The sequence below is a fragment of the Lygodium microphyllum genome, chromosome 1 (genome assembly GCF_053477565.2).
Source record: "Lygodium microphyllum isolate KBCC chromosome 1, Lygodium_microphyllum_v1.1.10, whole genome shotgun sequence".
In the NCBI taxonomy this organism is placed as follows: Eukaryota; Viridiplantae; Streptophyta; class Polypodiopsida; order Schizaeales; family Lygodiaceae; genus Lygodium; species Lygodium microphyllum.
Genome location: NC_141135.1, coordinates 88402458 through 88546636, shown reverse-complemented (window position 1 = coordinate 88546636; position 144179 = coordinate 88402458). Strand labels below are relative to the sequence as shown.

General features: G+C 41.9%; 1 protein-coding gene across 2 annotated transcripts; it reads left to right on the top strand.

The window, feature by feature from the left end:
• Positions 1–33544: 33544 nt before the first annotated feature.
• LOC148041375 (amino-terminal region of chorein) lies at positions 33545–125361 on the top strand. Of its 2 annotated transcripts, none has more exons than XM_087679120.1 (20): positions 33545–34466; positions 34574–34662; positions 73656–73765; positions 73907–73961; positions 86306–86394; positions 86484–86550; positions 86645–86707; positions 86887–87057; positions 87207–87300; positions 87424–87503; positions 87590–87665; positions 87775–87818; positions 87936–88003; positions 88314–88399; positions 121695–121855; positions 121938–123354; positions 123435–123652; positions 123883–124143; positions 124280–124436; positions 124597–125361. In XM_087679120.1, the coding sequence occupies exons 1-20, from the start codon at positions 34355–34357 to the stop codon at positions 124896–124898; spliced, it is 3720 nt and encodes a 1239-aa protein (XP_087535246.1). In that variant the 5' UTR covers positions 33545–34354; the 3' UTR covers positions 124899–125361. The 2 variants fall into 2 exon arrangements, with proteins under 2 accessions (XP_087535246.1, XP_087535253.1); XM_087679127.1 differs by having other exon boundaries at positions 123438–123652; positions 124597–125360.
• Positions 125362–144179: the final 18818 nt, after the last annotated feature.

Genomic DNA, 144179 nt, shown 5'->3' with positions numbered 1-144179 from the left:
TCTTTTGCACTCTTCTCTCTCCTCCCTAGTCCCCTTCATGATATTTTTACTTTTTAACTAATATATTTTTCTATTTTTTCTATGAAATAGTGAGGTTACTTTTCTTACAGTGAATCCCTTAAATCACTCTATCACTAGCGAACACAACATCCAATTGTTTTAAAACTTTATAAACAAGGATTAGGTGCCATCATGGGATAGGTAATTCTTATTTGAATTTGAATTTCCTCGTAACCATCTATAACTTCTACTTGACATTTGAGTTATTCACAAGGATCTTGGAACGTCTAGTAGTTGCAATCTAGATCATTAACATTATTTATCCAATTTCCTATCAAGATATCTTTAAAAATACAAAGAAACAACATGGACTTGGGTTTGCATGAAAAGGACATTGCTTGCATGCACTATCTCTTGTCTAGCTCTATGGTTTCTCCACTTTGGAGCCATTTTGTTGGTATGTACCTCGCCTTTCTTCTTCCTTCTTCGATCTAGACTTGCATTCCTCAAACTAAGGCTTGTCAAGTATAATAGCAAGCTTGAAGATATATAGGTTATGTTGGATAAAGAAGTTTGACTTTGAGGAGTGAATGCTTGTTGCTGGCAAGATGACGACAGTATAATGGATTTATTTTTTATTAGGGAGAAACAAGCTTGAAAGAAGTAGAAAAATTGGGTTAAGAAGAGAGACCTTCTAACTTCATACCTTAGTAAATCTTAGCCTTTAAAAAAAAGGAAAATAAAATGAAAACTTAAAGCTTTTGGTGAGTTGCAACTCCACCTTAGTAAATCTTAGCCTTAAAAAAAAAAGAAAATAAAATGAAAACTAAAAGCTTTTGTTGAGTTGCTGACAGCTGCAAGTCTCGCCACTCATCTTCGTCATCGTCAATGTCACCGTCTTGAAATCATCATGGCGCATCATCACATCACAATTTGCCACCATCCTCATCTTGCTCATTGCGAAAGGCATGGAGTCTCATCCTCAAAGCTTGCAGCATAGCCAGACTAACACCACACGATCAAATCAATAGATCGATGCAAAACTTGAACGCGGCCCATAAAGGGTGTTGTGCAATCGAGGGAAGGAAAGGGGGCGATAAAGGCTATATAAAGCCTTAAGGCTTGTGGATTGGATTTATTCATATCATGCTATCATTCGAGCACTCATAGAGAAAGAGGTGAGAGTGAGATATCAAGTAGGTAGATAGATAGATAGGGAGAGAGTAAGGGACAAAGGGAGAGAGTGACACAAGAAAAAAAGTGAGATAAAAATATAGAGGGAGAGAGTGACAAATATAGAGGGCGAGTAGAAAGAAAAAAAAAAGGGGAGAGTAGAATGTGTGTATGTGTGTGTGTGTGTGTGTGTAAAAGGGGATAGTGAGAGAGAAGTATAGAGAGAGGAAGTGAGAAGAGAGATAGTAAGGGAAAGAGTAAAATAGGGTCCTGGAGTAGTAGTGTCAACACGTTGTCAAGCATTTTTGTGAAAATTGAAAACCCCTAGTCAAATTGTAGTTAGGTTTGATTTATGCTAGCTTAGTTGTTTGCGTGATTATTTGTTTTGTTGTTTCGTAATTGGATTTCTTGTGTTTGTCTAGCATAGGATTTGTTTCTGTCAAATTGTTTGATTTGTTGAGTGTGAAACTTGATAGCCTTGGTCAAGCTTGGTATTTTTTTGAATAGGATGAAGCTTGTGTTTGTCAATAGCTCTACTGAACATTGAGGAGCTAGGTATGTTATCTTGTCAAGACTTTTGCACATCACAAGGGATAATGGATTCACGAGCACTTCACGTTGCACTTGTTGATACATTGTACTCGGGGGTCATCTCCTGTTCTTATCAAATACTTCCATGCCATGGGTTGGGATTATGCACATTTTGCACCATCATTGAGCACTAGCACAGCATGAGGTCCGATAGAACTATATGCAGTAAATTTTAGATGCACGCGCACATGAGAGAGCACCTGTCATTGAGCATGTACATTTCTTGCACGCACTATTTAGGATGTTCATCACAAAGTTAGGAACTTCTGGTTGAGAGTGTAAGGTGGTTGGGTGAGTTAAGGGTCATGAAGGACGCCACCAATTGTGAGATGGGTTGTTCTTATCTGGTCAACTTCTTGAGGACCATCATTTTCGAGAGTGATTGTGAGATTTTGGATGGGTGGAGCAGAGTATATCATATCTTTTTTATGATAGTTGAGAGGTGAGGATAAGAAATTTTAAATTAATCAAGGAATTTTCTTTGCATTTTGCATGACGCACTAGCACATCTAGATAGGCTAGGCATAATTCTTCCAATGCATCCATATTTTTTGTGTGAGCATTGTTTGAATGGTAGCATGTCATGGATTCGATCAATTGCATATTATTCTAAATCATGTATGGTTGTGCACGGAGTTCTCTTTCATAGCATATTCCTGCTAGGGCACACTGCATAAAAAACAGGTTCATATCCAGAGAATATTTATTTTGAAGACTCAAGGATCAAAGGAAAAAATCGTATGTTTTACATTATCAACGAGTATTTCTTGAAGAAAAAGAGGACATGTGTGCTGAAAGTATATGTAATCACAAGAACAATAGGCCAAGGAAGGGAATAAGTCGTCCAAGATAAAAGATGGAGAAATATGATGTGATTTACGAAAATCAGTATTTTTACCCATTTTTGATGGATTTTTGTAATTCTGCCCGCGCAGGCTTGACGATCAGATGCGTTTCAATCGTTTTGAGTACCCGAACGACTATATTCGGAGTTCAAATGATGAAGTTATGATCCAAAAAAGTTGCAAACAGGTATAGGGCAGAAAAAACAAAAATAGTGAAAAGCAATAGAAAAGCAAAAGCCAAATGCTGAAAGCAAAAAGCCTAATGTGTATATGTGGATAGAAAACTATATAAGGAGAGGAGATTGAAGAGTAAGGGCCTTCCCCCTTGATTATAATTGTATTTTGTGAGAGAGGAGAGTGGAGAGTGGAGGGTCGCATGCTAGAGTGAGCTCTTGTCATGCCAATTCGAAAGTCGGAGCCTTTGGATATCAAAGCGGAGCATTGGATCATGGTTGTTAAGGTACAAGAATATTTTTTCACTTGGTTTGTTTTTAAATTGTTGGATTTTTTTTGTTGAGTTGTGGTTGTGTGATGCTCTAGCCACATACGGGTTTTAAATTTTTTGAGCTATAAGAGGTGTTGTTTTTAGTCTTGTTTTTTGTGTGGCTTGTGGTGATTTATCGAATATTTGAATTTTTCAAATTGTGTTGTGCATTCAATAAAGTCAATTATCCCAACCAGCACTCCTTAACGTCTCGTTATTGGGTTGTGAGTAAGGCTTGGTCTCGATCACCGCTCGCGTAACATCTCTTTTTTGGTGCCTCCACTGAGGAGTGCCGAAATTGATAGTGTTGTTATTTTGAATGTGAGTTTGTTTTGATTTCTTGTGATTGTTGAAAATGGCTAATGAATTTCTTGAGTTCCATGGTAATCATACTGAAGATCTCAAAAGATTTTTAGAAGAAATAGAGCTATGTAGTTTGATAGAGAGAGTGACTGATCCTGAGGCTAAATTCCAGATTTTTAGATATCAATTGTAGGAAGAAGCGTGAAATTGGTTGCTTGACTTTGAGATAAACTTGAAATTTAAGAGACAGATATTGGACTATGAGACCATTAAAAATGCTTTTCTATCTAGGTTCAAAAAAAGAGAAAGTCAATGTGAGATATGGACAAAAATAGAAACTTGTGTTCAAAAAGATGATCAGTGTGTTGAGAACTTTTTTAGGGAGTTTAAAAGATTGTGGAATCGATGGAGCTTAACATTGTTAGAAGGTGAGATAGCCCCAGTTATGTTGAAGATAATGTATTTTGTAAATGGGTTGAAATTAGAAGATTGGAGAGTGAATTTAGAGGTAAAAAACCCTAAGACTTTTGAGGAAGCGGTGAAGATAGCTCAATATCAAGAGAGGAAGACCAAAAGAAAAAAAGAGTTAGGGTTTGATGAACCAAGGGAAAGGTTGAGTTCAAGGGGAATTGAGAGAAAAGTTTTTGAGGAGAAGAGAGTTAGTTATGCCTATCCTGAGAGAGGTATACTATATTCTCTATTTAGAAGAGATGAGTTGACTTGTGAGAAATCAATTGAAGTATGTGAGGAGAAACTCCCTAGGGTGGTTGAAGAGAAAAATACTTGTTTGACTGATTGGAGTGAAGAGTCTAGGAGTGTGAATTCATATCCATTGACCACGGATACTTCTAGTTGAGTGATTAGTGATTTAACTAAAGAAGAGGGATTGACTGATGATACTTTGGAGCTTAAGGACTTTAGAGATGAGCTAGAGATGGATCTGAGTTGTAAAGAAGAAAATGAGAGACCATATTGTTTTAAGGACCAAGAGTTTTCATGTTGTTTGGGAGAGGATGAGAGTCAAGAAAGTTTTGATATTTCTGATGAGGGAAGGTGTGATGAAAGTTCTGATAGTCATGGCAGTGTTGAAGAGAGTAAAGAAAATTTAGAGAGTGAGCTTGTTTGCCTTGGTGATAGTATAGATGGATCTGATCGCTTGAAAGATGAAGAGAGAATAGAGGATGAATTTGTGAGTTTTTTAGAAGACTATGAGGGGAAGGGCTTAGAAACTATAAGTTTTCAAGATAAAGTTAAGGATTCGGATTTGTTGCCTAATGAGTTTGTGGAGATTTGTTGTGAGTTTGATGATCAAGAGAGTATTGAGGTTTTGGGTTCTGACTCTTGTTGTGATTCTGGTATTGGTGTTGTTGACTTTGATGAGTCTTGTGAGTTATTTGGTGATGTTTTGAGTAGCCCTGGAGAGGCTTTTGTTTGTGGTGTTGATGATGTGCTTTTGAGTAGACCTAACCTCATGCTTCTTGATATTGCTGGTTACTTAAGTCTTTTACTCCAGGTCCCATGTGGACCTAGTGGACTTTTGGCAATTTTTGACATTCTGCTTGGGTTCTGACCATATTTTTGCACCTGTATCAATGTGATTTATCTTGCAGACTGTCAATTACTTCCATTGACCAAGTTGTAGGTTCCCATAGACTTATTTTTCATAAATATACATGAAAATTATATGCTAAATACAAAAGAACTTGTGTAACTAAGGTGGTTATTGGAGAACAATGTCTGAATTTTGTATGCAAATTTCTCATATAACTCTTAGTGAAGCTCTTCTGTGTTCATAAGAATCCCATAATTTATATTATGAACAGTAAACTCTTTGACAACGTCCTATACCACAGCCTCTTGAAGTGAACCTGCCACGTCCCCTTCCTGAACTGGAGTAGAAAGCTTGGACCTGTTCACAACTTCTTTCGGATGTCTCACTCTGCATGTTGATCTCTTCAGTGATCATAAGGGAGACCAACTCATCAAAATCTGGAAATGGCCTTCTAACATATACGGAAGTTACAAAAGACTTTCAAGCCTTTTCATTGTTAAGTTCACCCAAGGTAGATGACACCAAATCATCATCATCGGGCATTGCATCAATCGCTGCCAATGCATCTGCAATGCTCCTTACCTTCAGTGCATACTCATTGATAGACATCTTCCCTTTCTTCAATGTATTCAACTCTTGCTTGAGTTGAATCTTTCGTGCCTTCGTATTTACGAAAAACATACTTTCAAGTACGGTCCAAGCTGCATATGAATTCTCTGCATTTCTAATATGTCCCAGCATATTATTGTCAATTACTGCAGACAGCCAATACATGACCTTCTTGTCTTTTGCATTCCATTCCTTCCATGACCTGGGTAGGTCAAAAAGTGACCAGGGGCTGAGCAGGGAGCAGCCCGCATTTTTTGGCACAAAATGCGGGCTACACAGTCTGAAGCAAACTGGAGAGAGCTGGAGCTATGGTGCATGATTTGGAGCATGCAAACTGAAGATCAACAGGCCCAACTACTGAAGATGTAAACATGGTGAGAGCTCCACTTCTCTGCCTCTTTGGTCTGACGAAAATGCATGCTGAAACAGTCTATAAAAGAGGGAAATCTGAGAGAAAAGTATTCATCCTGCTCTTATGCATGACTTCTCTCATTTTGTCTACCATATTCTTGGTCCAATGAAGCCCGACTTGTACCCAAGTACTTGAGTGACTTTGGGGCAAGCAAAGGGTGAGGATATTGAAGGCATACTGGCTGTTATGGGCTGAAATAACCAGTCATAAACAGGGCAGGCCACTGTTATGGTCCATTTTTATGAGCAAACATGGGATTTATGTGATTGTAATGGAAGGAAATGACCTCTTTTCATCAGGACATTGTTCATCAATGATCAGAAGTGCTTCTTCTTGAGTTTATGCACTCATTTTGAACTTGATTATGGGCTGGAATTTTCTGTTTTAAAACAGGGCTGAAGCTAAAATTATGCTTCTTCAATTCATTTCATGTATCTTTGGCCCAAATCTTGAATGCATTTGAATCTATCAACACACTTGTCCCAAAGGGTTGAAATCCATCCATGTACTTGAAATAAATGCCATTAGATCTTGCATTTGATATTCATAAATGAATTGAGGATCTGAAAATATTCTTAATGATATGATGTATGTAGCCAGAGGCATTTGATGTAATCAAGATAGACTTATTTCTTCCATTCATGTATGCTAAGTACATAGTGTAAAAGCTTGAACTCTTCTTCCGTACCTAAATCATTTCTAAATCCCGGATTTTTTTAAACCCCAATCTATTTTCCCTTCCTGAACCTTGAATCCTAAACTCCTCTTCTGCACTAAAGCCCCGGTGGTAGACCTTCAACCCTTAATGCGACGACAGTGGTGAACCCGACGTGAAGGTCCGCTACGGAAAAAGAAGTCCAATGGGAGAATCATCAAGTTCGGGAGGAGATGCTTTGCAACAGTTGGTTCGTCTAATGCAAGAGAGCCAACAACAACTGTTGCAATTTCAACAGCAATTGCAATTGCAACAACAACGGAGACAAGAAGAAGAGCAGATTGATGTTGCTGCCATTAAAGCCTTAGAAGCAGTTGGACAAGAGCTCAAGCAATTTAATGGGCAAAATGTATCCTCTTTTATCCGCCTTTATACTGACAAGATGGTCTTCTTTGGAGTCCCTCAACATGCCTGGAGCTGTTATTTTGCCCGTCTGGCTGTGCATGGTCTCCAGGACCGAATTCATGGTCTTTTCCAAAAAGATGTAGGATGGACTGTGTTCAAAAAGGCTCTTCGAGAAGAATTTTTCCTTGAAGACTCTGGCCTTATGACAAAGAAAGTCTTCACACCGAATGGGTCGAAAGGCCCAATAAAGGTCTAACCGCTACTGCTCTTCATCGAGAATTTGAAAGCAAATTTGCCCAACTAGATGCTGATGACCAACAAGGTATGGAAAGTCAAAAGGTTGAATTATTTTTAAAGGCTACAAATTCTTCTCTTCGGGAGAAATTGGCTGACTGACTTAAAGATCCTGACTCTGAGTCGGGATTGAAGACTGCTTGGAGTGATGTCACTAAAGTAGTTAATATGATTGCTCGAAGAGAGCGATTGCGCCTAAGATGGGGATCAACCCCTTCAACAACTGAATCTATGAAGGAGCTTGTTCCAGTTTCTCGACCTCCTGTCTCTATGGATGAGCAATCAAGAAATTCTGATGTTCCTTCTCCAAAGAAGGATGTCATGGACGAGCTAATTAAAAGCATGTGGGATCTCCATCTTAATTTAACGGAAATTAATTCTAAAGTAGAAAGGCTTGATGTAAAAGTAGAAGAAAGGGGTCGGTCAACTGCCCAAAGGCCTGCACGAGAAGGCTTCAAAAGACGCTGCATTTGGTGTGATAGCCTTCAGCATGACAAGAGGGAGTGCGGTGCATTCTATAAAGCTGAAGCACAAAAATTAGTCTTTTGGAAGGATGGTAAAATTCATACAACCGAAACCGAGCTTCCTCTTGAGCCAAATTTCGGCAACGGTGGCATGAAGAAAAGATTGGAGGATTTGGCAACAAGAACGGCCTATGCAGCTGTTGATGCTGCAAATTGAGCCAACTAATGAAATTGTTAAAGCATGTAAAACTAATGCAAAATCTAAAGTGTGGATGCAGGCCTTGGAACGCATGGAGCAAGGCAAGGCAACTAAAGATGATTTAACCACTGCGAGTCAATGGAGAACTGGTTGGTTCGAGCGTGTAGATTCATTTTCAGATTTTGCTTGGTTAGCTGAAATTAATAATCAAGAAGCCATGATAGTAGAAAAGAGAAGAAGAGAAGAAGATGTTGCCGGTCCTTCTTCAGGACCGACTAAACGCATAACAAGAAGTAAACCAGACCAACAGAAGGCTGCTGAGAGTCCGCCGCCACTAGAATTTTACATAGGAGATGCCCCTCAGGTAAAGAAGACAGAAGGAAAAAGAAAAAGCAAACATCCCAGTTACAAGTTGCAGTTTGACATAAAGACCGCAACGGATCTTAAACAGATCCTAGAAGAAAGGATTCTTGGAAGTAGAATTGAATTTACATTAGGTGAAATTCTCGGTATTGCAAAACGAGGATTTCATCATGTAATAATTGATGTAATTAAACGAAAAAGACAATATGTTGGAGAAGAAACTGAAGAATCTATACATGCTTTTTTGCAAGTACTTCATGTGTATTTGCAGAATGAAGAGAAGCTGAAAACTCAAGGGATTCGATTGGAGGCAATCAAAGAATTGATTGCAACCATAGAAGCCAAAGATGAAGACATTTATGAAGCAGAAGCTGAAGAAGCTATAATGGTGGGGACTTCTCAATCCAAAGTACAGCCCATGTGTAAGAAAGAGACTCTTCTTCACAACATGCAAGAAGAAAGTGAAACTCACTTTATTCCTAGTAGTCACTATTCCCGTACCCATTGGGCAAGGGCGACTACTGAAACTATTGTTAAAATCGGTGAAAAAGAAACTCCATGCATTGCCCTTATAGACCATGGTTCGGAAATTAATGTTATGTCAAGAAGTCTCTATGAGAATGGTGGATGGCCCATTGATATGGACCCAGGATGGCGCATGAAGGCAGCCAATAACTCTTCTAGTGATCTTTATGCAGCATGTCCTTATGTACAAGTTACTATTGGTAATGTGAAAGATGAATTTCATTTCTTTGTTCAAGATTCCTGCAGTTATCCTATCATTCTTGGACAACCATTTATTTTCGAGTCTCGTTTAGAAACAAAGGCTCTTGATGATGGTTCATGCTGGGATAAGAAGCAAGGATAATGATAAAGTTGTCAATTCCTAACTGTCTGTGTTAATCACCACCGGAATAGGGATCGATTGAGAGATCATTATGTTCCTCCTAATGCCTGATAATTTAAGGGTTTTCGAGTAGCGCTGCTATAAGTGGAGGCTATGATAGTGCATCATATCACAAAAAAATGCCTCCACATATGAAGGAGGCAAGGCCAAAAGCTGATTTGCAGGTTTTTTTCAGCCAATGGTGTAGGCTGTTATAAACAGTTTTCAGCCATGAACAGGGCTGAAAGAAAGTATTTGAGTCATATGGAGCAAGAGCTGAAGCAAATTGATGTTTTACCTAAAGATGAAGAAATTTCAGGACTATTTTATGGGCTGAATTATAATGATACAATGGCTAAAATCTATACAGCCGTTCATGCTGAAAATCAAGCTGAAAATCAGTCCATACAGGTATGTACATTGGATATGTATGACATAATTCAAGAATTTGCAGATTATGAAGCTTTTGGACAGCCAAACAAGGATGAAGTAAGAGTAGAAACAAAGTATAAAACAGTTGATAAGAAGGTCAAGCCGGTAGCTACTCCTCTACCGCCTGAAAGCGAAGGATTGGCAGAAAGGGTATCCAAACAACCAAGCCTTCATGATCCTAAAGATATTGGTCACCAATTTACAGCTGAAAGTCTACAAAAGCTGAAAATTGGTGAAGACTCTTTCCTCTTGCCAGCTGAAAAACAAATCTTCATGCAGATGTTAAAGAACCATGGTAAAGCCTTTTCATTTCAACCGCATGAAATTGGCTGTGTGGATCCAAGCATTGTGGCACCAATGGTAATTTTTATGGTCCTACATGTGCCTTGGAATCTTAAACCAATTTCGGTTCCAAGGGCTCATTTGCCTAAGTTATTGGAACTTTTAAATGAAAAGATAAAAATGTGAATATTGGAGCCATCTTCAGCTCCATATTCCAACCGATGGTTTACCGTACCAAAGAAGAATGGATCTTTACGATTCATTCAAGATTTACAACCCGTCAATAAAGTCACTATTAGAAATGTTGGATCAGGAGCAATTGTGGATGAGTTTGTTGAAGCTTTTGCATGTAGGGAAATCTATTCCATGGGAGACTTATATTCAGGCTACGACCAATTTTAGCTTGCTTTGGAAAGCCGTGACATTACCACAATGAAGACGCCTCTTGGCCTAGTCCGCATGTGTACTCTACCTCAAGGGGCTACGAATTCAGTAGCTCACATGATGAATGCTAGGCATAAAGTATTGAGGGATTATATTCCTCAATTAAGTTTTCCTTTTCTTGATGATGTTCCAATCAAAGGATGTGAAGTTCATGAGAAAAATGAAGAACTCAATGAACTTGGATGTCGAAAGTTTGTTTCTAATCATATTAATAATTGTGCTCAAATCTTGTCTAAATTAGAAGAAGTCCATCTTACTCTTTCAGGAGCTAAATCTATTTTTGGAGTCGAAGAAGTCCTTGTGGTCGGACATATGTGTGGTTCATATGGCCAAAAGCCTTCTCCATCCAAAATAGATGCTATCGGCAAAATGCAGGAAGAATGTACAAATGTTTCAGAGGTGAGAAGATTTCTTGGTGCATGTGTCTTCTACATTATTTGGATACCACATTTTGCCCATGTTGCTGAAAGTCTTTATCAGCTTCTAAGAAAGGGCCAAAGGTTTCTATGGGAAAAAGAACACACAAAGGCTATTCGAAAACTCAAGAAAATGCTGAGTTCAGCCCCCACTTTAAAGAGGGCTAATTACTCTAATGGACATCCCATTATACTCACAGTGGACACAAGTCCTATTGGAATAGGATGGGCAGTTGGACAAGACGACCTTGAAGGCAACAGATATGTAATCCGCTTTGGAGCGAAGGTTCTTAATGAACGACAAAGAAGGTATGCTCAAATTAAAAGAGAGCTTTGGGGAGTAGTAACTGCATTAAAATGTGACAGGGAATACTTCATGGGCGCACATGTTATAGTTGAGACAGATTGCCTTCCACTCTTGGGCATGATCGCCAACTGTTCCACTCTTGACATAGCCATGCTAAGATGGATAGCCTATATTAAATCCTAAATTGAAACATATTGCAGGTAAAGATAATCCAGTTGCTGACATGGTTTCACATGCCAGATATATGGATAAAGAAGAAATGATGGATGAAGAAGAATCAAAGTTTATAAATGATATTGTTAATGCAGGTACAAATCTGAAAACAGCAAGTATAGCTGAATCTAATATTGATTCAGCAGTCAAAAATACTGGTATAACAAAAATTACAGCATGTACAACAGGTTCAGCTGCTAAAACAAATGTTACATCAGCAAGGAAGGATGAAACAACCAAAGAACGACAATAGACAGCTAATAAACAGCATATTCAATGTTTTGTTATGGTTTGTTCACACTTTAAAGAAGAATATTATGCAGATGATTGGCTAAAAATTGGCCAATTTTTTAGCACTATGACAAAGAAGGAAGATTGGACTAATGAAGAATTCAAGAGAATCAAGAGAAAAGCTTATGGTTTTTTTCTTAAAGATGGTTACCTTTGGAGGCATGCGAAAAAGAAAGGAAGGGTGCCTATTCGTGTCTTAGGAGACAAAAAGACACAAAGACAGGTCATGCAAGAATTCCATGAAAGCCTATTGGTTGGTCATAGAGGCATATGGGACACTTTTGCTAAAATAAAACATGTATAAAGACATTGAGCATTTTGTTGAGTCTTGTCATGCTTGTCAAATGTATTCTATGGTAAAGCATAGAGTGGGCTTCAGCCTACCTATCCTTTATCCATTCACTATAGATGGGTTATTGATTTAGTGACCATGCCTACAGGAATTTGGAACATGAGATATCTAGTACTTACTAGAGAAGATCTCACAAATCAAGTGGAAGGAAAGGCCTTGACAACAAAGTCCACTCATGCTGTTTGTAGATTTCTACTTGAAGAAGTATTTTGCAGGTATGGATGTGTTGCTAAAGTAACTACTGATAGAGGGGAATTGGATGCCGATGAGGCTCGCCATTTCTTTGCTCAATTGGGAATTAAGCTATCTCTTACTTCAGCCTACAACCTAAAGGCAATGGTAAGAGTAAAAGAGGTCATCAACCAATTCTTAAAGCTTTAGCAAAATCATGCAAAGGGAAGTTGAGGGAATGGCCTAAAATGCTACCATTCGCATTATGGGCTGATAGAACTACCCATAGTGCAATGGCAGGATATATGCCAGTTGAACTTATATATGGACAGCCACCTGTTATGCCTATTGAGGAATCCATTATCACATGGAGTATCTTGCCTTGGGCTGAAGGTATGAATAGAGAAGAATTGTTGTCTTTACGCATAAGGCAACTTGAAAGAAGGCCAGAAGACGTCAAAACAGCCATTGAAAGGCTAAAAACAGCAAGATTAAAGAATAAGAAGAGGTTTGACAAGCATCATCGACTCCGTCCAAGAGCTATTCAAGAGAATGATTGGGTTCTTGTCTATGATAGCAGCCTGGACAATCAATATAGTGCTCATAGGAAGTTAGCCAAGCGATGGTTTGGACCATATGTTGTAAAAGTAGTACATAATAATGCTACTTACTCTTTGGCTGAAATGGATGGGACCATGATTAAGATTCCAATAGCTGGGAAACGAATCAAACTCTTCAAACGAAGAGAATCTTCAACTTATAAACTTGATGACTTAGATATGAGCCCTCTACTTGAAGACATGCAGAAAGAAAATGACTTAGAGAATGAAGATGAAGAAGAAGACCCTCCTTGACCTGTAACCTTATGAAATGGCACATGCCGGAGGATGTGCAGGTTAGGAGGGGGTGAATGTCAAAGAGTTTACTGTTCATAATATAAATTATGGGATTCTTATGAACACAGAAGAGCTTCACTAAGAGTTATATGAGAAATTTGCATACAAAATTCAGACATTGTTATCCAATAACCACCTTAGTTACACAAGTTCTTTTGTATTTAGCATATAATTTTCATGTATATTTATGAAAAATAAGTCTATGGGAACCTACAACTTGGTCAACTGGAAGTAATTGACAGTCTGCAGGATAAATCACATTGATACAGGTGCCAAAATATGGTCAGAACCCAAGAAGAATGCCAAAAGTTACCAAAAGTTGCCAAAAGTCCACTAGGTCCACATGGGACCTGGAGTAAAAGACTTAAGTGACCAGCAAGTGACCTGGGTAGGTCAAAAAGTGACCAGGGGATGAGCAAGGAGCAGCCCACATTTTTCAGCGCAAAATGCGGGCTGCATAGTCTGAAGCAAATTGGAGAGAGCTGGAGCTATGGTGCATGATTTGGAGCATGCAAACTGAAGATCAACAGGCCCAAATACTGAAGATGTAAACATGGTGAGAGCTCCACTTCTTTGCCTCTTTGGTCTGACGAAAATGTATGCTGAAACAGTCTATAAAAGAGGAAAATCTGAGAGAAAAGTATTCAACCTGCTCTTATGCACGACTTCTCTCATTTTGTCTACCATATTCTTGGTCCAATGAAGCCCGACTTGTACCCAAGTACTTGAGTGACTTTGGGGCAAGCAAAGGGTGAGGATATTGAAGGCATACGGGCTGTTATGGGCTGAAATAACTAGTCATAAACAGGGCAGCCCACTGTTATGGTCCATTTTTATGAGCAAACATGGGATTTATGTGATTGTAATGGAAGGAAATGACCTCTTTTCATCAAGACATTGTTCATCAATGATCAGAAGTGCTTCTTCTTGAGTTTATGCACTCATTTTGAACTTTGATTATGGGCTGGAATTTTCTGTTTTAAAACAGAGCTGAAGCTAAAATTATGCTTCTTCAATTCATTTCATGTATTTTTGGCCCAAATCTTGAATGCATTTGAATTTATCAACAAAATACTTGTCCCAAAGGGTTGAAATCCATCCATGTACTTGAAATAAATGCCATTAGATCTTGCATTTGATATTCATAAATGAATTGAGGATCTGAAAATATTCTTAATGATATATTGTATGTAACCAGAGGCATTTGATGTAATCAAGATAGACTTATTTCTTCCATTCATGTATGCTAAGTACATAGTGTAAAAGCTTGAACTCTTCTTCCGTACCTAAATCATTTTTAAATCCCGGATTTTTTTAAAACCCAATCTATTTTCCCTTCCTGAACCTTGAATCCTAAACTCCTCTTCTGCACTAAAGCCCCGGTGGTAGACCTTCAACCCTTAACGCGACAACAACGTGGTAGTGACAACCAGCAAAACAGATTGAATCAGCAATTTGGCGATATGCAGGTTTCAGGAGGTCGTGGTAACTTTAGAGGCAAGGAGAGCTTTAGAGGAAGAGGTGGATGGCAGAACAGAGGCTCTAACAACTCTGGTATTGTGTGTCACTACTGTGGTAAAACAGGTCATATTGCAGCCCAATGTTATGCTAAGAAAGATGATATTCACAATGGTAAGTTGCAGCAAGGAAACTATGCATCGTCTTCACGACAGAATGAAGACAAAAATGAACATTTGTTTGTTATGCAGCATATGTTGAATGCTGTTACAGGAAAGAGAACACATGATGATGTTTGGTATGTTGATTCAGGTGCATCCAATCATATGACCAGCCATGCAGAATGGTTTAGAGAGATGCAGGATTTGCAAAATGCAGGTTATGTGCAGACGGGTGATGATTCATGCCACCCAATTTCACACATTGGAAAAGTTTCCTTGTCCTTGCATGATGGTAAGACAAAGAGTCTTTCAGATGTATTACATGTGCCATCTATTACAAAGAACTTGGTGTTAGTCGGTCAAATGGTAGAGCAAGGGCTGCAAGTCAGATTTAATGCAAAGGGCTGCTTTGTAGAAGACTTCAATGACAAGTGCAGGTTGGTAGCAAAGGGAAGTAGAGTTGGATGTATGTTTACTCTGGATGGTGGAATTCTTACTATGCATGCTGCTATGTATGCTAAAGAAAAAGGTGTTGTTGCAAATATTGAAATTTGGCACAAACGCATTGGACATGCAAGTGTACAAAGGCTAAAATTAATGCAATCCAAAGGGTTGGTTACAGGTTTGCCTACATTTAGAGTTGCAGAATTTCATAAGATATGCGAAGCATGTCAGTTTGGTAAGCAGGCAAGACAACCCTTTTCACATGACAGAGATGTAAGCAGAAATATCCTTGATGTTGTGCATACAAACATTTGGGGGCCTACACAAAATGTATCTCTTGGAGGCAATTCATACTTTGTCACATTCATTGATGATTGTTCTAGAAAGCTGTGGGTATATTTTATGAAGGAAAAGAGTGAAGAGTTTGAGCACTTTAGAACTTTCAAGGCTGCAGTTGAAAGAGAAACAGGCTTGAAAGTAAAGTGCTTGAGGTCAGATGGAGGGGGAGAGTACCTCTCAAATGAGTTCAGTGATTTTCTGAGGTCTCATGGGATAAAGAGACAGTTCACATGCAGGTATACCCCACAGCAAAATGGTGTTACCGAAAGGAAAAACAGGCATATTGCAGAAGTTACACGCACCTTGATGGCTGAAAAGAATATGCCTAAGCATTTTTGGTCTGAGGCTGTTCATACTACTGTTTATATTATGAACAGAACTCCCACAACTGCAGTTCATGGGATGACTCCTAAAGAATGCTTTACTGGCAAGAAGCTTCATGTATCGCACTTGAAGGTATCTGGTTGTGTTGCATACGTTCATGTGCCAGATGAGCTATGGAAGAAGCTTGATCCAAAGGCAGAAAAATGTGTTTTTATTGGATACTCTTTAGAGCAGAAAGAGTATCATTGTTATAACCCTGTCACATGTAAGTTTAGAGTGAGCAAGGATGTTATCTTTGATGAAATGAGCAGTTGGTATACATCTAGTGGTGATGCGTTGGATGATGATGATGATCATGACACTCATGTGCAGGCTGAAAAGCAAGAATCACGGACTCTTAGTGGACCAGAGACATCATCTGGTAGTTCTTGACTAAGGAGTACCTCTACATCTTCAGGTGCATCTAGTAGCACTACAGGGAAAGACAAAGGAAAGAATAAAGTGTCAGATGGCATTGATACAGTTCTTGATGGAGACTCCAGTGGCTCAGAGAGCTTGGATGATGAGCTTGGTATTCCTTCTGTCAGGACACTAGGTGTACAGAGAGCTCATAGTAATGTAAAGGCTCCATTGAGTGATCCGGTGGTACGCAGATCTAGCAGGGTCAGATACCCTGTTAAAAGATTTGGTTTTGAAGGTTATGCAGCTCACCATTATACTTATATGGTGAAACTAGTTGAGGATGTTGAGCCCACATATTTTGAGGAGGCTGTTGGTCATTCCCATTGGGATGCAGCAATGGATGAGGAGATGGCTGCATTAGAGGCCAATAAGACATGGGATCTAGTATCATTGCCAAAGGGCAAGAAAGCTATTGGATGTAAGTGGGTTTATAAGATTAAGCACAATGCAAATGGTTCTATTAGTAGGTACAAAGCTAGGCTGGTTGCAAAAGGCTATGCCCAGACATATGGCATAGATTATGAAGAAACCTTCAGTCCAGTTGCTAGGATGGCAACTGTCAGATGTGTAATTGCTTTGGCAGCAGCGAAAGGTTGGAGGTTGCAGCAAATGGATGTGAAGAATGCCTTCTTGCATGGTGATTTGCAGGAAGAAGTGTATATGGATCAACCAGCAGGTTATGAAGATTTAGAGCATCCCACGTATGTGTGCAGGTTGAAGAAGGCGCTCTATGGGCTCAAGCAAGCACCTAGAGCATGGTCTGACAAGATCAGAGAGTATCTTGTCAATATTGGCTTTTATGTTTCTGATGCTGATCACTCACTTTATGTGAGAAAGGGAGATGCAAGTTTGGTCATCATAGTCATCTATGTGGATGACTTGATTATTACAGGTGATAGTGATAGTGGGATTGTTGAAGTCAAGGATTTTTTTAAAAAGAAGTTTGAGATGAAGGATTTAGGTGAGCTAAGGTACTTCCTTGGCATTGAGGTGATCAGATGTGATGATGGTATATGGCTGTCCCAAAGATAGTATGGCTTGGATATGTTGTCCAAGTATGGTATGACAGCATGCAAACCACTTTCAGTCCCGTTGGAGCAGAATGTAAAGTTGAGTGCTAATGTTGGGGATGAGATAGAAGGCCCTATTATGTTCAGGAGGATAGTGGGGAGTTTGATCTATATGACCATTACAAGGCCAGACTTGAGCTACGTTGTTGGTCTTGTGAGTCAGTTTATGCAAGTACCTAGAAAGCCACATTTGGATGCAGTCAGATGCATATTGAGATATGTGAAGTCCACATTACATTATGGACTTTTCTATGAGGCAGGTATAGATGTACAGGTGTTTGGATACACAGATGCAGATTGGGCTGGTAGTATGTCTGATAGAAGATCTACCAGCGGATACATGTTCTCTCTTGGTAGTACAGCAGTTGCTTGGAGCAGCAAAAAGCAATCTACAGTTGCTTTGTCGAGTACAGAGGCTGAGTATAGAGGTGCTGGTGTTGCAGCATGTGAGGTAGTATGGCTACAAAAGTTAATGGCTAATTTGGATATGCAGGTGGAAGGTCCAGTTGTCATTTATTGTGACAACATGAGCAGTATACAGTTGCCTAGGAACCCTGTGTTCCATGTCATGACAAAACATATTGAGGTACACTACCACTTTGTGAGAGAGAATGTACTAGCAGGTGAGATTGACTTGGTGTATGTTAGCACACAGGATCAGATAGCTGACATCTTCACAAAGGCATTGGGTACAGAGAAGCTTCAAAAGTTTCGAAGCTTACTTGGAGTTGCAGAGATGCAGTTGAGCTTGAGGGGGAGTGTTGAGATGACAAGCTCAACACATGCGGACATTGATGATGGACCGCTTGGTTAGATGGATCCACACGTCTACACTTAGCACGCCAGTGGTCATTATGACTCTCACATGGCCACTGACTCATTACTTATTATATTCAGGTTGTTACACCTATTTACACCTGGCATAGTTATAGCGCCAGTCGACTAGTGTATTCAGTTATGCATTGTTTGACTTAGTAGGCCACTTTTCTTTATGTTGTATCTTATCTATACTTTGTGTACATTGAAAAGAGTGTGGAAGAAGAAGAAGAAACTAGCAAGAAAACTTTTTGGCCTCCATCTCTCTTCCTGTCTCTTGAGTGAGCTTCTCCTTGTGCGTTCTGTGTGTGTTCGGCGCAGCATCTTGAGCAAGTCCCCCCACCACGCTATTCTTGACACCAAGATTCCTTGGTACATTGATCCTTAAATCAATAACTTCCTTGGTTTGGGCACTTGGTTACACCATTTTTTCCACCATATAATCTAGTTTGGACACTAGCTCAAGGTGCCTAATTGAATCTTAGTTTCATAATTGCATAGAGTGGTATCAAGTGTGCTACATGCCCCATATTCTTAAGAATCCTCCTATCATGTGGTTTCTTAGTCAATGTATCTTTGGATCTCTTATTTGTGGCTAAACATCATCATTAGCTTTATTTTTGCCTCCATTCCTTGCCATTTTTGAGTGTTGTCTAAATAGACCCCGTGTTAGAAAAATGGCAATAACTTTTGATTTCAATATGTGAATGCCTTGTTTTGGGGTTCAAATAGAAGTCAAGGATGAGCTCTTTGAGATGACTTATCACACACTTCATTAGATTTAGGATATAATATTTGAATATATTCTTTCATGGCTATATAGAATAGTCTAACACTTGTAAAAGCCTTATTTCAAATATTTGACATTGTATAGGCCCTATATGGAGTGTCTAAACCCTAGAAGAATCACTATGAGACCTATAAAATCTGAAAGCAACTTAGTGTGACCTATGACCAACCTATATATGCTGAAAAATACCTTGCAACACCTATAAATTATGGGAAACACCCCCAAAATGGCCTGAAATGCCATATTTCACCTCTAGGCTCATTTAACCTCTTGTCCAAGGTTATGAAAACGTGTAAACCATGTATATTGATAAATAATCAACCTATTTTCTTCACTAACTTGTATCTTCAATGCTCCTCTGGTTGTACTTGTGTGAGAGATAAAACAGTAATGGCAAGCTCCCTACATGGGCTTTAATCACTGGGAGGTGGGCATGTGGGCAAATTTCCCTTGAGTTGAGTTGTCACACCTCTTTGGGATCTTCAATATTGAGGGAGGGTCACCTCTCTTTTGCCCCACTGTCTTCCCTAGTATCCACCTTTTTCCTCAATGGGTATCTTCCACATGGCAAGTCCATGCTAAACTCAAAAATTAGGGATGATCTGTTGTAAATGAAGTTTTCAACTTTAATGATGTGCAAGAATTAAATTGAAAATAAAATATTGAACATTGAATATTGGATTAGGGCCTTACCCATACAATTCAGTGGCTTAGTGATTGCATTAGCTTACCCTTTATAATATATTTTGGGATCACAAAAGAATCCAAGCACAAATCAAGGTTATCAAATCAATGCATAAGATTTTTGAAATGGAACTTTAATCCAAATGAAATTGAAGCTATGAATTGATCTCGAAGATTCTAACAATATAGGAAGAGGTATTTCTCTAATTCAAATGAAATTGAATCCTATGGATGAAACAATCTCTCTTCAACAAGTGGATTAGGCTACAACAAGTGGAATTAGAAAGATTTCAAAATTAATGCAGTGGATTGCCTCTTCAAAAGATTGATGAACCATAAAAAATAAGCCATCATCCATAAAGATCAAGAAACCCCAAATTGCTCCATAGCCTCCATTGCTCCAACGTCAAGTGATTGATATATCCCAGTGCTTATGGATGAAAGGAAATTCAAGATGGAAGAGTCTTTAGCCCTATGGAAGGCTTACCGAAGGAAAATTGAAGCTTGGAATATGAAATCCCCAAATGATGGCCCATAATGATCTCTTACAGTTGAGTCACCTTTGAATCTTGCAATCTTGGTCCATTTTCGAAGAAGCTTCACTATAGAGAAGTATTCAAGCCAAAGCATTGAGAAATCTTCTTATGGCTACCCTATTGTGTCTTAAAAGATGACTCAAAAGAATGGAAAAGAGAGCTCAATATTAAGAAGTGGCATGCCACATCTTGTTGCTACTACTTGTTTGAGGAAGTTGCATAGCCATGATGACAAAGCACTAGATGAAATATTTATACCTTGCTGGTCTGTGAAAAATACACCATGATTTTTGGGCTTATTCCTATAGTAAATGTCATCCATTATACTCCACAATGGCAGTCACTATGCTTGTGAGACTAAGAAGAATTCTTTCCACAAGCTTTGGAAGGAAGAAGAAGTCTCTAGTGAGCAAGAGAAAAGATTGAAGGGCTATCCACCATCAACTAGGTTGTCTTCTTCACTTGAAGGACCATTGGTCATTGCACCACTCTCTTTCAAGTTCCATACCTCTTGTACCCGAGTGTATGTTAAAACCCTAGGTTCTACATCCCCATTGGCACAAATCATTCCACTTCTAATTTTTAAATTTATAAAACCTCACAATAATGTGTCCCTAAGTGTCACTTTATTGGCCTCTCATTGTCAATCTTTTGTGAACTCCTCCTTATATTACTTGGTCTACATTATAAAACTATCAAATTACCTCAAAATATTCTATTTGAGTATAATATATATCTATATTATATATAATTTTGGTTGTGGCTAAGGGAATTCCCAAATCTTAATAGGGCCTTTCAAGCCTATAACTTCCCCCAAATTTTGCAATGTTTGAATTTTAAAAATTCTCTCTCTCTCTTTTGTGTATGTGTGTGTGTAGCAAGTGGAAGAGTGGGCTAGCACTAGGTGACCTAGCAAGCAAGAGGATTAGGATTGTCAACAAATAGGGCAGAACAATCATGAGTGAGAGAAGGGAACCTATGAGTAGGCGAAGAGATCAAAACAAACATAGGCATTGGTGGAGAGAGAGAGAGAGAGAGGAGAGAGAATAAATACACATATACATCTACACACACACACACACACACACTTGAACACATGGGGGAGCAAGAAATAAGGGATCACAAAATAATTTCACATCCCTTGCAATGCTACTTCATGATAGCTTCACACAATAGCAAGAAGCTAACACAAAATGACTAACATTCCTTTCATACAAAGTGCATAAGGAACATTTGTATAGTTAAAAATAATAGTATAACTCACATACATAAGAAAGATCAAATGGAGATCTTATGTCACTTTACTGGCCACTTTAAACTAGTGAATGTGATGAGATCAAGTTCATGCATACAATTCTCTCAAGCCACACTACAACATCTTTGGAAAATGATGATGAAAAGGACCTATGTCATAGGGTGTTGCCACACCCAATTAGACTATGCATAACTAGACATAATGTGGTATACTCTTAGACGTTTGAAAGTCTAGTGAAGCTCTTGGGTGTAGTTCTTCATGGCTAGCTTTTTATATAACTGAAAAGTAGTATGAAATAGAAAGGTATTTACACCACACCAATAGGTAATGACTCATACAACAAAGTCAAAATTACAAAATTTCTAGCCTCTTATCAAAAGGACTTTCCACTATGCTACTTGAATCTAAGCTTCTTCAAAATAGATAAAACTCCTTTCTTGAGTCTCTCAAATTCCTTCACAAGAGACATACTAGTTTTCCTACAATGCAAATCCTATTTCCAATTCTAGATTAGCTATTATTATAGTGAAGATCCTAAGGATTTCCTACATCTTCCATGTTTCATCATCCATCTTGGCATGGTCTCCAAGTATTGCCAATTCAAACTAGATGTTACAATTAAACCTTGCATCACCAACCAATTTACTAGATCTTCCCCAAAGTGTAGTAGGTTCTTAGCAATCCCAAAATGAGTTAGGCACATCCTCCTTTGCTCTACCATAAAGGGGACACATAGGATAATACCTACAAAAAGTAGCAAGATTTGCATGAGTGGGGAGCTTACAAATGATGAGTCTACAATTCAACCCTGGAGAAAATGGCAAAGAGTTATAGTTTATGTGAAGCAAAAGAAGAATGCTTAAGAAAGATCATCAAGAAAAGAAGGAATAGGTTTCCAACCTCCCCTTTCAAGAGTAGGATGACTACATCAAGCAAGATCATCGAGAAAAGAAGTGATGGGTAGCCGATCTCCCCTTTCACGAGTATGATGACTACATCAAGCACATGATCATGCCTACTAAGATCGGATCCTTTCTTGCAATAAGAGAAAGGAATGATGCAAGAAAGATCGTTTTCTTTTTGGGATGCTCAAGATCAAATGGAAGGTAAGAGCTCATAATGATAGTGGGAAAGCTTGGAAATTCTTTGTTGTAGGGAGTTTATGAGTCTAACAAGTACACAAAAGTTATGTTTATAAAGGAGAGGGAATAGTAATCCCTTAGAAAGACACTTTGATTAGTTAACAACTTACAAGGTGGGTATCCAACAGTTGGTGTGTAGCTCACTGTATTAGGCATGGGGTGACATTGAAATGAAATGTGCTCGTGATGTAAGCCCCAAATTTTCAATCAATGATAGCAATATCATTTCAATTCTAACAAAGAAAAAAGAAAACAAGAAAGAAAACACTTGGAGCATGATCTTTTGCATATTAAAAGGAGGACCTTGGAAAAGAGTGTAGTAGGAGGAGGAGAAGGATTAATAGCTCTTTAGTCTAAATAGTCCAGGAGTTATGAAGCATTATAGCAACTGCTGTGCTTGACTTGGAAATTGCAATAATCAATTGAATAGAAGGAAAGTTGCACATATGAAATGCTTTAAGTTATAGCAAAGTGAAAAAAATTTAGTCAAACTAGCACATGCACTCTTTATTCATCCTCTCTTGACTCTCCAACTACTATCTATGTTTTTAGAAGATTAGAAAGTGAGTAGAGGTTTCCAAAGAGTCATCCTAAGAGGACAAAATTCTCCCACCTTTACTTTGATTGATGTAATGCAAGGCTTCTCTGTGGGCAATGTGATACCAAATTGACTCTATGATACCAATTGATATATTGTGATATGCATCCATTCCAAGTGCTTATGGCATTTTGATAGAAAGAGAAATAGAGAAGAGGGAAAACAATGGGATATGCATACACACACACAAGTATATTTTTAAATATGTATGTACATACATACATGCATACATTCGTGTGTGTGTGTGTGCGCGTGCGCGTGCGCGTGCGCGTGCGCGTGCGCGTGCGCGTGTGCGTGTGTGTGTGCGTGTGTGTGTGTGTGTGTGTGTGAAAGTCTCTAGAAAGCCAGTGTGGAGGTGACTATGAGACAAAACCAAAGTACATCCATGTCTAATGTCATCTCATTCAATAAAGGCAAAATAATATCCTAGATAACACTAATATCTAGAGAGCTATAAAGAAGAGCTATGTGAAACATTGTGAAGTACATTAGAAACTATATGTATGAGGTATCTATCAATTGGAATTGTCTCTCTCAACCCCAAGATTGGCACATCATATTGGCTATGATGTGGCCCATGATCAATTTGCTAACATGCTTGGGGGGAAGTCTCATGTGTCTCACAATGATAGCTATGATGATCTAGCCATAGTGTGAGCCCCTTAGTCATGATCCACGTGGTTGACTTCGTCTCATTAACAAAGTGCAACGGCCTTGTTGGATGTGAATCCATGTCATGGGGTGGGGGGTGTTTGGTGGGGTTGATTTATCTCTAACAAGCTAGTAGTGCCTATAAGACTTCATTTCCAAATTTTTCTATAATTTCTCTTTATATGGATCCCTCTTGGCAAATTAGTCTATATTTCCTAATAGTTTTATGAATTCCTTTGAAGCTCCAAAATGAAGAACCCCAAACATATTTGGTCCTTGTACTCTATGAACAAACAAAAAGGCCCAAAGCCCTAATGAGAGAGGCAATGATACCTCCTCATATGTCATAGTACGCTGTCCATGTACTGTCCATTTACATTTTTAGTGCTCCATTGTCTAGAGATTTTGGCCACAAAACTAACACATCCTATCCTTTGCTAGGATGTCTATTTGTCTACTTGTCTCTATCCTCAACCTATAAGAAGAAGTGTGGATTTTCCCAATAGCAACTTGCATGTTTTGGGAGAGATATCTATCCATATGCTATGGTTGGACAATAATTCCATGCTTAGAGAGGCATAGGAAGTGGACTCTAGTAGAACTCCATTCTCGATCCTAAGGGGAATGGCTATCAAGTCAATAACCTCTCTGTCTTAATCCTCAAGGTATCCATTGTGATAACTAGTTTAGCTTGAATCGACTAAGGGGGAGTGCGGAATAGTGCAAATGATAGTCAAATTGTGGAACTAATCAATGTTCAACCCATGTAAGCTCATCTAATCAGTCATTTCTGCAAACCAACATTCCCTCTCTTACCCTCGACTATTAGCTATCTAGAAGAGTTCAGTGCTAGTCTAGAGTAGCTCTCGTGTGGAAGCTCCCATAATCTCAACAACAACAAAGTCACTAATTTAACAAGTACGAGAGAGAGAGAGAGAGAGAGAGAGAGAGAGAGAGAGAGAGTGTGTGTGTGTGTGTGTGTGTGTGTGTATATTTTTATTTATTTATTTATTTATATGTGTGTGGAGAGAGAGAGAGAGTGTGTGTGTGTGTGTGTGTGTGAAAGAGTGAGAGGAAAACAATGGTGGGATACAAGATAGAAGCTGAGTGAGAGAGAGGGAGGGAGGAAGGAACATAAGAGAGTTACACAGGTACAAAAATAAATGGTACACTTATTCTTTGTTATCTTTACTTATATAATTATACAATGTGTACTTATACAAGTGGTGCCCACCTAGCTATAATCCGTTGTCCTTTACCCTAACAACCTTCCACTACACATTTATAGAAATATAAAGAGAAAGTGAAGATACTATCCAATGCCCATCAACACTCTATGATGTGCATAGCGCGCAGAGGGTAAACTCTTCGTGAGAAGATCCAAATGCTTATCATTTGTATGGACCTTAACAAGCTCAATGCACTTGTCTTCAAGATCCTTCCTAATGAAGTGATATTTCTCAATGTGCTTTGTCTTTGCATGAGAGATAGGGTTCAAAGATGGGTTCATTGCCAACTAAATGGCACTCTAACTATCACAATGCAGTATAGGCACCTCTCTTATAATGCCCAAGTCTTCCACTAGATGACTAAGCCAAATATCTTCCTTGCAAGCCTCAGTAGCTACAATATACTCTACCACAATGGTAGACAAATCCATACCATGGCTACAGTCGAGAGACCTAGGAGGTTGTACCACCTATGAAAGTGAAGACAAAACTTGTAGTAGACCTCTTGGAGTCTACACTCCTTGTAAAATAAACATGTAAATATCCAAGAACAAACCCATCCTTCCTTTTGAAGCATATACACATTGATCTAGTGTTGTTCAAGTATCTCATGATACTCTTTATTGTCTCCCAATACTTTTTTCAAGGTTTACCATATAGCTACAAACAACTCCCACCACGATATAGGCAGTATCTAGATATGTAGCAACCATGGCATACATCAAGCTACCAACTATGGATGCATAAGTAGCCTTGGCCATTTGAGACTTCTATGCATCTAACTTGGGGTTGTCATAGTTTCAAATATGAAGACAATGGAATTTTGTGTCTTCCCCCTCTCCATATTGAAATGCTCAAATACCTTCTCAATGTATCCCTTCTAAGACAAATAGAGTATCTTTTTGTCTTATCTTGCATAATGTGCATACCAAGAATGTGACCAACATTTCCCAAGTCCTTCATAAAAGGTTTCATGCAACCTTTCCTTTAAAGTATCCACATCCATGACTAACTTCTCCGCAATCAACATATCATTCACATAAAGGTTCAACATTATAAGACTACCATCCCTAGCCTTTCTAGTATGTAGGTAGTAGTCGCATCTGAGTTCTACTATACCCTTTAGACCACATTATGGTATCAAACTTATGATACCATTCCGTGGAAGCCCATTTTAATCCATATAAGCTCTTAGTGAATCTTACACACCAACAACTCCTTGCCTTCCACAACAAACCCCTCATGCAAGTGCACATAGATATTCTCATGCAAGTTCCCATAAAAAAGTAGTATTTATATCTATTTGAACCAACTCCATATCTCTCTATTAACCAAAGTAAGGATTGTACAAATGGTCATCTTGACTATTGGTGAGAAGATCTCATTGTCTTTACAGCTTCAACCCAAAATCCCTTAGTGAAAACAACATTAGAGAGCATACTATAGACCCTTTCTTGAATGGTCTTATTTATTTTCTAAACCACACCATTTTAAGTAGGACTCTTAAGATTTGTCAATTCTCTCTTGGTACTAAGACTTGCACAAATTTTTTTAAGGCATATGAGATGTACTTTCTACCATTGTCAATTCTCAAGTACTCAAGCTCCTTTCCCTGACTAATTCTCTATAAATACCAATAACTTTTAAAATGCACCCAACACATCACTCTTCTTGTAAAGAGGATAAGCCGAAATATTCCTTGTGTCATCATATATAAAAGTGACAAACTATGATGCTCCACCTAATGAAACCATGGGCAATGGCCCGCACAAGTCGTTGTGGATCAAATCAAGACATTTTGGTATTCTACTCCCACTATCTATGTTATGCAACATTTTAATTTTCTTTTCAAAGAGACAATGCTCACAAAAACAAGGTCAGAAAACTTTAAACAAGGAAGATAGTGCAAACAACATGCATACTCTTAACATTAGCACTAGTAAGACCACCTATGATGGGTGTAGAGTTACTAATGGTAGTCCTAAAAGTATTCCAACTCTCAAGCAAGGTGACTAACAAGAATGTGGCCTTTAGTGAATCATGACAGGCAATCTTTTGTGATGTTGGTTAGTTGAAAATATTGTTGAACTTATTGACATGATTAGACATTGAAGCCCCCTCCTCCATATACCCAGATCAATGAGTTTTTTCAACTAGTAGTCCTATGATTGCACTTTCTTTCTCATACAAATCACTATGCTTTTTCCATATACCATTTGTCCCTTTTGTATTTTTCACATTAAAACATACAAACTTTGAAGAGTGTCAACATAATAGTAGACATACTAGTTCATCAATTCCTCTCCCATACATCTAGATCCATGTCCTTAAGCTTAATCTTGTTACATTTTATTGGCTTTACTTGCTTCTTCTAGACCAATACATTGGATATTTGCTCTTTTCAATATGAAAAGTTCATACTATCAAGCTTTTTCTATATTGAACAATGTATTTTTTGAAATCTTGAAGAAGCCATAATGACAAAAGTATGCTTATACTCCAAAAAAAACAAGATATAATACTCAACTGCAAGCTCAAAATAGAGCAATGGACTCTAAATAGAGTGCTTTGCAAAGCTAAGCAATGACTATCCAAATATCAAAACAACATAAAATTGATGCAAAAGTGATATTTCACCACTCCCAAAGGCATATGAATTTTAGTATTTCAACTAACTTTTAAGCATAAAATAACCCAACAAAGACCAAGTACATACAAATTGCCTTCACAAATCAATTTCAACTTGCATAATCTCTATAAAATGATCATATACTAATATGCTAAATCCTTTAAAATGAAAAATTCATCAAAACTTTGTGCAATCCAAAGCTAGGAGTATTTTGAGAGCCTCCAAGTGTCAATCGTTATCTAAGAGTGTTGTTCAAACTAGGACAATTCTATTGTGTGTAAAACAAATAACTGAGAATTACACTAAATCAACTTTGTAATTACTAAATCAATATATGTCATTGTCTTCTTTGTTTTGAGCTATAAAAAAACCTCAATTTGATATTGGATAAAAAAAGTTATGGCCAATATACAAGTTCTATGTCTCCATTATTGAGCATGAGTTGAATGTCTTAGAAGAGAGATGGGGTCCTAGAGCATAGGGACAAGATAGTTTTAGGAGAAGCTTCTCTACAATGGATCATGCCCTTACACTTAGAGCAATTATTGATGAGGGTAGAGCTCATAGTCGGTGAATCTACTGCTGCTTTGTGGACTTCCATGATGCTTTTAATATAGTATCGAGAGATAGGTTGCTACATACTCTACATGATATGGGAGTGTCTAAGGAGCTCCTTTGGGGGATCTTAGCACTACATCAGAGGGTTTTTGGTAGAGTATGAACACTTGAAGACCTCTCAACTCACCTATTTGCTCCACTATTTGGGGCTTTCTATTAGCTATCAGCCCTACAATTCTTTATATATATATATATATATATATATATATATATATATATATATATATATATATATATATATATATAAACATTTTTCTTTTGTTTCTCTCTCAAATTTTTTGAATCTCGTGTGTGTGTGTGTGTGTGTGTGTGTGTGTGTGTGTGTGTGTTGGGGTAAAGGCCAATGGACTATATTCGGGTGGACACCCCTTTTATAAGTGTACACTATAGAATTATATATAAGTGCATATAACAAAGAATAAGGGTTCCATTCATTTTGTACCCATTTACCTCTCTTGTGTTCCTCTCTCTCTCTCTCTCTCTCTCTCTCTCTCTCTCTCTCACACACACACACACACACACACACACACACACACACACACACACACACACACACACACACACACACACACACACATTTGTGGAAGCTCATGCATGGAGTGAGGAGTGGAGTAGTGAAGCTTTGTCATCATGAAGGTCGAGCATTCAAGCATCTTCTTTGACATTAATACTTTTTACTTGCACAATTATAGAGATACTATTCTCATCGTTGAGATCTAAATCTAAGTTAAGTATGTGCTTGAACCATTCAATCTTGATTTGGGGGTCCCCATGGCCCAATTTGGTTGTATTTGGGAATTCATTAGTGGCTTGAATTGATGCAAAGCATCTTTTGCCTTTGGATGCTTAAAATGAGATTTTGGATATTTAGAGAGATTGATGTACCGAACTCTAACGAAACCTATGTGAACTAGAGTTGTCCCTTCACATCTTCAAGAACCTAGAATGCCAACCATAATAGTCTAATAGTTATTGGGTAAGGTAGATGATGGGCACAATAGTGTTAGTACTCTAGCTCTTTGGAAAGCCTTCACACATGGCTTTGTTAAACATGTATGCTAGTAATCTTGCCACCCAATCCTTAGCATGTATCAAGTACTTAGCTAATAGACCATCATGATTTTGTACCTCATATCTATTGAGTTTAGTTTCTTGGACCCTGCTCTCTGTAGAGAAAGTGGATCTTTGTTAAACATGTATGCTAGTAATCTTACCACCAAATCCTTAGCATGTATCAAGTACTGAGCTACTAGACCATCATGATTTCGTGCCTCACTTCTATTGAGTTTAGTTTCCTAGACCCTACTCTCTATAAAGAAAATGGATGTCTCTAGGCAAGGCTCCACTAGATCAAGGAGAGGACATTGACCTACCACTCTATAGGGATTGGTTGCATATTACTCCCATGTATGAGGAGATGTAATAGGTGTGGTTGGACAATATTCTTTGAAAAACCCTCAGACCTCTTTGAGGCCTCTTTAGAGTCTTGGGCCAAGAACAACTAATATAAGTCTCTCTCCAATCGGGCTAAGAATGCTCTTTTCGTATGCCATGTGAGGCATCCATTGTGAGTAGCTTTGCCTATTTGTGGGTATCATCTTGAGGGGGCTATATGTGTGGGCTATGAGTGTGGAAATACTACATCCACTACTGTATGTAGAGCCTCATAGAACAGTTGTGAGCTCATGTAATGGAGTATTGGGGTTGGCATCATATAATAATTTGAAGATCTCTACTAAGTAGATATCCTTTGTCTCTTTGGAGAAGCAGTATCTCAGGTGTCAATGGCCCATCTAATGAGTCTATCCATGGGTGAATTGGAGATCTATCCTCAATGATAGGTAAGCATGATCCACTATAACTCTAATGAGGCATGATGAGATTGTGAGGTCATGAACATGATGTACAAGCATCAGAGGGGCAAGTACAATGCAGACACCATGTCGATGGGGGTAACATGTGAAGGCACTTGATAGGGGTTAGTCTAGTTAGTCCATTGAGCATGGCTGAGCCATGTGCTATGCCCATCTCTACAAGATATCTCCCATACTCAAAAGTGAATTCCCCCATATCCTGATAGGTCCTCTCTATCCCTAGCTCTACAACATCCTACTCCTATAACATCTCCTTAGATGCATCAAAGAAAGTGACTTGGTGGGTAGGCTATCCTAGCACTAATGTCTCCAAAATAGAATGACATCTCCTACCCTTGAGAACTCCCATATATCCTCATCAAGGGCTATATATGGTGATTGCCCCTAGGGTAGGTTGCATCTAGACATCACGAGGGGGGGGGGGGGGGGGCAGCATATGGCAATGTAAAGAGTGCTCACCTTGCCTCACACTCTCATCAACAGTACTTGGTTTGCTAATCCATACAAACTACCTATATCATTTGGTGTAACTTCTCTCTAAACAACATTGCAACTCCACTTTGATGGGACTACTATGATTACTATGTCTCCTCCTTGTATCTTGGTTCTCATCTATATCTTGACTCCCATCTATATCTCGTTACTCGTGGTAGTGTAGTGTGTGGCCCTTCATGTGTCTCCAAATAAAGTACTATGCCTCTCCCTGTAAAAGTCTCCTCAAATGCTCCCATGTCTAGTTGCGAGGCTACACTAGATTTTTAGACTACTACTTGAGGCTGATTCCATAGGACTTGCATTGTTAGTTTGTGAGTCTCTCCATGATCATATTCCCTCATGTGGGCTAGTTGGCTTGGTGTGAGATCACCACTCAAAACACACCTATATCTCAAAGTTCGGTGTTGTGCTAAGAAATCTTTCTTAGCCTCCATAGTAACTTAGCCAGCCTTCCTATCCACTCTCCAAGTATATGTGTGTAGATTGTCCTTAATGTTCATGATGGTGTATAACTCCTTGGTATCCTCTTCCATCTTCTCATGTATTCTTAGCCCAACCACCCAAACATGAAGTGCTCTCAATTTTCTCTTTTGTTCTTCTTCCAGTATGTCATTTATGATGGTGGTTGTGGATTTACGAGGTTTATTGTTATCATTTCTTGACACTTGGATCCATTGCTTTGATTCTCCCACTTGTTTTTGAGTTTTCTTGAGCACCTTTGCCCAAGAAGTGGCTCTTTCATAATCTCTTCTTCTTTCTTTCAGAGCTACTACACCTCCTCTTTGATCTAGGAGATCTCCTCTACCACACTAGTTTGAATTTCTCCTTCCATTGAGCTATATCTCCTCCATTTTCTTCTTACGCAATGCGATTTATTTTTCTTCTTGGGAACTATGTTTAGTTTGAGATTCTTGAACCTTTCATACAACTACCTATTCATTGTGTTCAACCCATTGTCAAACTCTGTCTTGACTTTGTTGATGGCATTGGTAATGAGTGTTTCAATCTTGACCCATTCCTTTCATACAACTACCTATTCATTGTGTTCGGCCCATTGTCAAACTCCTTCTTCACTTTGTTGATGGCATTGGTAACCAGTGTTTCAATCTTGACCCATTCCATTAGTTATACTCAAGAGATCACTTGGTTTGTAGGCTAAAGCGTATTTCAAAAATGGAAGATGGGCATGATGATTGATCAGTGGTGGCTAATTGGAGCATTTTTGATAGTCAAAACAAGTTCGAGGGTAGCATGGCAGATAAGACACAAGGTAGGGTTGGTGTGACATGCTTGGCATAGGTAAAAACAAGACTGGGGGTAGCCCATGAAAGGCTTGGCACATGTAAAATGCATGGTTGGAGAGAGAGAGAGAGAGAGAGAGAGAGAGAGAGAGAGAGAGAGAGAGAGAGAGAGAGAGAGAGAGAGAGAGAGAGAGAGAGAGAGAGAGAGAGAGAGAGAGAGAGAGAGAGAGAATCTCAACATTTGAAACTTGAATAGGTGGGACATGAAGAAGCAAGTGACATCACAACAACTTTGCTTCCCTTGAGATGCCATGCAAAGTGACTTAACATTCATTTCCAACATCCTTGATAGTTAAAAAATATTGTATAACTCACATACATAAAAAAGATCCAATGATAGCCCTAGAAGTGTCACTCTATTAGCCACTTTACCATAGACAGTGTGATGAATTCAAGGTTACACATGCAATTTTCTAAAGGCACCTTTGGAAAATGATGATGTACAAGGGCTTGCCATAAGGTGGTACCATGCCCAGCCGTTATTGGACTATGTGGAAGTGGACATACTATGGTATACTCTTAAAAATTTGAAAGTCCAATAAAGTGGTTAGGTATAGTTTTTTCACGGTTGGTTTTTTTTTCCTTAGCATAAAAAATAGCATAAAAGAGAAATGCATTTTCACTAGTGATAGGCGATCATTCATAGAGCGAAGTCAAATTTATAAACTTTTTAGCCTCTTATAGAGGACATTCCCAATATGCCATGTGAGTCTAAGCTTCTTTGAAATAGCTAAAACTTCTCTCTTGAGTCTTTCATATTCCTTAATGAGAGCATTGCTATGCCATGCATAATCCTATTCCTAAACTTCTAGATTAGTGGTAGGACCAATGTCCTGAGGTTTTCCTATAGCTTCCATGTTTCATCATCCATCTTGGTGTGGTCCCCAAGTATACCCATCTTGAACTGGATGTTATGATCAAACCTGGCCTCACCCTCCTATTTCTTGACTCTTTCTCAACAAGTAGCAAATTCCTATATAATAAGTGAGGCACATCCTCCTTTGCTCTACCACTAAGAGGGCACATAGAATAAAACCTACCAAACTTAGCAAGTCATGCTAGAGTGGGGAGCTTACAAGTGATGGCTCTTGGGACAGGAAGTCGCTCCAATTACAAACCTTGGAGAAAATAACATAGAGTTATGGTTTAAGCAAGGCAAAAGAAAAACACATGAGCAAGATCGTGGAGAAAAAGAAGGGAGGGGTTGCCAATCTCCCCCTTTGAGGATTATGATGAATACATAAAGCATGTGGTTATACGTACTAAGACATGATCCTTGATTGCTATAAGAGGAATGAATGTTGCAAGACAGATTATCCCTTTTCCAAAAGCTCAAGAAGTGATGGAAGGCAAGAGCTCCTAATTGTAGTTGGAAAGCTTGGAAGTTCTTCTTGCTTGAGAATTCACAAGCTTACTTGGTACATAACAAGTCATGTCCTCTCTAGTATGTAAAGGAGATTGGAATGCTTAACCTTTAAATAAACACTTGTGATTGATTAACTTGTAAAATGGGTGTTCAACACTTGGTGTGTAACCGACCTTACCAGGCCTAGGGTCGACATTGGATCAAAAAATTGTAATGATAAAGTATCCTTTCAGTTCTAAAAAAGAAAAATGGAGAAAGGGAAAGCGAACACTTGGAGCCATGATCTTCTGCATATTAAAGAAAGGAAACGACCAAAGTAAGGAAGACAGCAGGAGGAGGAAGAGGAGGATCACAATAAGCTTTTCAGTCTCAACAGCCAAGCAGCTATGAAAGCGCTGCAGCGATTTTTGCGCTTGGCTTGGATCTTGCAATCGTCCATTGAATAGAAGGGATCTTGCTCATAGGAAACGCTTCGAGTTTCAGCAAATCGGGAGGATTTCAGTCCATCTGGTCTAGCCAGCACACAGGCACTCCGTATTCGTCCTCTCCTGTCTCTCCAACTGCTTTGTATCTCTTTAGAAGATCAGAGAGCTAGAACAGGTTTGCAAAAGATCTTCCCGAGAGGACAAACTTTCTCCACCTTTACTTTTCTTGATGCAGTCCGATGCTCCTCTTGTGGCAATGTGATAACCTATCGACTCTATGACACCAATCGATCTGTTATGGCGAACCTCCATTTCAAGTGCTCAGTGCATTTTGACATCTCTACTTGATGCTTTCCATTTGTAATTAGCATAAACTCTTCGTTTGATGAAACATATAGATATACACTCTCGGAAGAGGTGAAAATCTCGATGAACATTTCATCCTCTGCTCTTGTTTAATACGTTAGTTCATACGCTACTGCTTTAATCCGAGCAAACTGCTTCCATTCGAGCAATCTGCCTTTTTGAGTTTCGACCGAACAAGACCACCTATACGAATGAAACAGAGTGCTAGCGTGGTAGCCCTCACTCTTTCCAAATGAGGATGCTAGAAATGTATTAGAACTTGTATACCTGGGTAGGGGGAACATGGAATCCCTTCTAGCAAGAGCTCTGGAATCAAAGCTCAAATATTGGCTGAAGTCATTTACAAGGGAACAGTTCAAGCTACAGGGCCGCACAGTTCAACTCTGTAATTTAGGTGGTTTCACCGATCTTATTACATTTTCATGAAAGAAGTCAATGATGATTTAAAAGGTCAAGAAACGTTTCCAAGGTTAATGATTGGTGCGCTTTTTGTTGTTCTAGATATCAATGGGGAAGTCCTTCATTCAAGCATTGGCCTTCCTCCAACATTGGTGGTTTCACAGGCTCGAGTAGGCCGCCTGGAAATCAAGGTTTTTGTCTCTCTCTCAAGGAAAAAAATATTAAAATTGAGCTAGCCAACCATATTGCTTACTTGGAGTTTAGATCATAGTGTACTTCATTTTACCATTGTCTATCACTCATCACCGGCTTTTGAAACTGCTTTAGCTTTTCTTTCCTTGCTCAACATGATCTAAATGTATAAAGGTCTGCTTGGATTTTGATCACATTTCTGCAATTCCGGCTGTTGATTGCTTCAGAGGGCCCTATGTCTAAGGTTCCATGTTCAGTGATTTGAGGTATGCCAAAAACTTACAGTGACAAGAATAAAAATCAATAATCAATTGAAACCTGAGTGGTGGGTCTGTCAGAAGATGCTGAGGGAAAAATTGTGTGGGAGCATGCCTACAATACATGAGGGATTCTATGTAGCAAACAGTTGCTGCATATTTCCTGGCAGCCACTGGCTCACCTGCTGTAGATACACCTAGAATGCATGTGTGTGTGTGTGTGTGTCCATACATGCGCACGTACGTAAATACGTATGATGGTACTTACTTACGTACTTTCGTACTTACTTTATCACTTTTTTTCTTATTCTCTCCACACTCATGTACATTCACCTTTAAGTGGGAGGTCATTTGGGGCTAAAGGCCGGGTGTGTGTAGCCGCTTACATTTACCTGTACTTACTGCCCACACACCTATACACTACAAGTGGCGGCCACCTGTCATTGTCACTTTATTATTTATTCTTTACATGACAATAGAATAAGGTAAGGCAAATCACATATTGTAACTGTTGGAGTTTTCACTTACTGTCTTGCTCTCTCTTGCTTGAACCTCCCTAGCTCTTGCTTCTCTCTTGCTTTTGCTCGTGCTTGCACTCTTGCTTCACCTTTCATGTTATTTCCCTATCAAAAAACACACACATGGAAGTTCTCTCTCTCTTTTTTTTTGTAATAAGTTCTCTCTCTCTCTCTCTCTCTCTCTCTCTCTCTCTCTTTTCTACATACTTTGATTCCAAAGCTTCTGTAAACTTGTAAAGAACCCATCTACTATTTTAAGAATGCATGTGTATTCCATAGCTCATTTCTCATTTTATGAAAAGTAATTTAAGAAGGCTTTAAGTAGATGTAGTAGTTATTTGTTAGGTATAGGGAATTTGCTACCCGTGAGACGAAATATGCAAAGTTTAAAAAGTCTTTTAAAGCATGCTGTTATGCTAGATATTGGGACACCCCCTAGCCTAGATCTCTCAAACATGCACAAGGGCATCTTCGTTACAGGTTCAGAGAAATCAAGAGATGCCCATTAGAAGAATATGACTGATGAGAGGAAGATCAGGAAATTTACATTTGTTGTTGCCTCTTACCTATTAGGGCTTGCAACAATGGTGGGCTATGACCCTTTTATATTGGGGAGGCTCTTGATTGGCATCAACTATTTTAGCTGTGGGCAGCAAGTTGAGCAATTCAAGTCAAAAGAGAAAACTACAAGCTTACCTTTTTATGGTCGTCGGCAAAGCTGATTTCATAGGGTTCCAAGACGCAAGTGGCCATCAACAATCTATAGGGAGTGGCCTTGAGTTGGCTTATGAATTGTCAGGTGAAGTTCCAAAGGTTTGGGCTGATTTTAAGCCAAAGACATGGAGCAGTTTCTGCCTCTGAAAATATAGGAAGAAGTAGCCAAAGATGTTGGCAGACATATTATTCTATGTCTTATCCTACATACATCTATGATCTGCTTGTGAGGCTCAGTTTGTGTCAAATGAGGACATTGGGCGCTTTGTCAATGTCAGAGTCTGTTAATTTATCTTATGTGTTAGTCCTCTCCATTTTAGGCTCATTAGGTGGAGATGGGGTTTCTTCTCCATTTCATCCACCAGTTCATTCAGCCTGTTTATACTGCAGACTGAGTTTTTAGTGGAGTGCATTTGTCATTTAGCCATGTGGGCAGCTGGGTGGCATTGGATGGCCATTTTCTGCAGGCACCGTCTCTTTTGGCATCAGGTAGCCTGTTCTTGCCTTTTATGCCTATTTATAGGCGGCCTAGCCCATGCCTCCATACATCCATCACATCCGTCATTCTAGTTAGTCATTATCTTTCATCTTCCTCAGCCAGATTCCCATCTGCTTCCATTAGTCTAGTACCCTCATTGATGCACTCCACAATGTGTAGGGGCTGATTGTCTGCAGCCTTGTATCAATGTTCAGAGTAACTGAAACCAGCCTTCCTTCTTGGAATGGGTGGTGATAACCTGATTTAAGAGTTAATTACAGCAATAAATAAATGCACATAAAATGAAATACACACTTTACCATAACATTCTTGGACAGTAGACACCTTGTTGGCCCCAAAATTGGCGCCCCTTGCGGTATTTCTTTAGCTTTCATTCAATTGGAAGGAGTATAACTTGAGATTCTCCAATCTCCTCTTGCTAACCAATTGCTCTTGCTGTCATAAATGTCAAGCAAGCCTTTTGGGTCATTTGCCCCTTGTTTCACCCAAGACTTCTTCTCCAATTGGACCCTTGGCTGGCCAAATGCTGCCCCAAATCAATTCTGGATGGGTTGGCTCTTGAAATCCCTTGATAATCTTCAATTATCAGCTGCTGATTTCAGTCCCTTGAGCCTTCAATCTCTAGCACGGATCCCAAGGTAGGTGCTAAACTGCTGTGAATTAGGGTTTACTGCAGAAATTACAGATCAGCCCACCAAAAATGGCTGAGATCTCCTCCAAATGGCTGAGAATGGCTAAGCATAGGCTGAAGGAGATGAGAGAATGCTGTAGAGAGAGAAAATTTTGAGATTTGTCACGAAGAACTGATCAAAATCAGCTGTTGCCCTATTGTACCAGCCCCAAACGGATGCACCAACAACAATAGGAGCATCAGAGATTGTGATCTTCAGGAGAAAGTGCATCGGCAGCAATTTTCAGCTTCCCAAGGTCAAGAATATGCAATCTCCATCACCAAAATGGTCTCCAATGGCTGGGAATTGGCCCCAAAAGCTGGCAGCAACAGTCCAACACCTCTTTCCAACAGCTCCAAAAATGAAAAAAACGAGATTTCCCTCTCCCTTCAGCCCTATTTAGCCTTTCCCCCACTTACATGGGAAAGTTTTGCCAAGTGGCAGCTTTCTTAATCCACTTTCAGCAATTTCCAGTCAGTTAATTCATTTTCAAAATTAATTAATTCTGAAGATTAATTCAGCCCTTAATCCATGCCCAGAAAATTGACCTTGCCCATCCAAAAATTAATTGGCTAGGCCATTTGCAACCCAAAGTGGTCCCATGCATTAATTGTCCCTTGGACAAGCATTAATCCATTAATTAATGCCTAGTCCCTAGTGTCACCACTGACACTTAATGGCCAATTAATGGTCCTAGGGGCAAACTGACACCAAAATTCACCTAGAATCTAACAAGTGTAACTTGTTACAACTTTTGCCTTTGACACCCATCTTTTTCACAAGGTCCTTCGGTCTTCAACTGTGAGAAAGTAGCTTGCACCTCACATGTGCATCTTTTAATTGTACATTTGATTAATCCTTTAATCAAATGTCAATTAAATATAAGCAAAGCATCAAATTTTCACGTCCTCGTGATAGTAACTTTTTTTTTTTTTGGTGTGTTTTATGTGCTATTCTCTTCTCTCTGTGTCCTTGTTTTTGTTGTGCGTCCTTACCAAAGGATGGATTGGCTGTTAGGGGATGAGAAATTAGGTCAAAGATAATACTCAATTATTGCATGATTTATTCAGCTCTTGCATAGCCCCAAAAAGGAAAATAGTTCAACTCGAATTGATAAAAAACCAACACTTTTTGGTAGGACGAATGTCTCAAATGTTTTTCAAAAAGGGGACCAAGGGATGGGCCACTTTCATTCTGCATCTATTGACTTTTATCTCAGATTGTTACATGGTCATCACTTAGCCCTCATTGCCATCATTCAACCTTCATCATGATGCCATTTCCTGCCCACAATCCCATTATGCTTGTGTTTGAGATAGATGCTGCTGCTTGCTGCCCTAGTGATTGTAGCCACTAGGCTAGCTGACATGGCCAAGAGAAGGATCGTGCAACTAGACATGTATGTGAGCGGTGAGACATGCGCGCTACCATCAACAGATCGTGGGCAGCAGATCATGTGTCGAGCAGCAGTAAACACAGCAGGATGCTGGATCAGTGGACAGATGGGCGGTTAGGTGCTGGAAATCTGCAAACACAGGCAGCAGGGACAATGTGGCTGCTCTATGGATTCTGCAGGCTGCAAAATGCAGATTTGCTGGTGTGCCAGGTAGGGCGAATGCAGGAAACAGGTAAATGCAGTAGTAAAGATGACGTGGACATTAGGGTGGCAGGTTGACAGGCTGTACAACAGCTCCAAGAGGTATGGAAGCAGTAGACAGGTGTTCCAGCCTATGACAACAGTCGCCAGCTGGTAGAAGTGTCCAGTACAGTGGTAGAAGGCAAAACAACAGGCACTACATGGTAGATAACAGTGGGCAGCAGCTCTGGCTGATATATCCTCTGCGTACAGGGTGTGGACAGCAGTGAGAGGGCTCGTGCAAGCTGCAAAAACGAGATTGAGGTTGAGTGGTGGGCAGCCTGTCCATTTATAGATGGTTGGGTCCTCCCAAATTAGGGTTTGGGGGGACTGTTTTAAGTGGCTAATCAGCATGTAATGCATTTGTAGCTCAACAGGGAGAATTGTAGCCAAATTAGACATTGCCTTGCATCATATGTAAGCAGTCAATGCCTTCTTTGGATGAAGTCATATGGCTGGGAAGCGCCATTTTCCATGATCCATTTGTGAATTGTGGGTACCATCAATACTGCATGCTATGTGATGAAGATCAAACAGGCAAGAAATAGGGCATTTCCTCAACTGAAAAAATGGTCAGTGTGTTAGACAGTCATTTCCTGGACAGTCGTACGGCAGAGGACACGTCAGCAGTCGGACAACAGGCAGCGTATAGGTGCCACGTGGCACAGTAGGTACAGGCGCCACTTTTATGGGCAGTCCGATAGATTCTGCATTATTTTAGGTGCAGTTGGCTGCATTTAATGCAGCCAACCTGTTGGTGTGATTGCTATTTTTCTTGGCTATAAATAGCCAGCCCTTGGTGCACACTTGTTTTGTCATTATTTAGTGATTCAGATTTTGATCTTGAGATCTGTTGGCTGAGACAGACTGTGCTCGGGCTGACGGAGATCGAGGTCATCAAGTGGGAGACACATGCAGATATTTTCTTTGCCCCCGTGTATTTCTGCACTCTTATACAGCATACTACACTGCAGATTTTCTGCGTTTACACTGTCTCCTTTTCTCTCTCTCTCTCTCTGTGTGTGTTCACTCTCTCTCAATCTTTGTCTTACGCTTCCGCATCGCTGCACTTTGACAAGTGTGGATGCCAAGCTGGACAATCTTGAGAAGGTGTTGAAGACGTTGGTTTCCAACACAAAGAAGACATTAGACAATAGTATAAATCAGGTACAATGCAGTCGATTAGATAAAATCACCAATCTTGAAGGCAATGTGGAAGGATGGAGGATTGAAAAGGTAGCCATGCTGATGGAAATCCAGCAGCTTAAACAAGAGATTGTTGTATTAAAAGGTAATGGTTGGGAGGAAGGGGAAATCCAAGAGGATACCGTCATTGCAATTAAAGAGAAAATCCACAAAGCAATGGATCTCAAGCTTGAAGCCACAAAAGAAGGATCGGTTGAGGTTGTGAAGAAGAACATCAAGAAGGAAGTGGAGGAGGAGCATCATAATACACATCGTTACTACCCTTGAAGAAGGAAAAATGAGGCAAGTAAGAAGTCTAAATGTGAGGGTGAATGGCAGCCTTGAAAAGGAGGGCTCAACACCTGAAGATAATAGTAAGGAGCTATGCATACACTTGGGGTACAAAGGGGAGGATCCACTTCCCTTTACCAAAGCATGGAGAATTGGGAAAGAGCCACAAAAACACACTCATATTGAAGCTCCAAGACAAGACAACAAAGAGGGCATTTATGATAAAAAAAATAACTATGTGGACGCTTGGGGGATCCCACCTACTTGATGACTTGACCAAAATGCAGGTAGAACATAGGCATGCATGTATGCCGAAAATGGTTCAAGCTAGAAAGGAAGGCAAAAAGGTAGTATACAAAGACGGCTTTGTCATCATTGATGGCAAGCTCATTGAATCGGGATGTGTGGCCTATGGGACAGATGGCTTAGAGATATGAATGATAGTGAGGAATTGTAATGGGTCACTTTGGACACATCTTAGGAGGATGGAGGAGGTGATGATAGATCATGACATGATTATGATAACAGAGATATACTAGAGTCGCAATAGAGGGCTACATAGGGTGCGAGGGTATGTTTGGGAGCCCACATTCAAGAGCTCTATGATGTTAGCCTACCCTATTTGGTCATGTCAGTCTGTCATCTCCTGGTTGTGAGCTCCTGTCAGAGTCTAACAAAGACATTGGAGCTTTGATAGTTTAGTGTGCATTTCTATGCATTTCCTCCATTTTAGACACATTTCTTGTGCATTTCCTCTGTCTGTCAGTTGGATTCTACCCTTGACAGTGCCTATCTGCTCCACGATTGCATGGGATATTTTGTCATTATTCTTTCATTTTTTTGTGTGCTGCAGTCATATCACTTATTTTAGCAGGTCGGCTAGATTTAGAGGCCTTTTTAGCAGTTAGCCAGTTTTAGGGGAGTTTGGCTATATGTAGCCGCAGCCCACACTTGGCTGATCACTTCTTCTTGCAGATTTCAATACACTCTGGCTCCCAGACACTCTTCGACTTGGTGCTGCCATCATCTCAGCCTGATTTGGTGCCCTCACTGATGCCTTGGGCTGCATGCAGGGATCGATCAATCCACATCATTGTGTTCAGTATTCATCTTCATTCGTGCAATATTTTTTCCTTCATTTTTTGCTTTCTCTCTCTCTTTCTCTCTTTGTGTTCGTGTTCCTTCTTTTGTTGCGCGCTCTCACATGGTATCATCACCTAAGTGAGAGCACAGAGTGGAGATCTATTGACGAGAAGCAGCCCATCCATCAAACGCAGCAATCCAGCCTTACGTTTGTTGCAAACATAGCTATCTGTGGAGGAGGTGACAACATTTGGTGGGTCTACATTTGCGTTTTCAGCTTGGCGACCCCTAGAGGCAGCATTTATTGCTCAGTGATAGCCTTCTTCAGCCAATCATCATCATCTAGAGGTGGCAGCATCCTCTATGACTGCAGGCCGCAGATCTACACCTTTTGTAGCTGATTGCCTTCTGACATTTGCATTGTTTCCATCAATATGCAGTTTATTGTTCCATCAATATGCAGTTTATTGGGTGATTGCAGATTTGGAAGATGTCTTACTAGTTTATAGGCTTTGATGACTTAGAGGAGGAGCTTTTGTCTCACAACTCTTCTGAACAAAGGTGATTATGAGGAGTTTTGATGGGAGGAGTCTCCTAGAACCCGTCCCTTTTCTGCTCATCCTTCATAGCAGGACCCATTTGAAATGAAGGCTCCTTCTGCTGTGAAGATTCATTCATTGATCCCCTCTATAGAGGTGCATGTTCTTTCTTCCTTTTGCAAAGGAGATAAACTTGACGGTGCCAACTTCTCATTGTGGTCTTGCAAAGTGGAGTGCATTCTTCTCGCAAGATGACTGATTTTGGTTACTAACTCTTATCCATCCTTGCATTGCTTACATGAAGATGCTACAAGTTCTGTAAGTCATGGAACATTAAACAAGAGAATATGGTTAAGAGCAGATGACTTGGTAGGTTCCCTTGGATTATATTTTCCAGAAGCCAATGACGAGGTTGTGTACTTATAATATTCAAGAGCTTTAAGTGCATTCATAAGCAAAGTCACAAAGAAGATGGAGTTGTCTAAGTCGACTAAGTGTGGGACATTGTGTATGCATTAGCCTTGCTTATGTGGACTTATTATGGTTCATTAGAACTACATAGACCTTCCGTTTTTTGCGCCGTTTTTTTCGGGCAGATCTTAGACTGAATCAAGGCACCATGGATAGAGGAGAGAAAGAGGTATCCAAGCCACCACACAAAGGGGAAGCTCATGCCATGCAACCACAAGTAACTTCAGAAGACTCAACTTGAACTGTAAGTATCTCTCTTTCCATGCATTGACGAAAATGGAAGGCCACTCTTGGCTGAGTAAAACAGGGTAAATATGTATAAAAAGGAGGGCAGTAGCCCATTCAGGGATTTATTCATGCTCATGGAAGAAGAAAAGAGGAAGCTTTGAACATTGTTTGTGCCTATATCCATGGAGTAACAACTCTCTCCTTTGAAGTGAGCCTCATGTTTCACTCTTGATCTTTCTTATCAAAACTTGTGGGCTGAGCTGGAAGGCCCAAGAATGCTCTTTAATGAACTGAATTTCTGTTTTACAAAGCATCTCTTGCATGGTTCAGGAGGTACATGCATTTGTGAAGAAAATGAGAAGGGCACTGTCTTATGCACCTATCTCTTAATGTAAACTCTCTTCTCTATCAAGAGGAGATCTTGGAAAGCATAAAGGCTCTGTTTTGGACTGTTATATGCAGCCCATTACTCTCTTTGTGGGCTGAATCTTTGTTTTGCAAAGCACCTCTTGTACGGTTCAAGAGGTACATGTATTTGTGTAGATGAAAAGAAGGGCAATTCCTTATGTACCTACCGCTTGATGTAGACTCTCTTCTCTACCAAGGAGAGATCTTTGGTAGACAATAAAACTCTGATTTTAAACTGTCATATTCAGCCCATCACATTCTTTGGGCTGATTCTTGTCTCGTTGATGTTCCAATTTCTACTTTTATGATTTATGAAGAGAACATGCTCTACTTTCTCTTGTAATTGCTGTATCTAAAAACTCTTGCCTTGAAGGGCATTGAAGACACTCTTTGGGAGATTATTTGTGTCATCTTGGATTATTCTTGGCTGCATAAAATAGGGTATTTATAGGCCGAAGCTTTATTTGCGATCCATTTCCTTAATCTTGGTAGAACATGGGCTGCTTTTGGTTCATATGAGTGACTACAAGCTTTACTCTTTGTGAGTAAATTTCAAGGACATCTTTTGACACTGTTAAGAGATACTTTTGGACTCTTCTTCTAAGCATAAAACAGGGTATTCATGGGCTGAAGCTTGTAAACAAAGGTTTTACTTCATCTCCAATCATTGCAAGTACAAACTAGATCTGTTCTTCTCTCTACATAGTATCTTGCTTCCTCTTCATTCAAGGGCAATTTTAAAGAAGTCTTTTGGTGATTTTTTGCCATACTTTGAAATTAATCTTGGCTGTCCATGACAGTCAATCCATAAGCTGAAGCTTTTATACAGCTGCATAATTCAAAGTTACATTGATCTAAGTCATGAAACTCATGAACTTTTCATGAAAACCCAACAACAATGATGCTAGTTCAATAACCTTGATTCATTCAGAGGCTGATATAGGCAGTCTTCTTCTCGATCCTCTATCTTCATTGTACTAATCAGTTGAAAAGAGAAAGTGTCTTGAAGATCTTTTTCATGCCTAGGCTGAAATAGGCAGCTATATTCATAGGCAAGGAAGGGCAAGACTATTCTTGTATCAATTGAAGTTGTACTCCTGTTTACAATTCATCCATCTTTGTGATCTTAAGTTTCAAAGCTCTTAACCTATTTATTAGCTGTCTTATGTATAAACCTTTCTTTTCAAGATAAGCCAAAGAATATGAAGAATTGAAGGTTGTGAAGTTCCTCTTGAACCCACAAACATTCACTTGTATCTACCTATCTCTTGAAGATACATCTCCATCTATCTTGTCCAGTTTTCTTGTCAAACCCCTGTTGTGACCTTCAACACTACGCGCTCCGACACCGCAAGAGACTCTTATGGGTCCAGCTTTTGGCACTTGTCTTGGAGCATGACAAGTGACTTAGAGAGGTAGGGGCTAGTGGTTTTGGCTTCTCCAAGGATTTTACTGCAGGTATACCAGTGGTGGGAAGAATAAGAAGAGGGCCAAGGACAAGAAGGACGAGAAAAAGGGAAAGAAGCCCAAGTGCCCACATTGTGGGAAGGGCACTTACCTTGAGGAGAAGTGCTGGCAGAAGTATTCCCATTTGAAGCCAAAGGATTCGAAGGACACACCCACCACAATAGAGTCTGTCTTCATGCATGTCTTTGCCGAGCAGGATACAATCCTTATTTCTTGCACACAAGAGAAGTCGTGGCTTGTGGATAGTGGAGCTTCTTCTCACATGACCTTTTTGTAGGATTGGCTTTAGGACTTGAGTTCCAGAGGGGGCACCAAGTTCTTTATGTACCTGATTTGGGCTTTAACCTTTTGTCTATCTATGGTCTTACCTAGCTAGGTACATGTATGGTCTTTATTAGAGATGCGGTTACATTGGAGGGTGAGTCTACAGGTGTAGCTCTTTGGATAGGCACATAGGAGGGTGGGCTTTATACGCTCATAGCCTTAGCCGCAAGGTCTTCCCACAAGCTTGGGCTACTTTGGCATGCTCGGTATGGTCATTTGAACATGGATGTGATCCAACGGGCTTCTTGGAGGAAGATGGTGGAGATACTTCTAGATTTTCCTCCTATTTACACCCTTTGCCCTAGTTGCTCGAGATACATGCAACATCAGCAGCCACATCCACATCTTGCTACTAGGAGGGCTTTTACACCGCTTGAGTTGGTTCACATCAACCTTTGCAGACCTATGGGCTTGACCTCCCTTGGGAAGGCCAAGTACTTGTTGATTGTTGACAACTTCAGTCGTTATGTGTGGCCGTACTTCTTGGAGTACAATAGCAAGGCATACTCCCGTTTCTGCAAGTGGAAGGTGTTTGCTAAGAAGGAGACGACCTTCAAAGTTTGTGGTGTTTGAGCCGATCATGGTGGAGAGTTTACTTCTCATCTCGTTTCTCAATTTTGTAGGGATCATGGAATTCGGATGGAGTATACCCATTCGAACATACCATTTGAGAATGGTGTGATGGAGCGTATGAATGGAACAATGCTAGAGATGGCTCGATCGATGTTGGGAGCATCAAGGATTACCTCATTCCCTTTGGGGTGAGGCGGTGGCGACTGCGGTTCATATCCACAACCATTCTCCTACCTCAGCGTTATAGGACATGACTTCATATGAGGCTTTCTTTGGGCGAAAGCCTTCGTGTCTCACTTTCGTATCTTTGGGTGCGATGCATTCGTCCATGTGGACAAACTCTAAGTCGAGAAAGCTCATTTTCATGGGGTACAACACTACCACGAAGGGCTATCGACTCTATGATCCTACGATGCGGAAGATTGAGGTGCGTAGGGATGTGATCTTCAATGAGGTTGCAGCCCCTGAGAATCCGATTGATGGTTCTAGTGCAAGTGATTCTTCATCATTGACTGCCCCTCCTTGCCCTCCCCCTGCCTTGCCCTGTATACCTCTCCTTCTCCCCAGGTTACCTCTCTACACCCCTCCGTCATCGGCTCCTCCCCCTCCATCAGCTCCTCCTTCTCCTCCTTTTACTCTAGCTTCCCTACCATCGCTGACGGGTTTCTCTACCTCGTCAACGAGTATCCCTAACCCTTCTGCATCCCCTCATCTTTTTGGGGATGCACAACCATCAGCTCGGGAGCTTCATTCGGACGAGGAGGATGTATCTTTACTTAGTGAGAGGGATTCCCATTCCCAACCAAGTGCTTTGCAAGTTTTGGAGGCCCCAGAGTCCCTCTCGCAGCATGATGAGCCTCTTGAAGAGTACGAGTGGAAGCAAAGAGAGTACGCACATTGATCAAGGTGCAGCAAGAGTTTAGTAAATAGTGAGTGAGAGTCAACAGATAGGTGTGTACCAGTGTGGTAGACACAAAGAATAAAAGAATGTATTTATACTTAGGGTATGATACACTTACCCGCAAGGGTGAGTTCACATGTGTAAAGTAATATACACATGGGAGTAGCGTAAGGGCCTTTACCCCAACAACCTCCCACTTAAAGGTCCTAAGCAAACCTTTAACCAACTCCCACTAAAGCAATGCTTATGTTGAGCCCTTGCAAGACTTTTAGTGAGAACATCTGTAGGGTTATCGTGTGTTTTGATCTTAGTAAGTATGACTAGACCATCATCAAGAACCTGTTTGATGAAACGATACCTAACATCATTATGTTTGGTACATGCATGAAACATGGCATTCTTAGCCAAGTATATATTCAGCCTCAGTGGTGGAAAGCATTTTGGTGGGCAGCCCAAAATTCTTAACCAAACGACCAAGCCAAACGGCTTCTTTTGAAGCTTAAGTGGCTGAAATATATTCAGCCTCAGTGGTAGAAAGTGCTGCTATCTTTTGCAATCGAGAGCACCGAGAAACTACCCCACCAATCAAGGTAAAAATGTACCTGCTAGTAGACTTGCGAGTGTCCAAGTCACCTGCTATGTTTGCATGACAATACCCTTGCAGATCTAACATACCCTTTCCATAGCAAATGCATTTTCTTTCTGTGCCCTTAAGGTACTGTAAGATGCATTTCATTGTGTCCCAATGTGCTTTGCTAGAATTTGACATAAATCTGCTCACAACTCCCACTGCATGAGCGATGTCAGATCTAGTGGCAATCATAGTATACATAAGTGAACCACAAGCTGAAGCATAACGAATGCCCTTCATAGAGCTGGCTGTCTTATCATCTTTTGGGCAATTTGCTTTGCTAAGCTTAAGATATGGTGGTAAAGGAACACCAAGTGGCTTAGCATCAGCCATAGAAAAACGATTAAGTACTTTGCTGATGTACTTTTCTTGTGAGAGAAACAAGAGTTGCTGCTCTCTATTTCTCATCACACGCATGTCCAAAATGTGTTCAGCTGGACCCAAATCCTTCATGGAAAAGGCTGAATTCAGGTGTTTTTTCAATGAATTAATCTGGCTTTTATGCTTACCAGCAATAAGCATATCATCCACATAAAGCACAAGTATAATAAGGCTTCCATCATTAGCCTTCTTGATATATAAGCAGTCATCTGCATTACTTCTTTTAAACCCATGTGAGAGCGTGAAGGCATCAAACTTTTTATACCATTGTCTAGGAGTCTGTTTGAAACCATACAAGCTTCTCTTAAGCTTACATACGAAGTGCTCCTTTCCTTGTATAACAAAACCTTCTGGCTACTTTATGTACAGCTCTTCTTGCAAATCACCATGGAGGAATGTAGTTCTAACATCCATCTCATCAAGTTCAAGATCCATGGATGCTACAATGGCAAACAATACCCGAAGAGTGGCCATTTTGACAACAGGGGAAAAAACTTCCTGAAAGTCAATGCCCTTCTTTTGTGTATAGCCCTTAGCCACAAGTCTAGCTTTGTATTTGGGTTTGCCATCCACACATTTAATTTTATAGACCTATTTGTTATAGGAATAGCTTTCCTATCTTTGGGTAATGGAACCAAAACCCAAGTATCATTCTGATACAATGACTTTATTTCTTCCTGCATAGTTAGCTTTCACTTTTTCTTTAATTCACATGATAATGCCTCTTTATATGTAGGAGGCTTACCTTCGTATGTGAGCAAAATGCAGTCCAAAGAGGGATCAAACCTTTGTATAGGTCTTCTGACACATGTAGACCTTCTTACCCAATGATCTGTGTTATTAGCTAATGGATCCACATCGAAAGGAATGTCAATGACCTCATTATTTGGCTGTTGAACAGCATGTTCAGGTTGTTGTAATACATTTTCAGATTGCTGTAATTCATTTTCAGCATGCTGATTTTGTTGCCCAAGCTGGTTTTCAGCATCCCTTTGCTGCCCATTTTCATCTGGCTCAATGACGATACTCTGATTATCATAACCAGCATCAAATGGAGCTGAATTTTTAGTGGCTGATGGCTGCTCAAGTAGCTGATCATGCTGAAATTTCACTTTCTTTTTGTCTAAGTCATTAGATGTGACAGTTTTTAGCAACTTTGATTCATTAAATACCACATTCCGGCTGCGTAGCACCCTTTTCATCCAAACTCTATAGCCCATTTCACCTTCATCTCCATAACCCATGAAGATGCCTCTATGAGATTTCATCTCAAGTTTGGTTTTGCTATCAACAAGTACATGTACATAGCATTTGTAGCCAAAGACCCTTAAGTGGTCATATGAAGCAGGTTTGCCAGACCAAACCTCTTTAGTGATGCCACTTTCAAGTGCACAATGTGGAGATCAGTTGCAAATATGCACCGCGGTTTTAAGTGCCTCTCCCCAAAACGATTGCGGGAGATTAGCTGTGGACAGCATGCACTGAATCTTCTCACATGCGATTCATTGGCTCAGCCACACCATTAGATGGCGGATTATAAGGAGCTGTAAGCTCCCGTTTAATCCCATTGACATCACAAAACTTACTAAAATCTTTAGATACATACTCTTCCCCGTTATCTATTCTTATGCATTTTAATTTTAAACCCTTTTGTATACTAACAAATACATAAAACCTTTAAAAAATGTCCAATGCCTCGTTTTTTTGCTTAAGTAAGTAAACCCATAGCTTTCTAGAATGGTCATCAATAAAAGACACAAAATAATGAAAACCACTAAGAGTTTTTATTGGCATGGTGCATACATTAAAATGAACTAAATCCAAGATACATGTCTTCCTAGAGGCTCCATGAGAGTATGAGTTTGTATTGGCATGGTACATACATCAGAATGGACTAAATCCAAGATACATGCCTTCCTAGAGGTTCCATGAGAGTATGGACTCTTTACATGTTTTCCGAAAACATAGTTATCACAAAAGTCAAGCTTTGAGTTTTTCACATCAACTCTTTCAAGTGAAGAAAGTGCCTTCAAACTCTTTTGGCTCATGTGTCCAAGACGTGGCATAACTCCATGTGTGATTACACTTCAGCAACTGCAACAAACTTTCTAGGAAGTGCCTTGCAGAAGAGAGAATATAGAGTGCCCTTTTTACCACCTCTAGTGACTAGCATAGACCCTTTGTGTATCTTCCACATTCCACCACCAAAAGTAGTGAAGTAACCTTTGCTGTCTAGTTGTCCAATAGAAAGCAAGCTCTTCTTGATGCTAGGTACATACCTAACATCATGAAGGATCAATTCCTGACCATTTTCAAGAGCTAGGTGTCTGGTGCCCATTCCTTCAATATCACTTGCACGGTTGTTGCCTAGATAGACTTTTCCAAGTTTACCTTTTGCATAAGAAGAAAATTACTCCAAAGAGGAAGTTACATGAAATGAAGCACCGCTGTCAACAATCCACGATTGTGACAAACCATCATGAGCTGACAACAAAGCATCTATCACGTCCGTTTTAGTGATATACATGTACTCCACTGTCATAGGATGTGGATTTGAAGATGCAGTCAGCAAATCGGTGTCTTTATCTTCTTCTATCTCCTCAATACGACACTAGATATCACATTTATTTTTTTTGTTTCTTTAAGGGTAGAGCTGCCATTCTTTTCATTCTTTTTGCCTTTTGCATTAGCCTGCTTCTTGCGTTCTTGTTCCCTTTTAAAGTACACCCAATCAGGTTTTTTATGCCCTTTGCGACCACATTGATAACAAGTTACATCTTTACTGTTTTTCCTTGCTTTTGCTGCGATTTTTGTTCTTCTTTGTAGCATTTGATTTTTTTTCAGTCCTTCCTCTTACATTGTAGGCTGATCCATTGTTTTTCTCACTTGCCTTTCGTCTAATCTCTTCATTGAGAATAGAACCACGCACACAATCAAATGTCAAGTTGGGGTTGTTGCTCAATGACACAACCAATGCTTCCCATGAATCAGGCAGTGTCATGAGCAAGAAGATAGCCCTCAATTTAGGATCAAAAGGTGGCAAGCATGCATCCTGTAACTGACTCAAAATACCAGTGAAAGCATTCAAATGCTCTGAGGCAAGCTTAGACTCATCAAGCTTCAAGTTGACCAACTTTCGCATGAGATGTACCTGATTGACAGGAGTTGTATTCTCATATGTAGCCTTGAGTTTCTCCCAAACTGCATAGGCAGTAGCAAGTCCCTTGATATCAACCAAGATATCATCTGTGACAACCATTTTAATATAAGTAATGGCATTTTTATTCATTTTAGCCCAATCTTCATTTGACAAAGCAATAGGCATATGTTTATTAAGGCATCATCACAATTCTTTAGAAAGAGTATACCCTGCATACGATCTTTCCAAAGATCAAAGCCAATGCCATCAAATATACGAATCTCAAAGAGATTCTTTGTGTCAGATGTAGATGCACTGCCAGCCATCTTTAGCAATAAAAATTGCAATAAAGTGCTGAATGCTTTCAGCCAATAGCAAGGTTGCTGAATGTAATAGCAAATACACACACTTGTACTTCCAAGATGTCCAAGAAGCAGATGTTTTGCTGCAATTTCAGTCTCAAGTACTGATTACAGCATGTACATAAATCAAATCTAATACATTTGCATTAGTGACAGCTTGCACTTCAGTAATACATCACCATAATGCCCAAATGCAATAGCTCAAGTGCTTTATATACCATTGTTTCATTGCATAATGAGCATTCAGCAATACATATACCAAGAGAAGCTGCCCTTTTACAACATTGGAAACATCCCGAGTTCAAATTTCTCCCACTCAGCAGTGAATCTGTTGCAAATTTCAATGAAGGCTCAAATCGACTCAAAGTGAGTCACCAATGTGGAAAGCCCCAAAATTTTTGCAGTAAATCTGCCCCAATTGCATCAATACATCTTCCCAAGCATCAAATGCGGACAAATGTTGCAGAAATTTCACGAATTCTGCAAAAGCCCCAAATTTCGGGGTCCAAGAGTGCACTAATTTCAATGCAATTGGCTCAACTGAGCAAAATTTCACTTATACGTGAAAAGCCCCCAAAATTTTTGAGGCCTATGCACCCAATGTTTGCAATTTATGAGTCAACAATCATTGTTATGCATGTCGGGTACCAAATCTGGGAAAAGCCCCAAATTTCAGGAGTAATTTTGCATAGATCTGTGTTCTGTGCTTGTGCGCGTGAACAACAATAAAATAAGGGGCCTGATTCTTCAAGAAATTAAATATATTAAAAAATTCTTGAAAAGAAAATGGAACGATCCCAGTCGTTGATCTTTTTGGCCCGTTGATTGAAGTCTGACCTGTTGTCCACTTGGTCGCCTATTGCGAGCAGTCTGCCTGGTCCTAGCATTTCACTTGGGTCATTGTTGTCTGCCTGGTCGTGCGCAGTCCGCCTGGTCATATGCTGTCCGCTTGGTCGTTGCTATCTGCTTGTAACATGCGTTATAACACCTACCACCTGTAGATCACGAGGCCCACTAGTTTGACACGCCTGTAGGAGGTGTTATTGCAGCTGCTTGTCACGATTGGCTGCTTGCATCGATTCTCATGCTCTGATACCAGTTTGAAGAGTACGAGCGGAAGCAAAGAGAGTACACACATCGATTGAGGTGTAGCAGGAGTTTAGTGAACAGTGAGTGTGAGAGTGAGAGTCGATAGATAGGTGTGTATCAATGTGGTACACACAAAGAATAAAAGAATGTATTTATACTTAGGGTACGGTACACTTACACCTGCAAGGGTGAGTTCACATGTGTAAAGTAATATACACACGGGAGTAGTGTAAGGGCCTTTACACCCAACACCTCTCACCATTCCTCGGTGGTATTGGCCGCTTATGGAGGATGCAGGTGTTACCCATTTTGTTGCTATTTCTATAGGTCCACGCAGATCAGCTCGTTTACAGGTCCAACGGGATAGTTCACTTTGTGTGAACTACGCTTTTATGGCCCACATTCTCCATGACCGTGAGTCTACTTCCATTGTTGAGGCTCTTGCACAGGATGTTTGGAGATAGGCTATGCACGATGAGCTCGATTCTATTGAGTGAAATCAGACTTGGGAGTTAGTTCTACGTCCTCGGTAGCGGAAGGTGATTGGTGTGATTAGGATCTATAAGACCAAGTATCTTGCAGATGGTTTAGACAAACATAGAGAGAAGAAAATCTGAAGTGAATGAATGCTGTAGATGAATATAAGAGTGTATAGAATGCTCAAGGGCAGAGCAATGCAATGTTGGATAGTGACGTCCATCGGAGACGGACCCCAAGTATTGTGACCACCAGTTGGAGTGTTGGAGTGCGGGAGACACCAAACATTGATCACACCAGTGTTAGGGAACTGAGGTGACAACAGGAGAGGTGTTAGCTAATGTAGACGACTTGTTGGATAGTAAAAACGCAGGTACTGCATCAGTCACTTAGTGGAAGAGATGGCAGCAACCTGTCGCGTGGCACCAGATGATGAAAACACAGGCTGATCAGGTGCTATGATGACGTAGCAGATGGAGACCTCCAAATATCAAGGCGATGGCTGAAAACAGGCTACCTAGGGCTTTATAGTGATGGGCTGCAATCAATGATGGTTACATAATAGATGGTAGGTGACTGATGGCTGAAATTTGCACAATGCCCCAAAAAATTAGGGTTTTGGGGAACCACTGAAACTCTCAAACCATGCACCACATTTTCTTTTTTCATTAATGAGGTGTGTTTAGGGCTGTTTAAAAATACTAATCACTTGTAAAGCGTGTTTTAGCTCAGCATCCCCTTTCAGGCCCAAAACTGAGCCTAAAAGGAAAGGCCTGCAATGTTTACCCCAAGGCGTCCCACCCTAAAGCAGCTAGGGCATCGGACAAAGGGTACATGTCGGCTGCCCAATGGCCCACCAAGACTATAGAGGCGATGGTTATCTTACCAAGGGAGTCTAATTAGTCACCCTAGAGAGGATAGTGTTGCGCAGATCGGATGCAAGACTTGCGCGTAGTGAATCAAAGAAGCATTCTCTTACTCTCTTTTCATATTAAAATTGAAAGCACTACTTATAAAACTCAAAATAGACTAAAGAAGAGTAAAGTAAATTTGAGTGACACACTATTGGGTGTAATTTCCCCCCGTAGATGGAGTGGGCATATCCTCCATGCCGTCTTGCTTTGCCCAAAGATAGGCCCTTTACAATCACTCTTTTTGAAAAAGAGTTTGAGGTAACTGAATCAGTGGTTACAATCAGTTGCACAACCTACAATTGTTAAGAGCCATAAAATATTTCTAAAATATCTACAATATATGTCATAAATTCTTAAATATCAATAAATATTTACAAAGAGGATGTACGCATGCCTTTAGAATAAATGGTGGTGCGTCTTATTTGAAGAAGTCTTTGGAATAAATTACGCTTGTCGTAAATATCCAATTCATCTTGCTCTACATATCAACTGTCAAAAATTCAGAAAATTACTTTAGAAAAATGATTAAATTAATAATTGGAATTCCATAAAATAATCAATTCACGTAGACATTAATTCTTGAGATATGAATATTGTGGCATCACCCACGTATGCTTCATCCGCGTTCACATCTATAAGTCTCATGCCCAGAAAGGATAGGTATCTCCATCAACCTTCCGCCCAAGATTTGTTCTTAGGAACGTGCCTTGCGTTAACGAAGAACTATTTAAGGCACTCATCTCATCAACGTGCACACAAGGGAGAACCATTGAAGGAGCTCATCCCCTGGTGTAGGTGCCTCTTGGCAACATACCCTCGGGGTAGGATAGCAATTGTCCTTAGTTGCTATTGGCGGGATGTGGAGTCAATAAATGTGGATAATTATGCAAAGCACGAGGAGTCTTCCATTGAGCTTCCTCAACAGGATGGTTTTGAAATTTTACAAGATAGCGAGGATAAGTATTGCCAGTGCGAGTGGTCATGTAATCAGTATTAATAATAGATTCAGGAATTAAAAGCTCATTATTATCTTTAAGCAATGGTGGAGAATCATAGACAGGATGGATAGGTAATGACCCTTTAAATGGACGGAGAAGACTAATATGAAAGGTATTATGAATTTTCAAATGTGAAGGCAATTCTAATAAAAAAGCATTAGCATTTATATAGTGAAGAATTTTGAATGGTCCATAAAATCTAGGTGCAAGTTTAACATTAGGATTCTTCTCAACACTATGCAGTCTATGTTTCTCAATTCGCAACCAAACATAATCACTTTCTTTAAAATGCCTAACTTGGCGTTTCTTATTAGCTTGCTTAAGATAGGATTGTTAGGCCTTAGAAATTAATTGTTTAACTTGTTCAAAAATAGTGGAATGAATATGAATCCAATCGTTAGCAGAAGGCACTTTTTGACTTAAATGAAATGTTGGTGTTTGCATTTGTGACCATAGATAATTTCAAAAGGTGCTTTTTGGTGGCAGAGCAAGGTGTAATATTATAAGCAAATTGTAAAAGATGTAGACGTTGGTCCCTCGCTAAAGTACAAAGCACGGCTTGTTGTCAAAGGGTACGAGCAAGAACATGGGGTTGACTTTGATGAAATCTTTTCTCTTGTAGTCAAAATGACTACTTTGCGAATCATATTGGGCTTGGTTGCATGTGAGGATATGGAACTTATACAGATGGATATAAAGATTGCTTTCTTACATAGTGATCTGCATGAGGACGTATATATGCAATAGCTAGAAGGTTTTGTGGCTAAGGGGCAAGAAAAGATGGTATGTAAACTCAACAAAAGCTTGTATGGGCTGAAATAGGCATTGCGTGAATGGTATCATAAGTTTGATACATTCATGCAATCTTAAGGATTCAAGAGAAGTCAAGTGGATCGGAGGGGGGGAAAGTAATTTGTGTATCATTGTCTCCATATGTGAAACTTAGTGCAGAGGACAACCCTACATTTGATGATGAAAAGGTTGAAATGGCCAAGATCTCGTATGCTTCAGCTGTGGGTAGCTTGATGTATGCTATGGTTGCTACACGTCTTGACATAGCATTTGTCGTGGGAATGGTTAGTAGGTACATGGCACATCCTGGTAAAAAGCTTTGGGAAGCAGGGAAAGATATCATGAGATATCTTAAGGGCACAAAGGATTTGTGCATATGCTTTGGAAAACAAAAGGCATTTATCATTGGCTCACCACAGTATCAGAAGCCCTAGGGGTCAATGTCTCAATCACCTCCAAGTGGAGAAAGGTAGCTGATGAGGAAGTAACCATCGCTCCTGAATCCTTTGAAGACTTCTTCTTATTCTTCTTGTTGGGGCACTCCTTTTTCCAGTAACTTGTCTTGTCACAAATGGGACAAGTGGAATCTTCTCTTTGTCTTTCTTCGATTTGTTCTCCTTCTTTTGGTCCTTTCCCTTCTTTTGAGAGGATTGACTTGTCAATGCCTTCGACTTGGAAGTATTCTGTCCTTTTGAATGCTCTTCCTGGTCCAAAACCATAGGAACCAACTCTTCTCAACGAAGAGTCTCCAACTGCCCTAAAGCAATCAAGGCAGAGTAAAAAGCACTGAATTGGGGTTGTAATTGAGAAAGAAGAGTTATCACCATGTCCTTTGAGGTAATAGCCTTCCTTGCATTCTGGACCTGCATTTGCAATCGCTGAAGCTTATTGACACGCTTCCGCATAAAAGAAGACTTATTAGGACTCAAGTCCTTATCTGAACCTCTAGAGACACCTGCTTCATAACGGTCATTTGATTGTATATCTAATCAAGCTATGCGAGCATTCAGTTTATCCCAATGCACTTGTCCCTTTATCAATTGGGCTTTGTCATTTGAAGAAAGCTTGGAGGCATCATCAGCTGTAGGACAGTCTATAGCCTTGGTCACGAGCTCTGCCAAATCATAAGACTCCAAGATGGCCAGCATCATTATGTGCCATATGTGGTAATTCTCCCTATCAAGTTTTTGATTTGAGGGAAGAGCCAACAACACGGGGACCTTACGGTCCATGATAGCCTGAAGCTCCGTGTCAATTTTGGTTGACATTGTAAATAGAATGACCTGCACAAAAACAATGGCAGTTCCATTGACTCTATGCATGGTGCCAGTGCCTGCTAGGGCTTCCTCCGCTCGTCCTCAAAGAGTTTCACTCGTCGGAGGTGATGAAAACTCAATATCTGCAACAAAAGGCTGAAAACATAGACTTTCCTTCTTCATGAACAGCAAGGACCTGCATAAAACAGCAATGTCGCTCCTTCTCTGTGCACAACCTGTTCAGTGCAGCCTCCAAAGGCTGAAAACTCAAACTTTTGTCGCGAAGAATCCTCTTGATCAGGTTTGCCCATGATCAACTAGCCCTTCTACGTTGCTCTGATACCGTGTTAGAGTGCAGCGACGAATGTGGAAGCGTATGGACAAGACTGAAAGAAATGAACATGAGAGAAAGGGAGAGAGAAAAGAGACAAAAGAAAGCAAAAATATGCAGTCAATGAATGCCGAAATGAAGAGGGCAGATATGCAGGGGTTGTTGACGTATCTCCTTGAGCCGTATCTCTCCCACCAACACCTAAAAAGCAAGTGAGTGGGGTAGGTTGCCAAGTAGGCCTAAATAGGAGGAAATAAATACAATAAAATAATGCAGGTGGCTAGCAAAAAGCTGGCCGACCTGATTAGCAACCAGCCGACAGTATCATAAATGCATAAAATAATCTGTGTTGACCATGTGGCATAGTCGCCTGCCAGAAAAGTGCCCATACATTGCAATTGTTGGAAATGCCCACAAACTGATAGGAACAATGAATAATGCCCTCCAAGCGTACCTCTGAGAGAACTGACTGCACCAATGGTAACATGAGAAATGCTAGTCTAGGGGATGACTAATCTGCAATCCTTGTGCAAATGGATTCTCTTACCACAGTGATAACATTGGGCATTTGACTTCTTCTTCATGTCTCTTCTCTAATGTTACAAATGCCTCATTGGAGCCACTATACTGAGATGGAAGCCTCCCTTGTAACCGCGAAGATGCCTCATGCTCAAGCAACATCGAGGACATATGTGTAAAGCTCACTAGTGTTGGTGGTGTTTGTGCTTGCAAAGCACTGGCTACTCCATCAAACTCTAGAGGGAGCTTGTAGAGGATAGTCCCCATAATATGAGCCTCTAGAAGGGTGGATTGCATATGATGAACCTAATCTTGTACCTGTGTAACACGAAGCAAGAATGATTGGATAGTATCCTTTGGCTCTAACTTTATCTGCTGGAGCTGTCCATAGAGGGCAACTGCACACATAGTTGAGCGAGTCTCGTACAACATTTGAAGCTTCGTCCATATCGTTGAAGTAGCCTTGCAGGAGGTGACCACCGAAAGAACTTCTTTAGAGAGACAACGGAGAAGAGTAAAATATGTACGTGCATCATTGGAATTCCATGTGAGCATAGCTTCCTCGTGGTTGTCCTCGTCAAATCAGTTGGAAGAGGAGTGGGGCGCTCAGGATTCTCAATAGCTCCAAAAACAATGTACCATGATTGCTTCTGCACAAATCATGCCTTCATAATAGCACTTCATATTAGATAATCAAGGCTATGAAGCTTGTTGTCAGTGGAACAACACGAGGGAGCCATTTGGAGAGGATAGGAAGAGAAAATAAAGCAAAGAAGAGAAGTAGAGAGAGAGTACAATCGAAACATAGCACAAACAACACTAAATAGAGTTCACATGTAGTAGAGATTATTACATGCTTGAATTTCTTACCTAAGAGATTTGGCCAATGTGGTAGCATTCTCCAATGTGATGGAACGTTAGAAAGTGTATCTATAAAACTAATTGAATATCTTTACAAGGTAGCTGTTCTTGATGCAACTACCTCCATGGCAAGTATTCTTGAAATATGTACAGTGAGCCCAGTAATGAGACTTCTCCATACATTACTTCGACTCTGCAGTACGCTCCACTAAGAGACAATGACTATTGCCCACCCTTGGCTTAGCCAGACCATCCCTTTTCCCCACCCTCAACTATTTAGGTTCGAGAGCCCATCTTTGGGTGTTCTTTGATATCTTCGATACCCCACATACCTTCTTTACAAGGTAGCTTTTCTTGATGCGACTATCCCCATGGCAAGTATTCTTGAAATATGTACCGTGAGCCCAGTAAGGAGACTTCGCCATACATTACTTCGGCTCCACAGTACGCTCCACTGAGAGACAATGACTGTTGCCCACCCTTGGCTTAGCCTGAGCCTCCCTTTTCCCCACCCTCGACTACTTAGGTTTGAGAGGCCACCTGTGGGTGTTCTTTGATATCTTCGATACCCCAGATACCTTCTTCGGCACAACCGGCGGTGCTTCCTTCGTCATGAGATGATTCTGAGTTTGTGATCCATGAGTTTTTAGATTCCCTCTCTCTCTCGTGGAGGGGGCTTTAGAGGGGGCTATACTCTCTTTGCCCTCAAAGGGGGCTTCTACTTGTTCGGCTTCAGAGGGCGCTCCTGTACCTCCACCCTTAGGAGGGACACCTCCTCATCATGAAGTTCGTCACCCACCATTTACTATTTTGGGATGGCTATCCTTGAGTAGTCATTTCTCCTCCTGATACCTAGGATCTTTAGAGACCGCCTAGATTGGGGCCTTGGAGGTTCAACCGCGACTTGGTGACAAGGCCTTCGAATTCTTTCTAGCATGGAGTTATGGAGTTAGTGGCTTCTCTCCCGAGGTGGAGTCAGGTTCTACAATTCATCCCGTCTATTGTTCCTTACTTTTGACATGGTATCAGAGCATACTTGTTATTTTTGACAGATGCAACAATGAAAGCATAGAAGAATGCTGAAATAAAACGCTGAACACAAGACAAAAGAGAGAGAAAAGAGAAAACACAAGAGCATTGCAAAGGAGAACTCAGAGATGTGCTCGGGAAATGGAGTCCATATACCAAACATGAGGTAGTCATGTATAACAGTGAGTCACTGGCTGTGTGGGCACTGGCACCGGCTCCCTCTCTCCAAGAGAACCTTGCGTTGGAATCTGCAAGTGGTGAATGAATGAATTGTGGAGGAGGAGCCTGAATATATAGGACAAAATAATGCCAATAAAGTGATTAAGTTGGCCAGCATTTAATGCTGGTTGGCCAGTAATAAATGGCCAAATGATCGCCATAATGACAAATTAAAAACACCTAAATAACACTAAAATGCCTGGCAAACTACTGCACACTCCTAGACTCACACATGAGCTAACTAGATTGCTAAGACCTTCCTTTAGTCTTTAGTGCTCTAGCCTCATCAATTGTCACAATCTTCAAAAAAGATCAAGAAAGTAGCCAAGATATGCAATCCAAAATATTATTAAAACCAAAGGGGACTTCTTGCTTTATGCCTTATGATGAGCCTTCAGATACACCAAGTCTTTGAGTCAATGGTCCATTTTCACAATGTCTTTAACAAGTCCAACTTCCAGGTTTTAGAGACGGGTAGATTATAAGTTTCAAGATTGTATAGGCCCAAATCAATGCATAGATGCCCGCTTGTCATGCCATGCCATCATGACAGCTCATGCTAGATACATTCGACTTAGAAGTAGCACAAGCCCCCTTCACATAGTGTTGGATATCGAGCTTATGTGTGACCAACAAGCCATGGTAGATGGAACTCCATATGGAGAGAGAGAGAGAGAGAGAGAGAGAGAGAGAGAGAGAGAGAGAGACTCTTGCAACTACACACAAATTGAAAGATAGATTGGTAATAATAGGTGAGGTGAAAGTACAAGTGATAGGGTCTGAATACATAGACATCGTGAGTGGTGTAAAAGGTATTTACACCCAAACACACACTTTTACACAATAATGTGTGTTCACACACGAGGATAAATAAAGCTAACACACAAGCCTAAGCTGGAACTATCAAGGGATGTGAAAATTTGAGATGCTTTAGTCTTGCTGATAACATTTGATTAAATTATTAATGAAATGTGCAAGGTTGTTTAGCACATGTGATGCACATGGCAGTTATTTCATGGTAACAGGCCAAGGACCCAGAGGATGTAGTGGGTGTCAAAGAAAAAAGTTGTAATAAGCTATGCTTGACAGGTATTAGATAGTACTCGGTGTCAGATTTAGGCCTAGACCAATTTATTGGCTACTAATGTCAATGGTGACATTAGAGACTAGGCATTGATTAATTAATTAATGCACGTCTAAGGGTCAATAACTGCTCAAGGATACTTGGAAGATAAATTGGTCTAGGCAATTTAATTATTGATGGTGAAATTAATTCTTGAGCACTAGAATAATTATTAATATTTTAAAAATTAATTTAATAAGCTGAAAAATTAATTTAAAAATTTAAAAATAATTTAATAATGGGACTAGAAGGCTGCCACTTCGTTAAACTTGCCCATGCAAGTGGAAAAACGTCTTTAGGGGCTGGTGGAAGTTTATTCTAGCCATTGCAAGAGAGAAAGAGGCTGTTAGAGATAAGGAGAGGCTGTTGATGTGATTTGTAGTCACTAGGGATCAGCCCTACAGCATGTGACAACAGTTTGGAGCTCCTCTAGGAGCAGGTGACAACAGCCCAAGGTCCTTCTGGTGCAGATGATAGCATGCAGGAGTGGACAATAGTTTTTCTGATGGTCCTAAGCTGTAGGTGACAACTTCCATGGCTGTTTGATCAGGGCAGTAGTAGCTTTTCAGTGTTTCTCGTGATGAAACTTTGAAATTTCTCCCTCTACAACATTCTCTCTCATTCCCCAGTCATGTCTCAAGTTATCTTAGTATTTTCTAGGCCACCTTGGGATGTGTGCTTAGAATTGAGGGCCTAAGACTTGAATTCTAACATCTGAAATTGAGGAATTTTAGGGAGATTCAAGAGGCTAGCCAACCAGTATTTGATTTGGGGCTGAATTTTTCTTTCAAGGAGTAGGGTAAAGATCAATACCAAGCAAACCAAGGGACAAATTGGTTTGGAGGCTTGCTGGTCACTTTTGATAGCAAGAGGCATTTGGATTAGCGGAGGAGATCGGAGGATCTCAGTTGTAGTCCTTTCATTTGCAATGTAAGATAAAGAAATACTGCAAGGGGCACCAATTTTGGGGCCAACAAGGTGTCCAATGTCCAAGATTAAAGTGGTAATATTTGTATTTTCAGTTTATGTGAATTTTATGCTTGTTGTAATTAGTGTTAAATCAGGTTATTTACCACCCTATCCGAGAAGGAAGGTTGGTTTCATGGTTCCATCATCGGTATATCATCAATTCCTCGAATTGGTGGGCCTTAGGTATCTGATTGAAGATCAGAAACTTTGCTCTAGTGCTGAAATTGTATTCAGCTGAGCATTACAGCAAGATTTTTTTCGGATAGTGAGATGGGATCAAGTAGGGATGATGCCTTTCAATCTGAAAATTCACGAAGTGTTGGGGAAAAGGCAATGCCTGTTCTTAGACAAGACACGCAGTGCATGGACAAAAAGCTGATAATGTTAGTTTAGACCAAAATGTGGGTCCTTCTAGGCCTGTAGAAGCTGATGACCAGCAAGAGTAAGAAGAATTTGATCACCATTTTAAAGATCAGTTGATGACAGTAGCTAAAATGTTTGTGCAATTGGCAAATTATCCTTAGCTCATGTACTTTTTGAATCCCTTAAGAAGGGCAACAAAGGCAAGAAGAGAAAGTCTTCTTCAAGGGCTTCGAGACAGCAAGATTCACCAAAGGAAGAGCTAATACAACAATATGATTTTCCAAACATGGGTAGTGTACATAAGCAAATGATGCTAGTGGGGCAATTGATGCATATGTAAGGCCAACTTAGAAGTGTCAATCCAATGTTTTTTGGATAGCAGGGCATGCATGCAATTATGGAGCAGCCAGGTTACTTTGGTGGTGGCACTAGTGTCCAATGTATCTGGATATGGCTGGTGATATGCATAATCCTATATATAACAATGTTGGCATGATGTTGGGATACAAAGTGGCAAGTTTGGCAATGCATATGTGGAGTTCACTGTGTTTGGGACTCATGGTATTAATGTTGGTTATGCAAATACTCTGTATAGTGTTGGTCATGAGGAAAAATGCAGCTAGTAATGCATGCAATGTATGGGAAAATGTATATTGGTATTGTTGGTAGTATACAAATTCCCATCCACAGTCACATTGCAAATGGTCCAAAGTATGCAAACAATAATGTTTCCTTATGCATCCTAGCATGTTAGGTACACATGAGGGGCTAGTCAATTGGATGCAATGTTGCATATTAGTTAAGTTGGAATTGTAGCAATGTGAAAGTATAAAGCATCACAAAGCTTAAGGGGAAGAAAGACCTACAACCTAGTGGAGATTTTGAGGCAAGTAAAGCTAGAGGTTGTAGGAATCGATTAGGCATGAAGATCGAGGCAGACAGTCGTTATGCGTAGTGAGAGACAGAGAGAGTGCAAGAGAGCAGAGTGGAGAGTGAGCACGTTTGTAGATACAATGACGAGTGTACCACTTTAGGTTTTTAGATAGATATATGTATGAAAGTACAATGTGCTAAGGGTGTGTTTACACCCGTGCATATATAAAAGGCACGATGTCCCTTTATTTCCAACAACCTCTCACCTAAAGGCAATGTGCCCTAAGAGAAGAAAAGAATCAGCTAAGTCTAGGTATGTACAAAGCTAAAATAAATATATCTATCCAACTCTCATCATGTGTCGATAATGAGCAAACTGCTCTGCTGGAAGACCCTTCGTGAGAAGGTCTGCAGGATTATCATCTGTATGCACTTTGACAAGCTCAATGCTCTTGCTGTCAAGTACATCTCTAATGAAGTGGTACTTCACCTGTATGTACTTGGTCTTTGCATGAAAGACAGGATTCCGTGCTAGCATGATAGCACTCTGACTATCACAATGGAGAACAGGTAACTCTGTGATGCCAAGCTCTCCCACTGGATGTGAAAGCGGTAAAGCCTCCTTGCACAGCTACATACTTTGCCTTTGTAGTAGACAATGCAACACACTTTTGTAGCCTGGAGATCCAAGAGACTGCTCCTCTTGTGAAAGTAAACACATACCCAGAAGTGGACTTCCTGCAGTCCGCATGACCAGCATAGTCTGCATCTGTAAAGCCAACAACAGATGCCTTTTGCTTTCCAAAGCAGAAGCACAACTCCTTTGTGCCTTTGAGGTATCTCATAATACCTTTCACTGCATCCCAATGCTTCTTGCTAGGGGTTGCCATGTATCTGCTAACCACTCCCATTGTAGCAACCATAGCATACATCAAACTACCAACAGCTGAAGCATATGGTATCTTGGCCATTTCAGCCTTCTCATCATCATATGTAGGGCTGTCCTCTGCACTGAGTTTCACATATGGAGGCAATAGAACCCCAATTGTTTTCTCCCCCTCCATATTGAAATGCTGCAAAACTTTGGAGATATACTCTTGCTGAGATAGATAGAGTAAGCCGTTCGATCTTTCTCTGAGTATTCGCATGCCAAAAATGTGATTTGCATCACCAAGATCCTTCATGTCAAAGCTGCCATAAAGACTTTGCTTCAATGAATCCAAGGCATGAGTATCCCTGCTAGCAATTAGCATGTCATCAATATACAAAACCAAGATAATCAGGCTGCCATCTGCTGCCTTCTTGGTGTACAAGCAGTGATGCACTTGACTTCTATGAAAGCCTTGGGACTGCATTTATGTATCAAACTTATGATACCATTCTCTTGGTGCTTGTTTCAGCCCATACAAACTCCTTTTGAGTTTACATACCATTTTTTCCTTCCCTTGTTCAACAAACCCTTCAGGCTGCTGCATATATATATGTCTTCATGCAGATCACCATGAAACGCAGTCTTTACATCCATCTGTATGAGCTCCATATCCTCAACTGCAACCAAGCCCAAAATGGTTCTCAATGACTACAGGAGAGAAAATCTCATCAAAGTCAATTCCATGCTCCCGCTTGTACCCCTTTGCAACCAATCTTGCTTTGTACTTTGGTGAGGAACTAGAAGTGACCTTCATCTTGTAAACCCATTTGCATGGAAGGGTTTTCTACTAGGGTTTACAGCAGAGAAATCTGCAATTTCTCAGCCTCCAAGGGTCCAAATGCTAAGATCTTTAGAGCAAGGTTGTGAAATGGTTGGGAGATTAGAGAAAAATTTGTAGAGAGAGAAAATTCAAAGTTTTGTCGCGAAGAATGAATGAAAATTAGTCAAATGCAGTTGTTGCTCTACCACAACAGCTTGTAGATGCAAAGAACTGAGGAAAATCAGTCATTTACAGCTGTTGCCCTGTCTTAATAGCTTGTAAATGCTGTCTCCTACTGTTGATTGGTCTTTTCCTGCCCTTGGCAGCCTCAGAAGGCTCTCCAATGGCTGCAAATTAGACCAGTAGCCTCCCCTTCCTCTCTCTTGCAGGCTGAATTTATAAAAATGCCTCTGTCTAGCCTCTAAAGACGTTTTTCAGTCTTGCATGGGCATTTTTGACAAGTGGCAACCTTCCCAAATGGTTTTTTCAGCATTTATCATAATTAAATATTTATTTTCAGTCTTTAAATATTGAAAATTAATCTAATAATTATTTCGGTGCCCTGAAAAGTAATCTGACTAGCCAATAATTAAATTGGCCAGGCAACTTCCATTCCTGGGTGTTTGTGCGCCATCTTTGACCATCAAATTGGCGTTAGGTACCATTAAATGTGACTTCTCTAGTGTCACCAACTGGCACTTATGGCCAAATGGATGGCTTAGGCCAACAATTGGCACCAGATACCACCACCTGTGCGGCATAACTTATAACAACTTTTGCCTTTGACATCTTGTGATTTCTTCGGGTCCCGGGTTTGTAAATTTACTTTAACCCTAGTTGCACCTCACATATTCAACATTTACTCAATCATGTGATTAAAAATTAATCCACATGTTAAGTAAGGTTTCAAAAATACATGTCCTCATGATAGCCCTTCCCCTTGAAATCCTTGCAATCGTCCTCAATTGCACCATCGAATGCATCGAAAACAAAGTACTACACTAGAATTTCCATAGGGCATCATAGTCAATTCAACATTGTGCACTGTTGTTCAACCATTCCTATGCCCAACATATGCTGAAAATTACCAGCCAACATAACATAGCATTAGACTCACAAAAAATCTCAAAAACATTGCCAAATTATCATGTGACATGTCCATTTCTCATGAGCTCAACTCGTCTGGCAAAATCAAACCATAGTATAGTGAAAACCAAGCATAAACCATGGCTAAAACATCAATGGCATTATAACATATGCTGTTGTCCATGGAACTAGATGTAAACCATTGAAAACTGAGCATAATCTGATTATAAACTGATTAGTTAATGATTTGAGAACTGATCACAAATTGCTGCAAATGTGACCCCAGACTGATCACAAACTCATTGCAAAACCTGACTAGCAATCGGTGCAAAAACTGATGCACAATTGATCCAAAAAGTGACCATAAACGGTTCTCAAGCTGATAAAAAACTAAGCTGAAACTGATCAGAATTTTTGTCTCAAAATTGAGGCAAAATTCGTGCTAAATTGATCATAAGCGGATGCAAAAGTATAGTTCCAGTGCCTAGGTGAACCTCATACTCATCTGCATACATCTAGTACACTAAGTAGTGATCTCATGGCAAACATACTGTCAGTGCAGTACCTTGGATGCATGCTGAATACATCTGAGATTTAGTACATACTAGAGTTATTCATAACTAGAGGAGGGGAAGTGCTACCTCTCCCTTGAGCATCAGGCAATACTCCAGACCCTTGCTCTGTTGAACGTGACGGAACCCTAAAGTTGGCTCTAACTGAAAGGCATCTAGGTAAAGTAACAACAACTGAGGATAGTCTGCCAAGTCATCATTTTCCATCTATTTGGCATCCATTGGTGAATAATTTTGAAATTTCACAAAGTATTTCCTGGAAACTTTACCTTTGACCTTTCTTTCCTATGTGCGAAACTTTGCTCAGGTACCAAAATCTCATCTAGCTTCTCAACCTCAGGCTGAATTTCGGCAGACATATCCTCTGGCACATCACCATGAAAAGGCTTCAACAAATTGACATGAAAGGCATTGTGTATCCACCAATGTGGAGGTAATTTCAGTTGATATGCAACATCACTGATCTTCTCCAACACCTGGAAGGGCCCATAGTATCTCATACTCAACTTCGGATACAATCTTTCTCTTCCTTTCATCTTTTTCAATCTTGCCTTTTCAAAACGCAGCAATACATAATCCCCCTCTGCAAATTGCAAAGCACGTGTGTGGCGATCAGCCATCCTCTTTTACTTTTCTTGCGATGTCTGAAGTGTATATTTTATCTTTGCATAGGCTACATCCAAGTTTTCCACATAACGATCAGCCTCAAAGAACTTATCCTTTGTTTGTAGAATAGGTGGTATCTTCTTGCCACCCTCAACAACTTCAAATGGAGCTTTGCCCATAGAACTATGCACTTTGTTATTGTAAGCAAACTCAACCAAGGGCTAATACTGCTCCCACTATGTCTTGTGGTTTGAAACATAGCACCTCAAAAGATCTAACATTGTGGAATTTGCTTCCTTAGACTGGCCATCTGTCTGCGGATGGAAGGATGATGAGAATTTCAGCGTGGTACCCATATTCTCAAACAAGCCCTTCCAAAATAAATTGGTCATTTGGGGGTCTCGATCATTGATGATCAACTCTGGCATATCATGATACTTAAAGATGTGCTGCAAAAACAATCGTGTTATATGATCAGCCTTTATTTTCTTCCTCACCGGAATGAAATGGGCTTGTTTGCTAAACATGCAAATGATAGTTCATATTCTATCATTCCCCTGTAGGTGTCTTAAAAAGCTCAAAAATAAAGTCTATTGCAATGCTCTGCCAAGGCTTATCTGGAATAGGCAAGGGCTGTAATAGACCCGGCATCTTTTGCCTATCATGCTTTACCTTCTGGCATACGATGCATGTCTTAACAAACAATTCTACATCATGTCTCAAAGCTGGCCAATAAAAGAAATGCTCCACTGCCTTGACCGTGGCATCAATACCGCTGTGTCCTACATATGGAGCAACATGACTTTCAGTGGTAACTCTAGGCCTTAATTGCTTTGTGACACATAGTTGTCCATGCATCATCAGAAATCCATCTCTTAGCACAAAGTGTTCATGCCTTTGGCCATTGCAAAGCTGATCATAAACATTAGCAAAGTCCGAATCAACAACATATTGCTCTTTCATGGCATCCAACTTAGTGTGATAAACCATGCTGGCAATTGAAATTTGTGGCTTACGTGATAGTGCATTAGCCACAACATTCTTTTTACCATCAATATGTACAATCTGAAAATGAAACATAGAGAGAAAATTTGCCCATCTCATATGCTTCTTTGACAACTTTGTATGAATCAAAAAGTACCTCAAAGTTTGATGGTCTGTGTGCATTGTAAAATCAACCCCCAACAAATAATGTTTCCACGTAGACAGTGCATGAATTACGACCAAGAGCTCTTTCTCATAGACCTGCAAATTCTTTTTTGCACTGTGGAGAATTCGGTTCTCATAAGCCACAACTCGGCCGTCTTGCATAAGAACAGCCCCAATGCTGTTACCACATGCATCACATTGAATTATGAATGACTTCCTTAGATCGGGCAACAGAAGCACAGGATCTGAAGTCATCTTTTCCTTCAACTTTTCAAATGCTGAAATTTCCACAACTGTCTATCTAAATGGCACATCCTTCTTTTGCAGGGAATGCAATGGAGATGCAATTTCAGCAAACCCACGTACATACTTCTTGTAGTAAGAACATAAACCCAAGAAGCTGTGTGGATCTCATGCACATTCCTCAAAGGTGGTCATGATCGTATTGCTTCAACCTTTGCAGGGTCCGTGCGAATACCATCAACCGATACAATATGCCCCAAAAAGTGGATTTCATGCAAGAAGAATTCACTTTTCTTGTCATTGATAACCAGCCTATGGTCACGCAGTTCATTGAACACAATATCCAAGTGTCTTCTATACTTTGCCTCGTTCTTTGAGTAGACAATCATGTCATCAAAGAAAGTGTCCACAAATCCTCTATGTGGCTTGAAGATACGATCCATCATGCGATTAAAAGTGGCAGGAGCATTTGTAAGTCCAAAAGGCATAACAAGAAACTCATACAATCCAAAAGATGTCCTAAAAGCTATGTTAGGCATATCTTCTGGTCTAATGTGTATCTGGTGATACCCACTTTTCGAATCTATATGGCTAAATATGGTTGCCCCTTGCAATCTATCCATAACATCATTGATCCGAGGAATCGGAAAGCGGTTCTTTATTGTGATCTTGTTCAGAGCACGATAATCAATGCACATATGCCATTAACCATCCTTTTCCTCAGCCTTTGCCTCTTTGACATGTGACTTTGCATCATCATTGTGGAATCCTGCATCCTTTCCATGCAACAATGTGTCGGCTGTAGTACTAGTTTCTATAGACTGAGACATGTTGGAAACAGTGGACTTAAAGCAAAAATCCCGAATACGCTTTGGCAAACCACAAATATACTTCTCCACCTGCTCATGGAGGGGTACTGTGGGATAAAGAGTAACTGGCAACAATGCATTCCAAAACTTCTTATTATACTGATCCAAGTTCTTGCAATCTTTGGAATTCAACTAATTCCAAGTTGTCACAATGTCTACTTCAAAGGTACTTGTCAACCAATTTGAAGCAAACACTTGCTTGAACTAGACCCAAGTGGTAGGTGACTTCCATTGAATAAGAAGTGTAGTCTACCATTGCAATGCATTTCCCTTAAAAAATGTGGCTGCCTTGTGTATCTTAGATGCCTTTGTGAAGTTGCCTCCAGAATAGGCTGCATCAAACTGCTGAATAAAAACAAGTGCTTTCAGCCTATCTTGTGCACCATTGAAAGGCTCAAACTTCACGCTTTTGCCACCTTCATCATAGTGCTTCGGTGGACCTATGGAAGTTAAGTTATCATAAATGGGTTGTTGCAAAAAGGGTGCATTGGCTGTATTTGCATAAAAACTAGCACTATCTGAAGCACCTACATGACCGACACCAAATCCTCGTGCTCCAACAGTCCCTGGGGGTGCTGATACATAATATGGCCCGCTTCGTGCCCTAGGTATCATGCCTATGCTGCAATACATGGGATTAGGCATTCCACTTGCATTACTCGGATACATTGGGTGTTGTGAGCCATGCATTGGCTGCTGTATACCATAGGGATTTGTGCCATACATTCCCATATGTGGTGCTTGTCCAACCGTAGTATGAAAAATGGTACCACCACCAAAGTATCCTTGCTGTCCCATGCTTGCATGTGCATAATTGCCTTGCTGCCCATGTTCCCATGGATTGGCACTACCAAGTTGGCCATGCATTTGCACTTGCTACCCCATGGACACCAACTGTTTGTGCTCATCAGGCATTTTGGGCTCTTCTAAAGAAGGCTTAGGCATTTCCTTCGGTTCTTGGCTGTCCTGAAGCTATAGAAGGTGTCTTCTTCTCTTTGCCTTTGCTGTCCTTCTTTGGGGCATTCAAGGATGTAGTAAACTGGGGATCCTTTGCCAATTCAGCAAAAAGATTTCTGCTGTACGCATTCGATCCTTGAAGCTATCATCAAAATTTTCAGCCCCTTGCTAGTCATCAGCCTCTTTATGCATTGAAGTGCCAACATTTGGGTCATTTCCCACATTTTCAGCATGCTGTCCATGCTGAGAACCATGCCCATCATCAGTCATTGCATTCCCCCCTTCACCACGTGATTGACCAAGGAGTGATCCATCCTCTCCACTTGATCCCATATCACCATGTGAAGACATGCTTGTTGTAATTCACTGCTGAGAACAATTTCAGCAATAATGCAACAGTCCCAAGTTGTAATCAAGTACCACAGGCCCACCAATTCAAAGCATTTGATGGTATCTCGGCAATGGAACCATGTAACCAGCCTTTCTTCCGTGGATGGGTGGTAAATCCTTGATTACAACTTAATTATAGCAGTAAACAATCAATGCAAATCTGAAAATACAAATTTACCTACTGATCTTGGACAATGCACACCCGATTGGCTCCAAAATTGGTGCCCATTTTGGTATTTCTTTAGCTTTATTAAAGAAGAAGTTGATTTACAATGGGATTCTCCCGATTCCCTTTGCAATCAAAACTCCCCTTGCTATCCAAAGTGACTAGCAAGTCTTCAATCTATTTTGCCCCTTGATTCAGGCACTTAATTGGCCTTCATCGACTTCATAGATGATGGAAATGCCCCAAATTCAATGGCTAGCTAGTCCTCCACTTGAATTTAGTTGAAATTCACCTTCAGCCCTGAAAAATCCAAGTCTTGGAGCTTCCAATTTCTGGCACGCTTCTCGAGGCTGTTGCTAAACCCTAATTTCTACTGTAAATTAGGGTTTACAGCAGAGAAATCTGCAATTTCTCAACTTCCAAGGGTCCAAATGCTGAGATCTTCGAAGCAAGGCTATGAAATGGTTGGGAGATGAGAGAGAAAGCTATAGAGAGAGAAAATTCAAAGTTTTGTCGCGAAGAATGACTGAAAATCAGTCAAATGTAGCTGCTGCCCTGCCACAACAGCTTGTAGATGCAAAGAACTGAGGAAAATCAGTCATTTATTGCTGTTGCCCTATCTCAATAGCTTGTAAATGTTGTCTCCTACTGTTGATTGGTCTTCTCCTGCCCTTGGCAGTCTCAGAAGGTCCTCCAATGGTTGCAAATTAGACTAGCAGCCTTCCCTTCCTCTACTCTTGCAGGTTGAATTTATAAAAATGTCTCTCTCCAACCTCTAAAGACGTTTTTCAGTCTTGCATGGCATTTTTGACAAGTGGCAGCCTTCCCAAATGGTTTTTTCAACATTTTTCATAACTAAATATTAATTTTCAGCCTTTAAATACTGAAAATTAATCTAATAATTATTTCGATGCTCTGAAAAATAATCAGACTAGCCAATAATTAAATTGGCTAGATAACTTCCTTTCCCGAGTGTCTCTGTGTCATCTTTGACCATCAGATTGGCGTTAGGTACCATTAAACGCGACTTCTCTAGTGTCACAACTGACACTTATGACCAAATGGATGACCTAGGCCAACAACTGACACCAGATACCACCACCTGTGTGGCATAACTTATAACAACTTTTGCCTTTGACATCTTGTGATTTCTTCGGATCTTGGGCTCGTAAATTTACTTTAACCGCAATTGCAGCTCACATGTGCAACATTTACTTAATCATGTGATTAAAGATTAATCCATATGTTAAGTGAGGTTTCAAAAATACATGTCCTCATGATTGTGCTGGCAACTGCAGGCGGACGGGAGTAGATCGGGAGCAATGGGAGGAGCAAACCGGACTGGGAGCAGTTGCAGGCGGGTAGGAGTAGACCGGATGGGAGCAGCAGACTGGACGCTGGACGGGGATTGGAGGTGGAGCGAAACGAGTAGGCAGGAGTGAAACTAGACACAGGGGCAGGAGGGTAAGTGACATGCCACGTGGTGTTTCCTGTCTCGTTTCGGACAAGGAATGTTTCACAGTTTGGGGACGCAGTTCGTGATGGATTCGTGTGGGGACGGTGTTTCGGCGTACTAGGGGTCCATTCCATCCATTTCCTGTTTCTATGATGCCTATGCCCAATCAGACCACGTCCACAAATGGATCCACTGTGTACAGTTCCCCACATGCATGGTGGGCACTTTGAGGTTCATTCCCAAGTGTACTCCATTCTCCCTCCCTATCCACCCTACCCCCATTACACACCTTATCTGTCTCCTAGCACTATCATTCTTGTTGCAACAGCAAAGAATGCCTTCATGGATAAGACGTGTTTTAACGGGTGGAATTTTACCACTTGGTCGAACTTCATGCAACAAGTGCTTGAATCTCAAGGACTTTGGGACCTTGTCATTGGTCTAGAGCCTATGGTGGACCCTCGATTAGCTCACTCTGATCGCACCCGTTAATGGAGAGCCCGCAATGCCACAACCAATGTTGAATTAATGCAAGGATTGCTTCTCGAGTTTCACTCTCAGTTACAACATTTCCCCTTGTATTTGAGTGTTGGAGTCATCTCATTGACTGCTATGTGGTGCAAGATTGCACATGATGTATAAATCTCAATTTTTAGCTTCACGAGTTTTTCATTAAGAAAGGGGATGATCTGAAATCCAAGTTGACTGAATATCGGCGGTTACTCATTGAGTTTGCCACTATTGGCTCTTTGAAGTTAGATGATGATCAGGTTACGTTCTTTTTTGAATGAGATTCTTGAAAAATACTTCCATTTCATTCAGCACATTATCTCATTGTCTCGAATGTTGACCTTCTATGAGTTTGAGTGTTAGTTCTGGTGTTAGCAAGGCTGCACGATCAAGTCCACAAGAAATCCTCCATATACTCGAATTCAGAGAGGGGTCTAGTTGCATTTTCTTTGCAAGGAAAAACTAGCGGTGGCAGGGACCCACAAGATGTGAAGGCAAGCCCAAACAAGGCTAACACCCCTTCCTCTAATGTAACCAAAGAAACAAAACCTATCCGGCAACAACTCCTTAAGAAAAATAGGTTTTGCACACATTGTTAGAGATTGGGCCATGTGGATAAGGAGTGTCATACCAAGGCCTAGGTTCTTCCTCCTAAGAAACCCCAGTAGACTACTGCAATTATCTCCACTCCTACTGGACAATCTAGTATAAAATCAATGTGTTGTTGCCCAAACTTTGGCAAATTTTCACATGAACCCTGAGAAAGTAAATGTTCCGAGGTTTAATCCATGACCTTCATTGTAATGCAATGTCCATCATGCCCGCCATGTGTAGAGTTACTTGTGATTGTTGAAATGAAGATTTAGTGAGAGAAAATTATAGAAAATTCACATGCTGGTGACGTATTCAGAGTTCTTGCTTGGTTAATTCTAGCTATTTCTGAACAAATGGAATTAAAGCATAGAAACAATGTGCAAGTCTGGTCCCTTGTATGTGATTGACCACTTTTGGAAAATCCAAGTGTCCTTTCAATACCTAGGCAAGCTCTTTTAACTTTTGTGGCTAGATCATTGTGGGGCTTTATTTGAGAGTTTAAAAGGTTTTTGCTTCAACTGTGGTGCTATTATTTTGTTTGGTCATGGAAATTCGTGTGTTTTGCATTGGATGGTTATAGATTCAATCTAATCTTGGCTTTCACTAACTCAGGTACCACCATTTGCAAATGTTCAAATAGAACCTCTTGTAGTAGAAATTGACAAATTAGATCTTGTGCTGGTGGAGAAATCTGGCTCTGACACAGAATTGCAATGCAACACGTAAGATAAGTAGAAAATTGGTTTTTGCAAGTGAAACAAAAGGTTCCTGTTTCTTGATACAATTTTCATCAGCAGCTTCATAGACAGGAATTTAGCTTTTGTTAGATGTCAGTTGTAATGTAACTATGGGATAATTTGCAGGTCACAGGGAGCTTCAGTAATATCAAAAAGCAGCAGCTATGGATTCGCTGATAAGGTCAGTTTTCTAGTGTTTCTGGATTTTTGATCAAAGGCCAAACCTTTCAATTGACAAGTCTTACAGCATCATTCTCGTGTAATCTCTTATGATTTATGCGGTAGATTTGCAACTTTTAGGCATAGTTTGACCATCTTTACACTTGTTCAAGTGTTTCTGGCTTACTTCCACTTCCATGCGATGACGTGAGTGTTATAGAGTAGATGATTCCCTTCAAGGATATGACTAGGGAGTTGCCGACTAGCTCTTGTGCCTCATCTACAGAAGTCCAATTGAGAGCTCAAGCAAGTGGAAGCACCTGAGGTGTGAGCTATGGTGGATGGAGTAAGAGAGCAAGAGAGAGAGACTCACGATGTGGAAACTCCAAGAGTCACAATGTGTGACTGACCTCCCTTGTTCTATTAGTCATTGAAAGAATAAATAATGAAGTGACATTGATGGGCGCCCACCACTTGTAGTGTACAAGTGTGCGGATATTGTCAATGTAGTGAATGCATAGGCAGTGTAGACATAGGCGTCTTTATCTCCAATAACCTTCTACTTAAAGGAGAATGTGCCCTTAGTGAGGAGAGAATAAGAAAAAAGTGACAAAGTACAAATGTACAAAAAGTATAATAGGATGAGGAAAGATGTCATCTCATCCAACACCCATCAACTTCCTAAGAAAGGCAAAACGCTCTGCTGAGAGACTTTTAGTAAGGATATTTGCAGGATTTCACAGTTGGGATCTTGACAAGCTCAACAGACTTGTCCTCTACCACCTTCCTGATGAAATGATAGTGCACCTCAATTGTGCTTTGTCTTTGCACAAAAGACCGGATTCTTGGCCAATTGAATAGAACTCATAGCATCCGAATGCAGTGTAGGGACTACATCAATAACACCAAGGTTTGCGACTAGACGGCCTAACCAAAGAGCCTTCTTGCAAGCCTCAGTGGTTGCAATATACTCTACCTTTGTAGTAGATAGGGCCGTGCATTTCTGCACCCTGGACATAAAAAAAACAGTATCTCCAACAAAGGTGAAGACATAGCTAGAGATGGACTTCCTATTGTTTACATATCATAATCAGAGTTAGTGTATCCTATGATTCCTGTATCCTGGCTATCAAGAAAATGACAAAGAGACCAGAGAGACAGTAGGATTTGTGGGGAGAAACACAGTGTGTATACGACAAACATTGAGAGAGAAGAGAAACTCAAAAACATAAGAACATGGTGATGATGCACTGAATCATGCACAAGAACACAGTAAAGAATGATTGAAGAGGGTGGTGGTGAATGAAGAAAGTAGTGAAGAATGAATGAAGGGACTGCCTATTTATAGGCATAAGCTATCTAGGGTGGCACACCACTATGTGGGCACCCACTGAAAAAGTGGCAAAAAATGTGGACATCAGTCCTTTTTGGGACTGTAAGTGTGAAACCCTAAATGAAGCATGTAAACTGAAGAAGTGGTTTCTCAACATTGGCTATCAAAATATATGCACATATTTGCAGTGCCCGTAAGGTACTTCATGATACCCTTCACGGCATCCCAAAGCCGCCCTACCAGGTGTAGCCATATAGTGTACCACAATTCCCACTGCAAATGCTATGTCAGGACAAGTGACTATCATAGCATACATTAAAGTGTCAATTGCGGATGCATAAGGGATCTTGGCCATCTCAGCCTTTTGCTCATCAAACTGTGGACAATCAGCTTGACTAAACTTTTCACAAGAAGGAAAAGGACAGCCACATCCTGCATATAAAACTACTCAAGAACCTTTTGGATGTACTCCTTCTGCGACAAGTAAAGGAGCCCCTTTAGAGTGATCACGTGTGATGTGCATCCCAAGGATATGTGAGGCCTATCCCATGTCTTTCATTTGAAAGCTCCTCTTGGGTTGACTTTTCAAGGCATCCAAATCATCATGAGCGCTCCCAGCAATCAATATATCATCCACATAGAGTATCAAAATCATAAGGTTGCCATTACGAGTCTTCTTTGTGTATAAATACGGATGCGTATCACTACGGGTAGATTCCTGTGATGCATGAAAGCATCAAACTTGTGGTATCATTCCCCAGGTGTCCGCTTAAGGCCATAAAGGCTCTTTCTCAACTTGCACATTAGGTGTTTTCTGCCTTTTTGTCCAAAGTCCTTAGGTTGTTGTATATATATCTCATCATGCAAGTTTCCATGTAAGAAAGCTGTCTTGACATCCATCTGATAGAGGTCCATATCTAGCTGCACGACCAAAGCCAAAACCAAGCGTAGGGTAGTCATCTTGACTACAGGAGAGAAGACTTCATCGAAGTTAATACCATGCTCCTGCTTAAAACCCTTAGCAACCAATTTGGCCTCGTAGGCTAGCTTGGGGTGTCCAAGGATACTCTTTAACTTGTGCACCCCTTTCATGGTAAAGCATGCTTTCCATTAGGCAAATGAACTAAATTCCATGTGTGATTTATTTGCAGTGAGTCATACTCTAATTGTATGGCTCTCTTCCAAGAGTGAGTATCACCTCTGTGTATGGCCTTATTATAGGTAAGAGGTTCACCAACATTTGTTACCATAACATAATCCATGGAGGGTGCAAACTGATAAGGTTGACATCTATCTCTAGTAGACTGCCTCAAAACAGGCTATAGGGCCTGTACATCCTATCTAACATTATGGTCATGGGCCATTGGAGCATTAGCTGTTGCAGGTTGTCTAACTGGCTATATAGTAACAAGAGGCTTCTCTTGAAATATCACCTTGCATACCTCAATGATCTACTCAAGTTACTCCTACATTTTCTCTTTATGGAAAACAATATCATAGCTATGAATGACTTTCCGAGCTTGTGGATCCCATAGGCAATATCCCATCTCACCTGCATCCCTATAATAAAAAAAGCTGCATTTCAAGGACTTAGGCTCTAGCTTATTGAACATGTCCTTGGGAACATTGCAGAAAGTCTCACAACCAAAGACGCGCAAATGAACATATGATGGAGGTTTTCTAGACCATATCTCCTCTGTAACCTGATAGTCAAGAGCAATGCATGGGGATCGATTAATTAAATGTATGGCAATAGTAATTGCCTTAGCCCAAAAGTGCTGCGGTGAGCTTGCTTGGCTAAGTATACTATGGAATTGCTCTTGAATCATTCTGTCCACGTGCTTAGCCATACCATTTTGAGATGGGGTATATGAGGCGGTCAATTGACGCTTTCCCTTCAATTTCAGTTTATGTGATATAATTACATGCTGTAATTGTTGATTAATTAGGTCATTACCACAACCCTCTCCAAGAAGGAAGGATAGTTTCAGCAATAGCATTCCCTTAATTGCCCCCAACAGCCCACCTAGAAGGTCCTCGAGCAAGCACACACAATGGAAACCTTTGGTTGGATGCTGAATGCATGTTGTCCTCACTGAGAAACAGCTCCAATCAGTCAATGCTACTAACAAGGAACTAAAGGAGACTGCAATCTTTAAACAAGTCATGGGTCACTCCCCCTTCAAGGCATAGCTTCAAGACTAGCTTCACTCTAGCTTACACATTGGCACCTCGCATATAGCAAAGGCCGTGTTGATGGGGCAAGGCATCTTGTGTGTGCAACCCTAGCTAACACGTTCCTTTGTAGGGTTGAGTTGCTCACCAAGGCCTTGTAAAGCTCTTCACTTCGGATTCCACTTATGAACACGGCGGAGACCGCTGGTTCGCTAGGTCTCTCTGCGGTCGGCTAGGATTCTCTTGAAAAGACTTTGTGCATGGGTGACGTAGTCTCGAATATGCTCCTTGTCCTTTTGCTTGACATTCATCAATCTAACTATGAGGTTGTCAAAGTATATTGTCTCAGAGAACCTCTTGATGAAGAGACTCTTGAGGGTATTGAAGTCATTGCATTCACCATTGTCCAAAACTGGTGTTGAAGTCCTTTGTGGCCTAAGCATAGGTCGAAAGCTTGCGAGTGTTGGGCAAGATCCGTGAGATTATTAGCCTCATAGACCTGCTCGAACTACTCTACAAAACTATACGGGTCATTGCTCGGTTGGTACTTGTCTAGTTGTTTCGTAACCACAGGGATCCTCGACTGGCTCTCGAAGCCCTGGATAACTCCTAATCCTACGAGCAATGTTGCTAGTGTTGCAGTGCTTTGCTCCGCCGACGTATTGTCTATCAGTTGCTTTGTGAGAAGCTCACTCAGCGTTAAGTATGCCTCTAGCGCTCTCTTCCTTTCTGCATTTGGTTATATTCGATTTCTATTTGCTTGGGCTAGCATGCACTGGACTTCTCACATTTCTATGTCATGTCACAATCTCCTAGCTTGCTGTTGCTATTGGTATTCTGCTATGCCTTGCAGGACTTTCTACGCCAGCTTTTGTTCCGCTTCAAGGTCCGCTATGATGTATTCTGATGGTTTGTCATGGTGGTCTACCCTGGTTTGTGCGTTGTATGCATTCACCATCTGTTGGATTTTGATCGAAAAATCTCCTAGGTCAAGCACCTCGTTTTCGCGGCTTACACCGGGTTATGGCGTGTGCGGTTTCTTGCTTCACCAAGTTGTCGATGAGGTTGATTAGGTCGGGCAGCGTTGCGATACCTCTCTCATCATAAAAGTGCTCAAGGACTTCAGATACATATTGTCAAATTGTAAATATTTGAGTTTATATCCAGAGTGGTTTTCAGCAAAAGCAAGGCAACATTGAAACGTAGCTATGACTTATGATATCTGCTTTATGGGGTATGCCTAGATCTTATGTGAGTAATCATCAATGAAAGTAATGAAATAATTTGGGCCACGTAATGACTTACAGGGCATAGGTGCATAAACATTAGAATGAACAAGAGCCAGAGACTCACCCATGCACATAATGCTAGTTAGACTTCTTTTGCGAGCGACGGAGCTGTTTGCCATAAAGACAATGATCACAAGAATCAAAACATTTATAGTCTAGGGACAGAAGATACTACAAACGAGTAAGCATTTTCATTTCCTTTAATAACATGTGTACAAGGCGGTGATGCTATAACAATACATGTGAAACTGCAACTACTGTTAAAACATGGTCGGTAGACCTAGATACAAATAAGGGATAAAGGGTGGTAGATTTGGCATCTCGTGCTAGGACAAGATTCCAAGGGGTAATCTTTCATGAGAAATCTCTAAAGAATATAATATAACCTACACCATCCAATTGTCCAATAGAAAGTAGGCTTTTAGTCAAAGCTAGAACATGGTGTATATCATGTAAAGTAAAAACAGCAAAACAGTTCAAAATCATAGCCTAGGAAAGATTGCAAAGAGTAGGGCTGTCCACTAATTGCCAAAGAGTGACGGTTGAGTCAAAACATTTGCCCTCATAAATGACCCATAAAATTGCAAGTACAGCATGCTGAAAATTATTACAGTAGTAAAACCAAAGCTAGGTGTGAACAATCAACTCATAGGATCCAATCTGCTATTGCTAGGTATATCTTGCAAGAAGCGGGGTATGCATGATCAACGACGGCTATCAAGAACAATGAGCTGTAGGTTTTCAAGTCCGGCCTGAAGTAATCTGAAGGACAGGCTCCCCAAACCAATACTCTGATACTAGCTGAGGGGAGAAGCCCAAGTGAGAGCACAAGCAAGGGGAAGCATCCAAGGTGTGAGCTATGGTGGATGGAGCAAGAGAGCAAGAGAGAGAGACTCAAGATGTGGGAACTCCAATAGTCACAATGTGTGACTGGCCTCCCTTATTCTATTAGTCACTGAAAGAATAAAGAATGAAGTGACGATGATGGGCATCTACCACTTGCAGTGGATACGTGTGCGGATACTGTTAGTGTAGTGAATACATGGGTAGTTAGTGTAGTGAATACATGGGCGGCGTAAGCATATGTGCCTTTACCCCCAACAGAAATGCACACTTTACCACTTAATCTTGGACAACCGACACCCGATTGGCCCCAAAACTTGGTGTTCCTTGCGGTATTTCTTTAACTTGTATTGAAAATGGATGGAGTTACAACTAAGATTCTTCAACCTCCTCCACTAATCTAAGTGCCTCTTGTTGTCACAAATGACCAGCAAGCATTCAAATCAATTTACCCCTTGATTTGCTAGGGGATTGGCCTTCACACATGCTCCCTAGGAAATAAATTAGCTTCAAATTCAATGCTAGTTGACTGGCCTCTTAAATCCTCCTAAAATACATAGATTTTAGCTCTCAAAATTCAAGCCCAATGCCTTCAAATCTAGGCACACTTCATGAGGTGACTATCAAACCCTAATTTGTGTGTAAATTAGGGTTTACAGCAGAGATTCACCAAAACCTAAAAAATCCAATGGTTGGATTGCTGTAAACTTTGAAACAAAGCTAGGAAATGGCTAGAGAAAGAGAGAGAATGCTGTAGAGAGAGAAAATTCAAAGATTTGTGGTGAGAATTTGGTGAAATTGGGTTGCTAATCCGATTTTTCAGCCCCAATGGATTCACCAACAGCAAAGGGAGTATCAAAGGCTGTAGTCTTCGAGAGAAAGTACATCAGCTACAATTGTTGATTTCCTCTAGTCAATAATATGCAGTCGTCTTCACCAAAATGGTCTCCAATGGTTAGGAAATGACCCCAAGGCAAGCAACAGTACTCCAACATCTCTTTCCAACAGCTCCAAAATGCAAAAACGAGATTTCTTTCTTCCTTTAGCCCCAATTCAGCTTTCCTAAACTTGTATGGATAAGTTTTGCTAAGTGACAGCCTTGTAAAGTGAATTTCCAGCATTATCCAGCCCATTAAATTAATTTTCGGGATATAAATTCAGAAAGTTAATTTAATAATTATTTATGTGCAAAAAAAAAACTAACCAGCCAACAGTTGAATTGACTAGGCTAATTTTTTCCCCTAAGTATCTTGGAGCACTTATTTTCCCGGAAGTGGCATTAATTAATTAATTAATGCCAATTCCCTAGTATCACCCCATTGACACTAATGGCTAATTTAATGTTCTAGGCCAAGTTCAAACACTGGGTACCACCTAATACTTGTCAAGCATAACTTATTACAACCTTTGCCTTTGGTACCAATTGATATCTTGGGGTCTTGGATCCCACATTGTGAAATAATTAACTTGCACCTTAGATGTGCAAGTCACATTTGTGCATTTGATTAACTTTTAATGAAACGCTAAGCAAAGCATTAAAATTTCATATCCTCATGACAAACTATTCATTTGAAATCCTTGCAATTGTCCTTGATTGCACTGCAATGTGCCAAAGCAAAGCATACTACACTAGAACTTCCCAAAAAGATATCATAGTCATAGTCAAAACAACATTAGCCACTGTTATTTAACTATGCCAAAGCCAAACACTTATTGAAAATTTCCAGCGAGTATAAATAAAACATAAGACTCATAAAGAATCCAAAACTTTTGAGCATATCTCAATTGTTTTGGCCAAACAACTATAGCAAAGTATAAACTGAGCATAAACTATGGTTGAAATACTAATGGCATTCATAAAACACATTGTTGTCCACAAAACCAGCTGAATACCATTGAGAATTGATGATCATCCATTGAAAACTAGTAATAATCAAATCTATAATGATCATTCACTGATGCAAACTGATACAAATGTATAGTTTTGAAACTACAATGAAAACCATACCAATTTGCATATCAAACTAGAGTGGCTAGTAGAAGTACACTGAATAGTGACCTCTTGGTAAACAGTGTTAGTACAGTATCTGAGATGCATGCTGAATACATTCGAGATCCACTATACACGAGGGTTGTCCATCATTGGAGGAGTGGAAGTGGTACCTTTCCCTTGATCATCAGATAAATGCTCTGGATACTTGCTTTGTTGAACTTTACTAGGTCCGAAAAGTCGTGTTATAGACATGTTACGGGCCATACAGCCCAAAAAGAAGCAGAGGAAGACCAAGGAAGACCAAGTCAGAAAGTGAATAGAGAAGCTCATGCTGCCCAGGCAAGAAAAGTGGAAGAGAAGGCAAGCTCGGAAAAAATGTAGGAGAACATCGAAGATTCTAGCAAGATGTACCGAATATTCTAGCTAGGAAAGCGTAGGGCGCAATGTAATTCATTTTAGAAAAGAGTGCCAGGCTCCCTCCTGTGCAAATTGTAAATGTAGAAGTGCAAGAGCAAAAGAACTGTGGAAAGATGAAAGACATGAGGAAAGAAGACCTTGGCTAAGACGACCGGTCATGTAAAAAAGGGAATGGGTGCCCAAAGGGATGAGGGCATGTATAAAAGTCAAAAAGTGAATGGAGAAGCTTGAAACACTTGAAGCAATAAGCGGTCCATGGGTCTTGGCGGTCGAGCGAAGGCTCCCACAAGTGGACTCCAACTAAAATGCCTTGAGGTAAGGCCTCAACACAAATGAGTGTGGTTTGCCAATGCCACTCTCTTCCATCCACTTAGCATCCATCAATAGGTAAAACAATACTAAAACTTCACCAATAAGCATATGGATACTTTACCTCCAACTCTTCATGCCCCAAAACCCACATTAGTTTTTGTTCCTTTTTCCCTTTTGAGCGTTGCAATGCTTGTTGGAGGAGTGCAAGTGCCATCCATCATTGGAGGAGTGGAAGTGCTACTTCTCCCTTGAGCATTAAGCAATGCTTTGGATCCTTGCTCTGCTAAACTTGATTGGGCCCGATCCAAAGTTGGCTCTAACTGAAAAGCCTTGAGGTAAAGTTGCAACAATTAAGAGTGGTTTGCTAAGTCATTCTTTTCCATCCACTTAGCATCCATCAATATGTGAAACAATACTAAAAATTCACCAAGAAGCATATGGATACTTTATCTCAAACTCTTCATGCCGCAAAACTTGCACTAGGTTCTAGGCCTTTTCTTCTCTTCAGCATTGCAATGCTTTATACTTTTACATTTCTGTAATTTCAACTTTACTAATTGCAACACTGCATCTAGTTCACTAGCTCCTCATGTTTACTTGGCACGATAGAAGCACGAGATGCATTAGGAAACATTCTTGTTTGCATACTTTTGACCATTGCAATGTTAATGTGTATGGGAATTTACATACTAGCAGCCACATCAAGATACATTTTCCCATACATTGCATACATTACTAGTTGCATTTTTCCTCATGACCAGCACTATATGGAGCATTTGCATAACCAACATGAATACCATGAGTCCCAATCATAGTTCGTTGTATATATGCATTGCCAAAAAGCATTGGATTGGCACTTCCAAGTTGGTCTTTTATATGCATCAATTGCTCCATTGGCATCATTTGCTTATGCTCATTACCCACTTTTGGAACATTATGCTGCTGTATTGGCTTTTCCTTTGCTGTATCTTGTTGTCCCAAAGCTCTTTGAAGACGATTTCCTCTTCTTGCCTTTGCTGCCCTCTTTTAAGGGGTACAAAAAGTGCTTAAACCGAGGATCTTTTGCCGATTGCGCGAGCATTTCAGCTGTAATCCTCAGGTGATCTTTAAATTGGTTATCTAGTTTCTCTCCCTCTTGTGTTGTTAGCTTCTAAAGGCCTAGAAGGACCCACATTTTGGTCTAAACCAACATTATCAGTTTGCTGCCCATGCTCCATGCCTTGTCTAAGATTAGGCATTGCTTTTCTCCTACACTTCGTGAATTTTTTAGATTGAGAAGCATCATCCTTGCTTGATCCTATCTTACTATCTGAAGATATTCTTGTTATAATGCTCAACTAAGTACAAATTTACCACTATAGCAAAGCTTTTGATTTTCAATTAGGTGCCTCGGGCCCACCATGTCAAGGGAATTCATGTTATCCCAACAATGCAACCATGAAAGCAACATTCCTTCTCAGAGAAGGTGGTAATGACCTCATTAATCATCAACAATTACAGCAAGTAATTATATCATATAAGTTGAAATGCACACTTTGCCTCTTAATCTTGGACAGTTGACATCCAATTGGCCCTAAAACTTGGCACCCCTTGCGGTATTTCTTTAACTTGTATTGCAAATTGATGGTGTACAACTAAGATTCTTCAACCTCCTCCACTAATCCAAGTGCCTCTTGGTGTTATAAATGACTAGCATACTTTCAAATTAATTTACCTTTGCCTCTTGATTTGCTAGGGGATTGGCCTTCACTCGTTGGTCCTTGGGAAATAAATTAGCCCCAAATTCAATGTTGTTTGGGTGGCCTCTTGAAACCTCCTTAAAAACACAGATTTTAGCTATGAAAATTCAAGTTCGAAGCTTTCAAACCTGGGCATGCTTCTCGAGGTGGTTGCCAAACCTTAAAGTCTATTGTAAATTAGGGTTTTTAGTAGAGATTCACCAAAACCTCCAAATCCAGTGTTTTGATTTCTGTAAAACTTGGAGCAAAGTTGGGAAATGGTTGGAGAAAGAGAGACAATGCTGTAGAGAGAGAAACTTTAGAAATTTGTTGCGAGAATTTGGTGAAATTGAGTTGTTGACCCGATTTTCCAGTCCCAAATGGGTTCACCAACAGCAAAGGGAGCATTAGATGCTGTAATCTTGAGGAGAAAGCACATAAGCCGCAATCGCTAGCTTTCCTTGGTCATGAATATGCAGTTGCCTTCGCCAAAGTGGCCTCCAATGGTTGGAAATGGCCCCAAAAGCAAGTAGTAGTAGTCCAACAGCTCCAAAATGAAAAAATGAGATTTCCTTCTCCCTTCAGCCCCAATTTGGCTTTACCAAATTTGTATGGGCAAGTTTTGCCAAGTGGCAGCCTTCTAAACTGAATTTCCAGCATTATCCAGCCCATTACATTGATCTTTAGAATATAAAATTTGAAAATTAATTTAATAATTATTTTTGTGCCTAGAAAAATAATTAGATGATTAATGCTCACATTAATTAATAAATTAATGCCAATTCCTGAGTGTCGCCATTGACACTAATGGCTAATTAAATGTTCTAGGACAAGTTCTAACATTGGGTACTACCTATTACCTGTCAGACATAACTTATTACAACTTTTGTCTCTGGCACTAGCTGATATATATCCAGGTCTTGGGTTCCACATTGCAAAATAATTAACTTCACTTCACATGTGCAAGTCACATTTGCACATTCGATTAACTTTTGATGAAATGCTAAGCAAAGTATTGAAATCTCATGTCCTTGTGACAGCTGCAAAGGGAAAGGAGCAACTGGTTTTTTGTGCTCGAAAGCTAGGGAGAGGAGGTTGGTGGTGGGGTGTTTTCGGAGTGGGGTGCTGGGCCTGAAGTGGGAAGGATGGAGGTGGTTGGAGCAGGCAGGCAGAAAAAAGGGAAAAAGGGGGGGGGGGGTGTGTGGGTGCTGCAGCAGTAGCAGTGATCAGGGTATTGCACAGGCTGGATGCAACACCAGGCAGCATGCAGACTGGAGGCTGTTGATTGCAGGGTGAGTGTGCTGCAGGTGGATGTTAGGCAGAACGCTGGCTATGCAGGGTGGCAAGTACAAGATTCAAAGCCTGGGTGAAGGATGTGGGTGGCAGAGGGCAGGTGGCAGGTGGCAGGGATTTGGGTAGTGGTGGCATGTGCAAAGGTAGCTCAGTTGTCAGGTGTCAGCTCTCTGTTGGAGCTTCAATTGCCAATCCAAATGTAGCTTTTTTTTCCACGTTGATAGTCTGTGGGTGTGATTTGCACACATGAGCAAGAATGGTTTATATCAGCGTTGTGATACAGGTATGACAGGCAACAAGATTGTTATTGCTGCTAGAAAAGCACAGATGGCTGAAACTGGATGCCCATGCCCTACAGATATTGAGGTGGGCGGAAGCTTGACTGCATGATCTATTCAGTGGTGGTGATGTACACATGTTTTGGCTGCATATGCAGTCAAAGTGGTTCAGTCTTTTACTGAAATTTGGATTAAGAGGTGCATGGGACAGAACATAGAGACCGCATGATCTATTCAGTGGTGATGTACACATGTTTTGGCTGCATATGCAATCAAAGTGGTTCAGTCTTTTACTGAAATTTGGATTAAGAGGTGCATGGGACAGAATATGGAAACCTCCGATGCACAGGTCAAAAAGAGAGCTTGCTTCCTGAGAGTTCGGCATTACCAAGGCATGTTCTTTGCTCTTGAATGGGGTTCCAAAGTGTGCTGATATGGCTGCAGTGGAAGAATCTCCCATGTTGTTCATATAGCTGCATAACTTTTTAGTCCTGGAAAGTTCTGGTTGTAATTTCCAGCAAACTTTGTTAACTTTGATTATAGGATCAGCTATTTCTGTTCTCAAATATAAATAAACTTTTTGTTCCAAAAAATATTATTTCAAGCTGTGTTTGGAAGAAGCATCTTTGGAGGAGTCATTGCTATAAGTTCTATTCTGTGCATGTCCCAGCTTGCTACTTCATGATGGCTGAGTTGTCGCACTTTTTTGGTTTAGATTGCAGATGGTATGACATTGCAAGTGGGGACTGTAAATCTCATGTTGGAGACTCGTGGTGGTACCAGTGGTCAGGAAGGAGCAGCTTGGTATTCCTATTAGTCCTAGCTAGATGTTGATAAAGCATTTGTTTTGTAACAATGGAAAGTAACTGTGATGTTTATTTGAGTGGAAACAGGACACCGCCACTTGCTGCCATCACTATTCGCAACCTGCTGTTGTACACCACCAATGAATGCTGGCAGGTATTAATAGTCTTGACTTTGGTGTTCTAGTTCGCTTGTATTGTCTAGCCTTTTTACATGACTTGTTGAGTTGATGAGAATTTGGAATGGTCAGGTAGTGAATCTTAAAGAAGCTCGTGACTTTTCAAACAACAAGAAGTGTATATATGTCTTTAAGGTATATAAGCTCTTTACAAACATGGTACTGACTTTCACAATAGTGTTTGTGGCAGCAACTTTCATGCTGCAGATTTTGTGCATGGCCTTCTAATCAGTGTGTTATTCCATGCAATTTGTACTCTATAAATCTATATTTCAGTATTAAACTGGCCATTCCTTATGTGCTTCTCATGACAGACATTAGAGTGGGACTCCCTATCAGTGGATCTGCTTCCACATCCTGATATGTTTCGTGATGAGGGTTTAACGAGCTCTGCAATGACACAGTCTAAGCTTGACCATGATGGTGCAAAGAGACTCTTTTTTGGTGGAGAGCGCTTTTTGGAAAATATTTCAGGAAAAGCTTATGTGTGTATTCTGTTCCTTCTCTTAGTTAATTGTTGAAAGGTCACCTTAAATTTGGAAAGTGTTTAGCCGGGGATTTATTACATGAGACAACATTTAATAGTTTTGACAATCATTCATCCTTTCCAACATACATTTTCATTGCAAATTAGATAACAATGCACAGAACAGAACAAAACAATCCACTTGGACTAGAGGTACAAGTACATGTACCAGAGGCTGTTTGCTCTGCCTTAAGTGAGCCAGGTGAGTTTTGCCAAAGCTTCAAATTTTCCAAGTGTTCATGTCATTGTTTCGCCTGCAAGTTTGTTTTGGCTGAAAATCTAGTAGAAATGTTTCAAAGCACTGAGAAGTTTGTATTATCTGTAGGTTTGCGAGCTTTGCTTCGGTTTATGACAGGCATGTATGTTTGCATGAATAGGGGAGATGTAGGCCCAAAAACAATGCAGGTGGTAAATTATCTTATGGTCATATTGCCAGTTTAGCTTAAGGGTTGATGCCACTTTCTCATGTTTTAACTGGAGTTTTGCTGCAGGTGGGAACTGAAGCTGCAGAACGGACTATAGTGTCAGCAACAGTTGATCATATTTTTATTTGCATCAAAGATGCAGGTTGAGTAGAGCAGGACTAGTTTCTATCTTTGTTTATGCATGATAATGCACTCTGATACTGGAAGTGAGCTTGTTTATCTGATCTCTGATTGTGGAGTGTTTATGAAAGATTTTCAGCTGGAATTACTTGTGCAAAGTTTGGAATACACACGGGTAAATTCCTGATTCTTTGTGGAGTTTATTTATTTTCATTGTGGCAAATGCATGGTCCTAGCTATGGTCAGACTCCAGAAAGTGATTATAATGCAGCTGTAATTGCCTTTTTTACAGTCAAGTGTGACGAATGGGGATTTGACAAAAACAATGGCTCAAATTGCTATCGGGGGTTTCTTTTTGAGGTGGTGTTGGATAAATGTCATTTTCCTGAAATAGATTAAATATAGAATTATCACCACCTAAAACAACTTGCGTCAACTTATAGCCTTACAGACACCAGAATTTATACCTATGTTTAATAATCAGTACACTGTGCAGGAAGGCTTGATTCTATAAACTGAGTGACTTAACCCAAGTAATAAGTGAATCATAGCCTTGCAGACACCAGAATTTATACATATGTTTAATAATCAGTACACTGTGCAGGAAGGCTTGGTTCTATTAACTGAGTGACTTAAATGCACCCAAATAATAAGTGAATTATTGATATAGGGACACCTTTCAACATCCATATACTACGCTGGTGCAACCAGGGATTCCTTCAAGCAGCAATCAGCCATTTCCTCGTCCTAATTTTGGTAATTTTAACCCTACATTGCCTGTTTTAAGACAAAGTAATGACGTTTTCCTGCTCTTAACTTGCATTAGTAAATCAACAATTCAGGGTATGCTCAACAAGTCAACTGACAAGGCAGTACTAATTTTTCTGAGGTGTGAATCACTCCTTTTTCAGCTCAGCATTGCTGGTTATTTTTCATTGTTGTGTGTGAACACAATTATTGTGTGTAAGAGTGTGTATTTAAGGGTGAACACCTTTTACACCACTTTGCATTAAATGAGGGTCAAAGGGTTAGGTACACATATTAGCCTACACATTCAGGCCCTCCCCGCCAACAAAAAAAAGGAGTTCCATCCTCCTTAGATGCAGCTCTTCACTCGTGAACTCCTCCACCCAACATTGGTATTAGAGTGGGTCTGATCTGTTCATGTGTAGGAAAGGTAAAAGAAGCAGCTTGTGTGCACATTGAAGAAGAGGACAAGAAGAAGAAGAGAAGCAATAGTCAACCTTTTCTACCGATAATGGCGATGCCTGTTTGTACCTGCTGCAGCCTGTCGCCTGTCTGCATGCATGTCTGACAGCACCTCAGTCTGTACACATGGGCGTCCGCCCGCAGCTGCCCTTCCCTGCAGCAGCGAACCTGTTTCTGCCACCCAGTTGACCTGCTTTCTTGTCATCTCCAGCATGTTTTTCCTGCCATCTACAGCTTGTTGACTGCTGCCTGTCACATCAGTCATCTCTAGCTGCCCAAGGCACCAAGTCACTGACTTGGAAATGCATTTTAGGCAACCGCAGCCTCCAGTCTATTGACGATCCATGTCACAGTGGACCTGCCTCTACACACCAAGAAGATAAGGTTTTCACATTAAACCTTAATGAATTTCAAATTACTTCTGTAAGGGGCAATTCATATGCCAACAAATTGAGGCCTCTGACGATGTGTTCAAGACTACTTGGATGCTCGCCTTCCACCTCAGGCGTAAAATGACCTTTCATGTGTCTAGTGCTTGGTGACACCATCGTAGGGGGCCACCATCAATTGCTATGTCGTTGACATTGACGTCGAAGGTGAATTTTAATATTGCCAAAATTTCTGAATATTCAAATCTATGCATGCAATAATAAATATACAAAAATTAGTTAAAATTTATGTGATTGGAATGAGACGCTAGAATTAGATCTATTAGGTTTTATAGGGCACTTTTCTTCCTCAACATAGGTATATCTCCGATCTTCTCTCAGATTTTGATATAGCTTCTTGTAAGTTGATTTCATGTCCCATGGACCTTGAGTCCAAGCTTCTATTGTAGGTGATCCCCTTCTAGATGCCACCTGCTATAGATGCCTCATTGGCTTCCTTTTCTGGCTCCTTTAGATATTTCTTATGTGGTGGCATTATTGTCTTCTTTCATGAAGACTCCATTGCCGACTCATTGGAGAGTTGCACTCTGCATTTTGAGGTATTTACAAGGGACTCAGTCCTACAGGATCATGTATGGAGAAAGAGCCACTCTTGCAGGTTGGAGTGGATTGATTGGGCTGGAGATGCCGATACTCGACATTCAACTACAAGTTTTACTTTCTCTTAGATTTGGAGCTATCTCTTGAAGTAGCAAGAAGTAGCCTATTGTGTCTCTTTCATTGACAAAGGTTGAGAACTAGGCATTATGCTCTACTGCACAAGTGTCGATATGGCTCCGTTGCATTGGCAGAGATTAGTTTTTCATAGACAAGTCCTATGATGCTAGGAGTTGACAATCATAGCGCTCTTGCTTTGGTGAAGAACCCTGTATTTCATGCTCTCATGAAACACATTGAGGTGCAGTAGCATTATGTGTGAGGGGATTGTAGAGTCAGAGTAAGCAGTTGTTTACAGTGCCATTGTCACGAGGACGGGAAATTTTGTTTGTTTTACTTAACATTTGGATTAATTTTTAATCAAACGTTTATGTGTTGCACATATGAAGTGCAAGTGAGATTATTTCATATTTATGAGCCAAGGACTTGAGGAAATCAGTGGATGTCAAAGGCAAAAGCTGTCTTAAGTAATGTTGCATAGATACTAGGTGGTATGTGGTGCTAGAAATTGGCCTAAGATATTTTATTAGCTATAAGTGTCAGCTAGTGACACTAGGGATTTGACATTTAATGGTAATTAATGTTGGACCAGAGGCTAAAGAAGACATAGCAACACTTGGGAGATGAATTGGCCTAGCCAATTAAATTGTTGGCTGGTCAGACTAATTTTCTAGACACTAAAATAATTATTAAATTAATTTTCAGAAATTTAAAGCTGAAAATTAATTTAATAATACAGATAATGTTGGAAAATGGGATTAGAAGTTTGTCATTTGGCAAAACTTGCCCATGCAAGTGGAAAAGATGTTTTTGAGGTTGGGGGAAAGAGCGAGAGAGAGAGAGAGAGGGGGGGTCATTCCAGCCTTGTGCAAGTTGAGAGAGACAAAGAGAAGGTTGCCATAGCTGCTACAACAGTTGACAGGCCATTTCCAATCAGCAAGAGATCCTTCAGGAGCTGGTGACACGCCCTGATGAGACTACAGTAGTAGATGATCGCAGTTGAGAGGGCATTTCCAGTTAGCAAGAGATCCTCCGAGAGTTGGTGACATACCTGACGACACTACAACAGCAGATGATAGCAGTTTGAGGGCTGTTTCAGCCAAATAACATCATATTCGGTTTGTTCCATTAGTAGAGATGGCTTTCATGGTTGTCTAGACAAAGCAATAGCTGATTTCTTCCATTTTCTCACGATGGGAGTATGACTTTTTTGTCCTCAGCTTTCTCTCTTATTCTCTAGCCATTTCCCAGCCTTGCTTTGAAGATCTCAACATTCTAATCCCTTGAGGCTGAGAAATTGTATTTTTTTGTGCTGTAAACCCTAATTTACCAGTAGAAATTAGGGTTTGACAGGAACCTTAGGAAGCATGCAAGGAGATTGAAGCCTCAAGACTTGAATTTTCAGGGTTTTCAAGGGAGGGTCCAGCTAATGTTTGAATTTGGGGTAAATTTCATTTCCCATGGAGTTGGTGAAGGCCAATTGCTTGAGCAAATCAAAGGGAAAATCAATTTGAAGACATGTTGGTGATTTTTGACAATAGGGGGCTTTTGGATTGTGAAGGGGATTGAAGGAATCCCATTGTATTCGAATTCGATTGTAATTAAAGATAAAGAAGTATTGAAAGGGGTGCCAGTTTTGGGGCCAACAGGGTGTCCAATATCCAAGATTGATTGATAAATGTTTTTCTTTTTTCATCTTGGAATGTGAATTGTCTCCACTACACTGGGACACGTGGTTCCAGGAAGTTGATTGTTCGGCAGGAGCTGCAGCTGCCCTTGCCGGACGGATCGATATCTTACTCCTACAGGAGCATAAGCTCACTCCCACCCAAGCCCAGTGGGTTGGAAAGGTACTCTCGGGCAGCTCGCACACTTATTGGGAGCATGCCATAGGTGCCTACGGCAGGAGTGGAGGCGTATGCACCTCTATTGGCCTGAGTCTCACTGCTTGTGTACGAGACGACGGGACGATAGTGGTAGGGAGGGTTCTTTGGATTAGATTGGACATTGGGGACTCGTGCCTTGGAGTCCTCAATGTTTATGCCCCTATGGAGGTTAGGGTACGCAGCGGGTTCTGGGTGGAGATTGCGGATGAACTCCCAGAGGTAGACTCCTGGATCGTTGGAGGAGACTTCAACAACCTTGAGGCTTTGGAGGACCAGCAGGGCAGAGAGAGAAACTACTAGGGCATGGCAGGAGAGGAGCAGGAGGCATGGGAGGCCTTTCTACTGGCAGTCGAAGCACGTGATGCTTGGAGAGACCCTGCCTTTCACAGGAAGGAGAGGTCATTGGACTTCTCTTGGGGATACAGGCGGCTAGGCGGAGTCCTACTGGAATAGTTGGACAGGTTTTATGTGGGAGAGTAGGGAGGCTCACGTGGAGGCCAGATTGAGCAGTTGGCGGGCACCACGCTGTCCGATCATTGCCCGGTTCTCCTGACACTTGATCCCCCAGCGTTTTCCCTAGACACACGATCCTGTCGCATCCTTGATCCGATCTATAGGAGGGAGGAGGTCACGAGATAGATAGAGTAGATTTGGACCAGGGAGTGGGGCAGGAAGGACAGGATTGTAGAGGAGGTTGCAGAGGTCCTAGCCGAGTAGAGCAGAATCTGCCAAGCGGCAGCCATACACGCCAGGCACAACAGAGCTGGGAGGAGGAGAGAGCACTCTGGTGGGACCTCGCAGCTACGCAGAGATTATTACAGGAGGCGCCAAGGGATCCCACCCTTCACGCACAAGAGGTGCGCGCGCGAGCAGCCATTATTGGCCTAGAGGATAGGCATTTGGAGCTCTCTCTTTGCACCTCAGCAGCCTTTTGAGCGCGGAAGGGGGACACGATGTGCATGGAGTTCTTCCAGGTGCACCAGCCTTGCACCATAGGAGAGCAGATACGCAGCCTTCCGGATCAGTATGGGAGGACTCGTTCTAGCCCAGGTGAGGTGATGGAGATTGCCACCGACTACTACAGGTGCCTTTTCAGCAGGAGATAGCCTCAGCTAGAGAACAACGATATAGACAATAGGTCTGGGATCACATCCCGTCCCTCGTCACAGAAGAGATGGGACGCTCCCTTCTAGCCTCCTTTGATAGAGAAGGAACTAGAGGAGGCTTTCCATACACAGGATAGGCAGAAATTGCCCGGGAGAGGATGGCCTCTCTAAGGCCTTCTTCTCTACCTACTGGGAAGTGGTGAAGGACCCCCTACTGATGGCCTTCCAGGAGATTTTCCCTTCAGGACAGATGCCAGGGAGTCTTTCGGCAGGCCTTATCAGTCTTCTCCCCAAAGGGGGAGACCGGTTGGAGCTTTCCCAGTGGAGACCGATCACCTTATTGTCAGTGGCCTATAAGGCACTAGCAAAGATGATTGGTAAGCGACTACGCCCCGTGCTTCCAGACATCATCCATGACACACAGACAGGCTTTGTCGAGGATAGGAGCACCCTAGACAATGTTTTCACCTTCTTTGAGGTGACAGCACATGCGACCTTAGCAGAGCTCTGGACCTCGATTATCCAATCCCTCTGCGGCCGATGGGACTAGGTGCAGGGCAAGTCCAGGGCTCGTCAGGAGCTCCGAGGTCACTTCATGCGCACTTGGGGCAACCAGGGTCTATTCTTCGTGATGCAGGTAGGCAGCCCCAGTTGGCGATATACGCCCCCCACCCCCCCATGGCTTCTTGCCCCCATCCCCCCCAGACCGCCTTGAGAGACATGTATACATGATGTATTAGTGACTTTGCATCAGCTCTAGCTAGTCTGTCGAGCATGAGCACTCTGTTATAATCAGTTTTTTGAGTAATATAATCAGCCACATTTTACTTGCAAAAAAAATCCATGATCTCCACATAGCGATCAATCTCAAAGATTTTATCCTTTGTGTGCAAAATAGAGGGTACATTCTCACCACCCTCTACCATCTCAAAAGGAGCCTTTACATGTGGAACTATGCACCGTATTATTATACACAATCTCAACCAATGGTAGATACTATTCCCATTGCACTTTGTGATCTAATATATATCACTTCAAATCCAAATTGGTGGAGTTAGCCTCCTCAAACTGACCATCAGTTTGTGGATGGAAGGATGAAGAGAATTTCCGCATAGCACCCATGTTCTCAAATAGCCCCTTTCAAAACAAATTGGTCATCCATGGGTCTCGATCATTGATGATCAACTCTGGCATGCCATGGCACTTAAACACATGTTGCATAAAAGACGTACCATATGATCATCTTTAGAAATAAAACGGGCCTACTTCTTGAACCTACAAATTATAGTCCAAAAATCCCATCATTCCCTGTAAATGTACAAGGAAGCTCGAAGATAAAATCCATAGCAATGCTCTGTCAGGGCTTATCTAGAATAGAAAAGGGCTGCAATAAACCTGGCATCTTTTGCCTATCATACTTCACTTTTTGGCACACAGTGCATGTTCTAACAAACTGCTCAATATCATGCCTCAAAGCTGGCCAATAAAAGAAGTGCTTGACTCCCTTAACTGTGGCATCAATACTTCTATGCCCGTCGTAAGGAGAAGCATGACTCTCAATCATCAGCATCAAATTGTTGTATGGAAGTGAGAGCTTTCAGCCTATCTTGTGCACCACTGAAAAGTTCAAACTTCACATTTTTGCCACCCTCATCATAGTCCTTTGCCGGACTTATGGGACTCAAATTGTAATAAATAGGCTGCTGCAAAAAGGGTGCATTTGTTTCATTTCCATAATAACCAGCCTTGTCAGATGCATTTACATGACCAGCACTAAATCCTTGTGCTCCAATAGCCCCAAGGGGTGCACATACATTTCCATATGGCCCACTTTGTGCTCCAAGCTTCATGCCTATGCTGCCATACATTGGATTGTGCATTCCACCTCACATATCCAGACACATTGGGTGTTCAGAATCATGTATTGGCTGCTACATACCATAGGGATTTGTGCCATACATTCCTGTACATGGTCCTTGACCAACCATTGCATGGAAATAGGTGCCACCATCAAAGTATCCTTGCTGTCCCATGTTTGCATTTGCATGAATACCTTGCTGTCCATATTCCCATGGATTGGCACTACAAAGTTGGCAAGGCATTTGCACTTGTTGTCCTGTAGGTACCAACAGTTTGTACTCATAAGCAACTTTGGGCTCTTCCAATGGAGGCTTAGGCATTACCTTCTATTCTTTTGGCTATCTTGAAACTCTAGAAGGTGTCGTCTTCTCTTTGCCTTTGTTGTTCTTCTTTAGAGCATTCAAGAATCAAGTAAACTGAGGATCCTTTGCCAATTCAGCAAAGAGATTTGCTACTATCCTCATCCGATCTTTGAATCTATTATCAAATTCTTCAGCCTCTTGCTAGTCAACATTTTGAGGCATGGAAGTCCCTATATTTTTTGGTATTTCCCACATTTTCATCTTACTGTCCATGCTAAGAACCCTAGCTAAGATCATGCATTGCATTTTCCCCTTCACCACATGAATGGCCAAACTGAGATGCATCATTGGCACTTGATCCCGTATCAGTGTGTGAAGACATACTTGCTGTAATCAGCAGCTGAGCACAATTTCAGCAAAAATGCAAAGCTTCTTACTTGCAATCAAGTGCCTTAGGCCACCAATTCAAAGGATACTATCCGAGAATGGAACCATATAACCAGCCTTCCTTCCATGGAGGGGTGGTTAACCTAATTATAACTTAATTACAGCAAGCAATAATTAATGAAATGCTGAAAGAAGAAGAAGAAGAAGAAAAAAAATAAAATAAATAAATAAATAAATAAATAAATAAATATATTTTTGCAAGTAAAATGTTTGCTAAAAAAAACTGATTACAACGGAGTGCTCATGCTCAATAGACTAGCTGGAGCTGATGCAAAGTCACAATTACATCGTGTATACAAGCCTCTCAAGGTAGTTTGGGGGGATAGGAGCAAGAAGCCATGGAGGGGGGGTGTACGCCATCTAGGGCTGCCTGTCTGCATCACGAAGAACAGGTCCTGACCGCCCCAAGTGCGCATGAACTGACAATGGAGCTCTTGACGAGCCCTGGACTTGCCCTGCACCTGATCCCATCGGCCGTGTAGGAAGTGGATGATGGAGGTCCAGAGCTCTGCTAAGGTCGCCTGTACAAAAATTCTCTCTCCGCCAAAAGCCTCCTAACGCCGCGCCTTCCAGATATGCCATCCAGTAAGACTCCCTATGATCTCCCATACCTCAGAGCGGTCTGTTGTGGGCTTCAGTACCTCGCGGATGGGTAGAGCCTCCAAACCGACCACTGCACACAACCTTGCCTCGATAATGAATATTGTGACTTGCATCCCGGCCTCATATAGAAGGTGATGGCCTTGGTTGACTCCCTGCCAGCAGAAAGCTCCCCATGAGATACATCCAAGGCTGGGTGCTATACGGCAAAGGATACGGCATGCTTCTCTCCATATGAGCTGCGCCTCCTCACATGACCAAAGGCAGTGGTTTGGGGTTCCCAGAGGCTGATGTGTGCAGCGCTTACAACCTCCCTCCTTTTGCATTTAGGCAAGCCAACTTTCCACCGCCAAGCCTCCATGTGCCACCAGCCATAAAAAATACGATACCCTTCTCGGCCTCCAGCTATCCCATAGGTAGCGCCAGAAAGTCCGTCGGAAAGGCTCCGTGATGCTGTGCTCCACCCAGTGCCTGGACGTGACGGTGCCAAATCCATATCCTCTTGCATCAGTACATGTCTGCCAATCCTGGCAGTGTACTCTAGGAACCTCGCTGACTTCTTGGCTACCGCAGTGGCTGGCCATAGCTACTCTCCTGGATTCCACTCCAGCTCATCAAGTGGTCTGCCCTCCCAGATCCAAAGGCGCCACTCCCTGAGCTCCCTCCAGAAAACATAGGGGTCTAGTCGCCATGTCTTCCCTTGAAGGCCCACCACTCGAATCCTCCTCCACGAAAGAATAGCTATCCCCTCATCCTGCTGCTCTCTGTCAAGGGCCAGATGAAACCAGCCTTCTTGGAATGGGTGGTGATAACCTGATTTAAGAGTTAATTACAACAATAAATAAATGCACATAAAATGAAATACACACTTTACCATAACATTCTTGGACAGTAGACACCCTGTTGGCCCCAAAATTGGCGCCCCTTGTAGTATTTCTTTAGCTTTCATTCAATTGGAAGGAGTACAACTCGAGATTCTTCAATCTCCTCTTGCTAACCAATTGCTCTTGCTGTCATAAATGACCAGAAAGCCTTTTGGCTCATTTTCCCCTTGATTCACCCAGGACTTCTTCTCACCCTTGGCTGGCCAAATGCTGCCCCAAATCAATTCGGGATGGGCTGGCTCCTGAAATCCCTTGATAATCTTCAATTATCAGCTGCTGATTTCAGTCCCTTGAGCCTTCAATCTCTGGCACAGATCCCAAGGTGGCTGCTAAATCCTAATTTCTGCTGTAAATTAGAGTTTACTGCAGAAATTACAGATCAGCCCACCAAAAATGGCTGAGATCTCCTCCGAATGGCTGAGAATTGCTGAGAATGGCTGAGCATAGGCTGAAGGAGATGAGAGAATGCTATAGAGAGAGAAAATTCTGAGATTTGTCGTGAAGAACTAATCAAAATCAGCTGCTGCCCTGCTGTACCAGCCCCAAACGGATGCACCAACAACAATAGGAGCATCAGAGACTGTGATCTTCAGGAGAAAGTGCATCAGCAGCAAGTGCCAGCTTCCCAAGGTCAAGAATATGCAATCTCCATCACCAAAATGGTCTCCAATGGTTGGGAAATGGCCCCAAAAGCTGGCAGCAACAGTCCAATACCTCTTCCCAACAGCTCCAAAATGAAAAAACGAGATTTCCCTCTCCCTTCAGCCCTATTTAGCCTTTCCCCCACTTGCATGGGAAAGTTTTGCCAAGTGGCAGCTTTCTTAATCCATTTTCAGCGATTTCCAGCCATTTAATTAATTTTCAGAATTAATTAATTCTGAAAATTAATTCAGCCCTTAATCCATGCCAACATGTGCAACACATGTGCATCTTTTAATTGTACATTTGATTAATCCTTTAATCAAATGTCAATCAAATATAAGCAAAGCATCAAATTTTCACATCCTCGTGACACCAGACGCCCCTCCTCCTGAACGGTGAAGAAAATCCCCTGCGGGGCGCTGCCCACCCTACCTGCCACTTGTAGGGGGATGCATGTTGGTGAAAACCTAGCGGCCATACCTCCCCGAGCTCAATCGGCTCTCGTATTGGGGGAGCAAGCCACTCCAGCGGTATCGCTGCGTCTATCTCCCTTCTCCTCAACTCCACTCCTCTTTGGCAGACTGATACGCGCTGCAGCACCTCCTTGCCCGCCATCCTGTATACCTCCCGCCAAGTCCTGATGATACGGTACGGGCTGGGCCGGCCTTCCAACCAGCCCATTGGATGTGGGGGCGCTCGCTAATCTGTACCCCTTCCCGATCTTTGACCTGGGGGTTTCAGATCACCAGCTGACGATCTATCTCCTCTTGGCAACCTGGGGGGCTCTGGATTAGGGCCTTACGGAGGCCTTGCTACATGCGGAGTAAGCTGCGTAGAAAAGGTGATTTGGGGGGGGGTGATTTGGGCTGATGTGAAGATCCATCTCAGGGACGGCCTCCACTCCCCACCAAGTCTCAGTCTACAATCCTGAAGACCCTTCCGCAATAAGACTTTCCAGGTCTGCCCGCCTGGTGTGAGACCGCGGACAACTAGCTTGCCCAAGAGGGCCATACTTTGATATTCTGGGTCTATGATCCCAAGCCCTCCCTCTGATCGATGCCGTATGATGGTCGCCTACATTACCTTGGCTCCGGAGTACCTGGAGCCGTCTGACCCTGACCAAAGGAGATTCCGCACTGGGCGGCGAAGCTGCACTACGCATGATGAGGAGAAGCACCAACATGAGGCGATGTACCAAGCTGTCTCTAGGAGGACCTGGTTGACCACCAAGGCTCGGCCGGCTAGTGAGAAGCGAGCCGTGCTCTAGAAGGTCAGCTTCCTTCGAATAGAATCAAGGACAGGGAGAAACTGTTGGGCAGGAGTGATGTCAAGTCCCACCTGGAACCCTAGGTACCGGACGGTCTGCCCTCTGCTTACCCATCTAAATCCTAGGTGGACGCCCCACTCCGTGCTGGAGTCCGGATTTGTGAGGAAACCAACTGACCTTCACCAGTTGATTTTCGCTCTGGTTGCAGAACAGAACACGTCAAGAGCCAGCCTCACTCTCTCCAGCATCAACTCATTGTCCTCAATGTAGAGTGCAGTGTCATCTGCATACTCTGAGTCTAACAACTTAGACTTCTCTCTCACTGGAAGTTAGAGGCCGCGTAATCCGCTCACACATGACCTAAGGAAGTGAGTCATTGCCTTTGCAAAGAGTAGAAATAGGTATGGGGTTAGGGAGCAGCCCTGTTGGACCGATCTCTCCAGCCGAAACTCCTCCCCTCGCCTTCTACCTATGAGAACCCTGTTGGTGGCCGATCTGTAAAGTACGGAGACCCCGCGAATCCAGACCTGGGGGAAACCCAACCTCACCATGGTACCCTCTAGGAAATCCCAGTCCACCCTGTCATAAGCTTTCTCGAAGTCCAAGAGTAGTACGGCCAGTCTCTGCCCACTGTGCTGAGCCCACCAAGTCTCTCTCCGCCGAAGGCCTCCTGACACCGCGCCTTCCAGATATGCCATCCAGTAAGACTACCTATGATCCCCCATATCTCCGAGCGCTCTGCTGTGGGCTCCAATACCTCGCGGATGGGTAGAGTCTCCAAACAGACCACTCGGCACGACCCTGCCTCAATAATGAATATCGTGTCCTGTATCTTGGCCTCATACAAAAGGTGACGGCCCTGGCTGACTACCTGCCAACAAAAAACTTCCCATGAGATATATCCAAGGTTGGGTGCTATACGGTGAAGAATGCGGCATGCTCATTCTTCGCTTACAATATCCCACCTGCATCTGGGCAAGCCAACTTCCCACCGCCAAGCCTCCATGTGCCACCAGCCATAAGAAGTACGACACCTTCCTCGGTCTCTAGCTATCCCATAGGTGGCTTCAGAAGGTCCGTCGGAAGGGTTCCATGATGCTGTGCTCCGCCCAGTGTCTGATACGTGACGGCGCCCAGTCTATCTCCTACATCAGTACATGTCTGCCTTTCCTGGCAGTGTACTCTAGGAACCTGGGTGGCTTCTTGGTGATCGTAGAGGCCGGCCATAGCCACTCTCCTGGATCCCACTCCAGCTCATCAAGTGGTCTGTCCTCCTAGATCCAAGGGCGCCACTTCCTGAGCTCCTTCCAAAAAACATAGGAGTCCAGTCGCCATGTCTTCCCTTGCAGGCCCACCACCCGAATCCTCCTCCACGAAAGGGCGGTAATCCCCTCATCCTGCTGCCCTCTGTCAAGGGCAAGACGTCTCCCCTCCTGAATGATGAAGAAAGTCACTTGTGGGGCGCCACCCACTCTACCTGCCACCTGAAGGGGGATGCCTGCTGGCGAAAACCTAGCTGCCCATAATTCCCCAGGCTCTATCGGCTCACGTATCGGGGGAGCAAGCCACTCCGGAGGTATTGCTGTGTCTATCTCCCTTCTCCTCACCTCCACTCCTCTCTGGCAGCCTGATACTCGTTGCAACACCTCCTCGTTCGCCATCCTGTACATCTCCCGCCATGTCTTGATAGTACAGGCCGGGCTGGCCTCCCACCCAGCCCATTGGATGTGGGGCGTTCACCTATCTGTGCTCCTTCTCGATCTTTGACCTGGGGGTTCCAGATCATCGGCTGACGGTCTATTTCCTCCTGGTAGTCTGGGGGCCTCTGGATTAGGGCCTTTCCGAGGCCCTATCGCACGCGGAGTAAGCTGCGAAGAAAAGGTGATCTGGGCAGACGTGAAGATTCATCGATTCATCTTAGGGACAGCCTCCACTCCCCGCTAAGCCTCGGTCTACAATCCTAAAGGCCCTCTTGCAATAGGACCTTCTAGGTGTGCCCGCCTGGTGTGAGACCGCGGACAACTAGCTTGCCCAAGAGAGCCATACTCTGATACTCTGGGTCGATGATCCCAAGCCCTCCCTCTGACCTATGTCGTATGATGGTCGCCCATGCCACCTTGGCCCTGGAATCCGTGGAACCATCAGACCGTGACCAAAGGAAGTTCCGCACTAGGCAGCGAAGCTGCACTACACACGATGAGGAAAAGCACCAACACGAAGCGATGTACCAGGCCGTCGCTAGGAGAACCTGGTTAACCACCAGGGCTCGTTTGGCTAGTGAGAGGCGAACCGTGGTCCAGTAGGTCAGTTTCCTCCGAATAGAATCCAGGACAGGAAGAAACTGTTGGGCAGGAGTGATGTCGAGTCCCACTTGGAACCCTAGGTACCGGACGGTCTGCCCTTTGCTCACCCATTTGAATCCCAGGTGGATGCCCCACTCCTTGCTGGAGTCCGGGTGTGTGAGAAAACCAACAGACTTTTGCCAATTGATTTTCGCTCCCGCTGCAGAGCAGAACACGTCAAGAACCAGCCTCACTCTCTCTAGCATCAACTCATCGTCCTCTATGTAGAGGGCTGTATCATCTGCGTACTCTGAGTCTAGCAACTCAGTCTTCTCTCTCACTGGAAGTCGGAGGCCGCATAATCCACTCACACGTGACCTGAGGAAGTGAGACATCTCCTTTGCGAAGAGTAGAAACAGGTATGGGGCCAGGGGGCAGCCCTGTCAAACCGATCTCTCCAGTCGAAACTTCTCCCCTCGCCTTCCGCCTATGAGCACCCTGCTGGTGGCTGATCTGTACAGGGCGAAGACCCCAGGAATCCAAGCCTGGGGGAATCCCAACCTTACCATGGTGCCCTCTAAGAAATCGGAGTCCACCCTGTCATAAGCTTTCTCGAAATCCAAGAGTAGTACGGCCAGTCGCTGCCCACTGTGGTGAGCCCACTTTGTCGCCTCAAAGAAGGTAATTACATTGTCAAGGATGCTCCTATCTTGGACAAAGCGTGTCTGTGTGTCATGGATGATATCTGGAAGCGCGGGGCGTAGTCGCCTACCAATCATCTTTGCCAGTGCCTTATAGGCAACTGGCAATAAGGTGATCGACCTCCACTGGGAGAGCTCCAAGTGGTCTCCCCCTTTGGAGAGAAGACTGACGAGGCCTGCCGAGAGACTCCCAGGCATCTGTCCTGAAGTGAAAATCTCCTAGAAGACCCTCAGTAGGGGGTTCTTTACCACTTCCCAGTAGGTAATGGAGAAGGCCTTAGAGAGACCATCCTCCCTCGGGCATTTCTGCCCATCCTGTGTATGGAAAGCCTCCTCTAATTCCTTCTCTGTGAAGGGGGCTAGGAGGGAGTGTCCCATCTCCTCTGTGACAAGGGACGGAATGTGATCCCATACGTGTTGCCTACATCTCTGCTTTCTAGCTGAAACTGTCTCCTGTTGGAAAAGGCGCATGTAGTAGTCGGTGGCAATCTCCATCACCTCGTCTGGGCTAGAACGGGTCCTCCCATACTGATCCCGAAGGCTGCGTATCTGCTCTCCTGCGATGCGGGGCTGGTGCACCCGGAAGAACTCCCTACACGTTGTGTCCCCCTTCTGTGCCCAGAAGGCTGTTGAGGTTCCGAATGAGAACTGCGAGTGCCTGTCTTCTAGGCCAGCAATGGCTGCTCGCGCACGCACCTCCTGCGCATGGAGGGTGGGATCTTCTAGTGCCTCCTGCAATAATCTCTGCGTGGCTGCAAGGTCCCGCCAAAGTGCTCTCTCCTTCTCCAAGCACTGTTGCCTGGTCTGTATGGCTGCCTCTTGGCAGATTCTGCTCGACTCGGCTAGGATCTTTGCAACCTCCTCTGCTATCCGGTCCCTCCCGTCCCACTCTCTGGTCCAAATCTGCTCTATCTGTCTCGTCACCTCCTCCCTCCTATAGATTGAGTTAGGGATCCGACAGGATCGTGTGTCTAGGGCGGATGCTGGGGGGTCAAGTGTCAAGAGAACCGGGCAATGATCGGACAATGTGGTGCGTGCCAACTACTCAATCTGGCCTCCACGAGAGCCACCCCACTCTCCCACATAAAACCTATCCAGCTACTCTAGCAGGACTCCACCTAGCCGCCGGTTTCCCCAAGAGAAGTCCAATGACCTCTTCCTCCTGTGGAAGGCAGGATCTCTCCATACATCACGTGCTCAGACTGCAAGCAAAAAGACCTCCCATGCCTCCTGCTCTTCCCCAGCCATGCCGTGGTAGTTTCTACCTCTACCCTGCTGGTCCTCCAAAGCCTCTAGGTTGTTTGAAATCTCCTCCAACGATCCAGGAGTCCACCTATGGGAGTCCATTTGCGATCTCCACCTAGAACATGCTGCGTGCCCTAACCTCCGTAGGGGCATAGACATTGAGGACTCCAATGCACGAGTCCCCAATATCCAGTCTGATCCATAGAGCCCTTCTTGCCACTATCGTCCCGTGATCTTGTACATAGGCGGTGAGACTCGGGTCAATAGAGGTGCATACGCCTCCACTTCTGCCGTGGGCACCTATGGCGTGCTCCCAGTATGTGTGTGAGCTGCCCGGAAATACCTTCTCAACCCGCTGGGCCTGAGTGGGGGTGAGCTTGTGCTCTTGCAGAAGCAAGATGTCAATCCGTCTAGCAAGGGCAGGCTGTAGCTCCTGCTGAACAATCAACTTCTTGGAACCACGTGCCCCACTATAGTGGAGACTATTCACATTCCAAGATGCAAGGTGTAAGCTCATGGGGAAACCTGTGATTGACCGAATAGGCATCTGTTCGGTGTGGATGCTGCTGATGAGGAGGAGAGACTGTGAGGCATGCAAGTGCGCTTTGCCGCCGGTTTGGACGGTGAACTCTAGTCCCCCATGGTGGCCCTCGGCGGACCATAGGGGTGGTAGATGCACCAGGTGGCACTATCAGTGCATCTATCAGCCACGTTGAGAAGCGTGACTCTGTACATTGGTGGAAACGGGCCGCCTGTGCCGGGGGCTACTCAATCACGTCTCTCGGAGCTCTCCACTGTGGGGGGGCTCTAAAGATGATGCTCAAGTGTGGGACCTCAGTACCAGCCCACCAGTTAATGTCCATCATGCAACCAGGCCACTGTTGTGCAAATAGTGCTAATCCTTCATCTCCCATCCACTGGGAGATGTGATCCGCCACCTGACTCTTCAACTCCTCCTCAATCTTTGTAGTCGTCCATTCCCTTGAGTGAGAGGCCTGAAGAAACCTGTGATTGACCGAATAGGCATCTGTTCGGTGTGGATGCTGCTGATGAGGAGGAGAGACTGTGGCATGCAAGTGCGCTTTGCCGCCGGTTTGGACGGTGAACTCTAGTCCCCCATGGTGGCCCTCGGCGGACCATAGGGGTGATAGATGCACCAGGTGGCACTATCAGTGCATCTATCAGCCACGTTGAGAAGCCTGACTCTGTACACTGGTGGAAACGGGCCGCCTGTGCCGGGGGCTACTCAATCACGTCCCTCGGAGCTCTCCACTGTGGGGGGCTCTAAAGATGATGCTCAAGTGTGGGACCTCAGTACCAGCCCACCAGTTAATGTCCATCATGCAACCAGGCCACTGTTGTGCAAATAGTGCTAATCCTTCATCTCCCATCCACTGGGAGATGTGATCCGCCACCTGACTCTTCAACTCCTCCTCAATCTGTGTAGTCGTCCATTCCCTTGAGTAAGAGGCGTGAAGAAAAAAGGCGTAATTTGGTCCATCCGGTGGTGCTAGTACTTGACTTACGAACCACGAAGATCCCCACATCTAGAGGTAGTGGAAACTCTCCGTGCTCCGCAACTCTCAAGTAGGACCATGGGCCATTGCGGAAGAACTCCTATGGCAACAACTGTGCATGTCTCGGGAAAGTATGGCAAGTGGCAAGGATGGATGAGCTGGTGGTTGTGTGGGAGGGGGAAGATTATTGGTGAGTGGAGGAGGTAGGTGTGTGTGGCTCATCACCCCCTGTGGGAGGAGGCGCGGTGGGTCTGGGGGGGGGGTCACCTGAGCCGGGTGCGGATCAGGGGGGGTGGTGGGGGGGAAGAGGATTGAGGGATGGACGGAGATGCATGGCGAGTGTGTGTGGGGGGGTGGTGGCCTTGGAGAGGGGGGGGTGTGGGCCTAGGTCAGTGGGGGGGGCATGGGATGTGGGGGGTGGGTGAGGGGACTGTGGGGACTCAGGCGGGGCGGTTTGTGGCGCGGGTGGAGGATGTGGGGGGCTGCGGTCCTGCCGGGTGGGACGGACGGGGGGGACTGTGGAGTGCTCTGTTGAGGGGGCGTCGCACGTCCGCCTGCACCTTGCTGGATGAGGTTGGGTTTGATGAGCTGGCTACGCCCCCCCTGCCGTCTCCCTCTCTGCCGTCTCTGGACCCGGGTAAAGCCATCGGCGTCCACCTGCGGGCTTGTTGGCGGAGCCGCCTTGGCACCGAAACACGTACAGACTGCTGCCTGGTGCCCATAATCGTGGCAGCGCAGGCACTGCCTTGGTTGCCCAGTCACAATGACCTGCTGTCTAAAGGAATGTCCGCCTGTCTCAATCTCTAGGAACTGTGGGATATTCTTGACCTCTTTCACTGCCACCCGTACCTTTGGGACTCCTGTTGCTGTCACTGCATCCGCGAAAGACGCGAGAAGGACAGTGCCAAAGAGTCATCCAAAGTCTTCCACCAATTGGGGATCAGGGAAAAGAAGGGTGACCGGGTGCCGAAGAAACCTATTGTGGAGTGCAAATGTCTCCACAGTAAAGCCACTGTACCAAGGGACCATGTATATGACCCCTTTCGTGGACGCATATGGTACATTGGTGAGTAACTCGCGAGCTGCATCCGCTAAGCTAAGCCGGACCATGAAGATCCCTTTGCCCAATAGGGCCGCCTCCACGATCTGCGCTGTGCTGATGCGCAACGTGGAGTAAAGCCAGACATGAAGCTGGGCCTTGGCTGGGGAATGTCCTACTACTTGACCATAAATCGCTGTTTCCATTAGCTCCATTTCCTTATCTCGGACGGCTAAGAATTGCTTCTCAGAGAGGACTACGCGTAAGGTGTTTAACTGGGGGGTACTCGCAGAGTGCGTCGGCGTCTGACCAGAGGTTTCCATTGCGTGGCCCTTTTGAGAGAACTACCAATCACGTCGCGGTGCTACCTGAGGGGGGGGGAGTTGTTGCAGATAGAGGAGCAACTGGAGGGTGGGGGGGATCAATGGCGAGAGGGGGGGGGGGAGAGAAACCGCTGTTTTTGATCTACCATGGATGGGTCCGGGGTTGGGGATGGGGGGAGCGCACCAGAGGGGAGAGAACTGGAGTAGAAGGTAGCCTTGGGGGAGGGGGGCAGCGAAATGTCTGGGCGGGGAGGGGGGGAAGTCTTACCTGGGCGGATAGAAGGGGGGGAGGGGAATGACAGCTGGGAGGAGGGGGGGGCGGGGCAGTCACGCCTAGTTGGACAGGCGGGGGGGTGCCAAGCGGGCGAGCTGGCTAGTCGCGTGGGCGGCCAGATGCGGGGATAGATGTCCGAAACGAAGGGGCGAAAGAAAAAACGGCGGGCCGTGATTTGGGGGTGCAAACTGGCGGGGCAAGGGACGTGATCCCCATTGGGGGGCGGGCGTGAACAGGCGGAGGCGAAGGGCGTGGACCAAACGGGGGGGGGTGCGATCAGACGGAGCGGGGGGATAGCACCGAGCGTCGCGATGGTGCTGAGCTGAGATCATGGATACACTTCAAAGATCATAGGTTAAGCAAAAAAGTGCAATTGATTATCATAAACATTCTTTGTAGTTTGCAGAGGGCAATATGTATTGCTGTTTTTTGAGAAGGCAAGGCTGAAAAAGATGAAGGGCAAAGAGAGATTGTACCCAAAGATGAGTATGAGATACTATGGGCTGTTCAAAGTATTGGAGAGGATCGATGATGTATGTTATAGGCTGAAATTGCCTCCACACTATAAGATATGCAATGCCTTTCATGTGAGCTTACTGAAGCCTTGTCATGGTGATTTGCCAAAGGATCTATTTGCTGAAATTTAGAGCGAGGTTGAGGAGTTGGATGAGATATTGGTAGTTGAGGAGATATTGGCACACACTGAGTGAAAGATTAGGTATAAGGCTTCCAAATGGTATTTGTTGAAGTTTCAGAACTAGTCACCAATGGATGCTAAATGGATGGAGGAGGATGACTTTGCAGACCATCCTTAGTTGTTGCAGCTTTACCTTGATACTTTCCTGTAAGAGCTGACTTTGGATAGGACTTAGTCACTTTTAGTAGAGTAGGGGTCCAGAGTATTTCTTCACGCTCGTAAGGGAGCTAGCACCTCCGCTCATCAGTGAGACAGCTCTAGATGTAGTGGATCTTGGATATATCCATCATACATTTAGGGTACTGTAGTAGTTGATAGTATGTTTGACCAATGATTTATGGTGCTCTAAGTTGTAAGATCCTCATTATGAGGAGAAGCCATGTGTAAGCATGGATATTGGTTGGGTCTTGACTTGTATGTCAGATGAGGTCTATGTGACCGGATGGGCAAAAAAGGTAGTTACGTTGGTAGCAACTTGAGGCAAAATGTATTGAGTTGCGGATGTGGAAGTTAGAAGCAACCCTTTGTTGGGGTGTTGGCCCCCTTGATGGGAGCTGAGGGGCAGCACCCCCAGCTTGACGGTAAAGGAAATATTCCCTTGCTGAGTAGAAAAGGTTTATAATATGTGTGGACAAGCTGACTAGACCGCCTTTCTGGGCTATAAAGGAAGATTCCTCATCACAACTATCATCAATCTATCTTTCACCTAGTCAAAATTTTTTTAGCTATCCTTAAGCTCTTCGCCTATCATCGGTCTAGATTGTTATCTAAGCTTTATAGTGGAAGCGCACGGGTGGATAGAGCCATCTTTATATCAAGTCGTTTGAAATTTAAGCAATTTCTGTTCTTATTATATTTTTTGTATATTCTCTACTCCTTGTTCAGATTCTATCCACCACTGCACCGTGTAATTTCTTTATGGTATTAGAGCCCAAGGGACTTTGAGAAGTGAAGAGTACACAAGAGGCAAGGGCTTCAACAACGAAGAGAAGAAATGCCATCTGTTGTATTAGGTAGTGGTGTTGGCGCATCAAGTGGTGGTGGTGGTATTATACCGACAATTCAAACATTGAGGATTCGTCCACCAACCTTCAACAAATGCAAGTTAAATGGTACAAACTACACTTTGTGAAAGTTTAAAATTACAACCACCCTTGATTTTTATGAGCTTTTGGAGACAGTGCTGGGGACTAACCCAAAACCACAACCCATCCCCAACCTATCAAATTCAAGTATCATGATTTCTCGAAGTGCAAATCTTCTACGAGCTTGGAAATGAAAGAACACAGATGTGTTGTATTACTTAGTTACAAGCTATTTTGACAGTGTTTTGACCTTGATTCAGCATACAACTAGGGCATTAGAAGCTTGGAACGTATTGAGGAGTCGGTATGAAATGCGAAATCAAGTAAGGATATCAAACTTGGAGAATTAACTAGTAGTTGAAGCAAAGACAACTGAAGCATTCATCACTCGGATCAAGAATATGTATGACCAGATGGTTGGCGCTAGGATACAAAAGACTAGTGAGGGGCAAGCTTGGGTTTGTCCACCAAAGTTTGATGGATTGGTAACTGCCCTAAACAATTAGGTGAGACCCTAGGCTCTGATGTTTGAGGAATTTTGTGCACTACTAATGGAGGAGTTATAGCTTAAAGCTCAAGAAGGTAGCAGCAATGGAGATGTTGCATTCTTCGCCAATGCAAAAGGCAAAGATGTTTCCTATACCAACAATGACAAAAAGATGGGTGGTAAGAAAAAGTTTCAAGGAGAGTGCTTCTATTGCAAGAAGAAAGGATATGTAATTGCAGATTTTTGTGTCGAGAAGGCAGATGAAAAGAATGGCACCGTGAAGACTAAAGGAAAGAAGATAGCCAATACAGCTGAACCAGAGTTGGAGTAATTCATGGTGACCATTGAGGAAGTGTGTTTCTCGACGCAAGAAATATCTATCACTAACTGTTATGAGGACATGAAATTTTATTGCTTTGCTTAGCACTTGATTAAAAGTTAATCAAATGTGCTAATGTGACTTGTACATGTGAGGTGTAAGTTAATTATTTCATAGTGTGCATCCAAGTCCTTGAGATATCAATTATGCTTGACAGATGCTAGGTGATTTATTGGCCACTAATGTCAGTGGTGATATTAGAGACTAGGCTTGATTAATGCCAATCTAAGGATTAATAATTGCTTAGGAATACTTGAAAGACAAATTGGCCTAGCCAATTTAATTATTGGTTGGTGGAATCATTTTTTTGGACACTAGAATAATTATTGAATTAATTTTCAAAATTAATATTTAAAAAATTAATTTAATAAGTTAGTTAATGCTGGAAAATGAGATTAGAAGATTGCTCCTTGGCAAAACTTGCCCATGTAAGTGGAAAAAACGTTTTCAGGAGCTGGTAGAAGACTATTTCAGCCATTGTGAGAAAGAAGGAGGCTGTTAGAGAGCAAGGAGAGGTTGTTGATGTGATTTGCAGCCACTAGGGATCAGGACAGCAGTCTTTCTGGTGGTTCTAAGTTGTAGATGATAGCTTCCATGTTTGTTTGAGCAGGGAAGCAATAGATTTTTAGTGTTTCTCGGGATAAAACTCTAAAATTTCTCTCTCTACACCATTCTCTCTCATTTCCTAACCATTTCTCAAGTTATCTCAGAAAAATCCAGCCATTTGAGTCATCGAAAGTGGAGATACTGGAAAATCTTTGTTGTAAATCCTAATTTACAACAAATATTAGGGTTTGACATCCACCTCAAGATGCGTGCTCAGAATTGAGGGCTTGGGACTTGAATTCTAAATTGAGAAATTTCAAGGAGATTCGAGAGGCCAACCACCAACAATAATTTGGGGCTGAATTTGTGTTTCAAGAAGCAGGGTGAAAGCCAATCCCCAAGCAAACCAAGGGGCAAATTGGTTTGGAGGCTTACTGGTTATTTTTGATAGCAAGAGGTACTTAGAATAGCGGAGGAGATTAGACGATCTTAGTTGTACCCCTTCCATTTGCAATATAAGATAAAGAAATATTGCAAGGTGCGTTAGTTTTGGGGCCAACAAGGTGTCCAATGTCCAAGATTAAAGTGATAAAGTGTGTATTTTCAATTTATGTTTATTTGTTGATTGTTGTAATTAAATGCTTGATCAGGGAATTACCACCCTATCCGAGAAGGAAGGCTGGTTTCATGGCTCCATCGCCACCGAGATATCATCAATTTCCTTGAATTGATGGTTCCGAGGCACTTGATTGAAGGTCAAAAGCTTTGCTCTAGTGCTGAAATTGTATTTAGCTGGGCATTACAGGAAGAATGTTTTCAGATAGTGAGATGGGATCAAGCAGGGATGATGCCTCTTGATTTGAAAATTCACTAAGTGTTGGAAAAAAGACAATGCTTAATCTTGGACAAGGCACACAGCATGAACAACAAGCTGATAATGTTGGTTTAGACCGAAATGCGGGTGCTTCTAGGCCTTTAGGAGCTGACGATCAGCAAGAGAAAGAGGAATTTAATGACCGGTTTAAAGATTAGTTGAGCACAATGGCTGAAATGTTAATGCAATTGGCAAATGATCCTTAGTTCATGCGCTTTTTAAACCCCTTAAAGGAGGGCAGTAAAGGCAGCTTTGGCATAGTAAGATGCACTAAAAGAAGAGCCAATGCAGCAGCATGATGCTCCGAACGTGGGTAGTGAGTATAAGCAAATGATGCTATTGGGGCAATTGATGCATGTGCAAGGCCAACTTGGAAGTGCCAATCCAATGTTTTTTGGACAGCAGGACACGCATGTAATTATGGGGCAGTCATGTTACTTTGGTGGTGGCACTAGTTTCCATGCTATGGTGGGTTAGGGACCGTATACGGGGATACATGACACAACTCCTTATCATATGTAGCAGCCAATGCGTGGTGTGCAAGGCCCAATGTATCCGGATATGGGTGGTGATATGCATAATCCCATATATAACAATATTGGCATGATGTTGGGACACAAAGCGGCAAGTTTGGCAATGCATATATGCAATCCACTATGTTTGGGACTCATGGTATTAATGCTGGCCATGCAAATGCTCTGTATAATGCTGGTCATGAGGAAAAATGCAGCTAGTAATGCTTGCATGAGGAAAAATGCAACTAGTAATGTATGCAATGTATGTTAAAATGTATCTTGGTATGGCTGGTGGTATGCAAATTACCATGCATGGTCACATTGCAATGGTCTAAAGTATACAGACAAGAATGTTTTCTAATGCATCTACAAAACTCATCATGAGGCCTATTTTGGTAAGAAACCATTTGTCTCACATTTTAGAACTTTTGAATGTGAATGTTATGTACATGTGCCAAAGGATAAGGGAAATAAGTTAAAACTAAAAAGTACAAAATATATCTTCTTGGGTTATAGTGATGAGCAAAAGGCTTACAAATTGTATGACCAAGAGGCAAAGAAGATCATAGCGAGTTGTGATGTGGTGTTTAAGGAGCAACCACATACAATGGAGGAGGAGAATATAAGTTCTTTCACTTTATCATCTAATGAAAAAGTAGTCCACAATGAAAATGTCCCAACAGTTGTCTCTACCCTTCAGGAGGAGGAAACATCATCTTCAGATGATGAGGAAAAGATTCACAAATCTGCAATCATGCCACCGGAAAAGCCATTGCTGCGATGGGTGAAGTAGCTCTATGATCGTAGTAATCCTATGTCTATTACTGTTGAGGAAAAGGTAGATGGACCAAGGGGGTCTTTGAGAATAGAGGAGCAAAAAAAGATTTCTGCTCATATAGCTAATATGGCCTTGATGGTTGAGATTATGAGAGATGTAAAGGAGGCAATAGACTTATAAAAAGCACTTGCTGATCTAGCATGGAGAGTAGCTATGCAAGTTGAGTACTTGGGAGCTAGTGGATCGGCCAAAAAAAAGGAAGATCATTGGTGCCAAGTCGGTCTAGAAGGTAAAGTAAAAGGCTGATGGAAGCTTAGAAAAGTACAAAGTGAGATTAGTTGCACAGGGTTTTTCACAGGTTGAAGAATTTGATTTTTAAGAATCATTTGCTCCAACTGTTAGAATGACTACTATTCGCATAGTACTTGCAGCGGTCGCTCATATGAAGTGGCAAGTCTACCAAATGGATATTAAATCAACATTTTTGAATAGAGACCTTAAGGAGGAGGTGTATGTGGCTTAGCCATTGGGGTTTCAGACTTCCCATTCTGAGAACAAAGTTTGTAAGCTAAAGAAGGCAATGTATGGGTTGAAACAAACCCTAGGACATGGTACCAACAGATAGATAATTTTTTTTAAGGCTTGAATTTCAAAAGATGTGCCTCAGATGCTAACTTGTATGTTTATAGGGATGGTGAAAAGTCTGTAGTGATTGTTCTATATGTGGACAACCTTCTTATTATAAGTGACTATGAAGATATGATTCATCAGACTCGAAAGGCTTTGAGCTCTAAGTTTCAAATGATAGACTTGGGCTTGTTGCACTATTGTTTGGGGATTGAAGTTTGGCAAAAGCCTAGGAAAATCTTCATCTCTCGAAAGAAGTATGCGTGGGAGATCTTAAAAGTGTTTGACATGATGGAGTGTAAGGAGATAGCTACACCTATGGAGGTCAATGTGAAGTTATCCATTGGGGATACATTAGTACTAGTAGACATTGGGAGGTACAGGAGGATGGTTGGTAGCCTTATCTACTTATGCAACACCAGGCTAGATATCAGTTTTGCTATTAGTGTTTTGAGCAGGTTCTTAAACCAACCATAACAAAGTCATTGGAAAGCTGGGATGTTGATGCTCAGATACTTGAAGGGAACTCTTGACTATGGTATCACATATAGTTGTGGAAGTGCTCTTGTGGGGAATTGTGACTTAGATTGGATAGGTGGCAATGATTCTAGGAAATCAGTTTCTTGATATTGTTTCTCTTTAAGTTTATGAATATTCTCTTGGATCAGTAAAAGAGGCAACCAATTGTGGCATTGTCTTCTACCGAAGCAGAGTACAAGGCAACTTGTTTTACCACATGTGAAGCAGTATGGTTAAAGAGAATCCTATGGCATCTGGGAGTACAGGATGAAGATCCAACAATGCTAGGATGTGACAAACAAAGTTGCATTGCCTTTGCCAAAAATCCAATTTTTCATACACGTACCAAACACATCAAGATCCAGTATCACTATGTGTGTGACTTGATTAAGGATGGGATAGTAGACCTTGTCTACTGTCCAACGGAGAAGAATGAAGTAGATATCTTCACCAAAGCTCTTATGAAGGATTTGCTTTGAGTTTATCTTTAGAGACTCGGCATTGGGCCGAGGATGTAGTTCACCTGCGGGTGGACACTAGGGGGGTGTTAGATATGCCCAATGCCCCACCCTTGTAAGGTGCTACCAATGATCCAATGTGGTCCAAGTTGTAAGGCCCCCATTATGAGGAGAAGCCATGTGTGAACACGAATGTTGGTTGGGTCTTGACTTATATATCAAGTGAGGTCTATGTGATTGGATGGTAAAAAAGGTGGCCTTTGTGGATCTAGGCGTTGGGTTAGATAAAGTAGACTACCTTCTTGGCTATAAAAGATAGACCCCTCATCAAAGCCATTGTCAATCTATCTTTCACCTAGTCAGAGTTCTTCCAACTACCCTTAAGCTCTTCACCTCTATCATATGTTTGGAACGCCATCTAAGCTTCACAATGGAAGCGCACGAGTGGACAAAGTCATCTTTGTATCAATTCGTTTGAAATTAAAGCAGTTTTTGTTTTTCTCATATTTGCCGTGTATTGTCTACTCCTTGCTCAGATTCTGTCTGTTGCACTGTGTAATTTCTACTTGTTTGGTATGCATATGGTATAGTTTATTATCTGCAGCTTTGGAACTATACATTTGCATCACTTCATGCTTGGTGTAGCATCGATTATTATTAACATTGGATCATTGGTTTTTGATCATTACAGATTGCTTATCTTATATTGATTTGTGATAAGTTGAGTTCATGAGTAATGGATGCATTGCATGATATTCTCGCAATGCTTTCGAGATTCTTGGTGAGTCTTATGCTATGTTATGCTCGTGGTAATTTTCAGCATGTGTTTGGCAGCAATGGCCAATGTTGTCTTTAGTATTTTGGAGATGGAAGATATGTGTCAAGTGTGTCATAGCCATGTCTTTAGACAATACTTTCTTGTCAAGGGATGCAAGAAAATCCTATATCTCCTTGGTTTTGTTGATATGCTTCTTCATATTTCAAAAGTTAGCTATAGAAAGCTAATATAGTCTCATCTTGAGAGTAATGTAGTGGGCAAAGGTCCAAATCTAGTAGAGAGAAGATAGTTTGATTGTGGAGTGGATTCTTCAAACATGTACAAGGACTGAATCATGGTAGCTCATAAAAAGAAAGGAATGGGATCAAGAGTTGAGCTGATCCCAAAGCTTGCCTAATTTGAAGTTGATCCAACACAAGGGTTGAGCTGATCCCAAAGCTTGCCTAATTTGAAGTTGATCCAACACAAGGTTCCACCATCTCTAATGAGAGGGATAAACAAATATTGCATGACTTGCAACAAGCTTAGACGGCCAAACAAAAACCTATAAGCAAGCTAACCCCTGGTCAAAACGTCCACGTCAAGTGGAATTCTAAGGCTGTAAGTATAAAATTTCTTCGATTTTTTGAAATTTCTTCAAGGAAATTTGGGGCTTTTGTGTTTTACGCATTCCAAGGTAGCAAACAGGTGTAGGTACAACATTTATTTGCTGATTGATAGAGATTGGACATGGAAATTTGTGCAAATTTGGGAATTTACAGCATTAAATTGCTGAAATTGACTTTTTGGGCACACATTTCAAGGTACGGCAATGTATTGTTGTTCTGAGCAAATATTGACACACTTTATGAAGCATTTAAGGTAGATTTTGCTTTGAGACAGTTTTGGGACAGTTTTGTGATTGCATTATGAATCCCGTGTTGGAATTTCAATACTCATGTGAGTACATTTTGCACTTCAGCTTGGAAGTGTTTAGTTGCAGTTTGTGCATTTTATTGCAGCAATGGCTCAATAGGATCATAGTGATCATGGTAACATTTTGGGTGTCCTTACTCAAGAGGACAAATTGGATGACACCAGTCACTCCTTGTGGAGTTTCATGGTATGCAATCTACTGGTTGCTAAGGGTCCTTGGAACTTTTGCGACTGGTAACTGAGCTACACCAAGAGGGTTTGCTACTCAAATGCCTCAAATAGGGGCTAGAAGATAACAAGGTGCCCCTGCTGCTGCCCACGTTCCTCTTATAAAAGAACAAAAGAAATTGGACTCCAAAAATGGACAGGCCTTGTCTTTAATTGCTCTAACAGTCAAGAGAGCAATAATCCCTCATATTCAGTGTTGTGAGACCTCAAAGGTAGATGGGATATCCTTGAGAATATGTTTGCAGCTAGAAATGAGGTTTGAATCTCTTATTTGAGAAGAGAATTGGCAAATGCACACATGGATGAGGGTGATGGCATGACAGATCACCTTACCTACATTCAAGATTTGAGAGAGCAATTGTTGAATATTGATGAGGTGATATCTAGTGAAGAGATTGTTAACATCACACTTAACTCTCTTCCAGAGTCTTATCACGGTTTCCATACTTCACTCAATTTGTCCTTGAGAGGGCACAGTAGCCCTTCACATTCGTAGAGACAATTGGCCTCTTGTTGTAGGAGGGACAAACTCAAAAGAACATGGCTATGGGATTAGGTAATGTAGCTATGCTTTCTAGGTATAAAAGCAAGGGCAAAGGCAAGCAATAGGTGAAAAACCAACCTAAGGCTGATATGGGACAGCCATCTAGCAAGACTGCCCAATATTTAGATAAAGGAAAAAAGAAAGGAAAATGTCACCAGTGTAAAAAGCCAAGCCATTACATAGATGAATGCCGCAAGAGATTAGCAAAAGGTACTCTGGCTTGGCTGTCCATGAAACATCAACCGCTCAGTCTTTGGATGGTGATGCTATAGCCAACTTGGTTGAGGACTATGCATTCCTGGCTTGTAGCTATGACATGTCTATGGCTGATTCAGCATTTAATGCTGCTGAAAACACAGCATACATGGTATTTTGATAGTGGGGCATCTAGGCACATCACTTCATGAAAGTGTTTGTTTACATCCATGCAATCAACCCTTGTAGGAAAGAGAAGTTCTTGTGTGAACAGCTTTAGCTATGATGTATGTGGCGTTGGTACAGTTTAATCATTGCTACATATGGGTCAGATTTTCAGCTTATGGATGTTTTGTTTGTGCGATCACTAAAAACCTTCTTTTAGTTTCAGTCTTCAATAAACAAAGCTTCAAGTCATCTTTGAATATAACAAATGCATTGTTAGAGATAGAGAGCTTGATTATGCTCTCTACTTATTAGGAACTTCTTACAAAGGTCCTTTTTTGCTTGATAATTATGAGAAGAAATCTCATCATGCTTTGACAGTTAGCACACTTACTCCCACTATGTAAAATGTGGAGCTTTGGCATGCTTGATATGGGCACATGAGTTTTGGTAGTCTTATGACTCTTTAGAGGTGTCAAATGGTTGATGCTTTGCCAACTTTAGATACTCCACCTTGTTAGGAGGATTGTTAGCATGTGTGAGTTTGTGCATGCCTGATAAGTTGGGCGTATTTGTATGGTTTTTAGGCATTTTATAGTGGTCATTTCATGTGGCTTTTGGCATTTTATGCCGGTTGGCCAGCATTTAATGCTGACCGACCAGTTGCTGGTTATGGCCTATTTATTGGGCTCCTCCTCTTCCTCCTTATATATAATCATCATCATTCAGTAGGTGGACTTCTTGTTGGAGAGAGGACTGGTGCTAATGCCCATGCAGCTAGTGACTCACCTCTTGTACTACGCGACTGTCTTGTGTTTGGTATATGGATTTCATTTCCCGAGCACATCTTTGAGTTCTCTTCCTTTGTAGTGTTCTTCTGTTTTCTTTCTTTTCTATCTTATATTCAGTAGTTTATTTGAGAACTTATCTATGCTTCCATTGCTGCACCACTTCTGACATGGTATCAAATTGCAGGATCTAGGCTACTGGTGCACACTTCTCTACTGATTACAGGTCCTCCTCCTTATTGATTAGGCACCAATTTGTTGTTGCAACTCGACTTGTTTGCTGCTAGTTATACCTGCCTTTTCTACATTTAGTGCCGCAACAACATTTAATGCCGCGACAACATTTGTACACTCCTCCTGGATTTGTGTTTTTAGGCTGCACTGCCATTCTACCCCCTGTTGGTCCTTGCACTGTTGTTGACTACTAGTTTTTGCTCAGCATCTCTGCGTTTTCGGATTTGATCTTGGTCTTGTGGAGGGCGACATCCTTTAGACTGATTTCTTGTGATCAGCTTGTGACATACTCTATTTTTCTGTAGTTTGTGCTATTTCTCTCTCTCCACCTTCTCTTCTCTATCTTCTCTTCTTCCTCTCCATATGGCTCCTCCGTGCACTTCTACAGATAAAAAGTAACATGGACTTGACTATCTTACATTGAGTTGTGTGATGAAAGCCTGGTTCGTGCAAAAGCAGATTTGATACATTGTTAGTGGAGCTATTTCTCAGCCTCAACGTCCTTTTTCTCTTCCCGATGATTTTGATGAGGACAACTATGAGGAAGTTGTGCTTACATGGGATTTGGATGATGCTTGTGCGTATTCTGCATTGCTTTGGTATATTTCTAAAGTTCTACCAGTGGTTACCTTGTGTAGGACTTCTCCTGAGGTTCAGTCGAAGCTTTAGATATTGTATGGGGCACCTTCCACCATGCGTGTAGTGACCCTTTATGGACAGCTTCAGTAGATGAAGTTTGAGCTGAAGGATACCATTCAATCTTTTTTGCTCCGTGTTATATAGGTACATGACTAGCTTTGACACATGCAGTCTTCCCTTCCAGAGGCATATCTCATGGGAACAGTACTCTACAAGCTTCCCCCAAAGTTTGATGGAGTGGTGAATGCTTTGAGGGTGCAGACATTATCTATCCTTGCGAGCTTTACACATATGTCCTCGATGCTACTTGAGCATGAGCCATCTTTGCATTTACAGGGGTAGCTTCTATCTCACTATGGAGGTTCTAGTGAGGCATTTACAGGTTCAGAGAGGGGTGACACGAAGAAGAAGTCGAAGACCCAGTGTTATCACTGTGGTAAGAAGGAACACTTTTTGTAGAAGGACTACAAGGAGTTAGCAACCTCATGGAGGAAGAAGGCGAAGAAGGAGGATGGGGATGACTTTGTCGCATCATCCTCTTCCTCAAACTTCGACTTTGATCCTTTGTTCAAGGAGTAGTCCAAGGCACGGAAGGGATTTGCTTCTTTAGATCAAGGGAAGGGCTTGAATACCCTTTCCTTCGTTGCTTTCTAGTCCAGGTGATGATGCGGTCATTCCTCATGACTCTCTAGTGCCAGAAAGAGAGTGTGAGAGGGTGGTGAGATGGGGTAGTCCAGCTTCATCTATATAGGTATACATGTGCCTAGGTTCTAGAGGGATATCTGTGACACATCGGCCAAAGTCTGTTCGATTGAAGTCTAGCAAGTTCAAATCGTGGAGCTTGGATTGATATCCAGGTTCATGATGAGCTGTTATTTTATAGAGAGTGGAATTGGCTCCTAGTTTGGTGCTCATGTAAGGGGACACTTTGGCAGTTTGGCTAAAGGCAGGGAATCCATGGTCACATATGTTTAAAGGCATTTTTGACAGGTTGTTCTTGTATGCTACTACGAGACATTGATGATAGACATAAAGACATGCTATGGTTCTTCTCTATTTTCAAAGGATGGTATGATCGACATCAGCATAAGTTGTCTCCAAGGCTCCTTGGTGGTGGCTTGATCACCTACTGCTTGGGTATCCATGGTTTTACTCTAGTGGTTCTTTGTTGTATGGATTGTAACGAGTCATTATCACACACAAAATGACCACTATAAAATGTCTAAAACCATACAAATGTGCCCAACCTATCAAGTATGAACAGACTCACACATGAGCTAGCAATCCTACTAACACCCTCTCTCAGAGCATGGGTGATCTAATGCAATACAATGATGTTTGTAATGCAATTTTTAGCTTCACAATGCTGAAGAGGCTGAAGTAGGAGACTGGCTGTTGTAAGAATCCTCTGTGAATGGAAGGAATCCTGATTGTCCAAGGAAGGGTATGGATAGAACCACCAGGGACAATGACCCTAGTTGATAGATATTGAGGGGGACCCTTTGAGATTGTATTGCCACTGATCTTAGCCAAGTAGGGGCGAAGTACTCGTCAAGGCCACGGCATGATATGGTGATGGCGACACCATCTCCAAGAGGTGAATAGTCCTTGCTTTCGACCCACCTATCAAAATAAGCTATTGATGACCTAACATCAAGTGGGTTGGTGACAAGTCTTGCCTCTGTCTACTCCAAAGAACTGAACTATATCCTGAAGCACCCCTTCTCTAGGGGTACCACTCGAGTAACCTTAGTTGTTGTGCTACTAAGAGGTGCCTAAATGGGTCTTTTAGTTGGGGCAAGGAATGGCAATCTCCAACCAATGGGTAGGGCAAAAAGGATGCCGCAAGGGTCGTCACTTTGGCCGTAAGGGCAAGCTTTGTGTATGGAGTGAAATGGATAGGCAGGAAAACATTGGCCAAGAGTGTGCAAAGGGCTGCACTAGAGTCCCACTTGGTGGTGGCTGGGAACTGGCTGGGGCCAAATCCGATGCCTATGAGGAAGGGAAGATTGAAGAAGTGGAAGAAGGTTGGCGAGGAATCGATGGAAGGCAGCCACTGCGGAAGATGCCTGTCCATGTGGACAAAAGGGAGCTTTTGGGATGGGATAGGGTAGAAAGATGGTGGGCGGCTGCCTGGGTGGACAAAGCAACTGGTGGGCCTCCCCTAGGGAGGGGGGAAGCAGGCAAGGAAGGAGTGTAGGGTTGGCGGAGTGTGGTGGTGAAACTTCTGGCTGGTGTTAGTTGTGATATTGTGCTGGGTGGTGCTGCCAGGGGACAACTAGGTTTTTTGGTTTTTTTTTTTCTTTTTTTGCGGGGGGGGGGGGGGGGGGGGGGGGCGGGGTAGGTGGAGAGTGGAGAGTGGATGGATGGCAGGGGAGGTTGCTAAAGGGCAGTGCTAGTATGGTGGGCCTCCAAGAGTGCTTAGTTACATGGTGAAGCATAGAGATGGGTGGTGTTGAAAGTAGGAATGGGTGGTGCTAGGTGGTAGCGCCTACTCTGGTGGGTCATGATGGCTTGGATTTGTTAATGGTAAGGGCGGTGGGGCTATCTCCCAAGGGGTCCGGGGTGTCTCGCTCTACCTAGGGCCAGGCCTTGCTCTAAAGTTGCTCCTTGCAGTGGTGATCTGTCCTGAGCTAGCGGAGCAGTCTCATGTGAGGGATTGGGGAGTGCTGGTACTGGTACTGGTATTCCTCCTAGAAAAGAAGTTGGTCACAACTCTCCGTCTGGATCAGGCCAATGGGGCTGCCTATCAATCTGTCATAATGGCCTCCCTATGTTGCTGAAGCTTTGATAGAAACTACCCCAAACATCTTTGATCCTCAAACTCCATGATCCCTAAAGAGGTAGTGGTAGCTCCCCCTGATCTCATAATACACTGCATCAGCATATGTAGTATTCTTTAGGCTCAACCTTCACTCCACATAGCTGACACATACATTCCTCTAGCGGCATGCCTCAAATTTCCCTGTCTCTATCTTCAATTGTTGTGAAGATGTATGGATTTGGCTTATGGCACATCCGAGGCTGTGTGACAAGGGGGCATCCATACAGGAAGCTTCCATCAGATGAATGCTGAAAGTGTGTGTGAGAATGTATCATCTTCTGGTCAAGTAGTTGTATTGGATTCACCCAGGTGGTCTGTGTCCAGTTGCACAATATCCATTTTGATCACTCAGTTCAGCTTTGGATGGCTGAATAAGAGGCTCGGGGAAGTTACTATATGTATATCCTCTACATTATGTGCGTTCAAGCGCTATTTATAAATATCCTTATCTGTGAATTTTTCCAGAGTAAAACATAACCCTTTTCTATTCAATCTATAAATAACCCCCTTTTCTATTCAATCTATAAATAACCCCCTTATATTACATCCTTTTGTATATAAAAAATTGTATTTTAAAAATACCTTATTTTGAATCCATGTGATGCACACATATATTCATGAGTAACTTACCCGAGATAAGAGGTTGGGACAATCTAGACTAAGATCAAAAGGTGGTAGAGCCTCAATCCTGACCTCATGTTAGCTCATCCAGGTGCGCATTTGGGTATACCAGCACCATGTGTCCCATTTGGCTGCCAACTGTTTGGAAGACATGAGTGTTAGGCGAGAGTATCTTTGGTGTGGGAGGTCTCATAATTGATGGAGGAATGTCCCCACTTGAAAGAGAGCCTCTGTCACAAGGGGTGCTGCACCTAGCTCTACTCTGATTATCTTATGTGGCTTTGGAGGCTTTTTGTGGGTCATGGGTGTTGTCATCATTACTAATGGTTTCTCTAGAGTGTGTACATGCTTGTGCGTGTCTTTGAGAGAGAGAGAGAGAGAGAGAGAGAGAGAGAGAGAGGGGGGGGGGGGGGGAGGGAGGCACATCATATTAATATGAGATTTTGGTATGGCCAAGTTTCACAGCTAGTGAGAAGTTATGGCCAAGGATATACCCATTGATAGATGAACAGGCTTCATCATCGTTTAAAGCACCTTTACTGTGTATGTACTCAATCCAAACTATACCCTCACCTGCTCCACCAAATTTGGCATCACAAACAGTTGTTCAGTGCCAACCTTTCAAGGTAAAAGACTTGTGACAGAAGAAACGATCTTCTCATAAGGCATACATAGACTAATGAGTTGTGCTTGTTGTTAAATGTATAGGTCAACCTACAAGAAGAGTCATGCTTGCGTATTGCATCATTCTTAGTAGATGGGGTGGTCGTGGACCGAGGTGTTGTTATCCCAACTACTTCTGTGGATTCGATGTATCTTACTCTGAAAGAGTTAGACCTGATGCTCCCTGTAGAAGTTCCGAAAGATAATATGGAGCTTCAGGAAAATTTTGTCACTTCAGAGTTTACAGGGATAAGGTTACATGCTGAAGACTTAATATTTGTTCAATCTCCCTCCCTGACATTCAAAATTCTTGACTTAGAAAAAGATCCAGCATGTTTTATGTTGTGGCAAGGGCAGCCTATCGATGCAAGCCAAAGAAGGTGGGTAATGCGAGCAATGAATTTGAGCGTTGCTCTTGAAAAAGGTAGCCATAACGATGTTTCACAAACTCAAACTGAATCAAACGGGCCTTCTGGGTTTTGGAGATGCATTGGAATAGCAGAGTTACGCTTTGAAGCTGCAATGGTAACAGGAGATGGTGATCCTTTGGTCACTGTGCCACCTCCTCGTGGAATTGTTCGCTTTGGTTTTCACTGCATGAAGCTAACATCAGATACCTCTGTGGAGCAACTGTTTTTTGTACTGCGGATGTATGAACATTTGGGAATGGTATATGAATCGCTTCTGAAAGTAACAAAAGCAGCAAAGAGGAAGAAATCACAGAAGGTTTTGCAAGCATCATCTATGAAAAAATTAGGATCCTTTGGAAGTATTTTGGAGCTTGCTCCAAGTGATTCTGCAGTTAACCTAGGTCTAGGTCTGCTTGAACTGCGGTTCTTAGAGTCCTTATCAGGAAAACAGGATTCGCAGCGCCCACCTTTGGTCCAAATTTCTGGGAATAAGATCAACTTGAAAGTGAGTCACCGAACTCTGGGTGGTGCTATTGCTGTATCATCAAGACTTCACTGGCAAGATGCTCTGGTGGAGTGTGTCGAGACGGATCAAGTTTATGTAAGTTCTAGTCTCTGTGCCACAGATAATGATGCAACCTGGTCATCTGATTTTGAAAACATCCCTGAGTGGCAAACACAGTCAAAGCAAGTTTTTCCTATGAGACCAGTCTTTTGGACCTGCAATAAGAATCCTGAAAGACGTACTACTGTAGATCACCCATGCACATCACCTAATGAGATCTACTTTCTTGACATTAATGTTGTGAATGTGATACCATACCGACCTGAAGATGCAGAATGTCACAGCCTTAGTGTTGTTGCCAAGATATGTGGTATACGCTTAGGTGGTGGCATAGCGTTCAGTGAAGTACTACTGCATCGCTTTGGCATATTGGGGCCTGATGGTGGACCTGGACAAGGATTAAAAAGAGTTTTAAAGGATCTCTCAAGCGGGCCCTTTGCAAGACTTTTGAAGCCAGCGGCACAAATGGTTAGCGATGTGGCACCAGGTATACATTTACAATAATTTAAAGGTACGTTACTGCAGAGTATAGTCAAATGATTTCGGCTCAGTTTTTATAATTCTTAGCAGATGAGAAGTGGCAACTTGGCAGTCCAGATGAAATTGAGATTAACATACAGTTACGAGATTGGATATTTGCACTCCAAGGTCTTGATAGTGAATCAGACTCTAGGGAGATCCAAAGAGAGAGATGTTGGCACTCCTCCTTTCGGTGTTTGTGTGTTACTGCTCATGGTGTTCCAACTGGCATGAAGGACATTAGCAACACTGTTCAAAGAATTTCTGTAAGTCATTGCTTTGCAGACCTTGCCGGTCTGGTTTCAGTGAATTAATGTAGAGAGAGCCACTTGCACTCTTGCCTGATTTTTCATTGTATGTGTTTAAAATGTTAGGAACTGGAATCATCAACTTGTGTAAATTCTGCAGTTAGTCTTGTTCTTACTCATTTAGAATGTAGAGATTGCCCACTCTTGTTATCCTTCAGACTTATGCTTATTTATCAATATTTGTGTAGGTGGCTATTGAGGGACTCGAAATCATCAAGCCTGAGTCTCCTGCCAGCATACTGGCAGAGTCCTTCAAGGCAATAACTTGGAGTAATGGTAGTGGAGACAGAAGAGAGCTTTCGGAAATGATGATCTTAGAAGATCGTAAACCTGGTCATGATGGTTTAAATATCGAGGTTGTATTTTGTCTGCGAGAAAGTGAAGCAGATACAGACATGCACATGGGCCAATGGGCCATCGATAGCATGAGAGCTGGAATGAAGAAGCCGGTAAGTTGATAGCCTGCATGCCGCTTGTCATGAACAGGTGGAGCAGCTAAGATGTAATCTTGCTTCTAAATTGTGATGCTGGAATTTCAAGGCTCAAGTTTTCTTAGTAGTTAGTAGTTGTCTTCACTGCCCACAGGTTGAAGTTGAGGCTACAAAGGCGGAAGTGGAGTACCTGATAGAGACTGTCAAGGTAGAGCTAGAAGCAGCTAGTAGGGTAGCAGCTGGTTTGATGCAGCTGCTTCAACTACAGGGTTCAATTGGGCATGCTGCAATTGAGCAGCTTAGTAGCCTTGGTAAGATAAAGAAGTTTAAGGAAGCTGACATCAAATATATGAGAAAATAGCATAAATGGCCAGTCATTTCCCACATGGTCCTCCACCTGTTAGAGCATATATATGGATTAAACTTGAAGTTTCTGTCTTCTCAATGTTGTTCTGTTACTTCTGATGTCAGGAAGTGGGAGCTTGGAAAGGCTAATCACTGGCGAGAAGCCAGGACGGCGAAGTAGCATTGGTAGTGTTGCTCCTATGCGACCTCGCAGTGGAAACTGGCCTGAGAAGTCTAACCTGGACTCGGATGTGTTGAAGCTGGAGCAAGCTGTGCTCAACTCGAAGGATCTTTGTGCTGGATTAAGTAAACGATTCTCAGAAGCCGGAAACTGCGAGGAGGATGCAACGCCACGCGAGTTGACATCATTACAACAGCAGCTTGAGGCAATGCAAGCTTTACTGGATAATATGCGAAAATCAATCTAGTATGTCAACGTGATGTCGTGTAAAACCTTGCAGCCAAAAGAAAGTCCATATAATTCTTTACGCATTGAGCATTTCTACTCTTTAGGCCCAGATTGTCCACATAATTACAAATTTTGCCAAAAGAAAGTCTGGTTTGCAAGGTAAAGTTTATCGAAACATTCAGCATCAATTTAATACGAGTTCAATTGAATCGATTAGTCGTAGGGCAAAGGGGCCAATTTAGATGACACTCTATTAGCCCCTTTTACCCTATCCAATCAGCTTGCAAGTGGATCATGTAAAAAAACTTGAAAAGTTTGCAAAGGGAAAGTCATGCCATCCAAATTGAAAGTAACATTGGATCACTTAAGATGACGAGATGTACAGAATATTGAGTTTCCAACACTCTCAAACAAAACTTAATGAGCCCGGTCGAAATTATCCCATGAAGTATAAAAGTGATTAAAAAGAACATGATGGCTACTAGGATATTATATAGTCACACAACGTTGGCCAACTTATACTTTCACGGAGTTCTCCTTATGCTTGGCTTTTTCTAATAATGTGAAAACATCTTCATGATTTAGAAAGTAAGTAAAGCTACAAGAAACATGCCTAAAGTAGTAAAAGGCTTCCATTCAATTGGAATGGGTGGGTTGAGAGTAGAGTAGTTTATTATCGTCCACGAAAGGCTAAATTATGATCCATGGGACCTTTCTAGATATATAGTGATTCTTCTTTTCCATGGTAGGAAAGGGTAGCTACGGTGAAAGAATTATCTATGCAGCATGGTTCTCTCGAAAGCGTAACATGTGGGTGATGAGAGTCTCTAACTTCGATATGGGAGTAGTGGTTAGAAACTGGTGAAGCGGCCCTTGTAAAGGGATATCAAAGTCAACTTGTATGTGTGCATATGTTGGGCATGTCATAATCATGTCCTCTGATTCTACACTCTATAGTCCACACAACTTGCATAACCTCGTCTCTCTTGCCTGTTCACTCTATGCACCTGTCTTGATCAATAAAGTGTGTGATCGAGTTTGAAATCGTGCAATACTCTGTCTAAATACCACTAAGAGCGGGTTGGCTATGTATGGTTGTATGTGTGCCTCTGTCTGCATGTAGGATTCCCAACATGAAGGATAGATATGCATACTGTAATAAGCAAGTTTGCCATTTGTTTCCTTGCTTTGATGTTTTGCTTGATACGCTCGTAAGAGGTCTGATTGAAATGTGTCCATGCATATATCTTCGGATGCCATATTTGGATCTATTCACTTTTCACCCTTTAAACCATTTTTGCATATCCAGCATCCATCTTGTTGAAATCACTTTACTTTTTCACGTTTTCTGTAGGCATGTGCTAGCATTTCATGCCCGTTTGGGGAGCGAACTGTCATCCCTTTGACGCAATTGAGTGGCATATATTAGTACTCGAATTATAGCATGTATTTCAATTGGTTGACGACCAATTTTCAAAAGCATAAATACATATGGTGTGGTGCTTTTGATGCCCAAATGTTTATGAATAAAAGGATTTTGCAGTTTCTCAATGTCGTTCCATGTAGATAAAAAGATGCTATTTCCACACTTTCACTCCATATAATACCGTCTGTAGAATATATGCATAAAAAATCATACAACGTATTTTTCAGCATTTAGTATTTGTATGGTTGTCGTTTTTAAAGTGATAATACTTGCTTTTTTCTATCGCTAATTACCGCTTCACACATGTATGTAATCTGTGGTCTGCAAATATCTCAATCCCTAAGTATTTGAAAGTAGATACTACCTCTATAGATTGTTCCACATAATGTACTTTTGGTGGGGTCTTTGATTGCTTGGTGCACACAACCATTAGCTTTGTTTTTGATACATTCATCGTCAAACCACTATCTTGATAAAACTGTTTAAAAATCCCCATAAACTGTTGCATATGTTCCCGTTTATATGTAAAGAGGACCACACTATTTGCATAAAGTAGGAGCAAGATGGTAAACATACCAATATGTGGGCTTTTGGCTTTCTCTTTATTCATAGCCGTGAGAAGTATTTCCTCTAGCTTATCAAATAATGTAGGGGAGAGCGGGCAACCTTATTTGACTCTCATATTACTCTCAAATACTTGTGACAGCCTGTTGCGACCTCTTAAGGCGACCCAACACTCTTTGATATATCTTGTAAATTCCTATGCATAGATCATTTGGGACCCCTAATTCTTGTATTCGTTGCCATAAGCCAATCCTTGGTACGGTGTCAAAAGCCTTCTTAAAATCCACAAAACAACAATACAAGGTTACTTCCTCAAGCCGATAGCCATCTTGTTGAGAGCTGCCTCCAATGTTTCTAAAGTGAACAGAGTACTAAATGGATGCGTATGTATATCACATTTGATAGGCTGTACCCCTTTATGCATGTAAAGTTTTGTAACATACGATAGTATGTCATCATCTGTAAAATCCCCCATAACATTTGATTGTTTGGTTTGCAATTTTCTCCATGCTTGCCTTGGACATTTCTCAAACTCCCTGGCATCTTCATTTTCTTTGGCCATTACATATTGTCATCACTTTTTACGCGTGAGAGCATTATATCGTTTTTTCGTCTCACTTTGTTCTTGTCCCTTAGGGAGGATTTTCATCTTTCTAAGTGCAGCCTTATATTCATCATCAAACCATTTCTTGCATGGCAATCCTTTGACATTTTTGTGAGCGCTCTTTGGTTTCCCAAAAACCTTTATAGCCATATTTAGCATTGCATCTCTCAGATCAGCGTGGTGACCTATTAGCTTTGTCCTTTAGGCTATTAATGCCCAATTATTTGTCATGATTTAGGCAAGAGAACTTGATCCCACGATATTACATGCAACTTTATCTCATCTTAGATGCACTAGAGGATCTTTTTAAACAATCTCCCTACCTTAGCACATGCACACTTACTAAAAGAGAGGCCTAAGACTACTATGGTCTTAATTGGAGTATAAGTAGACTTGATAGTTATCAATTTCCTTGTGAAGCTAAGAGGAATATTTCCATACCTTTATAGCATGTGAATTAATGTTCTTTTTTATGTTGGAACCATTCACATTTCTATTTCATGATTAATCTCAAGCCTAAGGGATATCCAAGATATTTGAGTTTCATATCTAATATAATCAACCTTTGCATCCATGACTTAGTTACAACTTAGTTTTCTTATTATTGATGGTTGGCTGATCTTGAGAGCAAGGCAAACTAGTCACACAGTTGTAGCATGAATTTATTGAATTGTTCTTTTGCTTGCATCAAGTTTAACTTAAGTGTGGGACAATAATAGGCTTGATCCAACTCCCAGTTTCACTAGCATGAGCACAATGCACTACACGGTAAGGTAGACACCCCTCCCTTACAGTGCACTTTTCTTCTTTTTTTGCAGATACATTTGAATGCTCCCAACCAACGATATCAGAGGCCCTGCCATCCACTTCACTCAGCCTTAACCATCACAATGAATAACCAAGCTTCTCTCGTATGACCAATCCCCACAAGGCCCCATCATCAACTCACACAACCACCCTTCAAATCTCCGAGCCCTCATCAACAAAGACCCGTAAGTGCCATGGGACTGGCACTCGACTAGGAGGGGGTAATGTTAACCTTGATACGAGATAGAAAAAGAAAATTCAAAATATGAAATAATGCAAAAAAAGGCATCCCAACAAACAAATAAGAGAGGAAAGGCCAAAAGCGCAAAAGATCAAGTCTAAGGTAAATGCGCATTTTAAAATGAAAAGGCGTCACGAAAATTTTGTAAAAGAGCGTCAGGCTCCGTCTTGTGCAAATTGTAAAATCTAGATGAGCATAGGGTAAGGGATAAGACAACTAGAAATGAATAGGGAAAGAGGACCTTGGCAAGATGCCCGATCATGTAAAAAGGTGGTGGATAGGTACCCAAGGGATTTAGGACTTGTATATAAACTCAAAAAGTGAATGAGAAGCTCATTCTTTGTATGTGGCTAAACTGGCTTCTTCTTCTTCTCTTCTCTTCTCTCCTTCTTGCTTGTATGCTTGTGTTGAGAGAGGGAGTGTGAGAGTGTGAGGGTGAGGGAATGGGGAGGAGAAGCTCTCCATCTTCTCCTCTCTCATTCTCTTCTCTTCTCTTCTCTTGTCTCATGCATGGCTATGGAGGATGGAGCTTAAGCGGCAAGGCTTGAGGTTGTTTGAGCTTGCATCTAGGATCGTGGAGCTATTGGAGTGCTTAAAGGAGGAGGCCACTCATTCGAGCATCAAGGTAAGCTCACTACACCCGTAGGATCAAAATGATGGGACCTAAAATGGGCCGGCATTGACTATGGTACTAGTCGGACCTCTTACATACGATAGACAACCCCACCACATGGCCTCGCGGGCCAGGAGCGTCTAAAACTCACTTTGCACTAAATGCTTATGACGATTTTGCGTTTGTATCTAATATGTAGTCCAACATTTACATTCCCTTCTCCTCAGAGGGAGATCCCATAAAGCGGCTCCACTGCGACTCTCCTACACCTCAGGGATTGGCCCCAAGATGCGCCACTAACACATATAACATTCGTACAAACTCCACTCTTTCATAATTCAGCATTCCAGGAGATTTTGATTTGCCTCATAAAACTTTCCCTAATGGAAGTACCCGTCTAAACTTACAGCTTGGGTTTCCTATCCTCTCAGCGTTGGTCAAAGTTCATCAAACAGGTGTAATGCATTCCAGGAGATAGCATGTGGCATGCTTGATGCAAGGTGTATGACGATTGTGCACAACCATTTTATGATTAAAAAACCAGCCATGTGAGGTGCGAAAAACAACCCTTTCATGAATTTTAACTAAGCGTTACGTGCTGCGCTGCTTTAGGGACTAGCACCAGAACTTCCGTGCTACTAGTCGCCTATATTTAATTATGGAACGATCTCTAAATGGTATGTACAAAAAGGAAAATCAGAATTTGTATCTTTTCAGCAATTAGATCGTCGCACAAACTTCATTGCCCCTTACCGTTTAGGCATTGCTGCGGTGCATAGGTGTAAATGGTTGTTTTGTGTCATTTTTGTATGTAAAAAAATAATAAAAACGTAATATAACACAAAGAACGAGGCCAAACGGAGGCTTAACCTCATGCTTTAACCTCTCCAAAAATTCACGCACATAAATCTTATTTTTTCATATTTTTTGAGCGCGAAAATTCTAATTTTTTTATTTTTGCTATTTTTTCTATTTATAATTCATGAAAAATAGGTAACAATAGCTCAAGGATTTTTCTTTCCTTCCTTTTCTATTGTTATAGGGGTTAGAACCCCTTTTTACACACATGTGTATATTCATATGTTGTCTTTCAGATCTTTAGGGTTTTGTCTCTTTCCATCATTATTTTAGTAGGCTTCTCTAACTGCCTCACAACTAACAAAAACTCCAAGAACGGCCCCCTAGCAGGTCAGCAAAACATGGTCACTAGAACTGCCTTCTAAAACAGGTCTTTCAATGCCTGACAATGCCTTGCAGAAGGCAATGACTACTCAGACCTCCCCCAGACATACCTAACCTAAACTTGGGACTTCATGTCTTGATTGCCGGTCCCCAACAAACAAAAGAAAGTAATCCTCACTCGCACATATATCATTAATTGCTTAATGAAAAAAACTAGAAAAGGGGACGAAACCACCTGGAATGGCCACAAGAAGCTTCTTCACAGCAAAGGCTCCCTCTAATGACTTCGTCAATCTGTATGGTGCAATCACTAAAATAACAAAGCATTAAACGTACCTGCACCAAACAGAGATAGGGCCCTCTTCGCATAAAGAAATAGCACATTTCAATGCAAACTAACTGGCCCTCTTGGCCTAAAGAGATAGATTATTAAAACTTGAAAACAACTAGCCCTTTTGGCCTAAAGAAATCCGACATTAACTACTTAAAGCTACTGGCCCTCTTGGCCTAATGAAACAAACAAATAGCTCATAGAGATCCCTCCTTGGAAGACGGCAGATAAACTCAAATTCGCTCCAAGGGGAAAAATAGGGCTCGCAACCCTAAGCTAAATGCCTCAAATTATGGCCCATACCTCCTGCATATATAACAAGAGGCGTACACATAACATGTCGTCGGATCAACCTATGGGTTCAAGATAATAGCGGTAGATGGGTCTTGGCTACTCTTTGCATCACCCATATCAACCATCCTGCCTACCATATAACACGTGCTCTGATAACATTCCCCACAAGCGACCAGGTCCTGTCTCATTATCAATAGCAATATCCAAACTAGGACCACGGTTGAAAAAGAGGTCCTCTTCATAAGCAAAATTAGCTAAGGAATCCGCAAATTGATTCGAATAACGTGGAATCAGCTAAAGAGATATGCTCTCAAATTCATCAAGCAGGGTTATAGCAGTTCGATGATACATACGAAGGAGAGGATTCCAGATTGTATATGTCCCATTGAGTTGATTTAGGATCAGCTGGGAATCCCCTTTTATTAACAAGCGCCTGATGCCACCTTTCTTGGCAATATTCAGTCCCATAATCAAGGCTTTATACTCGGCCATGTTGTTAGTAAATCCTACCCCGAAACAAGCAGCTAATTTCATTGTAACTCTACGTCGGGGATCTCGAATAACTACTCCAACACTTCCTTTTCTATTAGGGCCCCGGGATGCTCCATCAAAGTATAATGTATACGTCCATAATGGGTTTACACAGCCAGCCATCAAGAACTCCTCTATTCGTAATTATGATAGTCAAAGTTCAACATATTTAGAGGATGAACCGACGGCTCCATCGCACCTTCTTCATTAAACTCAACAGGGATGCTTGTCAAGATTTTTCAAGAAAACTTTAATTTCCCACACAAAGGTACCGTCTTCGTGCTCAATCACTTTATATCCCTTGCTCCACCAGATAAGCCTCCCCTGATGATATCTTTGCTCGAGATATGGGTGCTCCAAATAAGGAACTAACCGCCCCATCAACCAATTTAAGCGCTCGTGCAGGTCTCCAATCAGCCCCAACATGGACCTGCAATGCATTTTTTCGCGTTAACATACTTAGAAATAATAAGTTTTAATCTTATTAAGATTAACCTTATTCTTAAATTCCACCCTTTGTAGATCAGATAATAGAACTGTGGACTTATTTTTACCTATCCGAACTATCTTGTAAGGGCCATCCCATCGAGGTTCCAGCTTTCCTAGAAATAGCTCCCTATGCTCATCATAATATAGAACTAACTGCTCCTTTTAAAAGTATATTTCTTCGCTTGCAGATCATGCAACCATTTCATCCGACATTTAGCTACCTCCTGGTGCAACAAACTCTATAATTTGAGCTCGTCCAAGTGGGCTATAATCGTAAACCGCTCAAATAGGGCATCTTCATTATAAGAATGATTGATTGCGAATCTAATAGTTGGCAACTCAATTTCTAAGGGCAATACACACTCCTCCCCGTAAACTAATTTGAATGGGGTGTGGCCAGTGGCTCGTTTAAATGTTGTATTATACACCCAAACCGCCACATATAATTTTGTATCCTAGTCCCACTTCTTTTCGGAGACTATCTTGGATAGAATACCCACAAGCTGCTTATTGGTACTTTTGACTTGTCCATTTGCTTGCGGATTATAGGGGGTCATCTTGTTATGCTTGATTTTCTAAGCTTTAGTTAGACTTTTAATCACTTTATTTAAAAAGTGAGTTCCACAGTTCGATACTATTTCCTTTGGCGGACCAAATCGATAGGTAATTTGCTCCAGTAGGAAATTGGCAGTCTCTTTTGCATTGCCCTGTCTCGTCGTCCGTGCTTCTAACCACTTTGTAAAGTAATCAGCTGCTACTATAATGTACCTCTTCTGAGTAGTAGACGATGGGGTGATAGGACCCACAAAGTCAATGCCCCACTTCTCAAATGAAAGGATAGCCGTGATAGGCGTAAGTGGGCATTTCCTATTTTCTCTGCTATCATGTATTTGACAGGTATCACATCTCTTAACGTACTCAAAGGAATCTTGGAAGATGGACGACCACCAATATCCAGCTCTTAAAGCCTTCTGTGCCATTAACCGCCCAATAAAGTGCCCTTCACAAGCGGAGTCATGGCACTCTTCCAAAATAAAGGGAACCTCATCAGGCATCACACATCAGCGATAAGTATCATCAACACCCTGGCGATATAATGTTTCTACAATCAAGGAAAATTTTAATGCTTGCTGTTTAACCTCCTTTTTCTCCGATTTGGATAAAGCAGCTCCAATCTCTCCCGTAGAAAGATAGTGTGTTATAGCAGCATACCAGGAGGGAATAGATGCCGTATCAATCTTGAACAAAGTTTCCATGTCACTTCCTTCAACCACGATCTCTTTTGGCTCTTCGAAATCCACAAGACACTCTACAATGCCTTGAAGCTTCGGCGGCTTGCTCTTAATCTCATAATCAAATTCCTGCAAAGTGATTAACCACTTTGCTAAACGGTTAGGCAGCTGTAACTTATTCAACAACAATCGAAGCCCTTCCGCCTTCGTATAAAAAACCACCCTCTCATAAAGAATGTAGTGCTTGAACTTTTTGGTCACAAATACCATTGCAAGGCACAACTTCTCCATATAGGTGTAGTTAATTTCCGATATGCCCAACTTTCGACTGGCAAAAGCTATCAGATGGTACTACTTTTCCTCCCAAATTTGAGCTAAACAGCAGCAGCTGATACTATACATGGTTGCTGCTGAAAATATATAGAACCTTTCGCCCCTTTTTGGTGTTTTTAAAACAGGTGCTTTGGCAAGCTCCTACTTCACATCATCAAAAGACACTTTGCAAGCATCACTCCATGTAAACTGACAGTTAAAGGACAATAGGTTTGTCAGCGGCAATGTTCTTTCTGCCAAGGCATTGATAAACCTCCAATAATACCCTACTGATGATAGAAAGCTATGCTCTTCCTTTGGAATACGTGGCAGACTCATGGTGATTATGACCTTGATCTTTTCAGGATCAACCGCAATCCCTACAGAATTGACCACATTGCCTAACAAGAGCCCATAAGGGACTCCGAAGATGCACTTCCATGGGTTAAGAGCTATGCAAAATTATCTGTAACGCTCAAAACACTTGCGCAAAATGATCAACTGTCTATCCCTTACGACGGCTGCCCCCAAATCGTCAATGAATACTTTCAGCTTCTCTGGGGAGATGTCACCAAAGGTCTTGTCGGCTGTTCTTTGCCACGAACCAGGTGCATTACACAACCCAAATGCCATCACATGGTATGCAAAGGCATCAAAGACTGTATTTAACGTCGTTTTTATATTGTCTTGCTCAGGGATCACCATTTGGTTATACCTTGCAAAGCAGTCCATAAATGAATATATTTCCCTATCCGCTAGTTGATCCAAAATTTGGTCAATAAACGGCAACGGGTAGTAATCTTTAATAGTCTGCTTATTTAACTCTTTGAAATCTACACAAGGACGGATTTGATTATCCTTATTCTTGCTGATCACAACTGGTGAGCACCATTTAGTATGCTAAATAGGGAAGATCAAACCCGCTTTCCACAACTTTTGTAGTTCCTCGTACAACCCGTCCCTTAATTCAAAAGGCATACGCCTTACTTTCTGACGTACAGGGCGGGTACCTTGCTTTACAAGAATAGTATGCACAGCTAGATTGGGAGGAATACCCTGAAGTTCGTCATAGCTCCAAGTAAAGATATTGCAGAACTCTCGAATTAAGGACACATAATCCTCTCTTTCTTCCAAACTGAGCATGGACCCTAATTTAATTGGCCACAAATCATTTAGAGTACCAAGATCTAGCTCAATAATGTTCGCGTCTCTTATTCGATCATGATGCTCTATCGGCTCATTCAAGGTTATCTGATAAATATCCTCTGTAGTAGACCCTTACTTAGATCCATCGCTTGATGACGTCTCACTACCAGATAGATCATCTACTGTTTCAAGTTTAGTGGAGGATAGGGGAGCTCTCTCACTCTGAGGAGACTCAGGGTAAGTATCCACTATTACATGATGGGCACCTTGACCTAGAATCACTCGACTAGCGGGTATATCGACTTGACAGTCTGTTCGTAGAATCCATGGCCTGCCTAGCAAGACTCGATAGCTAGGACGTCCTGCAAACCTTATCACCCTAAAGTCCAGATAGCATTCCACGCTTGCAACTATAACCTGGACCTTAGTAATGCAACCTTCTGGTTGTCTTAGACTATCATCAGCCATCCTAAGAAGTGTGGAGCCATTTTTTTGGATCTCTAGACCTAACCTCTCCATCAAGTCTAAACTTATGATATTGACAGAGGATCCAGTGTCCACGATAGCGTGCTCCACTAATATTCCATCCACATATGCTGGAACCCTAGGGCAATGCTTTTCAGCATGATCAAACCAATCTTCCCCCACTCTAGCTATGCCCAAAGGTTCTACTATATACCCTATATGCAAGATTTTCTTGAATTCCTTACGTACTCCTGGAGAAAGTTTAATCAATTGCAGGAGATTCACATCTAGTTTGACTTTGCAAAGGGAACTTGCTAGATCAAAGTTGTGATAATTAGCCAAAGTTCTCTTCTTGCGCCAAACCGTTCTCTCCTTTGGTCTTTCAATCAACTTTGGTGCCTCTTTTTTAGCCTTTACCTTCTTTCTTGGCAATCCTTTATCCTCCTCGGGATCGACTTTACTACAAACAGGTCTTAACGGTCCACCTTCCATATTTGGATTCAGGACTCGATTTACCCTAGCATCTTGCTTAGGGCTTCCCTCGACAGGTTTTACAATTCCTTTGTCACCCTCTTTAATCTTTTGACCTCTTGTTACGGCTCGTAGATTAGAAGTTTCAGCATCATTGACACGTACAACCTGAATAAGGCTGACTCCACTGCCATGAGGTAACTCCTCTACAATAGCCTTTCCTCTTTGCAGTATTTGCCTTGGTCCATTGTCTTGCTGGAGATTATTCCCTTGTGTGCGATGGTTAACTGGACCTGGTTGTTTACTTCCTTGTTGGAGAGAACTAATCTTACTCCAACGGGTAGCAGCTAAGTGGCCAAACTTCTCGTAAATATCACATTTGACATTCAGGCAATTCGTAGGAAAATGTTGGCCTCCACATCACTTACAGTTGAATCTTGAGGGGCCACCCTCTTCAGGGCGTCGACTCCCTACAAATTTTGTTACTTCTTAAGAAAATTGACATCCACAGCTATTTGTCAATAGTGTTCAGAGATCATATTAGTGTAGCGCTTAACTTCACCAAGGACATTAGAAGCACTCAACTCATAGCCACGATCATCAGTCTGTCGCCCCATGGGCCTAACCACTTGATTAGGAATCGGTCGCTGACCAATTGGGACAACATTAGGATTCATTATTTGGTTTCCACCACTATTTAGTGAGGCCGCCTGACTAGCCATAGGCATAGTCATGCTAGGAGGAGTTGGTAACATAGGCAAATTCCGCTTGCAAGCGTGACTCTACTCCTACTTGGGTAATGGCAGTGTTAATATCGGCCAAAGCAACACTAGTCAGCTGCACCTGGATATTCAAATCCAATCCATGTAGGAAATATTACAACTGTGTAGCCGCTGAAATAGGAATATAAGCATTAAGTTTGCAAAGAACTTTCTTTAGTTTATTGGCATATGCCTGGACATTCTCATTTGGCTCTTGGCGTGTTACATTGAGAATATGCAACCATAATTGTCCACCCTTCTCAGGGGCAAACTCTAGAAAGCTGTAAAGAATTGGGCATTGCTAGTTATGGTTCCGACTTCTTGACTGTGATACCATACTACTGCTCTTCCTTTTAACATCATGTTGAAGAATATCATTAGATGTCCTTCGTCTTGGATTCGATAGTTGAACATGAGCGTTTGAAACTCCTTAATGTGGAGTTCTCCATCTTCTTCTACTAACCCATGGAAAATGGGCAACGGTGCTCCTAATACTGATAAATCTAGTGTACCTGCTAGAATTGCGATAGGTTGTGCCATGGCTACAATCGGATTGACAACAGGAGTTTGTGTAGGCAACACTACACCCCCACTTGTTGTGGGTTGATTAATTGTAAATAGGGAAGTACCAAGGCTTCCACTTGCACTCGAAGAGCTACTTGTAACACCTAGGTTACTAGAACCACTACCACTTATGCGTAACGGGCTGCTCCTTTGAGGAGAATTGTATCTTACAATCTCCAACTGCCGTCTAGCCCTCTCAGCATGTTCTGCTTTTTGTATTTTGGCTTGACAGTCCTTGTCAGAGGACTTATACTAACTATTTGGTCCCTAAAAACCATAGATTCGAGAACCACCACTTGTTGGCGGCTCTCAAAAAATGCACCACTCATGGGACCTAAAATGGGCCGGCACTGGCTATGTTACTAGCCGGACCTCATGCATATGACAGACAACCCCACCACACGGCCTCGCGGGCTAGGAGCATCTAAAACTCACTTTGTACTAAATGCTTATGACGATTTTGTGTTTGTATCCAATATATAGTCCAACGTTCACCTTCCCTTCTCCTCAGAGGGAGATTCTATAACATATAGGCATAATGCCTTGTAATACACACATAGGGAAGCACCTCTCGACTGATTGCCGTGGCTCCACTGCGACTCTCCTACACCTCGAGGATTGGCCCCAAGATGCGTTGCTAACACATATAATATTCGCACAAACTCCACTCTTTCATAAATCAGCATTCCAGGAGATTTTGATTTGCCTCACAAAACTTTTCCCAACGGAAGCATCTGTCTAAACTTATAGCTTGGGTTTCATGTCCTCTCAACGTTGGTCAAAGTTTATCAAAAAAGTGCAATGCATTCCAAGAGATACCACATGGCATGCTTGATGCAAGGTGTATGACGATTGTGCACAACCATTTTATGATTAAAAAACCAGCCATGTGAGGTGCGAAAAACAACCCTTTCATGAATTTTAACTAAAAGTTAATTGCTGTGCTACTTTAGGGACTAGCACCAAAACTTCCGTGCTACTAGTTGCCTATATTTAATTATGGAAGGATCCCTAAATGCTATGCACAAAAAGGAAAGTAGGAATTTGTATCTTTTCAGCAACTAGATCGTTGCACAAACTTCATCCCCCCTTACCGTTTAGGTGTTGCTGCGGTTTTTTAAGTGTGAAAATCTCAATTTTCTTTATTTTTTATATTTTTTATATTTATTATTCATGAAAAATATGTATTTTTTTATTTATTTGCATTGGCTTATTATTTTGACTGAAACTTAATATTTTCTTTGAGTTTATCCCATTTTCACTCCTTTTTCCCAACTCAAAAGTCGAAAAAAATCACTAATTCTCATTAGAAATGACATTTTGTGGGTTTTAAAGAATTAATAACGGCTCTAAATCATCACGGGTTCTGCATTTCTGTAGTTACAACCCTCAAACATGATGCACACAAGGTTCAAATAAAAATTCATTGCATATGAACAACATTTGGACTATGAAACAACAAAAACAAGCAAATTTCTTCATAAAATTGGAGCATACCGCGTGTCTTGCGTGTTGCGGGTTTTTTAATAATTATTATGGGTAGCCCACAGACCAACCACTAACCATTCTTCAGTGATGAACCTCTTTCCTCAGCCTCCTCTTCATCTTGAAGCAATCCGATCACAGCCGGCGGACAAGCATTCTTCAGGCCCTCTTCTTCTTGATTTCTTGCACATGAATTGCCTCCATGCATGAGAGAGAGGAAGGAGAGAGAAAGACTGGTTTTTTAATCTCCACAACCAGGTAGCCAATGGAGGAGCGGAGACCGGCGATTGGAAGTGTATATCAAGGGTAGAACATCCATGAGATCAGTTGGGGGGGGTTGCTTGTAGGTGCCATAGCCCCTCTCCTCCACAAATAGAAGAATGGCACCCTCTCTCCAACATGCGGCGAAAAAACGGCCTCCCCCCCATTCTCAAAAAAATTTTGGGGGGCTCCCTCAAGGAAGCCCCCAAAGGTCATAACCTTTGGACTTTCTAAAGGGTATTGCCACTTGAATTTTTTGGGCTTGGCCTCCCGGGCACTCCCTCTTCCTCGTCCAGTACCCGATTCAGGATCCGAAAAATCATGGAAGTCTGTCTTGAAGTCCTCCACTACCGGGCATCTCCCAGGGTCTTGTATGTCATGCCAAAAAATTATGAAAATTCCCCGACCGCCGTCCTGTGGCTCTTTTAAGCACTTTTCAGGCATTGTCTCTTAAAATCGTACTAATTGCCACCCGTCGCCTTTGACGAAGTCTATTTTTCCCCTGATATTCGTAATTTTTGGCTATTTTTAAGCACTTCTCAGCATAAAAAATCATCTGTCACATAATTGTGTTGGCTAGGTGAGAGATAGCTAGTAGAGCTTGCTTGAAATGCTTGAACAATAAGTTGTCCATCAATCTTGGCGGTCAAGCATGAGCTCCCACTACAATCTTCTTCAAGAAGCCATGGTATATGACATATTGATAATAACCAATAAAACATGTTAAATTCGCAATTTGATAAGAGATCAATGGTAGAACAGAGACTTTAGTAATTTTGGTATTGTTTGTCTCATTATTGTGGTAAAACTAGTCATATTTTAGCCCGTTGCTATGCTAAGAAGGATGATATGTGTAGTAGTAAATTACAATAAGAAAACTATGCATCATCTTCACAAAAAAATGAAGATAAAAATGAGTGTATTTTTATTATACATCATATGATGAATGCTATTACAAGAAAGAGAACATATAATAAAGTATGGTATGTTGATTTAAGTGTATTTAATCATATGACCAATCATGTTGAATGGTTTGGAGAGATACAAGATTTACAAAATCGAAGTTATGTGTAGATGGGTGATGATTCATGCCACCCAATTTCACACATTGGAAAGATTCTCTTGTCCTTGCATGATGACCAGACAAAGAGTTTGTCATATGTATTATATGTGCCATCAATTACAAAGAATTTAGTGTCTATTGACAAATGGTAGAGCAAGGTTTGCATGTTACATTTAATGCAAAAGGTTGTTTTGTAGAAGACTTTAATCTTAAGTGCAAGTCAGTCGTCGCAAAAGGAAGTAGAGTTAATTGCATGTTCACTTTAGATGCTGGAATTTCAGCTATGATTACTCTTATGTATGCTAAAGATGTCTTACTCCAGAAATACGCGGGGCCATTTATAGGTTGTCGAATTTGGTACAATGGGTCTCACAGAAGGAAATTAAGACGTCCTCTATTGAATCCGCGAGGCGGGGAGCAGTGGAGATGGTCTGTCTCTTTGAGAAATACTTGCCCACCAGCATGCTCACGATACAAATCCACCTTCTTGTGCATCTTGTAGATGAAGTGGAGATTGCTGGACCTGTCCATACACGATGGATGTTCTTCTTGGAGCACTTCATGAAAACCCTGAAAGACTTTGTGCGACAACGAGCTCGGCCATAAGGTAGCATGGTTGAAGGTTGGTTGGTGTCTGAGGCACTAGTACATATTTCACAATGGCTACCAACGGTGGATCCAGACAATGAAATGCTATGGTCGCTGAAGGACAATGATAGACTGACTGGAGATGTGGTGGTTGGAAATGGGGTAGAAAAAAGAATGGATGCCTCAATGGAGGAGAATGTGAATCACTTTTGTATGTTCCACCATGCCTCTATGGAGATGTGGCTCGCCAAGTACCAGATCGCTAGGCAAGATCGAGAGGAAACGCGAGCTGAATTTCGACGTAGTATGTGTCATCGACCGATTCGATATCCCGAAGGCATGGAGGAGATTCCGTGGTTCATGTCAACGCGATGGTTGCATGGAGCTTTGACCGCAGCGTCTCACGAAGGGACAGAGGTCTCAATGGAGGAGTGGGAATTCTCGAGGGGATGTAGTCCAAAGGTGATGAGGGGTTTAGAATCTGTCGTATCTAAATTTTATATGCGACATATAATTTGAGGATTTCAATGTACAGTACAAAATATATAGTGCAGCGTGGTCGCGAAGACAGCATTTTCGTGTGGAGCGTATTGACAAAATGCACTCCACAATGGACTGTGGTATCATGGCAAGGTTCGAGCAAGAGAGCCGACGATGAGCAACGGATCCAAACACGGTTGTGGATGAGATGGAGTATTTTGGGAACTTGTAAAGTATTGTTATGGTGAATTACCGTAGCTTCTCTATGATACTATTCGATGTGCAGTGGTTCAAAGTGGTACTTGGAGAAGCTGGAGCAACAATTCGACGAGGTCCATCTGGATTTCTCGAAATAGATTCCGAAAAAAAATGGACGGATTTGCATGACACATTTGTGTTGCCGGCCCATTGTGAATAGGTGCATGGACTCATTTGTTTGCTAATTGTATTATGACATGGTTTATGTCACAATGGTTTGAACTCTCTTGTACGTATTTGTGAATAGGTAATCTTCTATCCAAACCCCCGATAACCTCGACGGTGGTATGTTATATCTTCAACTCCCCAAAGTGCGAGAGTATATGATCAAAGTGATGTTTCGAGCATAGATGAAGATAATATGCAAATAGAGGGGTCGATATTGCAAGGGGTGGAGGCCGTTGAAAGCTTGGAGCCAGCATCGGCTAACAATGATGGAAATACAAGAGTCCAAGAATTCTTTGAGAACGAGGTGGACTCATTCTTTTGTGGTGACATGTCTATCGACCTTCCAGTGTATGCGAAGTTGTGTCAAGAGATTAACATGGGACCATAGGATACTTCATACTTGGAGCATCCACTTACTCAATTCGTTGACCAATCGCTTATAAGGGTACATAAGATATGCATTTTAAGTTATTTTTTTATAAAAAGATTTATTTTATTGTGCTTTGTATGATTTAAATTGATTATTCTAACATCATTTTTTATCTGTGCAGGTGACATTTTCAGGATGAGTCGAGGGATGAGTGATGAGGAATTACAGGATATCTTCACATGCATTTCTCCATACCAGATCGCGAGATTCAGAGATATGGCAGACTAGGAGCTGTCTTGGTCTTCGTCGGACGCTCTGCTAGATCTACTTCAGCACGATCGGATGCTTTAGCTTCGAGTAGACGAGCTCAATGCTCCAGACTTGGGCCAGAGGGAGGGAGTGCTTCGGGGTGATGGAAATGCTGTAGAGATAGAGAGGCAGTGAGCCTGCGGTCAACACGGGATACAGGATATAGGTGCGACTCCTTGCTCTCGTGGCCCTTCCAGGGAGCGTGGCTCAAGCTCAAGTGGATGCTGTGAAGGCACGGACATGGTGTCTCCGTCTCATCGTTCAGCTGGAGTTAAGTCACCTCAGGGATTTGTCACATCTGTGGGGATGTCCACTCCAGTCACTTCGGCTTTTGCTCAGCTGTCAACAGGTGACTCCGAGAGATATTACGCCGATCGGTACACCGGATGCACAGGGGTCTCTTGGATATGCCCAGGAGCATGGACACAGATGGGAGAGGACCCATCTTAGGCATACTCCAGGGGGATATGGATATCTAGTCGATGGTAGGTCAGGAGCCATCATCATGAATGATGAGGGGAGGAGGTGATGGCTCGCATGAGAGAGTTGTGCCAACAAGTTTTTCGGTACAACGTCTTGGATCATTGGAAGAACATACCGGAGGGGAGCAAGGACTACATAGTAGCATCCTTGCATGAGGAGTTTTCGGTTCCAGCCTCAGTAGATAGATTCTCTACGAGCTGGATAATGGATTGTATGCGTGCATACATGTCACACACACGATTCGACGCATGCAAGGCAATCAAGAGTGGGGCTGCAAAGCCCGAGTGGTTATATGCAGATGACTGGCGCCGACGGAGGAGGCTACAAATTCTCCAGGTTGTTGGAGTCAGTAACGCGAGGCGGCGAGGGCACGACTCGAGGCCGGAGTGGTCCATCATCTTGGGAGTGGCGGCCATAGGACATATTTGGAGGACTTTATAAGTTTTTCTTTTGTTTTGCTTGTTTATTTTTTTGCAATCTTCTTTGTACTGACAATCATGTTTCTAACAGTTAGCATTTTGTTTTCTTTGCAGCACTCCATTACAAATGGCGATCCGACTAGCCTTGAGACTCGATATGCAGAGAGGCATGGTCTCACTTCATTGATGGACCGATTGTATAGACGCGGCGGCCCTGTAAGTCACTCATCTTTCTTGTCTGTAGTTACCATGTTTAATTAGAATGCATTATTGTATGGTGGATTGATATATTGTTTCTTTTTCTGTAGAGTCCGTTCGATGCTCCTTTGTGGCGGGATGAGCTTTCGAGAGACGAGGATATGTAGCTTTCCCTTGGATTCCTAGAGCTCACACACCTTTATTTTTGAGTCGCCTGATCTATGTAGACATTTTCTATGTATTAGTGATATCTTGTCATGATTGTACCAATCGCTTATTATACGATCATGTATTTATTTCATGTATCAGTGTTATGATTTCAATATAGATTGTTTTTGTTTGCAAGCGCATTGTACACAGTGCAGAAACTATTTTGTATGGCTCTAATAAAGCACACCTGCCACAAATTTTTTTCCCTGTTACTGTCGCTATTAGCGTCGCAAATTTTACTGCTCACGTCGTTATTGGCATTGTTATTTATGTCACAAACCGTCATTATCCATGTCAATATTGGCGTCGGTACCAGCGTCGCATTTACCGACGTGGATAGCGACGGTGATATCGAATATTCTATGGCATCGCCAATAACGACGCTTTTTTGTGAGGATGGGGGTAAATTTTGTTATTTGCATTTTCGTCGCTTTAAATGTCGGTATAAGGCCTATATCGTGTAGTGAGAAGAAGAGAAAGATTGCATGTCTCTAGCTTGTGCCCATTGTTATGGGAAAAATAGTTGATGTATCGAGTAAGCCACCCACTTCTGTGGCTAAACCCATGGCTGTACTTGCTATTCCCACTATTAGGGAAGATGTACTAGATGAATTCGTCAAAGGCATGCGGGATCTTCAGTTGAAGGTCACAAAATTGGATGAAAAAGGATAAGAGGAAAGGGGACGAGTAGCAGCTCCTAAGCTAGGGAAAAGATGTATGTGGTGTGATAGTTTGCAACATGAGTGAAATGATTATACTGCTTATTAGGAGGCCTTGGCATGATAGATCATCTTTTGGAAAGATGGCAAGATCCATGCACAAGAAACAAGATTTCCTCTTACATTGAATTTTGGAAAGGAAGGTATGCCAAAGTTGTTGGAAGACTTGGTTGTCTGAAATGCTTATGCGACTGTACATGATTCTACTTTTGGTCTACAGTTAGATAGAATGCCTAGCCAGTCCAAAGGCTGCAGT

Excerpts from the sequence above, each read along its gene's own strand:
- LOC148041375 (XM_087679120.1), top strand. The coding sequence starts at position 34,355 with ATGGAATCCCTTCTAGCAAGAGCTCTGGAATCAAAGCTCAAATATTGG. Across the intron at positions 87,666-87,774 it reads TATTTGCATCAAAGATGCAG|ATTTTCAGCTGGAATTACTT; the intron begins GTTGAGTAGAGC and ends TGTTTATGAAAG. Across the intron at positions 88,004-88,313 it reads ATCGGGGGTTTCTTTTTGAG|GGACACCTTTCAACATCCAT; the intron begins GTGGTGTTGGAT and ends TTATTGATATAG.